Raw genomic sequence first — 144179 nt, forward strand, 5'->3', positions numbered from 1 at the left:
CCTAATTAGCCTGAGAAGACCCTGTGTATTTGATCAGTGAACTGCATCTGCAGGGCAATGACATTTCAGGGGCCACAAACCAAAGAGGGTAAGGTCTGTGTTCAGGTTCCCATTAGGCTGAATAAAATGGTCTGGCATTCCTAGCAACATTCCCAGCTGTGATAGTAGTAACTTCTCTCAAGGGTGATAATAGTTATTGGTGGTAGTGGAAACATACAACTTTATAAAAGAGTGGATGGATGGATTTTGAACATTCCAACTGTTTTGTCTAATATCATATAAATACTACTTGAAGTGAGGAAGAATGCACCCAAAAATGCAGTGCACTGTCTAATGTCCCAGTCTGGTCCAGTGATGTTGGTTGAGCCCCCTCCGCAACCCCTTTGAAATGGTCTTTAATGAGTACCACATTTTTCACCCAGAGGACGCGATTGCCATCAAGCCAGTAATCTAATCTCATCTCCTGCTAGCAGCTCCACAAGGGTCTCAGAGTTCGCGCTGAAAGGCATCCTCACCTTTTCCCCTTTAAGGAGTGCGAGGAGTGGGGGGGAATCGGACAGATGTAGAACACACGTGGTTTGCTGCTAGAACGGGGCTCCAGACGCGGGACTTCCTTTGGCTTTGACATTTTTGTGGGTTTGTGATTGTGGCAGGCGCAGCGTACTGGAAAGAAGACATCAACAACCTAACACTATAGCCACGGGTGCATTTTTACAGAGCTACACAAAATATTACGAATACGTGAACTTGTAACTTTCTCTCCCACGCACGCTACACATTTTATTCAACTATGTATGCAAATAACGGAACAATGACATTCTAACGGGAGGTTCGGGATGAACAAATAGCCTAACGGAGCGGTTCGTGCGCAATCATTACATTTTGCAGTTGGGGGAGCTGAACTTTTTGTGTACACGTTTAGTTTTCTGTTCTCCAAGCAACTGATTCAAATCTGCCCGGTTGGACGGAACTTTGAGATGCGCTAAAAGTGACATAGAGACTCTCATCTCTTCTACACTCCTAACATATTTATATAACGCCATGAAAGGTACAGTATGTGTTATGCACAGTTACGTTCATCTTAAAATTGAGTTTTGAGACATTTTGAAGTCGTAGCTAATCTATGATTTCGATGAATTCACGGTTTTCTGTATATGTGAGCGTGCGTGCTTATTCGTGTGTTGGGCTGTGTTGCACATCTGGATGAGATTAAGTGCCCGTGGTGTGGCGTTCAGCTGCGTTGTGAAATGACTTGGCCTTTCTCCGCCAGTCGCATCATTCTCTATAGTTGGAAAACGAGAGAGTGGCTGTCTTTGTTTGATCATTTGGTACTTGGTGATATGCCCTACATGTATGATAGCAGTGATATTTTTGGTCTGGGCTGCAGTAACATTGTTAAAGTGAAATTTGAACCATATTTTACGCATGGAAGTGTATTTGCGTATTTGATTATTTTTTGTGTTTTACATGGATTTGTCATTTTCTTTTTATTTATCGATGTATTCCATTATATAGTTATGTTATAGTTATGTTAACTCCCCTGCGAAACACTGTTTTGTTATCTTACCTGTGCGAAATAAAACTTAACACCATAGATGGTCTACTCAGATAGATGTGTCTCTCAAATTCAAAAGTGATCAGGGAACAATATCACTGTAACAATTGCTGTAAGTTTCCAGCAAAAGATGTACATAGACCTACTGTAATTCTATATTACAGTACAGTACTGTAAAGAGCAATGCATTATGGGGGCTCAATTTGTGCCATATGCAAAAATTGCTCTGCCATTTCCTGGTTGCTAAAATTTGACTAGTTTGGTTAATTTCAATTTATGTGACAAAACAGGTATAGTGTGGAGAATCATTGTACCATCTAAACCGCTGTGGAATATATTTTCAATAACCAAAGATATTGTATTTTCAGCTGTTTGAAGCTGGGGTACTAAACCGAAAGTCATTTAAGAACGGGAAGCAAAGAAATAGTGCACATAGAACAGATCTACCACTTCTTATTGCTTTTAATGCAAATTACATATCTATAACTCACATTTCTATTTGAATTCAGTCAGGTCACCCAGAAAGTTACATATTGCAGCTTTAACCATAAAGTACTGTATTGCTATGTTGTTGTATATTTATTGCGGCATTCTTTAAATTATGGTGAATATAAAAAAAATTGTTGTGGGACTGGAAAGACTCGCAAGCTCAACGTATTTTTTAGGCGTGACTTGTAAGTGGCTATACTGTATTTGGCGCATCCGTTAGTGAGAATGCTTTAGCAATTGAACTGATATGTGGTCGAAGTTCCCTAATCATTCAATGTGTAAAGGGGACAGATCAGAGTGGCAGCAAGTCTTAAACCTTTACTGGTTGAGTTTTTTGCCAAGTCCTTTTGGTCTGATTGGCGCTGTAATCACAGCCAGTTTGGAAGTCTTTGCAAGCGATATAAAACAACAAATATTCATAAATATTCTGTACTGTACAAATGCCTAGCAGCCAACCTGTTTGCACCAGTCCCATGTAATTACAGTAAAATACCAATATTACGATTACAGTAGCATTTACTTTCTTATAGTATAGTAGGCACATTTTAAAGTATTATACTGTATCGTTGCTCGGATATTACAGTAACTTACAGGACATTGGTGGCAAGTTACTGTGAATATTACAGTAACGTGCTTTGCACTAGCCAGAGATGGGCAAAGATACATCAAAAGTTACCTTAATACAAATTCAAAATACCTTGAAGACCAATGTATCCTTAACTACAACAACATTCTCAGTATCTTTTTACTTGCTATTACTGTGATAGGTTTTGTATTTCATCAACGTCATTTAGCACACACTCTTATCCAGAGTGACTTACAGTCAGTGCATTGAACTAAGGAAGATCAACAAGAACATATCACAATCATGGCAAGTTAAAAGATGATGTTACCATGACCGAAAATGTTGTTGTACTTAAGCGAGCACCTTGCAAGTTTATTTTTGTATTAGACAATACAAAATACATGTATTCTTATTAAACTGTTACAAAATACATACATTGTAGATCAGGCCAGTGAAATACAAATGACAAAATAGGTATTGTAAATATGGAAATACCTATATCAAATACATGTAACAGAAATACTGCCTATCGTTGGCACTAGCTGCCTGGGCTGTAAATCTGCAACAGTTTACTAACCACTGTGCTTCCAGTAAATCATTGTAAATTCGAGAAATACAGTATGTTGCTGTAGTCAGGTGGTCCAGTAATATGCTGTAAATTTGCGTTTCAGTAAAGGTCATGTAAATCTACAGTAATTTACTGGCCTCTGTGCTGCCAGTAATTTACTGTACATTTACAGTAACCTACTAGCTACTCTGCTGCCAGTAATTTATTGTAAAAAAGTACAGGAAATGTCTTACAGTGTAGAACATCTCATATGTCCATTTTGGACCACTCTGTCACACAGGTTGCATCCCAAATGGCACCCTATTCTCTATGCAGTGTACTACCACCATCCTCAACCTCCTTCTCCCCTCCCTCCCACACTGCCCCGAGTCAAAACTGCATCTCTCCCTCTCTTACATCTGCTAGCCATTATCAGTGATGTTCTTATCTTTCTGCAGCCTCCCTGCGCTGGCTTCTAGTGTGGTGGAGGGCAGTGTAGTGTGGCAAAGTGTAATTAGGGTTTAAAGTCAACAACCCAGAGAAACCACAGCTTGTGGCTTTTATAGGCCCGAGTCCTGTCTCCTTTCCACATAGAACGAGGCATTTGATGGGGAGTTATAGCCTCTATAACATACCATGACGATAAAGCTATGTGCTGAGTAAGGCCTATATATCCGCCGCAGAGAGAAAGGCATTTGTGTAGTATCCTGGGCTGCAGCAAATGCCTGTTGGTGTCCTGCATCCATTTGGTTACCTGGGTTACGTCTCAAATGGCACCCTATTCCCTTTATAGTGCACTACATTTGACTAGAGCCATGTAAGCCCTGGTTAAAAGTAGTGGACACTTCCCTGGTGCTGCGTAATTCTTCAGACATGTCGGAAGTATCATATTATAGATATTCTGTGTCCGTTTAACTTTTATCACATACACTGGATTCACTGTGAAACACGGAGTGCTAAAGTGTGTACATATAACAGTCCCTCCAGGATCTGGCCATTTCTGTTGTGATAGTTGAGGCTGAAAATGCTTGATTATATTACAAGGTCTCTCAACCAGAGAGAACCATGGTAACAGAACAGTTATGGCGAGAACATTCTGTCCTGACCTTTGCTGAGGTGGGGTGGGGTACTCATTCCTCTGGCGAGTTGATATATTCAGAGTGTCAAATGTCCCCATTTAGTGCACTACTTTTGACCAGGGCCCATATACTATAGTAGTATAGGACCCTATATAGTAAGTAGGGTGCCATTTGGGATGCAGTAATACAGTGCATATGAAGGTTTATAGAGAGATTATATTTAGTTGATCATTTAAAACACAATACAACCACATCACAATGCATTTAAAATCATTGAGGGTGACACAAAAAAAGTAAAACCAACGTATTTCCATTGTGGTAAATGTAGTGACACTGTTATCACCCCACGCAGTTCATTTCAGTGTGTGATGTGACTGTACCATATTCTTGATCTATATGGAGTTTTTGTTCTGGAACCAATGGAGTATAGGCTACACGGTTCATTTGTTGCCGTGTGTGATTTTTCTCTCAGACCTCATGGTAACACATATGTCTCTGTTGTCATGCCCACAGACGATTTTGCAGACGAGGAGGAAGTACAGTCTTTTGGATACAAGAGGTTCGGTGAGTAGAGCACAACTCTCCTTACTGTCTTTACTCCCATCCCCTACTGAGAGAAATAGCAATCTCCCTTATCACCATCGAGTGATACTTTGCATGCGTCTCACATGGCATCTTATTCCCTATGAAGTGCACTACCCATAGGGCTATGGGTGAAAAGTAATGCATCATATAGGGAATAGGGATAGACACAAGGCAGTCTGTCTCCCCGCTGCCTTTGGGTCAGGGTGTCAGTGGTGCGTTCCTGTCTGGACCCTGCAGGGTTAAACACAACAGCTCATTCTGGCTGACAACGTGTGCGATCCAACCCCGCCACTGGTCCAAAAGCAGCAATCACAGCTTGCTTGGGTCAGGATGTCACAACTTCATAAACACACATACACTCATAGATAGACATACACACACCGTGCACACTCACACTCTCAAACATACATACAGAGTAAAAGAGAGAAGAGGGAGACAGAAACACCCATCCTGAGAGGGAGGGAGAGAGGGAGAGGGAGGGGGAGAGGGAGAGGGAGAGGGCGAGAGAGAGAGAGAGAGAGAGAGAGAGAGAGAGATCACAGCAAAATCACAGTCTAACTGAACAGAACAATCCTCAATCATGAGGCATCGAGGCCGAAGGAACTGCACAATATTAAGAAATGCTATAGATGGAAGGAATGTAGTGTAGAAATCTACCAAAAACAAATTCAATCCCTTTTAGATGACTTCCTGGACAAAACATTTCACTCTATTAGTGAATATGTAAACTTGGCGTTAGAAAGTGTAAACAGTATATTTGACCTTTCAGCTTCCCTATCAAGTAAAAAAAATGCAAGTAGACAACCTAAGAAAATGAAATAAATGACAAATGGTTTGATGAAGAATGAAAAATCTAAAAAAGAAACTGAGAAACCATTCTAACCACAAACATAGATACCCAGAAAACCTGAGTCTACACCTTCACTATTGTGAATCACTAAAACAATACAGAAATACAGTACGGCAAAAGAAGGAACAGCACGTCAGAAATCAGCTCAATGTAATTGAAGAGTCCATAGAATTTAACCACTTCTGGGAAAATTGGAACACACTAAACAAACAACAACATGAAGAGTTATCTATCCAAAACAAAGATGTGTGGATTAACCACTTCTCTAATCTTTTTGGCTCTATAACAAAGAACAAAAAACAAAAACATACATATACATGATCAATTGCAAATCTTAGAATCAGCTTTTAAAGACTACTAGAACCCACTGTATTCTCCAATTACATTGAATGAACTACAGGACAAAATACAAACCCTCCAACCCAAAAAGCCTGTGGTATCCTACATGAAATGATCAAATATACAGACCACAAATTCCAATTGGCTATACTTAAGCTCTTTAACATCATCCTCAGCTCTGGCATCATTCCCAATATTCAGAACCAAGGACTGATAACCCCAATGCACAAAAGTGGAGACATATTTGACTCCAGTAACTACCGTTTGATATGCGTCAACAGCAACCATGGGAAAATCCTCTGCATTATCATTAACAGCAGACTTGTACATTTCCTCAGTGAAAACAATGTACTGAGCAAATGTCAAATTGGCTTTTTACCAAATTACCATATTCACCCTGCACACCCTAACTGACAAACAAACAAACCAAAACAAAGGCAAAGTCTTCTCATGCTTTGTTGATTTCAGAAATAAAATTTGGCATGAGAGTCTGCTATACAAGTTGATGGAAAGGGGTGTTGGGGGAAAAACATACGACATTATAAAATTCATGTACAGAAACTACAAGTGTGCGGTTAAAATTGGCAAAAAACACACATTTATTTCCACAGGACCATGGTGTGAGACAAGGTTGCCTCTTAAGCCCCACATTCCTCAACATATACCGTTGAAGTTGGAAGTTTACATACGTCTTAGCCAAATACATTTAAACTCAGTTATTCACAATTCCTGACATTTAATCTGAGTTAAAATTCCCTGTTTTAGGTCAGTTAGGATCACCACGTTATTTTAAGAATGTGAAATGTCAGAATAATAGTAGAGAGAATTATTTATTTCAGCTTTAATTTCTTTCATCACATTCCCAGTGGGTCAGAAGTTTACATACACTCAATTAGTATTTGGTAGCATTGCCATTAAATTGTTTAACTTGGGTCAAACGTTTCGGGTAGCCTTCCACAAGCTTCCCACAATAAGTTGGGTGAATTTTGGCCCATTCCTCCTGACAGAGCTGGTGTAACTGAGTCAGGTTAGTAGGCCTCCTTGCTCGCACACGCTTTTTCAGTTCTAGGCTGAGGTCAGGGCGTTGTGATGGCCACTCCAATACCTTGACTTTGTTGTCCTTAAGCCATTTTGCCACAACTTTGGAAGTATGCTTGGGGTCATTGTCCATTTGGAAGACCCATATGCAACCAAGCTTTAACTTCCTGACTGATGTCTTGAGATGTTGCTTCAATATATATATTGCTTCAATATATCCACATAATTGTCCTGCCTCATGATGCCATCTATTTTGTAAAGTGCACCAGTCCCTCCTGCAGCAAAGCACCCCCACAACATGATGCTGCCACCCCCGTTCTTCACGGTTGAGATGGTGTTCTTCAGCTTGCAAGCTCCCCCTTTTTCCTCCAAACATAACGATGGTCATTATGGCCAAACAGTTATATTTTTGTTTCATCAGACCAGAGGACATTTCTCCAAATAGTACGATCTATGTCCCCATGTGCAGTTGCAAACCGTAGTCTGGCTTTTTTATGGAGGTTATGGAGCAGTGGCTCCTTCCTTGCTGAGCGGCCTTTCAGGTTATGTCTATATAGGGCTAATTTTACTGTGGATATAGATACTTTTGTACTTGTTTCCTCCAGCATCTTCACAAGTTCCTTTGCTGTTGTTCTGGGATTGATTTGCACTTTTCGCACCAAAGTACGTTAATCTCTAGGAGACAGAGCGCGTCTTCTTCCTGAGCGGTATGACACCTGTGTGGTCCCATGGTGTTTATACTTGCGTACAATTGTTTGTACAGATGAACGTGGTACCTTCAGGCATTTGGAAATTGCTCCCAAGGATGAACCAGACTTGTGGAGGTCTGCAATTTCTTTTCTGAGGTCTTGGCTGATTTCTTTTGATTTCCCATGATGTCAAGCAAAGAGGCACTGAGTTTGAAGGTAGGCCTTGAAATACATCCACAGGTACACCTCCAATTGACTCAAATTATGTCAATTAGCCTATCAGAAGCTTCTAAAGTCATGACATAATTTTCTGGAATTTTCCAAGCTGTTTAAGGCCACAGTAAACTTAGTGTATGTAAACTTCTGACCCATTGGAATTGTGATACAGTGAATTATAAGTGAAATAATCTGTCTGTAAACAATTGTTGGAAAAATTACTTGTGTCAAGCACAAAGTAGATGTCCTAACCGACTTGCCAAAACCATAGTTTGTTAACAAGAAATTTGTGGAGTGGTTGAAAAACAAGTTTTAATGACTTCAACCTAAGTGTATGTAAACTTCCGACTTCAACTGTATATCAACACATTGGCAAGGGCACTTGAAAAGTCTGCAGCACCCAGCCTCACCCTAATAGATTCTGAAGTCAAATGTTTGCTGACGATTTGGTGCTTCTGTCCCCAACCAAGGAGGGCCTACAGCAGCACCTATATCTTCTGCTCAGATTCCGTCAGACCTGGACCCTGACATTAAATCTCAGTAAGACAAAAATAATGGTGTCCCAAAAAAAGTCCAGTTGCCAGGACCACAAATACACATTTCATCTAGACACTGTTGCCCTAGAGCACACAAAAACAATACATACCTCGGCCTAAACATCAGCTCCACAGGTAACTTCCACAAAGCTCTGAATGATCTGAGAGACAAGGCAAGAAGGGCCTTCTTTGCCATCAAAAGGAACATAAAACTCTACATACCAATAGGATCTGGCTAAAAATACTTGAATCGATTATAGAAGCCATTACCCTTTATGGTTGTGAGGTCTGGGGTCCTCTCACCAACCAAGTATTCACAAAATGGGACAAACACCAAATTGAGATCGCATGCAGAATTCTGCAAAAATATCCTCAGTGGGCATCATAAAACACCAAATAATGATTGCAGCAGAATTATGCCGATACCCACTAATGATCAAAATATAGAAAAGAGCCGTTAAATTCTACAACCACTTAAAAGGAAGCGATTCCCAAACCTTCCATAACAAAGCCATCACCTACAGAGAGATGAACCTGGAGAAGAGTCCCCTATGCAAGCTGGTCCTGGGCAGTGATGGAAAAATGACCCAGTTGTCATAGAGTAAAAGTAAAGATACTTTAATAGAAAATTACTCAAGTAAAAGTGAAAGTCACCCAGTAAAATGCTACTTGAGTAAATGTCTAAAAGTATTTGCTTTTAAATATACTTAAGTATCAAAAGTAAATGTAATTGCAAAAAGATACTTAATTATTGAAAGCAAAAGTATAAATCATTTAAAATTCTCTATAATAAGCAAATCAGATGGCCACATTTCAAGTTTAAAAATTTTTTAACGATAGCCAGGGGCACTCCAACATTCAGACATAATTTTTAAACGATGCATGTTAGTCAACCAGGGATGCTTTCTTGATAAGTGCATGAATTTGACAATTGTCCTGTCCTGCTAGCCATTCAAAATGTAATGAGTACTTTTGGGTGTCAGAGAAAATGTATGGAGTATAAAGTACATAATTTTCTTTAGGAATGTAGTGAAGTTAAAGTAAAAGTTGTCAAATATATAAATAGTAAAGAAAAGTACAGATACCCCAAAAAACTACTTAAGTAGTACTTTAAATTATTTTTACACTACTGGTCCTAGGGCTCTGTTCACAAACAAACAGACCCCACAGAGCCCCTGGACAGCAACACAATCAGACCCAACCAAATCATGAGAAAACAAAAATATTACTACACATTGGAAAGAATTAAACATAAAAACAGAGCAAACGAGAATGCTATATGGCCCTTAAGAGAGCACACAGTGGCAGAATACCTGACCACTGTGACTGACCCAAACTTTAGGAAAGCTTTGACTACGTACAGACTTAGTGAGCATAGCCTTGCTTTTGAGAATGGCTGCCGTAGGCAGACCTGGCTCTCAAGATAAGACAGGCTATGTGCACACTGGCCACACTTCCTAACCTCCTGCCAAATTTATGACCATATTAGAGAAACATATTTCCCTCAGATTACACAGATCCACAAAGAATTTGAAAATGAATCCAATTTTGATAAATTCCTTTATCTCTTGGTTGAAATGCCACAGTGTATCATGACACAAGGCGAGACCCAGATGCAGACACAGGAGGCTGGACTGGAGTCTTACAATATGTATTAATCCAATAGGTAAGGCAAGAGAATGGTCATGGACAGCCAAAAGGGTCAAAACCAGTTCAGAGTCCAAAAGGTACCGAAGGGCAGGCAGGATGAAAAGTAGTCCAGCGTCAGGCAGGGGTCAAAACCGGGAAGACTAGCAAAAGGAGAACGGAAAAAACACACCAGTTGACTTGACTAACATACAAGACAAACTGGCACCGAGAGACAGGAAACACAGGGATAAAGGAACAGGAACAGGTGAAACAGATCAGGGCGTGACACAGTGTGCCATCACAGCAGCAAGATTTGTGACCTGTTGCCACAAGAAAAGGGCAACCAGTGAAGAACAAACACCATTGTAAATACAACCCATATTTCTGTTTATTTATTTTCCCTTTTTTACTTTAACTAGTTGCACATCGTTACAACACTGTATATAGACATAGTATGACATTTGAAATGTCTTTATTCTTTTGGAACTTTTGTGAGTGTAATGTTTACTGTTAATGTTTTATTGTTTATTTCACTTTTAGTTTATTATCTATTTCACTTGCTTTGGCAATGTAAACATATGTTTACAATGCTAATAAAGCCCCTTGAATTGAATTGAATTGAGAGACGGAGAGAGAGAGAGTGTACTCCGCCATTGTTCTGTTGATCCAAAGAGTCTGGAGAATGTTGCTTCAGTCCAGAATTAGTCATCCACACATAGTGTGACTCAGGTCCATCGGGGAGCATGGAGTGATGAAGGGAGGAATGATCCCCATGTTTACCTCGGCACCAGTGGAGACGAACTCAAAACTGTGCTAAAACACAATCTCTCTCATCAAAGTGTCACCTGAGAGGAAGCATCCTATTTGTGTTTGTGTGAGCGCGCTGCATCACGAGACGCCAGCCCTCCACTCATTGGATGTGTCCAAAATGGCACCCTATTCCCTATGTCGTGCACTACTCTTGACCAGAGCCCTATGGAAGTTTAAAGGGTGCCAATTTGGACGCATCCGGACTAGACGAGAGCTCTTAGGGAACGAGGCCAAATAGCAAAGGCCAGTTTCGCTTTTACATTTATGTAAATGAACTCTGGACATGTGTAAGGCCTCGTAGGAGCAGAGAAGAGCCAGGCTGAGGAGAGGAGCTGCTGAACTCTGTGCAACCCAACCAGGGAGGGGATTCTGCTCTTGGCCCTGGGAGGACTATGCTAAAAGTAGTGCACTATACAGGGAATAGGGTTTCTATTTGGGACGCAGGCAATGGCAGCTGTTGGCCAGGCCTACCATGATCTTATAGGCACGTCTCCTCACTCTGGAGCTGTTATTGTACAAAATAACTATTTGCATGATGATCATTAAGTGCAGTGCTTGTAACTTTTAAACTATAGTGTAAATGAACCATTTCTTTTTCTCTATGCCTAGCTTGAGTATTAAACCCCTGAAGCGTAATGTGTTTTCATAGGGTTGTTCACTGCTACATGTAACCGGTGTGTACCCCTCTCCATCAGGTTCAATGGAGAGGGGTGTCTTCTAAACTGCTTAGGGGAGACTCTCAACCGACCTTGTACGACTTTACCCCGGAGTTTGGCCTAAAGACATAGACTTTGGTGATTCCAACTATGAGGCCAAGAAATACACTACATGACCAAATGTATGTGCTCGTCGAACGTTTCATTCCAAACTCATCGGATTTAATATGGAGTTGGTCCACCCTTTGCTGCAATACCAGCCTCCACTCTTTTGGGAAGGCTTTACACTCATTGCTGTGAGGACTTGCTTCCTTTCAGCCACAAGAGCATTAGTGAGGTCGGGCACTGATGTTGGGCGATTAGGCCTGGCTCGCAGTTGGCGTTCCAATTCACCCTAAAGATGGTCGATGGGGTTGAGGTCAGGGCTCTGTGCAGGCCAGTCAAGTTCTTCCACACCGATCTCGACGAACCATTTCTGTATGGACCTAGCTTTGTGCACGGGGCATTTTCATGCAGAAACAGGAAAGAGCCTTCCCCAAACTGTTGCCACAAAGTTGGAAGCACAGGATCGTCTAGAATGTATTTGTATGCTGTAGTGTTAAGATTTCCCTTCCCTGGAACTAAGGGGCCTAGCCCGAACCATGAAAAACAGCCCCAGACCATTATTCCTCCTCCACCAACATACAGTACAGTACAGTTGGCACTATGCATTCGGGCAGGTAGTGCTCTCCTGGCATCCACCAAACACAGATTTGTCCGTCGGACTGCCAGATGGTGAAGTGTGATTCATCACTCCAGAGAACTAATTTCCACTGCTCCAGAATCCAATGGCGGCAAGCTTTACACCACTCCAACCGATGCTTGGCATTGCGCATGGTGATCTTAGGCTTGTGTGCGGCTACTCAGCCATGGAAACCCATTTAATTAATCTTCTGACGAACAGTTCTTGTGCTGACGTTGCTTCCAGAGGCAGTTTGGAACTTGGTAGTGACTGTTGCATTTTTACCCGCTATGTAGTTCCGCACTTGGCGGTCCCGTTCTGTAAGCTTGTGTGGCCTACCACTTCACGGCTGAGCCATTGTTGCTCCTAGATGTTTCCACTTTACAAAGGTGACATCCTATGACGGTGCCACGTTGAAAGTCACTGAACTCTTCAGAAAGGCCATTCTACTGCCAATGTTTGTCTATGGAGATGCAATGGCTGTGTGCTCGATTTTATACACCTGTCAGCCACGGGCGTAGCTGAAATAGCCAAATCCACTAATTTGAAGGGGTGTCCACTTACTTTTGTATATATAGTGTAATATACCCTGGCCCCAAAAAATACCTATTCCACTGTGGTACTGGTGTTGTCCTGGTGTTATACTAGGGACATTGTCCTCAAAATGGTATAGTCTGGGAGGGGGTGATTTTACAATACGATGTCTCACTGAAAGTGAAAGGGATGATTGTGAAAGTTTTTCTGTCCCTTTTGTTTACCTTGTCTGTCTCAAGTTGTTTATCAGACTTCCTCCTCGAGTATGTCCTTCCGTTTAACCTCTTTTGGGGAATTCCAGTCATTTTGGGACTACGGCTAGCAATAGTAGTCCCAGTGTTCTCATGAAATGCAGGCTGATCCGTAAGGCAGGTATTCGCAGAGCATTGAGCCAACCACCTTTTTCGACCTTTTTTCCAGCGTATCCAAACTCTCTCAGGACAAGATGGCTGAATTTCAGAGTGAGAGCGAGGAGAGTGAACTCAAGCTTACCTCAGGCATTCTTTCCAGCACAAAGACCTTGGGATCGTCATATTAAAAGCTAGAAGGTGTAATATCAACACACATGTCCCGCTAACATTTTGTGACCACATGTTGAAATGTGTATATGTGCTTTTGGTGGAGTCTTGACACAAGTACTGGCATATGTGCGGAGTCACCCAGATAACCATTGAACTCTCTTTCTCTTTTTTCTGTGTTCGAAGAAGCTGAGCGGATATGACCTTGGGTTTATGCAAAGATACATATTCAACAGATCTTCTTTTTACTGTTTCTTCTTTTGCCGTCTGTATTTTCCACTTCTCCCTCTCACACACACACATGGGCCGAGTGAATTCATATGGTATTCCCATCCGTCTCTCCTCTGCCAAATTGAAGCCAGCTCAAAATTACCTCCCTAGTCCTCAAGGTTTCGGACATATTTTTTTTTCTGTGGGTGGTTGACATAGGAAGGCCATTAGCTTTTTGGCCGAACCCCCACATCTCCTTTTAAATCTGTGGATAAAGGAGGATTTGTCATGGGCCTTCTTGGCCTTCAATCACCAACCTGGGCATCAATACCTTCAGATCTTCTGCTGCCAGCTACTGATGTGGATGAGTGAGCTCAGTATGACTTTTTATTGGTGGGCTTTCATGTGTGAGTTTCCAGGTACAGGAGAGTAAAGGCTGGGAACAGCCAGAGAAGAACACGTAGATAAGTAATTGCTGTAAGCAGCTGTCCCGGTGGGTGGACTCCTGGGGCTTGAGGTCTGAGGTCTAGGTTTGAGGGTTTCTCTTTAAACGAGTCCCAAATGACACCCTATTCCCTAGTGCACCGTGAAGGAAATAGGGTGCCATTTGGGATGAAGACTTCTTCTTCTCACACACATCTGGGTTTCTGGAGTCCGCGCCAGGTGTCCTGCGGACGGCGTGAAGTCCAGAGTGTGCTGATCAGTTTCCTGCACTTGTTATGGTTTCACTCCCAGCCGGCACGGCCTGGTACATTCCAGGAGAGCGGTGTGGCGGCGGTGCTGGAGTCAGTGCCCGGGCCCAGCTGTGTCAGCAGCAGCAGTACACCAGCCGTACTGGTGGTTTCACTCCAATGGGACGCACCGCACACAACCCTCCCCTACCCAGCCTCACCCCTTCTTTGACTTCCTATCCTCACCATCTCGTCTCCCGAGTGTCCCTGCCCCACGCTTGGTGAAGTGTGAAAAGGAGTTAGTCAATGTCAGATGACGTTGACGTTGAATGAGGCGTAGCGTGTCACTGAATCCTTCCCATTGATCACAAGGAATTAAGCTGCGTCTTCAATCTGCCGGTGCTACGCAGTGTTAGGCAGCACTATGAAGGAGTGGGATGCACTTTTATGTGGTTTTCTTCCCTTACTGAAGTTCAACCGATCGATCAAACGTATTTCTAAAGCCCTTTTCACATCAGAAGTTGTGGCGTTGCAGTATAACTCCCCTGTCCCCATATTGCTCTCTCTGTTAAAAGCCTATGGTTGGTTTTGATGACCTTTTATTGTTGAAGGAATACCATAAATGTGCTTACCACGCCCTCTGTCTTCAAGGGGGCGGCAGCGTAGCCTAGTGGTTAGAGCGTTGGACTCTGAACAAGGCAGGTAACCCACTGTTCCTAAGCCGTCATTGAAAATAAGAATTTGTTCTTAACTGACTTGCCTAGTTAAGTAAATAAATAAAAAGGGGTTCATTTGTGCCATAGGGGGCAGAGGGAGTCCCCCAGACTCTTGGGTTGTTACTCTTTCAACGTGTTTATTCTCTCTTCGTCTCTGTTTTTCCCTCTCTTTTAATGTGCATGCTTTTCGCCCGTGATACATTTTAATTGTCCTTTGGTTGTGTTCAAACAGTTTGGAGATGGCTTAATTACATTTACGCTCATTGCATAAGTAAAATATTCCATGGCCATGCCCTCGTTGACACTTTTCCTACGAGAAGATATTTTAAATTCTCAGTGAATGTCAAATCAAATCAAATCATGCGCCGAATACAACAGCAGTGAAATGCTTACTTACAAGCCCTTATTAATTAAAGAGCAGCAGTAAATAACAGTAGCAGGACTATGTACAGGGGGTACCGGTGTCAATGTGCGGGGCGACCGGTGTTGAGGAAATGTAGGTAGAGTTATTAAAGTGGCTATGCATAGATAATAACAGAGAGTAGCAGCAGCGTGGGGGGGGGGGGGGGGGGGGGCAATACTCTTCCACAATGAAGTTTAAAAAATGATGAGGATAACTCTTTGACATAGCGAGAACCAACAGAGCGAAAGAGATGAAAGAGAGCCAGGCCAATGTTTCGATTGGCTCGCTCGTGGTCAAACCCTACTAGTAATTACACACATCTTAAAAGACGTTTTAAACCAACCGCTTCACAATACATACATTTTGCATAGTCAGACTCTGAGTCTCTGAAACCAGAAAACTAACATTTAACATTTAAGTCATTTAGCAGACGCTCTTATCCAGAGCGACTTACAAATTGGTGCATTCACCTAATGACATCCAGTGGAACAGCCACTTTACAATAGTGCATCTAAATCTTTTAAGGGGGGGGGGGGCAGAAGGATTGCTTTATCCTATCCTAGGTATTCCTTGAAGAGGTGGGGTTTCAGGTGTCTCCGGAAGGTGGTGATTGACTCCGCTGTCCTGGCGTCGTGAGGGAGTTTGTTCCACCATTGGGGTGCCAGAGCAGCGAACAGTTTTGACTGGGCTGAGCGGGAACTGTACTTCCTCAGTGGTAGGGAGGCGAGCAGGCCAGAGGTGGATGAACGCAGTGCCCTTGTTTGGGTGTAGGGCCTGATCAGAGCCTGAAGGTACTGAGGTGCCGTTCCCCTCACAGCTCCGTAGGCAAGCACCATGGTCTTGTAGCGGATGCGAGCTTCAACTGGAAGCCAGTGGAGAGAGCGGAGGAGCGGGGTGACGTGAGAGAACTTGGGAAGGTTGAACACCAGACGGGCTGCGGCGTTCTGGATGAGTTGTAGGGGTTTGATGGCACAGGCAGGGAGCCCAGCCAACAGCGAGTTGCAGTAATCCAGACGGGAGATGACAAGTGCCTGGATTAGGACCTGCGCCGCTTCCTGTGTGAGGCAGGGTCGTACTCTGCGGATGTTGTAGAGCATGAACCTACAGGAACGGGCCACCGCCTTGATGTTAGTTGAGAACGACAGGGTGTTGTCCAGGATCACGCCAAGGTTCTTAGCGCTCTGGGAGGAGGACACAATGGAGTTGTCAACCGTGATGGCGAGATCATGGAACGGGCAGTCCTTCCCCGGGAGGAAGAGCAGCTCCGTCTTGCCGAGGTTCAGCTTGAGGTGGTGATCCGTCATCCACACTGATATGTCTGCCAGACATGCAGAGATGCGATTCGCCACCTGGTCATCAGAAGGGGGAAAGGAGAAGATCAATTGTGTGTCGTCTGCATAGCAATGATAGGAGAGACCATGTGAGGTTATGACAGAGCCAAGTGACTTGGTGTATAGCGAGAATAGGAGAGGGCCTAGAACAGAGCCCTGGGGGACACCAGTGGTGAGAGCGCGTGGTGAGGAGACAGATTCTCGCCACGCCACCTGGTAGGAGCGACCTGTGAGGTAGGACGCAATCCAAGCGTGGGCCGCGCCGGAGATGCCCAACTCGGAGAGGGTGGAGAGGAGGATCTGATGGTTCACAGTATCGAAGGCAGCCGATAGGTCTAGAAGGATGAGAGCAGAGGAGAGAGAGTTAGCTTTAGCAGTGCGGAGCGCCTCCGTGATACAGAGAAGAGCAGTCTCAGTTGAGTGACTAGTCTTGAAACCTGACTGATTTGGATCAAGAAGGTCATTCTGAGAGAGATAGCAGGAGAGCTGGCCAAGGACGGCACGTTCAAGAGTTTTGGAGAGAAAAGAAAGAAGGGATACTGGTCTGTAGTTGTTGACATCGGAGGGATCGAGTGTAGGTCTTTTCAGAAGGGGTGCAACTCTCGCTCTCTTGAAGACGGAAGGGACGTAGCCAGCGGTCAGGGATGAGTTGATGAGCGAGGTGAGGTAAGGGAGAAGGTCTCCGGAAATGGTCTGGAGAAGAGAGGAGGGGATAGGGTCAAGCGGGCAGGTTGTTGGGCGGCCGGCCGTCACAAGACGCGAGATTTCATCTGGAGAGAGAGGGGAGAAAGAGGTCAAAGCACAGGGTAGGGCAGTGTGAGCAGAACCAGCGGTGTCGTTTGACTTAGCAAACGAGGATCGGATGTCGTCGACCTTCTTTTCAAAATGGTTGACGAAGTCGTCATCAGAGAGGGAGGAGGGGGGGGGGGAGGGGGAGGAGGATTCAGGAGGGAGGAGAAGGTGGCAAAGAGCTTCCTAGGGTTAGAGGCAGATGCTTGGAATTTAGAGTGGTAGAAAGTGGCTTTAGCAGCAGAGACAGAAGAGGAAAATGTAGAGAGGAGGGAGTGAAAGGATGCCAGGTCCGCAGGGAGGCGAGTTTTCCTCCATTTCCGCTCGGCTGCCCGGAGCCCTGTTCTGTGAGCTCGCAATGAGTCGTCGAGCCACGGAGCGGGAGGGGAGGACCGAGCCGGCCTGCAGGATAGGGGACATAGAGAGTCAAAGGATGCAGAAAGGGAGGAGAGGAGGGTTGAGGAGGCAGAATCAGGAGATAGGTTGGAGAAGGTTTGGGCAGAGGGAAGAGATGATAGGATGGAAGAGGAGAGAGTAGCGGGGGAGAGAGAGCGAAGGTTGGGACGGCGCGATACCATCCGAGTAGGGGCAGTGTGGGAAGTGTTGGATGAGAGCGAGAGGGAAAAGGATACAAGGTAGTGGTCGGTGACTTGGAGGGGAGTTGCAATGAGGTTAGTGGAAGAACAGCATCTAGTAAAGATGAGGTCAAGCGTATTGCCTGCCTTGTGAGTAGGGGGGGAAGGTGAGAGGGTGAGGTCAAAAGAGGAGAGGAGTGGAGAGAAGGAGGCAGAGAGGAATGAGTCAAAGGTAGACATGGGGAGGTTAAAGTCACCCAGAACTGTGAGAGGTGAGCCGTCCTCAGGAAAGGAGCTTATCAAGGCATCAAGCTCATTGATGAACTCTCCAAGGGAACCTGGAGGGCGATAAATGATAAGGATGTTAAGCTTGAAAGGGCTGGTAACTGTGACAGCATGGAATTCAAAGGAGGCGATAGACAGATGGGTAAGGGGAGAAAGAGAGAATGACCACTTGGGAGAGATGAGGATCCCGGTGCCACCACCCCGCTGACCAGAAGCTCTCGGGGTGTGCGAGAACACGTGGGCAGACGAAGAGAGAGCAGTAGGAGTAGCAGTGTTATCTGTGGTGAGCCATGTTTCCGTCAGTGCCAAGAAGTCGAGGGACTGGAGGGACGCATAGGCTGAGATGAGCTCTGCCTTGTTGGCCGCGGATCGGCAGTTCCAGAGGCTACCGGAGACCTGGAACTCCACGTGGGTCGTGCGGGCTGGGACCACCAGGTTAGGGTGGGCTGGGACCACCAGGTTAGGGTGGGCGCGGCCACGCGGTGTGAAGCGTTTGTATGGTCTGTGCAGAGAGGAGAGAACAGGGATAGACAGACACATAGTTGACAGGCTACAGAAGAGGCTACGCTAAAGCAAAGGAGATTAGAATGACAAGTGGGCTAGACGTCTCGAATGTTCAGAAAGTTAAGCTTACGTTGCAAAAAATAAATAAAATAAAAGATCTTATTGACTAAAATGATATAGTACTGCTGGCTGGTGAAGTAGCCTGGCTAGCAGTAGCTGCGTTGTTGAAAGTGAAGCTGGCTAGGTGACCTCGACAATTTCTCTAAATTTCTCTAAACTACACAATTATCATGGATACCAGGACAGCAAAGACAACTAGCTAACACTACGCTAATCAAGTCGTTCCGTTGTAATGTAAGTTTCTACAGTGCTGCTATTCGGTAGAAGTTGGCTAGCTAGCAGTGTTAGCTAGCAGTGTTGGCTAGGTAGGAGGACGGCAGCGCGGCAGGCGAAAATAGCTGGCTAGCTAACCGATAATTACTCAAAGCTACACAATTATCTTAGATACAAAGCTAGCAAAGAAAACTATGTAGCTAGCTAACACTACACAAATCAAGTCGTTCCGTTGTAATGTAATCGTTTCTACAGTGCTGCTAATCGGTGGCTAGATGGCTAGCTAGCAGGGTTGACTACCTTACGTTACGTTAGGACGAGAATACCTGGCTAGCGAACCTCAGCGAACCTCGATAACTACACAATTATCTTTGATACAAAGACGGCTATGTAGCCAGCTAAGTAGCTAGCTAAGATCAAACAAATCAAAGATAGCAAAGACAACTGTGTAGCCAGCTAACACTACACTAATCAAGTCGTTCCGTTGTAATGCACTCGTTTCTACAATGCTGCTATTCGGTGGCAAGCTGGCTAGCTAGCAGTGTTGGCTACGTTGCGTTACGTTAGGGCGAAAATAGCTGGCTAGCGAACCTCAATAACTACGCAATTATGTTTGATACAAAGACGGCTATGTAGCTAGCTAAGATCAAACAAATCAAACCGTTGTACTGTAATGAAAATCAGACCGTTGTACTATAATGAAATGTAATGAAAAGTTATACTACTATTCGGTAGACGGTGGACGTTTGCTAGCTGCTGGGCAGATACGATAGACGACGAAATACGATAATTACGCAATTATCTTTGATACACAGACGGCTATGTAGCTAGTTAAGAAGAAATTGCTAAGGTTGGACAAATTAAACCGTTGTACTATAATGAAATGTAATGAAAAGTTATACTACCTGCAGAGCGAATGCAAATGCAAATGCGACCGCTCGCTCCAAACCGGAACTAAGACACAGGATTGACCTGAGGGGCCAAAACTACACACTTAACCTGACCGGACCGGGTGACCACGTGACTGCGTACGTACGGTCATCCACCTGTGCACCTCCTGGTGAACAGCAGTGAAAGCAGGGAGAGATGGGAAGGGAAAGTACTTATGGAAGTCACCCAGGGACACGGCTACAAACCTGAGGCTCAACCTTGCAAAACCTTCCTGCAGGCCAGAGAGAAAAGAGAGGGAGAAGAGTATGAGAGAACAGAAGAAAGAAGGAGAGAGAGAAAAAAGAGAAAGAGGAGAGAGAGCCAGTGGATGAAGAATGAGTAAGAAAGAGAGAAGGAAGGAGAGAGAAAGAGAAACAGAGTGGATGTTTAGTTAGCGGAGGGGGGTGGAAAACCATAAATCTCTAGCTGAAAGACCGAAGCATAAAATGTACAACCAGTCGTTAAAGAGAACAGGACAAGTTCTTAATTCTACATCTCCGGCTCAGTGCAAAATATTTGAGGTTGTCTTACGTATTCCTTTCTCTGTCCGGAGAATAAACCAATACGAGTAAGAAGCTGAGGCTGAGGCCCTCATGGAGCCACAGTCAGGATGTATACAAGGACGTACCTGCTCTGGTAAAGGAGAATCCTACACCCGTAGAGAGACAGAGGGATGGGAGAGAGAAAGAAGCATGGGGGGAATGACAGAGGGATGGGGAGAGAGATAACATTGATGGGGAGTATGAGCAAGAAGAACAAGAGGTGTTGAGAGGGAGTGGGGGGCTCAACTCGAGAGAGAGGAAGGGAGTGAAAATGAAGAGTGAAGACAAGTTGAAGGAAAACAGGGCTGATGAAAGACAGGAGCAGGAAGGGAAAAGGGAGCTCTTTGTGGGGAGATAAGAATGTCCAATATCTAGTTACACTGTGTGTGTGTGTGTGTGTGTGTGTGTGTGTGTGTGTGTGTGTGTGTGTGTGTGTGTGTGTGTGTGTGTGTGTGTGTGTGTGTGTGCGCGCGCGCGTGTGCTGTGCGTGTGCTGTGCGTGCGTGCGTGCGTGCGTGCGTGCGTGCGTGTGTGTGTGTGTGTGTGTGAAGGAGTGAGTGTTCTTCCCTACTCGGGGAGATTCAGCTGATATGTTGATATGAAGCATGACCTGCAGATCATTTGTCCATTCACATGTTGCAACTCCTATACACAGTTCTTACATGTCTAATTCTAAGCTATGATGTGTAGCTACATTGATATGGACAGTGATGTGCTGGCTATTTTCCTTCAATGGCTAAATAGCGTTAAAGCGACCCTTGTTTTTAATATTTTTATCATCTTTTTTATTATCTTTCATGACATACTTTGGCTTTCTTTTCTCATGCATTCACGTTCTCCCTCAGACAGACACGCTCTCCAGACAGTCATAACTTACTCCTATCGATTTGGAATCTCCCATGACGATCGGAAACCAGGCAAGAGTGCCAAGTGAAAAATGGCCTAATATCATAAAGGACATTAATCTTTTCTTTCCAGAGAGACCTCCACCCATGGGCTCATCACCAAATCAGAGGCTGCATCTGAACGGGTTCCCTATTCCCTATAGAGTGCACTACTTTTGACCACAGCCCTATGTGCCCTGTTCAAAGTCGTGCACTACACACGGAGTAGTGTGCCACTTGGGACAGAGCCTTCATACCAAAACAGCGATCAAAATATTGTAGGTAGAAGACAACAGTGAGTAGAAAAACAGATTTCTTGTGTCCAGAGACGATGAATTTTGGCAAAAACAAGGTTGAAAGGTTTTCATAGATTTGGCACCCTTTGTCTCCTGTACAACCAAAATGGCCACCAAAAGCATTAGAATAAGCTTATCTTTTGCTCCTTCAGCAGAATTAAGGAGTAGGTGGTGTTAATTGAGGCGTCAAAGTGAAGATTTGGAATTTAGGGTGAACAGTGAATTTTTTTGCCAGAGTAACACATTAAGCTGATGCTTAAACCTGATTTAAATTGAATTTGGTAATCCAGAGTGTCAGTGACTCTGGCTCACCTGTCTGTGAGGAAATGCAGCTTCCCCCTACACACGCACACACGCACACACACACACACACACACACACACACACACACACACACACACACACACACACACACACACACACACACACACACACACACACACACACACACACACACACACACACACACACACACACAGCGAGACACAGGCACATGCACACATGCATGAATGCACGCACACAAACACACACACACAAATGCAAGAACACACACACACACCATAATATCCCCATCGTGTCCTTGGACTGACCCATGTACATCGATTTTCTTCTTTTTGAATTAGGTTCAATATTGCCTCCTTATGAGAACCATTTTAGAGGTTTTCCACGCAGGGGATCTGTATCTCCCAAAATGTATTTTAAAATAGCAAGTACACTCAACAAAAATATAAAGGCAACATGTAAAGTGTTTCATGAGCTGAAATGAAAGATCCCAGGGACAATAAAAGGCCACTCTAAAATGTGCAGTTGTGTCACACAACACAATGCCACAGATGTCTCAAGTTTTGAGGCAGCGTGCAATTGGCATGCTGACTGCAGGAATGTCCACCAGAGCTGTTGCCAGAGAATGTAATGGTAATTTCTCTACCATAAGCCGCCTCCAACGTCATTTTAGAGAATTTGGCAGTACGTCCAACCGGCCTCACAACCGCAGACCACATGGATGGCATTGTGTGGGCGAGCGGTTTGCTGATCTCAATGTTGTGAACAGAGTACCCCATGGTGGTGGTGGGATTATGGTATGGGCAGGCATAAGCTATGGACAATGAACACAATTGCATTTTATCGATGGCAATTTGAATGCACAGAGATACTGTGATGAGATCCTGAGGCCCATTGTAGGGCCATTTATCCGCCACCATCACCTCATGTTTCAGCATGATAATGCACGGCCCCATGTCGCAAGGATCTGTACACAATTCCTGGAAGCTGAAAATGTCCAAGTTCTTCCATGGCCTGCATACTCACCAGACATGTCACCCATTGAGCATGTTTGGGATGCTCTGGATTGATGTGTACGACAGCGTGTTCTCGCCAATATCCAGCAACTTCGCACAGCCGTTGAAGAGGAGTGGGACAACATTCCACAGGCCACAATCAACAACCCGATCAACTCTATGCGAAGGAGATGTGTCGCGTTGCGTGAGGCAAATGGGGGTCACACCAGATACTGACTGGTTTTCTGATCCACACCCCTAACTTTTTAAGGTATCTCTGACCAACAGATGCATATCTGTATTCCCAGTCAGGTGAAATCCATAGATTAGGTCCTAATGAATTAATTTCAGTTGGCTGATTTCCTTATATGAACTGTGACTCAGTAAAATCTGTGTAATTGTTGCATGTTTTTGTTCAGTATAGAAGCCTATTACACTTGGCAAGCGGGCAGTCCTTTGTACGTGAGACCTGCCTACTATACTGGAAGCCTACATACTCTGTCTTTAAAATTATGTAATGCTGTGTGTGTGTGTGCGTGTGCGTGTGTGTGTGTGTGTGTGTGTGTGTGTGTGTGCGTGTGCGTGCGTGCGTGCGCGATGATGAATTTGGGGATTCTAATTTCTACTGGTTTAGTAGAAACTACCAATACAAATCCTAAATCTGTTTTGGGAAGTTTGAACCATTAATGAAAGAAAGAAATTGACTCAGCCAGATGCCAAGATCAACCTACCGCTTCCTGGTTTAGAAAAACAGCTGAAGTGGAGAAGATGATGTATATTCTGGTCCAAATCCCAGTCAAACCCATAATGACTATCACATTCTCAGACGTGGCCAAGACTGAGACGGAGAGAATTTGCAGTTATATTTTCTTTTTCTAAACCCAGTATACCTGTTTTTGCTTGCTCTGCATATCCCACCACTGCAAATGCAAAGGGGTGGGTTTACGACAATGACACGAGGAAACACAATTTTCAGAATGACAGTTGGCACGAGTCAACTTTTTTTTAACGTGAGTTTTTTTTAACTTGTTTTTAACGTTTTTCCAAAATCACTTATTTTATAGTATTGTGTCCTCATCTTAGTCAGATCTCTCAACATCCGGTCAGGCCTCGTCAGCTCTGTCATTGGCTGAAAAATACCACTTATGCACGTAGAACAGAGGTGCATTCAACAAGGGAAATTGTTTGTTAACGTTAGCTGTTAGGCCGTCATTGTAAATAAGAATGTGTTCTTAACTGACTTGCCTAGTTAAATAAAGGTAAAATAATAATGTTGACAAAAGAAAAGCTAACATATTCCATTTGTTTTGTGTTAGCTGCGACCGTTCGCTAACGTTAGCTAACAGTCTGAGAAGATAGTGTGTGGCGAATGTGAGTGTCTAAACTGCCGCTAAATACAATCAAGTGGCCATGTAAACGTTCTATATTTAGTAGGAATAGCCAAGTCGTTTTCAGTTTGAATACTCTCTAAAAAGCCACAGTAATCGTTACAAAAAGTAGCTGTTTGATGTTTCACCGTAACATTTTGGAATGTTCATTAAAGTCGTTCAACTGAAATTGTTACTCTGGCAACATGTTCGCTGCAAACAGAGGCCTTGTTGAACTCTCCTTGTTGAGCTCTCAACTTCACAGACTTGTGAGGTCACTTCTGTTACTTATTTTTCCAAAAATGTTATCCTAAAAGGTCAGTGCCCTGACCTGTATACATAAGGCTTGGACATTGTTTTTATCACTGAAAATATTTGTTCAGAGAGTTTAGAGTGAGGAGTGTTCTCTTCAGCTCATCCTTCAACTTGTCCTCATGAATACTAAACTACCAGACTACTCCATAGTAAGTTATCTAATTTGAACACAATTTTGTCTGTTGTTGATTAGCGTGTGTTCCAGTAAGTGGTATTTACTTGGCATGAATCGCAAGCCCAGATGTCTGACAGTCAGATGTCTGCACTGGATCCCTCGTCTCTAATAGGCTAAACCAAGGTTTTCCGGCGGAGAGCGTGCCACTCTCTAGTCTGGCGTGTGTCCCTTCCAGTCCAACTAGCTGCAGCCGATGGCTCACTGTCATGGCGACTGACAGGCCACTCCCCCGCATCCAGCCACAGCTGTGGTAGGCCACCCAGAGAGAACTCCATCAAACTCCATCACCCACGATGCACCAACGCAGACAGGAGATGGCTTCTATTGTTACAGCCCTCAGAATGCAGCTCATGGCTTTCGTGGCTGCGCCTGTTTTCTTTTGCATGTTGATCTGTTGATGTTGGACGTTTCTAAGATTTTGGAAGGAAAACATATATTTTGGTTAAATATCATCGTCCATGTGATTTTCTCTCATTCAAATGTGTCCGTGTGGAATTGTGCTCCTGCTTTCAACTCACAGAAGTTATCCTAATCTCACTTCTTTTTTAAAAAATCTTTCACTTGTAGTTTTTGTCCAACTGAAAGCTGGCCTTCAAATGGACAGTTTTTTTGCCTCTTTAGTAACAGTTTAATACCACTAACATTCCATTGAGGGAATCTCCCTTCCTTACTTTAACTTTGGGACTGACACACAACTTCTCTCTGCTTTGTGTACTGCCTGTAATGAAGAGACATTTTACTAAGAACGACGTGAACCACTTGAGAATACAGTCCACACTGGTTTTTAGTTTCACTATGCAAACCATCTTAACATAATGTTCTGTAAAAGTTATTATTTCTCTGAATGGCAGAGTTACTTATTACAACCTAACCTAAAACCCCCAAATCAGAGAGTGGCTTCTTCCAGATTGACCAGAAACAATGAAACCAAACCACGACCAACACCATAGTGAGGGAGTACAGTAACGTAACAGAACATGGGGTCCCATTGGAATGCATGCCTCTGCCTGTGTCTCAAATAGCACCTTATTCACTATATAATACACTACTTTTGACCAGGCTCAGCCCCTGGTCGAAAGTAGAGCACTATAAAGGGAATAGGGTGCCATTTGGGAGACTTCCAGAAGCAGGAAATCTTCTCTAATTGGCTCAGCTGTGAGGACATCTCTACAGTGACTGAATACTCTATATCTGAGTACTATAGTATTTACTGTAGTGTTTTTGCGGACTGTAGTATACTGTAGTATTTTCTATAGTGTTTTATTATCTATTTCCCATAACCTGTAGGTAGGACTGAGGACTGAACAGACAGTTCAGCACTTCTGCTCTTTTCTATAACATGAAAGGAATACAATGTATGGTCTGTACTTGGCATGTAGGTTTCTCACTTACGAGTGGCACAAATTGGAACATGGGGGATGGGAATGGGCAGGGTATATGTAAATGAAATACTGTAGTATATACTGTACTATAGTAATTACTGTAGTGTTTTCGCTGACTGTAGTGTTTTTGCGGACATTACTGTAGTATTGTCGGGGTCGGTTCCTTGTTCCTTGTCAATCATTGGCTTTTTGGTGAAATCAGCAGTCAGACAATATCTTCTTTAAGCAAATCAATCAAACCTTTATTAATGCAATTGCAGACAGAAGTTGACAATGGAAACACAGCATGTATGTCTCAGAGTAAATTCTGCATCCCACCTAAGGGCGCAGCTGATTTTATACATGTGGTCACTCCCTAGTGGTATGATCACCTACATCAATGTATGTATACAGCACTATGCTGAGGTTATCTTATAAGGTAACCTAGTACAGTAGCTTCTCTGAATTCATTAGCATTGTCCACTGTTACACAAGATCAAAATGTCAAAACCAGACAGTGGTTACTTCTCTTTATCTAGTTTCGGTCTGACTCAGACCTAGCCTGCAAGCACACTCTTGTAACAGCTAGGGCTTAACCACAAAGACTAATAGAGATGGCTTGTGCAACGTATAGTGGCAGAGTTTTTAGACACATAATAACAGTATCTATTATAAGGCCTGCAGCAAAACATATACATCTTAAAGTCCCCTTAATCAATAATTGGGAGGGTCTTTGGGACCCTAACCCCTTCAGTATTTACTGTAGTGTTTTTGCAGACATTACTCTAGTATTTACTGTAGTTCTTTTGCGATCTATAGTATACTGTAGTATTTACTGTAATATTCTACAGTATACAAAATAAAATGATATACTACACACAATCAAGGGATATTACAATGTGTAGTATAGTATTCTAAAGTATACTACAGTTGACTACAGAATTGTATAGTACTGTAGTATACTATAGTAGTGTTTATTTCATGTGGGAAAGAGGTATGTTAGGTCAGCTCTCCATATGGTCCTGTTTCTGAGCGTTACTGAGCGATGTGACCAAGACAGTGATGAGTTTGGCTGATGTGTGTTAGCCTAGGCAGTAAAAGAGTTGGCCCATTGTGACTCTCTCAACCTGCTTCCTGTGAACTAGCCCAAGAATCTGTTCAACACTTTTATGGCCTCATGGTTCCTCATGGTTTTATCTGGACTCCACATCTGCAACACTGAAGCAGACCTGCTGTGTTTTTGGTCTTACAGAACAAATACATCAACTGTACAGTACACAGTGCCTGTAAATGATGACATTACATTGTCGGAGGTGTTTTGGTCAGAGTGTAACAAGCTTTTAGCCCCAACAGTGTACTCACTCACTGTGTGCGTGCGCGCACGTGCGTGTGTGTGACTGGGGTGATTTGAGTAGAACCTCATGGCTCCTTCTGAAGTTAAATCACTTCTGGCAGAGGAGCTGTGTTAGGAGTTTATTCTCCACCCATCTCTCTGTACCACTGCGTTTAACACTCACGCACACAAACTCAGTTATACACACCATGCAATCAATGGGTCACGCACATACCTGTCTTAAAATCAAACACTCACACACTTTATCACCTTATAACATAACCAAACACGTAATGGGTCTTGGGTTTGACTGGGGCACTGTAAGATACTGTTAGCAGTTGTCATGGGTATGTGTCCTAAATGGTCCTGGTCAAAAGTACAGTAGTACACTAAATAGGGAATAGGGTGCAGCCATGGTGGAATACAGTAGAGCTTGCTCCATGATAGATACCCAGCTAGCACATTTGGTTCCTTGGAGGTTGTGGGAACGTATTTTTTTGGTTTCACATTGGTTGTGGGAACTAAGCCATACGTTTCCTGACTGGTTAAACAGAATGTTTTTTTAAACGTTTAAATGTGAAAATATTTTTAGGTTACAGGTAGAGCTGTGGCGGTCACGGAATTTCGTCAGCCGGGGATTGTCAACAAATAACTATTGGTCTCACGGTAATTGACCGTTAATTAACATAAACACATTTAGTATCTCCTGGGTTCCACACATATTCTACAAGCCATTGATGCAGACCTTTGGAACATCTACATTTTAAAAAGTCTAATAAATCCATGTAATATAGCCTACACCTTCACCATAAATCCATTATTTATTATGATATGAAGAAAATGTAGTCTATTTCAGAAGAACAGAATAGCATACTCTGAGTTGTCCTTATGTTAGGTCCTAATCTGGCTATGCCATATGGCTGTGGGCTACACTAGTTAATTTAGCAGACAAGATTTGCTTAGAATTCCGTGGCATTATTTTATAGTATGAAGAATACAATTGAAAAAGATTAATAAAATAGAAAGGATATTTTCTTCAAACTATTTGAGGGAGTGCGCACATGCTATTCTGTGTTGAGCAGTTAACAAAGAAATAGTTATTCCTATATGCTTAATTTAGAGTTTTATTTTACTAAGCAAGTCAGTTAAGAACAAATTCTTATTTACAATGACAGCCTAGGAACAGGGGGTTAACTGCCTTGTTCAGGGGCAGAACTACAGATTTTTACCTTGTCAGCTTGGGGATTCGATCTAGCAACCTTTCGGCTACTGGCCCAACACTCTAACCACTAGGCTACCTGCCGAGTTATTAATGTAACTTTAGTTGTTCTACAAACGTTGGGCTATATGTTTTGATTTTTAATACATCGTAAGCCTGCATGATGCGACTCTAATGATGATTTGAAATTATGACTTGAAAAAAGTAGCTTAAAAGCATTAGCTCTGCTTAGTTTTTTTGCGCAGGCTGTACTCACTTCATAAGTCACACATTCACAATTTGACAAGCCTAGAATGTCAAGGCGGCATCCTCTCTGTGTGGCTGTAATGTACCCTAAAACAATACATGCCTTTTGCGGTCAGTGGCCGTTTTGCCCTTCTCGCTGAGTGCTACTCGCGCCATCACGTGATTGGGTCTTTCTCACAGGCTACAAGTGAAGACAGACACATCAGGGACGCAACTGCGCGCATCCTTATCCAATTCCGAGGTGCATATTGAAGATATTGGAAGAACTGTCCACATTTACATTTCGTCAGCTAACAATATGAGTAGGGGTAACAAACGTGGCCTCCCGGGTGGCGCAGTGGTCTAAGGCACTGCATCGCAGCCGGCCACGACCGGGAGGCCCATGGGGCGGTGCACAATTGGCCTTGCGTCGTCCGGGCTAGGGAGGGTTTGGCCGGCAGGGATATCCTTGTCTCATCACGCACTAGCGACTCCTGTGGTGGACTGGGTGCAGTGCACGCTGACCAGGTTGCTAGGTGTATGGTGCTTCCTCTGACACATTGGTGTGGCTGGCTTCCGGGTTGGATGTGCGCTGTGTTAAGAAGCAGTGTGGCTTGGTTGGGTTGTGTTTCGGAGGACGCATGGCTCTCAACCTTCACCTCTCCTGAGTCCGTGTGGGAGTTGTTGTGATGAGACAAGACAGTAACTACTAACAATTGGGGAGAAAAAGGGGGTAAAACAAACAGCAAAAGCACTAGCCTACAGTGGGGCAAAAAAGTATTTAGTCAGCCACCAATTGTGCAAGTTCTCCCACTTAAAAAGATGAGAGAGGCCTGTAATTCTCATCATAGGTACACTTCAACTATGACAGACAAAATGAGAAACAAAATCCAGAAAATCACATTGTAGGATTTTTAATGAATTTATTTGCAAATTAAACACCCCTTGTAAAGCAGATGAATGTGCTTAACTTTAAGAAGTTATTTAGCCACTTTAGTTCTGATACAAGCCTTATTGAAACATATAGGCTAATGGGCTAGGCTACATGAGGTGTGCGGGGAGAGAGTAGCATGCATCTCCTCTTTATGAGGAATGAACTCAGTCTGGACATGTGAGTGTTGTCATGTTGCACAGGGGGGAGTTCATTTGCACTGCTCAATAAACAGTGGTGTAAAGTACTTAAGTAAAAATACTTTAAAGTACTACTTAAGTCATTTTTTGGGATATCTGTACTTTACTTTACTATTTATATATATATTTTTGTTTTACTTCACTACATTCCTAAGGAAAACAATGTACTTTTTACTCCATACATTTTCCCTGACACGGAACAGTAATTGTTACATTTTGAATGCTTAGCCGGACAGGAAAACGCACTTATCAAGAGAACATCCCTGGTCATCCCTACTCTGGTGGATTCACTAAACATAAATGCTTCATTTGTAAATATGTCTGAGTGTTGGAGTGTGCCCCTGGCTCTCCGTAAATAAAAAACTTTAAAATTGTGCCGTCTGGTTTAATTAATATAAGGAATTTGAAATTATTTAAACTTTTACTTTTGATACTAAGGTACATTTTAGCAATTACATTTACTTTTGAAACTTATGTATATTTAAAACCAAAAGTTTTTAGATTTTTACTCAAGTAGTATTTTACTGGGTGACTTTCACTTTTACTTGAGTCATTTTCTATTAAGGTATCTTTACTTTTACTCAAATATAACAATTGGGTACTTTTTCCACCACTGTCAATAAAGCAGGCTTCACATCTACCGGCATTTTGTTTATGGTGTATTAGAAATTAAACGCAAACTTTTGGACACGGATCGCACAGCTCAGGCTAACAAGACCTCTGGATACTACTCCGGTTACTGTCGGAGTGGCAGGAAGTTAGGAGAGACGGAGAGAGAGAGCGAAAGAAAGAAAGAAATCACTGGAAGATGCTATTCCCAGTGTAGCCATTACAGATGGTCTAGCAATGGCAACAAAAGGAACAAGTCAGAAAATGTCATGCCTCAAATACCAGCTCATGGTTTATTTTTCCAGCTGTTTGCATCAGAGGATAAATAACCTCTTGTTTGTTTTCTTTCCTTTCCCCCAAATAGTTAAGTTGAACTTGTTTGTTTCTGTTTGACATTCTCCCTTGGCTCTATCGTCACTGGGGGTCTTTGTGGCATCTGGGTACATTTTGATTGGCACCTGAATGATCCAGTAGGAGATGAGACCCAGGGGGATGGAGACCAATGAGATGAGTCGATTTTTAAAGGGGCGGCTACATAGGCCCAGTTCCAAACATTACAAAAACACTAAGCAGAGCGTAGAGAAATTGCATGGAAGGTTCTGGAACTCAGCAGGATGGTTATGAAAGAAAGGGGAAAGAGAGACACATCTCTGCCAAAATACTGCATTACTATTGAAAATGCTGACCTTTAGTAAATAACTGATTCTAACTTTCTCTGATGGAGCTTTTTCTCTAGACCTTTTGAGTTGAGTGTGCACATATTATATTTCAAAATATACTGTACCAGTCAAACGTTTGGACACACCTACTCATTCAAGTGTTTTTTTCTTTTTCTTTTTTTTCTTTTTTCTACATTGTAGAATAATAGTGAAGACATCAACACTATGAAATAACACATATGGGCATGTAGTAACCAAAGAAAGTGTTAAACAAATCAAAATATATTTTATATTTGAGATTATTCAAAGTAGCCACCCTTTACCTTGATGACAGTTTTTCACACTCTTGGCATTCTCTCAACCAGCTTCATGAGGTAGTCACCTGGAATGCATTTCAATTAACAGGAGTGCTTTGTTAAAAGTTAATTTGTGGAATTTCTTTCCTTCTTAATGCATTTGAGCCAATCAGTTGTGTTGTGACAACGTACGGGAGGTATACAGAAGATAACCCTATTTGGTAAAAGACCAAGTCCATATTATGGCAAGAACACCTTAAATAAGAAAAGAGAAACGACAGTCCATCATTACTTTAAGACATGAAGATCAGTCAATCTGGAAAATGTCAAGAACTTTGAAAGTTTCTTCAAGTGCAGTCGCAAAAACCATCAAGCGCTATGATGAAACTGGCTCTCATGAGGACCGCCACAGGAAAGGAAGACCCAGAGTTACCTCTGCTGCAGAGGATAAGTTCATTAGAGTTAACTGCACCTCAGATTGCAGCCCAAATAAATGCTTCACAGAGTTCAAGTAACAGACACATCTCAACATCAACTGTTTAGAGGAGACTGCGTGAATCAGGCCTTCATGGCGTAATTGCTGCAAGGAAACCACTATTAAAGGACATCAATAAGAAGAAAAGACTTGCTTGGGCCAAGAAACACAAGCAATGAACATGTATCCTTTGGTCTGATGAGTCCAAATTTGAGATTTTTAGTTCCAACCGCCATGTCTTTGTGAGATGCAGAGTAGGTGAACGGGTGATCTCTGCATGTGTGGTTCCCACTGTGAAGCATGGAGGAGGACGTGTAATGGTGTGGGGGTGCTTTGCCGTTGACACTGTCAGGGATTTATTTAGAATTCAAGGCACACTTATTATTATTATTAATTAGAATTCAAGGTACACAGCATTCTGCAGTGATACGCCATCCCATCTGGTTTGTGCTTAGTGGGACTATCATTTGTTTTTCAACAGGACAATGACCCAACACACATCCAGGCTGTGTAAGGGCTATTTGACCAGAAAGGAGAGTGATGGAGTACTGCATCAGATGACCTGGCCTCCACAATCACCCAATCTCAACTCAATTGAGATGGTTTGTGATGAGTTGGACCACAGTGAAGGAAAAGCAACCAACAGTGCTCAGCGTATGTGGGAACTCCTTCAAGACTGTTGGAAAAGCATTCCAGGTGAAGCTGGTTGAGAGAATGTCAAGAGTGTGCAAAGCTGTCATCAAGGCAAAGGTGTCAAATATCAAATATATTTTCATTTGTTTAACACTTTTTTGGTTACTACATGATTTCAAATGTGTTATTTCATAGTTTTGATGTCTTCACTATTATTCTACAATGTACAAAATAGTTCAAATAAAGAAAAACCCTTGAATGAGTAGGTGTGTCCAAACTTTTGACTGGTACTGTCTATTTTTTAGACCTCCACAGTTTTTTGTAGGCTAAGCCAAGGACTTCTTGACTTCTTTTCTGTTGAAATGCATGTCAGGTTTCTGTGCTTCGGTCGATGTTGTATCTGGCTATGTATTGTTATAGTCATCAACACTCCTTCCAGTTCTTTCTGCTAATGTTATTTATTTTCCTTTTTTGGAAAGTATTATATTAAACTCCTGTCACTGATGGTGGTCAGCAACCTTTGGACCACACGCAAATAGGCTACACACCCTCACACCCTCACACACACCCTCACACACACCCTCACACACACACACACACCCTCACACACACACACACACCCTCACACACACACACACACACACACACACACACACACACACACACACACACACACACACACACACACACACACACACACACACACACACACACACACACACACACACACACACACACACACACACACACACACACACAGGCTGCGTTGATGGGGGTGGGGGGGGTTGGCTGGAGCTTAAAACCCTTGTTTTGCTTTGTAACCAAAACCCAAGTCATTCCTTGGGCCTCAAATCACCACGCTAAAAGGGGCCTTTCCACCCCCTCACTCCACACCATTGTTGATGTAATTTTCTGGAAAGATGGCCTGTTTGTGTAACTGCTGCAAAAAGCTGAGTCTGTACAGACACAGGGAGGGCCTCTGATCGGGGTTGGGGTGGGGAGCTCGTTGGCTAAGCAGGAACACAGCAGATACTGCTGCCTGCCTCCCTGCCTCCCACCCTATCTACCTCCCTGCCTGCCTCCCTGCCTGCCTCCATGCCTGCCTGTCCGCCTCTTTGCCTGCATGCCTTAAAGTTGAACCGCAACTCATCTGAGAACCATTCTGGAGGTGTTTGTTTATTTACCTCTACTGGATCCTTATCCATGGTGAAGAGTGAGGAATTTGGCCACCTTCAAATCCACTGTAGAGGCACCATTTATCTTTATCTCAAGCGCAATTTATTTTTTTGCAGCCAAGGTACACTCCTTTTATCTGTCTGACATTACTCAATAGATCAGAGGGGGTGTCTGGGAGATTTAGAGAGGTTGTTACACCATGTAAAATGCATGTGCCCGGCTCCCTTTATGAGTACAGAACCAGGGAAATACCATGGGGAAATATAAGCATGCATTATGGGAATTTGAACGAATTTGAATGATTGTGAGCAGTGTGTTTTATATGGTAGTGTTCTACTATTGAGGATTCTCTTAGGTGACCAGTAAAGGCCAGTTATAGATCAGTAGAGACCAGTAGGTAGTAGACACCAGTAGAGACCAGTAGGCAGTAAAGACCGGTAGAGACCGGTAAACCAGTATGTGACCAGTAGAGACCAGTAGGCAGTAGAGACCGGTAAACCAGTATGTGACCAGTAGAGACCAGTATATACCAGTAGGCAGTAGAAACCAGTAGAGACCAGTAGGCAGTAGAGATGAGTAGAGAACAGTATCTTTGGAGGGTTATTCCTAGAACCCTCTATGAATGATTCCACCAGCCTTATTAAACTTTAAAATTGTATTATTTATGACAATACATTACATATATCAAAATATCTTTCTTTGAGGGCCTAGTTATTTAAGTGATAATGCCAGAGAAGACGGTGTTTGGAGGATATGTTGGCACGGGTGTTGTTAGGCCCCAGACAAAGTCGCAATCGAGGAAATTATAATTTTTATACAACGGGTTACCAACACATTCAAATAATGATTTACATATTTTCATTTAAAACTTTATTTTGATGAATTTTTTCATACTATTTCATCCTTCCACTAGATATAGTCCCGACACAAATCTAGGGTTGCTACCCAAGCCGGCTGGTCGTTCGTTCTGTCGGTTCGGTTGCCAGAGACGCGAACCAGTCGTTCAGTCTTTTTATTCTGTATCCATGGACTCTACCCGGTCGTTCGTTCTAAATGTTCCATTGCCATACTGGCTTATCCCTTGCTTGCTAGCTAGCCAACTATGGCTAACTTGTGTCACGTCAAACAGTGCAGCCAGAATAACAACAGTAGCAGAATTTACATTTGTTTAAGCTGTTTTCTAGTGAAATTTATTTGAACACATCCATAACAATGAACTAATGAGATGCAATTTTGCCTTATTAAAATTTGCTCTCTTGTCAGAATGCTGTTGTTCAGAGGAGAAACGCTGCCTGCCTGTCTGTCTCGTCCTGACTCCCGACCCGTTGATAACAGCTGGAGATCGAATTTGAATATTGAAACAATGTTGCAAGTGTCGGAGAGAAAGACAGCATGGTTTATACAAATCTCTGCTCTTGAAAATGAAATGCTAGTCTAAAAGAAATGTGAGGTAATGTCTAGATGCTTTATATAGTGGAGATAAAGTTCATAAATTGCCTGGCTGGGCTGATGAGACAGTGGATTGCACTGTCAGATGGAACAGATGGAACATCAAAGATTTAGCCGGTGATAACTTGTGGAATAGACACTGGCTGGAATACGGTTTTAACCAATCAGCATTCAGGATTAGATCCACCCGTTGTATAAACCCAAACACAATGGTGTTAGGAAACTCTTGGTTTACAGGCCACATCAGACCTGCAAGTCACATTATGTTGGCTTGCAAAGTGGTGTTTAGTTCCTATTGGAATCAAACCAGAGTTAAGAGATCCAACAAGTCGATATTTTTTTTATCACCCACAACCTACGTACAGAATTACTGTCAAGGCAGAGAAGACTGAATATTGAGACAACCTCAATTATCTAAACTGGAACAATATCTCAGTAACGGGTGCAATAAGTCCAACTACTAACAGATTGGATTAGTTTAGAAAAATGTATGCTATTTATCTCTGTGTAGCATAAAATGTATCAATCAATCAAAAACACAGATATTAAAACAAACAATTCTGAAAATCACCCTGCAATAGAGCATGCTGGGAAATATGATATATGGTTATATGTTGAGCCCTTCTTGCTTTCCAAATAATCTTTCTTGCCTAGAAAAGAAAAGCGGTTCTTAGGATGTTAAAGGTTCTAGGTAGAACCCTTTGCCTTACAAAAAACCTTTATCCTCCTGAGTGGTGCAGTGGTCTAAGGCACTGCATCTCTAGTGCTAGAGGTGTCATTACAGACCCTGGTTTGATTCCAGACTGTATCACAACTGGCTGTGATTGGGAGTCCCATAGGGTGGCGCACAATTGGCCCAGCGTTGTCTGGGTAGGCTGTCATTGTAATTAAGAATTTGTTCTTAACGGACTTGCCTGGTTAAATAAAAAATCCTCTAAAAGTGGTTCCTCTGATCAAAACCTTTTTTTCTAAGAGTATAGAGACCAGTAGGTGACCAGCAGAGACCAGTTGAGACCAGTAGATATGTGATAGAATGACTTTGTGGGTTGGTAGGAGGATCACTGGTTCCATCTATGGGGACGTGGCAGATCCCTGTCTCAGACTCTCCTAAGCTCTCTGTCACAGTGTCAAACACTTCCTGCCTGGCTCGTCACACTCTACTGTAGTGTGACAGGAGTTACTCTCTGTGTTCTCTACTGTCACTACTACATTTGCTCTGCTTTCTCTGTCTGTCCATGTTTCTCTCGTCCTCTTCTTCTCTCTCTGTTTCTCTGTATCCTCCCCCTCTCTCTCTCTCTGTTCCTCTTTATCCCCCCTCTCCACATTTCTCTCCCTGTCCAACGCTTTCTCTCCCCTCATCCTCTGTATCTCAATCTCAGCATCCCCTTTTCCTCTCGCCACCCTCCCTCCATCCCTCTTCACTCATAACCGCTCGCATCACCCCCGCCTGTCTCGTGTGGTGGAGGCGTATGGTTTCCATCACATGTAATACAAGAGATGGAGTCTAAATCAGGCCACACATGCAGCAGAGATGGTGTCAGTTTCCTGGGGCCCCCAAGAACGATTGCATGAACTTAGAGCCCTCTGGCCCGCTTGGTTTCTCCACTCGCTATGTATTACGTCATTCACAGGTAGAAACTAAGTGAACACATGGGACATGTTTTTGGATTCTATTCAATCCAAGCCGTTAAACAGTCAGTTATTAGGCAGGCTGTACTGCCAGGACCAGAGCTGGACTGAATTGTTGTTTGAGCACATTTAGCTTATTTAGCTTGGAGGCCCAGTTTGGAGCCTGTGCGTAAAGTTGAACCAAGCCCGAAGCCATGGTGGCTGACCTCCCCCTCCCCACAGAGCAGAATCCTGGTAATGGGAAGCAGAGCTGGGTCTCTGCTGTACCAACCACAGTGATACCTCCTAGTCAGTCACACACAAATACATTGGCTTTATGCATTGTCATTTAATGACAGGATTTAACATTGGTGTAAGTAGGGCTGTTACAGTGACAGTATTACCGCCACACCGGCGGTCACGAGTCACGCCAGCAGTCAAATTCCACGTAACCGTTTAGTCACGGTAATTAGGCTTCTCCAAGCTCTGATGCTGCTGATCGTCATTAGTAGCCTACCAAACTTACTGCCTGGTACTCAGCACTCGATTGTCCCTCTAATCAATCTGACATCAATGCAAATGTAATCAAAAATCTAATCAAACACTTCATGAGAGCCCGTGAGCAAATGCGAAGAGTTTTGATGGGAATTATCTAGTGTAAATGGCCTCTATTAAAAAGAGGAGGATCCCATCAGTTTCTATAGGCTATGTCTACTATATGTATTTCTCAACTTTCCTAATATTGAACACATTGCTTATCTTTACAACAGGAGTATAGCCTACCTGGCTGGCATGAAAACGAACCATGGGAAAAGCGTCCTCCATTATCTATTTAAGTGCATAAATTACATGTATTTTTTTCCCCCTCCCAAGTTTTGAGACAGGTGCATGATAGTGGTCCATTCTAAATCAAAACAAATGTCACACATATATTATTTAGTATGTGTAAAGCCGAGATTAAATCAAGAATAGTCTGATGGGTGACAATAATAGCCTATCACTTGACTATGTTTGGAATATTCATTTTTCGCACAGAATAGAATAGGTCACCTTTTGTACTATGGGGGATAGTAGATTGACATAGGCTAGTGCTTTTGCTGTTCAGTAGACCTACTCATCTTGTTGGCTGACTATCTTGTTGGATGACGAAATGTAAATGTGGACAGTTCTTCCAACATCTTCAATATGCGCCTTGGAATTCGAAAGGACGCTTGCAGTTGTGTCCCCGATGTGTATGTCTTCATTAGTAGCCTTTGAGAAGGACCCGATCACGTGACAAGCTTTGGCTAATAATAATTTAGATATCTGAGAGATCCATGTGAGTGAGAGGTGCTTCAGAGCACACAGCCAGGAGAAGGGAATTATGATTACTATATTCAGCCCAAGGGCACAACAGACACTGGACACAAAAGGCATGGATTTTTTTAGGGGTATTACGGCCACACAAAGGAGATGAAGCTGGGAAATTTGAGGCTGTCACTGGTGTAGAGAGGAGTAGGCAGGAGGCAGTCACAGGTTTATAACTACTGTATTTATTTAAGCACCATAGATCAAAGCGGGACAAAACCCAAAAGATATTGTGCTCAACATACAGTATATCTTCATAAACAAAAAGATACAGGATAAACCCAAAGTGCAAAATATAAAGTACTCAGGAAATAGTAGGTAAGATTCCTGTCCTGAAAACAAGTAACATTTTCAATGACCGACAAAGACAAATGTCAGAGGGAGTATATATACAGTGATAGAGTGGGGATTGGAACCAGGTGTGTCTAATGATGACGAGACAAGTCCGGGGTTGATGAGTGAAGGGCATTTGCCAGCAGTAGGTTCAGCAGCAGTTAGAAGGCCGGCGACGCTGAACACCTGAACAGGAGGGGGAGCCAAAGCGAAGGCTGGTGTGACAGAGTCATTATCAGTGCTTGTCAAATTGTGAATGAGAGACTGATGAAGTGTGTGCAGCCATGAGACTTTTTTCAAATCATCATTAGATTCGCATCATACAGCCTTAGAATGTATTAACAATCAAACATATATCCCAACATTTGTATCACAAATAAGTTGCATAAATAACTCTAAATTAAGTATACAGGAGGACCTGTTTCTTTATTAACTGCTCAACACCGAATAGTCGCATTCCCTCAAATCGTTTGGAGAAAATATGTTCAATTGTATTCTTCATACTATAAAATAATATAAAATAATGCCACGGAATTCTATCCAAATCGTGTCTGCTAAATGAAATAGTGTAGCCCAAAGCCATATGGCATAGCTAGATCAGGGCCTAGCATAAGGACAATTTAGAGTATGCTATTCTGTTAATCTGAAATAGACCACATTTTCTTCATATCGTGTTTCTTTAGACCTGTCTAAAATAAATTATGGATTTATTGTGAAGGTCTAGGCTATATTACGGCGCACAATATGGCGCCCAGCGTCGTCTGGGTTTGGCCGGGTAAGGCCATCATTGTAAATAAGAATTTGTTCTTAACTGATTTGCCTAGTTAAATAAAAGTTACATGTTTAAAAAAAAAAATATTAAATGGATTTATTAGACTTTTTAAAATTACGATTTTCCAAAGGTCTGCATCAGTGGCTTGTGTGGAAGCCAGGAGATGCTGAATGTGTTTATGTTAATTAAGTGACAATTACCGTGAGACAGGCAGTTATTTGCTTGACAATTACCGGCTGACAAAATGTTATGACCGCCACAGCCTTAGGTGTATTTCTCAATTTTCCTAATGTGTTTAGGCATAAGCACGTACACACACTCGAACACACGCGCACACGCACAAACACACACACACACACACACACACACACACACACACACACACACACACACACACACACACACACACACACACACACACACACACACACACACACACACACACGAACACACACACACACACACACACACACACACACACACACACACACACACACACACACACACACTTTGTCTCGTACTTTGTACTACTTTATGCCATTGAAGAAGTCAGAGCAGCGTATGAGTCTTCCTCCCCCTCCAAATTGTAAAAAGAGCTCTTGGCTTGGTTTAGAGTATATCAAACGATCTTATTAAACTTCTCATTTCTATTTGGCGTAAAGAGCCACAGATGGGCTGCAGGAAAAGTCCAGACTTTAGCATGATTTACAAAACAAATGTACCATTCCAACCGTATTGACCTGCTTTTTAACGACACCGTTTTGGTCTTTTCGCACAACAAGGTTATCCATGACTGTCCATTGTCTTTATGTGCTCTCACCAGGAGTCTATCTAACTAGTCTATTTCTCAACCATCCGTGATGCCAGAGGTTCACTTTCACATAGCAATGCAATGATTGCCCTCTTGAAGCTGATTTTGTGCTGATTCCTGGAAAGGGTTGAGTGTGTGTTAGGCAGGGCACAGTTCCAGATCACTCTTAGCCTGACCTCCGCTCACTGACCTCCTCTCTTCATCGGTTAATATAGTTTTCTCCTCATATTTACTGTAAATAAACTCTGTCTTCTAATGAGCAAGGCTGTATGTTTATTTTTTCTAAATCATTTTTATTAGCCATTATTTTACCAGGTAAGTTGACTGAGAACAAGTTCTCATTTACAGCAACAACCTGGGGAATATTTACAGGGGAGAGGAGGGGGATGAATGAGCCAGTTGTAAACTGGGGATTATTAGGTGACCAGGATGGTTTGAGGGCCAGATTGGGAATTTAGCCAGGACACCGGGGTTAACACCCCAACTCTTACGACAATTGCCATAATGACCTCAGAGAGTCAGGACACCCGTTTAACATCTCATCCGAAAGACGGCACCCTACACAGGGCAGTGTCTCCAATCACTGCCCTGGGGCAATGAGATATTTTTTAGACCAGAGGAAAGAGTGCCTCCTACTGGCCCTCCAACACCACTTCCAGCAGCACCTGGTCTCCCATCCAGGGATTGACTAGTACCAACCCTGCTTAGCTTCAGAAGCAAGCCAGCAGTTTCTGCTCGACCATTTGCCCCAGGGACGTCCCGTTTGACATTCTGGCCAAGAATTAAAAAGGCAATCCGGGATTGGTACATCCGTTTTCGGACTGTGAAATTAATGACACAAGCCATTGGCCACTTGAGCAGTTTTATGTTTTTATAATCCCAGAGTGACCCTTTAACGGTCGATTTGTCGAAGAGAACAAGTTGATGAGGCTTGGTGAGGACACAGTTCCAGTAAACGGACCAAACGTTAGTCAAAGGCAAAGCTCTGGGACATAACAGCATACTCCGACGTGAACAAGGTAGACATGGTCAGGATGTTAGACCTCAATAACATTAGAAGAACAATAGCATACACTGTTCATCCCAAGCAGCACTTAGTTTGGAAAAGAGATTGGTGTTCTTTACTTGTTATGGAAAAAAGTTCTTAGTGTTTGGAGCAGCATTGTGTTTTGCTGTGAGCGATAAAAGTGTTTTTGTCAGTCTGTGGTCTCGGTAGGATCTCAGTATCCCGGATGTTGGTTGTTTCGTGGTCGTGGTCGGCATGGCTAACCTAGGTTTGACCGTGCAGCTGTGGGAAGTGATGACGGCCCACTGTCCAATTGAATGAGTAGCAGCCAGTCTGAAGGAACTATGAAACTCCAGCTAGACAACACGTTGTTGTTAAACTGTGAATAAGGAAGCGCCGCATTCATTCTTGTCTCTATTTCTCTGGAGTCTGCTCTAATTTCTCTCAGATCCTTCCTCAAAAAATGTGTATAGTCATAGACCAGCGTGTGAATGATTTTCACTGTAGCCTACAGTCACTTCGTGGGCTTAATTTTCGTTGACAGATTTTGGCCGGAGTAAAACCTCTCGCTTTGCCTCATCTTCTCTGGTAAATTCAAAACTCAATGTTTCAATGGCATCAGCTATCAGTGGTTCTCTCCTCTATGTTGCGGTCTGTTTTGGGGATTTGGTTTGGGGATCTGATATGAGAACAGAAAGTTTATGTTTCACATTTTGTTTGAATTGTCCAATGTACATCTGTCAGATGAGTACGAGGCATCTAACATTCAACAAGGGAATCTGTGGGCCTTGTATCCCAGGTGCCTATGGTATGAACATAAAGATGCTTTCCCAGTGAGTGACAATGTTTATTGACCTAACTTTGATGTGACGCAGTCAAGAGTCCAGCATCTATACGGTGTCCCAAATAGCATCCTATTCCCTATATAGTGCACTAATTTTGACCAGGGCAAATGGCACTCTATTCCCTATATAGTGCACTACTTTTGACCAAAGGGAATAAGGTGCCATTTAGGACGTAGCCTGTGTCTGTTGTCAGACTGAAGGGCCCATCCAGGAAGTAACCCACTGGGCGGCAAACAACCAAGCCATGACCGTTGGATCACGACCTTGGACTGAGACTGTCAAAGGGATCTCACTGGGGTGCAGAAAAACACAAGAGTCCAACAGAACACAGCTGCTTCATCTGATACCTCCAGCCCCCTTCTCTCTAAATCTGACCATCGATTGGAAAGAGTAGGGATGGAATGAGCTGGAAAATGGAGGGGGTTGCAGGTTGCTTTGTTGTTGTGGCGGCCATGTTTGTGTTTTGACAGCTGTCCTCCATGTTGAATAGTTGGACAGCTAATCCTGGGAGCTCAGTTGATCCTGTCAACATTGTCTAATGACGAAAAAGTTGGAACGCCTTGTCTGTGTATTGTAAAAATTCATTTTCTAGTGTTTTGATTTACTTTCAGAGCAATAGATTTCTAAGAACTCTGTCAACATATTTAGATAGCACTGCTGTTTCTGGCACAAGCCTTTTTGATTACCTTGAAGTGGTGTTCTCATGTGCTTGTTTAGCAGTGGAAGCCGGCATTGGGTTTGTACTCCAAACACACGTCAGTCGTTATAAATGTTCGGAAGCTTTGATATCCATTTTGTTTAGCCCTGATGGCTACATACTCAATGACCATTGCTATGATCTACAATGATCTATGCATAGAGGCAAACCACAGATTGAAGCGGATCTTTGTCACTGACCAAGACATTTGTCAGCTGCTATTGGACCTGTCTGACGTGATTCTGTATAACTGACTGCACACACAGAACTGGCACAGTGATTGTAAGAGATATTCTTGGCAGGCGCTAGTCCTTGTTAAGAGATTTTAAGAGGGCCACCGAGGGGCCAGTTATAGATGGGGGCATCATAAGCCATGTGAGGGTGCCATTTGTGACTCACTGAGAGCTGGACAAGGTACCTCAGCTCCAAAAGGAAACATGTGATGTCAGGATAGCAAGCTGTACAGGTGCTATCATTCCTCTCTCTCTCTCTCTCTCTCTCTCTCTCTCTCTCTCTCTCTCTCTCTCTCTCTCTCTCTCTCTCTCTCTCTCTCTCTCTCTCTCTCGCTCTCTCGCTCTCTCTCTCTCGCTCTCTCATTTCTGTCTCGTTTCTATCTATTTCCCTCTCTGTCTTTTTCCTCTCTCTTCTTTCTTGCTGCTTCCCAACTGTTATCGCTCTTTGTCCGTCTATTTTTCTCTCTACTCTCCTTCTCTGACTTTCTCTTGATTAATTACCTTCTTTAGCTGTAATTACAGTGCATTCAGAAGGTATTCAGACCGTATACAGCCGTATTCTAAAATAGATCAAATTTATATTTTTTCCTCCTCAATCTACACACAATACCCCATAATGACAAAGTGAAAACAAGTTTTTAGACATGTTAGCATATTTATTAAAAATAAAAAATTATACCTTATTTTCACAAGTATTCAGACCCTTTGCTGTTAGACTTGAAATTGAGCTCAGGTACTTCCTGTTTCCATTGATCATCCTTGGGATGTTTCTACAACTTGATTGGTGTCCAGCAGTGGTAAATTCAATTGATTGGACATGATTTGGAACGACACACACCTGTCTATATAAGGTCCTACAGTTGACAGTGCATGTCAGAGAAAAAACCAAGCCATGAGGTTGAAGGAATTGTCCGTAGAGCTCCGAGACAGGATTGTGTAGAAGCACAGATCTGGGGAAGTACTCCAAAAAAGATCTGCAGGTCCCCAAGAACACAGTGGCCTCCATCATTCTTAAATGGAAGAAGTCTGGAAGCACCAAGACTCTTCCTAGAGCTGGCCGCCCAGCCAAACTGAGCAATTGGGGGAGAAAGGTCAGGGAGGTGACCAAGAACCCAATGGTCACTCTGAAGGAGCTCCGGAGTTCCTCTGTGGAGATGAGAGAATCTTCCAGAAGGACAACTATTTCTTTGCTAAAATTTCAAAAAAAATGTTTTTGCTTTGTCATTGTGTGTGGATTGATGAGGAAAAATGAAATGAATCAATTTTAGAATAAGGCTGTAACGTAACTAAATGTGAAAAAAGACAAGCGGTCTGAATAGTTTCCGAATGTGCCGTGGAGTGACTGTTGTTAAAGAGTAACAGTAATGAAAAGAACAGCTCTCCAGTTGTGTTATCTTAACGTGTTGTGTAATAGAGCAGTGTGCTGACTGCTGAAGTGCTCCATGTGGTTGTTAGGGGCGATGGGGAGTGCATCATTTGCCTCAGTGAGCTAAAGTGAAGTTAGTGAACGGCTGCATGCTTGGACCGCCAGGGAGTTGAGTCAACCTGAATGACTCAAGGTTGGCTAGGAGCTAGTGAAAGCTTGGAGTGTTGAACTGTGTTTGCGTATGCTTTGTCCGTGCCTTAACACTCTTTCAGGTATATTAAATGTTCACTCTGACTTGGCTGTGTGGACACAATGCATCTTCAAGTCCAATTGCGGCCCTATAGCAGCCGAGCAACTTGACAATTTTTTCAAAATCAATTAAAAACCTAGGTCTCCCGGGTGGCGCAGTGGTCTAGGGCACTGCATCGCAGTGCTAACTGCGCCACCAGAGTCTCTGGGTTCGCGCCCAGGCTCTGTCGCAGCCGACCGCGACCGGGAGGTCCGTGGGGCGACGCACAATTGGGCTAGCGTCGTCCGGGTTAGGGAGGGTTTGGCCGGTAGGGATATCCTTGTCTCATCGCGCTCCAGCGACTCCTGTGGCGGGCCGGGCGCAGTGCGCGCTAATCGAGGGGGTCAGGTGCACGGTGTTTCCTCTGACACATTGGTGCGGCTGGCTTCCGGGTTGGAGGCGCGCTGTGTTAAGAAGCAGTGCGGCTTGGTTGGGTTGTTCTTCGGAGGACGCATGGCTTTCGACCTTCGTCTCTCCGGAGCCCGTACGGGAGTTGTAGCGATGAGACAAGATAGTAATTACTAGCGATTGGATACCATGAAAATTGGGGTGAAAAGGGGATAAAAAAAAAAAAAAAAAAAAAAAAAAACTGATCACTCCAGTATTTTCTAATTGGCTAAAGCTATCCCTGGCTAGCTATACCTCTTTTCAACTGTATGGGTGGTGACTCAAGTCCTCTGGCACCAAATGGTTCCAGTGCACTGAAGAAAATGAAGATTTTTAAATGGTTCTTCCTCAGCTCTTAAGGTTCCTTGGGGAACTCTTGCCTGATAAAGAATAACCTTTTAGTTAAGTGTGGGGTTCTTCGCGTGGCATCTTTGGTTCTTCAAAGTTCTAAAAGATTCTTGAAATGTATGGAAGGCTGCAGATGTGTCCCTTTCATAGCACAGAGCACATTGGGCAGTGTTAACTAGTGTAACATTTCTAGTGTTGATTCAGGGCTTAAACTAACACTGTAAGGAGTCAAATTAACACTAAGTGGTGTAAAATAACCTCCGTGTTGGTGTTAATAACCATGGCTGAACCAAAACCACACCCATCATTATCATATTTCACAGCATGCATTGATTTTTAGAATGGTTTGTTTCAATATCTATGTTTTTGATTGATTAACTCATCTTATGCTACTCAAATATAAATAACATACATTTTTGTAAACTAATCAAATCTGTTACTTGGACTTATTGCACCCGTTACTGAAATAGTTGTTCCAGTTTAGATGCTTTAGGTCCCTCAAACTCAACTCTGAGCCTTGAAGCCAGTTCCACTGCATTATTCATATATTTTTTTTTACTGTTCCCCTCTAATCAGGGACTGATTTAGACCTGGGACAGCAGCTGTGTGCAATTCATTATCAGGTAGAACAGAAAACCAGCAGGCTCTGGATCTTGTAGGGTAAGAGTTGAATACCTCTGCTTTAGGTAGTATCATACAGTATCTTAGTCCTCCCAACCCTAGCAGTCATTCTGAATATAGGTTGCGGGTGAAAACAAATACAGAACGTTGGATATCCCCACTCTGTCTGAATTCTAATAGGAATAACACGATACTTTACAGGCCTGCTGTGGACTGTAAACCATGAGTTTCAGGTGACCTTGTTAGGGTTTAACTAGACCCTCAAAATAAGGCCTTACGAAATATAAATTACCTTTGAACATTGAGTCATTCAATTAGGATCTCACTCTGCAAATGTCTCATGGATAAAAATGAATGAAAGAAACTACCATGTCTATGTTACTAGCAAACATAGTCATGGGTGGTACTCTAAAATATGTATTTTATTTGCATAAAATAAGGTGTCGAGTGTGTGCTATTCCTCAAAGACCCATCCTATTTAAGGTTCCTATTTGTTCCAACTGGAACCTTTATTTTTAAGACTAGGCTACACTGGAAATAACCATTTCTACACCAATGCTTTTAATGGAAATTATTAGGATATAATTCATTATCATAATCACATTAAACAAAACAGGAAGCTCAATAGGCATATATTTAGCATAGGCCAAGAAGTGTTAACACAAAGATTGCATTGGCACAGGCTGCCTTTGTGTTGCCATGGAAATTTCCATGTCTTAGAAGTGGCTTTCCTTGCGCTGAACATGCAAAGGAGTTTTATTTCAGGTACATGGAAAGCAGGACCTTTCATTTTCCCCCACTTCCTGAATTCAAATGAAATACAGCTGTGTTCCCGTCAGCACTGCGGATCTCGGCACTCATCTGTCAGGAAAGATATCCTTGGAAAGAAATATTCCAAGAGAATGTAGGAGAATGCTTGCGTGGCTCTGTGACTTTCCCCACTGGTTGGAGGCACTTGAAGGTCCATGGTTTGAATCAGAGGAGGTTGGTATCTTATCTCTTCATCTTATGTGTTTGTTTGGTGTCCCTCGCCCCCTCACCAACCGGGCCCTCAGGGGACCAGTGGGCCCTTTAATGTGGCCTCCAGGCTGTTTGTCCAGATGTGGTGATCTGGAGATTCAGACCCAGAACCTGGATAGACCCCAGATTCCCAGCCCACATAGGGCCAGCCAGGCCCCACTCTGACCTCGCTCTCTGCTGTCTCCACATAGCCTGACTCTGCAGCCATCTGAGCCACAATAGACACCTGACCATGTGTTCCAAATGGCACCCTGTTACCTATATAGTCCACTACTTATGACAATGGCACCCTATCCCCTAGGCCCCTCAAACTCAACTCTGGACCTCGAAACCAGTTTCACTACGTTTTTTTCATTGTTCCCCTCTAATCAGGGACTGATTTAAGTGGGTGCAAATAATTATCAGGTATAACAGAAAAGAAGCAGGGTCTGGACCTCGTAGGGTAAGAGTTGAATACCCCTGCCACAGGCAATGCACAGAGACCCAGGACCTTCATACAATGTATTAAATGTTTTGGTATGATAACCATAACATCCTTTCACTTCGTATGGCTACATTGTGAATATTGATGTTGGAAGGAAAGGGAATATGCTAACTATTTTCCCAAATGTTTATTAATCTGCATTTCTCTCCCTTGTGTAGGGATCCAGGAGGGGACCCAGTGCACTAAGTGTAAGAATGAGTGGGCGTTAAAGACCTCCATAGCACTACTCTACGTGCTGTGCACTCTACTCACCATCGCTGTGGCTGTCCTCGGTTATAAAGGTAAGCAGAGACACACATCTATCTGTCAGGCAAAGTGTATGCACGGCTGCGTCCCAAATGGCACCCTATTCCCTACGTAGTGCACAACTTTTGACCAGGATAATAAGGTGTCAACTTTAAAGAGGTAGGGAGAGACATATTTTCATGCTGGTGTGTCTGTCAAAAAGGCATGCTACTTTTGAGACATAGAACAGAAAGTGTATGTCCTTGTCCAACCGTGGTGGCTAACATCGTTCCACCGGACCTGATTATGCCCTAACATGTTGTTACTTGACATATTTCACTAAAGTCGTGCGCTTTGTTGAGAAAGTGATTGTCCAAACTGTGCGTGGGGTCCTTGTTCATATCCTGCCAGGAAATAAGATTACATTGGAGAGTGTGTGTGGGGGGACCAGGCTGTGTGTGTGTTGTGTGTTTGTGTGCCTAACATCCCCAGTGACCCCATCCGGTCTGCCCAAACATGACATGGATGCTGTTGGACAATGTTTCATTGTTATTAATTAAGGCCAGTGGAAGAGTCATGGAAACTCTGAGAGATCCCACTCTGTAACATCATCACACTCTCGGAAACTAAAACAAGACCCTTTTCTCTCGAAAGTAACATTTACACACAGTCTTCCCCCTTTTTTTGCTTTTCCACAAAACCTCAGCGCCGTTGTCTGTCCTCCCCCTTGCACCCTTCCTGCACCCCTGCACACGTCCCCCCATTCACCCTGTCTCTGTTTATTTAACCAACACCCCCAATCACACCTCCGGGAACCAACCCGCGGCTTTGCGGAGCTCCACTTCCTGCGTTCTGAGTTTTCCGGCTTTGGGAAAACTGTCCCGCAACGGTCCGAAGGCCAAACTTAAGACTGTTCCTGTGATAATTGCGCTAACCATTCCCATATGTGTACATGTGTTTTTTTTTCCTATTTACAACATCTCAAAATGACACTGGTTTTACATCTCTCGTGGTTATTGGGGACTCTCAACTACATTAAATGTAATGTCCTTCACACTCACAATTGGGTTCAGTCAGTCAGCAGTCAATCCTCAACCTTCTTCCCCGCTGCACATCTTAATGCATCCCTAATTTAGACCAGATGAGCGGTGAACTCGGTGCCACTCTAGCAGAACCCACTGAAATTGGGTTTTTACTGGCGGAGCTGTAGTACTGGGCTGTCCAGGGAACCACAGCTCCACAGCCCTAAGCATGCAGTCAGGTCCAGATGGTTATGTGGAGTGAGATCCCAATGCTCTATTCACCTCACATCTGTATTCTGTACTGTAGAATACAGCATATCTCTGACCCTGTGCTCTCTACTCTCACCCATAACAATGTCCTCGCTTTGTCTCTTAATCTCTTTATGGTGTGCATGTGGTCTCCACTGAGATATAGAACCTCCATGATATAGGCTGTCCTTGCAGGCAAGACTAGGCCTGCATCCCAAATGTCAGCCTATTCCCTATATAGTGCACTACTTTTGACCAGGGGGCTCTGGTCAAAAGTAGTGCACTACATAGGGAATAGGGTGGCATTTGAGACGCGACCCAGTTTGGATGAGGTAGGGATCAGAAAAATATGAATATGAGGAAGGAGAGGACACAGAGAGGGGAATTAAAGGGTGTAGGGGGAGTCTCCTCACTCAGCACTCCTGCTGCATTAATTTATTTTTCCCTTTCTTTCTTTCCCTCTGTTTCTCTCTGTGCTCAGGCTGTGTGCATGGGATCTGTCACTACATTCTGGGCTATAATCAGAGCTTTAGCCAAAATAAGCGTTGTCAGGTTGTGTGTATGGGTGTATGTACGCATGTGTGTGTGTGTGTGTGTGTGTGTGTGTGTGTGTGTGTGTGTGTGTGTGTGTGTGTGTGTGTGTGTGTGTGTGTGTGTGTGTGTGTGTGTGCGTGCTTTTGTGCGTGCATGCTCGGTGCCTGCTCAGTGTGTGGGTGTGTGTGTGTTTTGTGTGAGGAAGGGATGACACCCAGAAACCACAGCTGCAGCACAGCTGGCCTACTACACATGCCATAGTAGGGCATAGCTCTTGGCCAGATATTATACAGTGTGTGTGTGTATGTGAGTGTTGGTGTGTGTGTATGTGTGTGTGTTTGTGTGTGTGTGTTATGCAGAGAAACAATGTACAGTAAATGTATGGTTTAAGGTGAGTGTGTCTTTCGAGCTCTGTGTGGTACAGTAGTGTACGGTGTCTGGAAATGTGTCTCATTTAGTTTGCAGTGGAACATTTCATTCAGACTGGCCATACCTATCCAAACGGAGGTAAAACTACTCTTTCAATCGACAGGGAGTTTTTATGGATCATACGGCTTTCTCAAAACTGTCATAGTTGTTTTTGTATTTCAAAAGTATTTTGGGTGGTTAGTCATCTATGAAGGTGAAAATGTGGAACATACAGTACCAGTCTAAAGTTTGGACACACCTACTCATTCAAGGGATTTTCTTTATTTGACTATTTTCTACATTGTAGAATAATATTGAAGACATCAACACTATGAAATAACACATATGGAATCATGTGGTAACCAAAAAAGTGTTGAACAAATCTAAATATATTTTATATTTGAGATTCTTCAAAGTAGCCACCCTTTGCCTTGATGACAGCTTTGCACACTCTTGGCATTCTCTCAACCAGCTTCACCTGAAATGCTTTTGCGATAGTCTTTAAGGAGTTCCCACATATGCTGAGCACTTGTTGGCTGCTTTTCCTTCACTTTGTGGTCCAACTAATCCCAAACCATCTCAATTGGTTTGAGGTTGGGTGATCGTGGAGGCCAGGTCATCTGATGCAGCACTCCGTGACTCTCCTTGGTCAAATAGTCCCTACACAGCCTGGAGGTGTATTGGGTCATTGTCCTGATGAAAAAACAATGATAGTCCCACCCAGCACAAACAAGATAGCATGGTGTATCGCTGCAGAATGCTGTGGTAGCCATTAAATCCGCTTCTTTTTAAAAAGTTTCACCTAAAATTACATACCCAAATCTAACTGCCTGTAGCTCAGGCCCTGAAGCAAGGATATGCATATTCTTGGTACCATTTGAAAGGGAACACTTTGAAGTTTGTGGAAATGCGAAAGGAATGTTGGAAAATATAACACAATAGATCTTGTAAAAGATAATGCAAAGAAAAAAACAACCGTACCTTTGAAATTTTTAGTACCATCATCTTTGAAATGCAAGAGAAAGGCCATAATGTATTATTCCAGCCCAGGTGCAATTTTGGCCACTAGATGGCAGCAGTGTATGTGCAAAGTGTTAGACTGATCCAATGAACCGTTGTATTTCTGTTCAAAACTTTGTATCAAAACTGCCCAAATGTGCCTAATTTGTTTATTAATAACTTTTCATGTTCAAAATTGTGCACTCTCCTCAAGCAATAGCATGGTATTATTTCACTGTAATAGCTACTGTAAATTGGACAGTGCAGTTAGATTAACAATAGTTTAAGCTTTCTGCCAATATCAGCTATGTCTATGTCCTGGGAAATGTTCTTGTTACTTACAACCTCATGCTAATCTAATTAGCCTACGTTAGCTTACGGGACACCGATCCAAAATAGGTTGTTTAAGTGTGCCTTGAATTCTAAATATATCACAGACTGTGTTACCAGCAAAGGACCCCCATATCATCATACCTCCTCCGTACTTCACGTTGGGAACTACACATGCGGAGATCATCCGTTCCCCTACTCAGCGTCTCACAAAGACACAGCGGTTGGAACCAAAAATCTCAAATTTGGACTCATCAGACCAAAAGACAAATGTCCACCGGTCTATTGTCAATTGCTCGTGTTTCTTGGCCCAAGCAAGTCGCTTCATATTATTGGTGTCCATTAGTAGTGGTTTCTTTGCAGCAATTCGACCATGAAGGCCTGATTCACGCAGTCTTCTCTGAGCAGTTGATGTTGAAATGTGTCTGTTACTTGAACTCTGTGAAGCATTTATTTGGGCTGCAATTTCTGAGGCTGGTAACTCTGATGAACTTATCCACGGCAGCAAAGGAAACTCAGGGTCTTTCTTTCCTGTGACGGTCGTCATGTGAGCCAGTTTCATCATAGAGCTTGATGGTTTTTGCGACTGCACTTTCAAAGCTTTTGAAATTTTCCAAATGGACTTAACTTCATGTCTTAAAGGAATTGGACTGTCGTTTCTCTTTGCTTATTTGAGCTGTTCTTGCCATAATATGGACTTGGTCTTTTACCAAATAGGGCTATCGTCTGTATACCACCCTTACCTTGTCACAACACAACTGATTGGCTCAAATGCATTAAGAAGGAAAGAAATTCCACAGAATTCCTCTGACACCGCCTGGTATAGAGGTCCTGGATGGCAAGAAGCTTGGCCCCAGTGATGTACTGGGCCGTACACACTACCTTCTGTAGTGCCTTGCGGTCGGAGGCCGAGCAGTTGCCATGCCAGGCTGATGCAACCAGTCAGGATGCTCTCGCTGGTGCAGCTGTAGAACTTTTTGAGGATCTGAGGACCCATTCCAAATCTTTTCAGTCTCCTGATAGAGAATAGGCATTGTCGTGCCCTCTTCACGACTGTCTTGGTGTGTTTGGAACATGATAGTTTGTTGGTGATGTGGACACCAAGGAACTTGAAGCTTTCAACCTGCTCCACTAAAGCCTCGTTGATGAGAAGGGGGGCGTGCTCAGTCCTCCTTTTCCTGTAGTCCACAATCATCTCTTTTGTCTTGATGGGGGAGGTTCTTATCCTCGCACCACACTGCCAGGACTCTGACCTCCTCCCTATAATCTGTCTCGTTGTCGGTGATCAGGCTGTTGTGTCATCGGCAAACTTAATGATGGTGTTGGAGTCATACTGTTGGAGTCATACTTGGCCATGCAGTCATGGGTGAAGAGGGAGTACAGGAGGGGACTGAACACCCCTCCTGAGGGGCCCCCGTGTTGAGGATCATCGTGGCAGATGTGTTGTTACCTACCCTTACCATCTGGGGGCGGCCCATCAGGAAGTCCAGGATCCAGCTGCAAAGGGAGGTGTTTAGTCCCAGGGTGCTTAGCTCAGGGGTGAACTTTGAGGGCACTATGGTGTTGAACGCTGAACTGTTGTCAATGAATAGCATTCTCACATAGGTGTTCCTTTTGTCCAGATGGGAAAGGGCAGTTTTGAGTGCAATAGAGATTGCATCATTTGTGGATCTGTTGGGGCGGAATGTAAATTGAAGTGGGTCTAGGGTTTCTGGGATAATGGTGTTGATGTGAGCCATGACCAGCCTTTCAAAGCACTTCATGGCTACAGACGTGAGTGGTACGGGTTGGTAGTCATTTAGGCAGGTTAAATTGGTGTTCTTGGGCACAGGGACTATGGTGGTCTGCTTGAAACATGTTGGTATTACAGACTCGGTCAGGGACAGGTTGAAAATGCCAGTGAAGATACTTGCCAGTGTGTCAGCGCATGCTCAGAGTACACATCCTGGTAATTCGTTTGGCCCTGCGGCCTTGTGAATGTTGACATGTTTAAAGGTCTTCCTCACATCGGCTATGGAGAGCGTGATCACACAGTCTTCTGGAAGAGCTGATGCTCTCATGCATGCTTCAGTGTTGCTTGCCTCGAAGCGAGCATAGAAGTTATTTAGCTCGTCTGGTAGGCTAGTGTCACTGGGCAGCTACCGGCTATGCTTCCCTTTGTAGTCCGTAATAGTTTGACAGCCCTGCCACATCCGATGAGTGTGGAGCCGGTGTAGTACTATTCAATCTTAGTCCTGTATTGATGTTTTGCCTGTTTGATGGTTCGTCGGAGGGCATAGCGGGATTTCTTATAAGCGTTCAGGTTAGAGTCCCGCACTATGAAAGCGGCAGCTCTACTCTTTAGCTCAGTGCTGATGTTGCCTGTAATCAATGGCTTCTGGTTGGAGTATGTACGTGTGGTCACTGTGGGGACGCCGTCATCGATGCACTTTTTGATGAAGCCAGTGACTGATGTGGTGTACTCCTCAATGCCATTGTAAGAATCCCGGAACAGATTCAAGTTTATGCTAGCAAAACAGTCCTGTAGCTTAACATCTGCGTCCTCTGACCACTTCCTCATTAAGTGAGTAACTGGTACTTCCTGCTTTCGTTTTTGCTTGTCAGCACGAATCAGGATGATTGAGTTATAGTCAGATTTGCCAAATGGAGGGCGAGAAAGAGCTTTGTACGTGTCTCTGTGTGTGGTGTAATGGTGGTCTAGAGTTCTTTTTCCTCTGGTTGCACATGTAACATGCTGGTAGAAATGAGGTAAAACGGATTTAAGTTTCCCTGCATTAAAGTCCCCGGCCACTAGGAGCCCCGCCTCTGGATGAGCATTATCTTGTTTGCTTATGGCTTTATACAGCTCGTTGAGTGCTGTCTTAGTGCCAGCATTGGTTTGCGGTGGTAAATAGACAGCTACGAAAAATATAGATGAAAACTCTCTTGGTCTATAGCTTATCATGAGATACTCTACCTCAGGCGAGCAAAACCTTAAGAGAAATAGCTGCCTCTTACTGGAGGCAGCTGTTCTATCTTGCCGATGGACTGAAACACCCAGCAAGTTGTATGTTATCCATGTCGTCGTTCAGCCACGACTCGGTGAAACATAAGATATTACAGTTTTTAATGTCCCGTTGGTAGGATAGTCTTGATCAGAGCTCATCCATTTTATTATCCAAGGGGGATTACTCACTCGCCGTCGGATCCTTACAAGGCACCCCAACCTACAGTACTTCCACAATATCTCTGTATCTTCTTCAGGCGAATGATGGGGATTTGGGCCTTGTTGGGTGTCTGAAGTAAATCCTTCGCATTGAAATAAAAATAAAAATGCTTTGTCCAGTACGAGGTGAGTAATCACTGTCCTGTTATCCAGAAGCTTTTTTCGCTCATAAGAGACAGTGGCAGAAACATTATGTACAAAATAAGTTACAAATAACGTGAAAAAACACACGCAATAGCACAATTGGTTAGGAGCCTGTAAAACAGCAGCCATCTCCTCCGGCGCCAGTTTTTACAACTTTTTTGGTTACTACATGATTCCATATGTGTTATTTCATAGTTTTGATGTCTTCACTATTATTATACAATTTAGAAAATAGTGAAAATGAAGAAAAACCCTTGAATGAGTAGGTGTGCCCAAACTTTTGACTGGCCCAAACTTTTGACTGGCCCTCTACATCCGTCCACCAGGCTGAGAAGGTTACATCCCGAGTGGCATTTGATTTCCATATACAGGCGACTTGATTTCCCCAAAATATTAGGACGTCTACTCTGTACGAAGCAATTTTCCATCCTCATTTTATGACTTCTCTATGTTTTAAGTCTGGAGACATTTCTAGGAATGGTTGGGAATGTTGTTTTGATCTCTTGTTTCCTGCAATGGAAAGAGTGGGATCCTGGGAGGGTTATACGTTCAGAGAGTTTATGTAGTAAACACTTTCTCAAACATGCGAAAGCAATTACCTCTGAGTTTCACAAACACTACTACATGTCTATGACACCACCCATACCAGGCCCATATCCAGAAAGCGACTCAGAGTAGGAGTGCTGATCGAGGATGATCTTTGCCTTACATCTTAATGAATAAGAAGGGGGTGGGACCTGATCCTAGATCAGCACTCCTACTCTGAGACGCTTTGTGAATATGGGCCCCAGTCCACACTATCAGGTAGGAGTGCTTCTAACGCCACAGCACTCTTGATAAGACACTCACCTGAAATAAATTCCATCTAAATGGGAAAATGTAATTATAGGCTACTTTTGGGCTGAATTCCATGTTATGCATGCATGTGAATATGGCATGCATCAAGCTATTCGGTCTACTCCCATTTTAGCTTAGCACAATTACAGACGAACACATGCAAGTCATTAAAAGCATGAACTTCTGGGCTTCTATTTTCGCAAGGCATTTTTTTTCCATTGTTTGTTGACAATGAGAAAAGTACACTCATCCTTGGCGGGTTTGAAGAATGACACATTGTTATTTCTCTGTCTCTCATCTCTCATTGCCAAGCTGTTGCCTTCCATCCTCTCTGTCGTTGTTAGTTAGATGTTCTGTCATCACTCTACTTCTTCCTTAATTGGGACGTTCCATGAAATGAGTGCCTTTTTCTTCCCTTTGATATTTTAAGTAGAAATTGTGCACTAATATAGAATTTTAAAAGTTGGTTATATTCAACGAAGTGCCCTTTTATATAATATAGACCACGTGGAAAATTCAATAAATTAGCAATTTGACATGCCCCTCTGTGCACCCTCTGTGATTTCCAGGAAGATTTTAACCCACTTAACCCTAACATTTCTCAAAGTTTTTACCATCAGTGTAAAGCCCTAGTTATTTTTGTTGCTTTTACAAAGTCATTTCTGAAGATGATTATTTACTTCATGTGATTAGTGATTCATTTGAAAGTAAAACAAAAACCTGTCCCTCATTTTAAGGTCGACCCTCCCACTTGGCACACACTGGTTGAATCTATGTTGTCTCCACGTCATTTCAATGAAATTACGTTGAACCAATGTGGAATACACGTTGAACTGACGTCTGTGGCCAGTGGGCTGTTATGTGAACTGAACTGTCATTTTAATATGGTGGAACTATTCCTTTTCAAATATTTTTTTGCAAAAGAGACATTGAACATCTAATAGTCAACTCATAGTGTAAAAGCAGGTGAGCTGGTTCTACTCTTTTTGACCATTTTGTGGTGTTTTGTGTTGGACAACTGAGCATGTTGAGCGTAACACGTCAACCCTGTGACCCATAGATAGACAGGCTAGAAATGTTTGAACAATTTAACAACAAGCTTCCATTTCCCCTGAGTTATGGCTGATTTAAAATGAAATCGACAACCCTGTTATGGTCAAACATGTTTTTTTTATTTGGCACTTACTGTCGTCATTTTTAAAATGTAACCTCTTAAGATTGGAAAATGTGCAATGCAGGAAATGTTACATTTATAGCGCTCTATTTTTGGCTGGTGTTAAGTCAGCACAATTGTCAAACACACGCTTGTTTGCAATTTCGACCTGTTAAAGCCGGTACTCTTCTATTTTCAAACCATAGCGACATGATTGGTCATTTACCTGTCTTATATGAGTTATCTTCCTATTTAGAAACATTTGTTATTTTCCTGTAACAATTGCTTGTTTTCCATTTAGTTTTATTAAAGAACAAGCCCTTGTAGGCTACCCTTACATTATTATAATGAAAGCTGGTTCAACAGTAATGTGTCCGTATTCTTTCTAATCCTGGCACGCATTTGCCAAGTAACCTATCCATCACATGTTTTCTAAATGGTATACTCGTGAGGTTTTTGCTGACATGGTTTTGCATTATTCACAATTCACATATGCCTACCTGCAGTGCAAACTCCATTAGTTTTGTATCCATCCCCATTTCCAAAGAGCGCATTTGAGGTTTAAAAAGTCTTCTGATGTTTGTAATTTACACTTTGAAATTTCAGACTTGATTTTCCCTTACGAAAAATGTATCAACCCCAATGAAATGTCCATTAATTATAATCCACATAATAATTCACATTTCCTGTTTCTGCAGGATTATTTTCCTGCTGTAGCAAACTGGCTCAAATTAAGATGCTACATCTGTACAGCTTGCCCAGATTGCACACACTCAGTCGTAACAGTGGGATCTATCTATCCATGTCCTCCAGTGCTCTCAGTCAGAAGGAGGAATTGAAATGCTCGTGCGTCTTCTCCTCTTGTGTCTTTATGATCTTTATGATGATTCGACCCTTGGTGGTCTAGAATAAAGTGATTGATGATATCCATTTAAGGGTTGAGCTCAGAGGGGTCTTTGAGCTTGATTAGTTGGTTGGTCTTTCTCAAGTGGAGGATAGAAATAACAGCTAGGGTATAGTTTTCACTGGTTGTAACTAGGGATGCACCTATATGACATTTTCGGCCTATACCGATATTCAATATTTTCCTTGCCAAAAAACCTGATACCGATATGATTTTTTTTTTGCGGCCTTTTAAGTATTCTAGTACAGTTAAATCGTTGAAACACACACACACACACACACACACACACGCGCGCACACACACACACACACACACACACACACACACACACACACACACACACACACACACACACACACACACACACACACACACACACACACACACACACACACACACACACACACACACACACACACACACACACACACACACACACACACACACACACACACACACACACACACACTCCCTATATTCACTCCCTATACTTGCTTCTCGTCTCCCAGCGTCTGTTCTCACAAGCTCTGTCTGTCTGTGGTCACTGTTTCTGTTTCCAACTTGTCCAGCTGTGTCTGTAACATTTTACGTAAACCCGATTTCTTGTCTGTATCGAAGTAGAGGTCCTTGTACCTAGCATCGAGCATGGTGGCGAGACAGTAAAGAGACTCAGAGAGAATGCCACTGAATCGCTTGTTCACAGCCTCTGTAAGAGTACTTTTGCAAGTTTTAACCACATGTTCTGTGTCTGCAGTTTTTTTGAGCAGGCGTTTCAATGCCATGACAGAGGGTATCACGTCTGCTGCAGACGCAGTTGATGAGCTTATTTCTCAAGTCAGTTGTTCGAATGGAGCTAGGAGTGTGTTCATGTTTACAAGTTTCAAACATGTTCTCAAATGGCAGCGGTATGAGAAGCGGTATGAGAAACCAGCACATTCTTGAGCATGCAATACGGCTTTCCTCAGTACGAAATGCTCGTCGACCCACTGTGCTGTCAGACTCAGCATGCTCATGGGGCTGACATCGCTGGTCCAAATGTCAGTCGCGAAGATAATAGCATTGACGCCCATAGCAAGTAGCTCATGGATGTGCATTTCAATACTGTGTAACTCCGGTAGGGCAACATCTGAAAAATAGTGTCTACTTGTTAGTGTTTATCGGTTCTTGAGGTGCTCGACCAGTTGGCGAAAGTCAGCATCATCCATGAGAGAGAATGGTTGATTGTCAAGGGCAATGAATTCCATTATCTTGGCGTTAATGGATTTCGCCTTTGAGTTGTCTCGCTGAAATGTTCTTACTCTCATATGACTGCTTGACTTGAACTTGTTTAGTTGTGTGCATTTAGTTTTTTTTTTAGATTTTGTTTTAAGTAGTCGCTGAACGTCTGGAGGTTTTGCACTTTCAAATGAGTAGTTAGGTTTGTGGATTTCACTTTTTCCCCTCTAATAGCAGCACAAACGTTGCATATGGCCTTTTTGTTATCTTCCTTTGAAACTTCAAAATAGATCCACACAGCAGACATTGTGGGCTAGGTTAGGAATGCTGTGTTGCACATGTAGCGATGTATTTTTCGTGGTGTCATTATGTCATATACCTGCGTTATATAGGTATGCAGGTCAGCTTTGACATCGGTTTTGCACATTGGCATTAAACTAGATGCCGATGTTGTCATTTTAACTAATATCGTCTGATTCTGATATGCTTACCGATATATCGTGCACCCTTAGTTGTAACCCCTGTGGTCTCCAGTTAGATGGTTAGAGATGGCTCCCTAGCCTGTGGAAGTGGTGGTGGTGGTGGTGGGGTGATTCCATGGAATCCCAGACACATTCCAGAGGAAATGAAGGGTCCTGTCGCCTGTGGGGGAGTAAAGACCCTCCCTGACACAGCGTCTGTCTCCTTAGGGTACCCTTTGATCCCCCTGTTTACTGAGGACCCCCCTCGGTTGCTTCCTGTCCCCCAGGGTCCCTCCAGTGTCTCTGTCCTACCCCCCTCCTCTCCGGACCCTACTCCCTCTGACCACCCACCCACACTGCGCTCATCTGCCAGTGTCTTTAGTGTCTCATGCTCAGTCTTCATGGACACACCCAGTCATTGAGACATTATTGTGTATTACATGACCATTTCCTAATCCTAAAGCTTGTGATTGCTGAGGCGACCATTATTACATACCCACCAGACATATAGACATCTTATATATTGTGTCTGAGTGAGGTTTCATAATCATTCTTTCTGATCCCTTTTATACATGGTGTCTGTGATTGCAGGCTATTCTGCCCATCCTTCTCAGACTCGTAATATTGTATGGAGCCCACCACTGTGCTGAAGAGCTAACCCTGAACTGTTGTGTTGTTTGTGTTGCAGTGGTGCAAAAGGTTGACAATGTGTCCGAAGGTATCGAGAGCTATGGGGGGAAGATCATTGCTGTGGAAACAGACTTGAAAAAGCTAGGTGAGTATCCCCACTACCTATAGCAAGTTGACCATGCATAATCCTTCGTAATTTAAGCCTGTGCATTGTGTTGAACAATAACAGTTAAGAGTTACTGTTTTTACTGAAGTCTTTGATTGAAGTCTCTTTGATCTTTGATTGAAGAGTAACCACACCAACCATTATGTAATCATTTCTTTCACACCATGTCCCCAGATGACCAGACTGGGGAGAAGTCGGAGAACACTACCACAGAGATCCAGGCCTTTAAGAACAACATCCGGGCTCTGCAGCGGCAGCTGTCTGAGGTGGCAGAGAGGAGCAGCAGTAACCGGGCGGCCCTGGGTCGTCTGCAGGATTCTGGCCTGGACATGCAGGGCAGCCAGGGCTCCATACAGGGTCTGCTGGACGCCAACACGGCCACGCTGAGGTCTGTCAATGGCACCCTGCGGGCCTACGGCGGCACCATGGAGGGTCTTCAGGAGGACACGGCTCGGCTGCAAACGGAGCTCCAGGTGCAGGTTCGGCAGCAGAGCCAGGCCCTGCTGAGCATCGGGAATCTTAACCTCACCCAGGCCCAACAGAGGGGCCTGATCTCGGCTTTGCAGAGATCTGTGGACGACACCAGCCAGGCCATCCAGAAGATCCGAAACGACTTCCAGAGCCTGGAGCAGACGGCCAGGCAGACGAAGTCGGACGCTGATTGGCTGAAGGAGAAGGTGCAGAACCTCCAGGTGCTGGCCTCCAACGCCTCTGCCCTGGCCAAGTCCAACAACGACAGCCTGGAGGACGTGGCATCTCAGCTGGCCTCGCTGTCTGGACAGCTCCAGAACACCTCCAGCCTGGCAGAGAACCACGACCAGACTCTTAGGGAGATCATGGACCAGCAGCGCGACCACGACAACCTCACCTCCTCTAAGTTCGACCAGCTGGAGATACGCCTGGACGAGTCAGAGGGGAGCATCGACCGCGTGACAGGCAACATCAGCTTTACTACCCAACTCCTGGGCGCCATCAACCTGAACCTCAACGAGCTGCGCACCTGCGCTGAGACAGTGGGGCGCCACTCCGACTACCTGTCCGACTTGAATGCCACTGTGTCGGACGTGAGGTCCGACACCACCACACTGAGGTCGCAGCAGGACGACCTGGTGGCCCGTCTGGACAAGGAGGTCACCAGCCTCTCCATCATCATGGAGGAAATGAAGCTGGTAGACAGCAAGCACTCACAGCTCATCACCAACTTCACCATCCTACAGGGTAAATCAAATGAAATCACATTCACATGCGTCGAATACAACTGGTGTAGACTTTACCGTGCAATGCTTGCTTATGAGCCCTTCACAATAATGCAGAGTTTAAAAATAAAATAAACTTAGCAAAAAAAGAAACATCCTCTCACTGTCAACTGCGTTTATTTTCAGCAAACTTAATATGTGTAAATATTTGTATGAGCATAACAAGATTTAACAACTGAGACATAAACTGAACAAGTTCCACAGACATGTGACTAACAGAAATTGAAAAATGTGTTCCTGAACAAAGGGGAGGTCAAAATCAGTAAGTAACAGTAACAGTCAGTATCTGGTGTGGCCACCACCTGCATTAAGTACTGCAGTGCATCACCTCCTCATGGACTGCACCAGATTTGCCAGTTCTTGCTGTGAGATGTTACCCCACTCTTCCACCAAGGCACCTGCAAGTTCCCAGACATTTCTGGGGTGAATGACCCTAGCCCTCACCCTCCGATCCAACAGGTCCCAGACGTGCTAAATGGGATTGAGATCCGGGTTCTTCACTGGCCATGGCAGAACACTGACATTCCTGTCTTGCAGGAAATCACGCACAGAATGAGCAGTATGGCTGGTGGCATTGTCATGCTGGAGGGTCATGTCAGGATGAGCCTGCAGGAAGGGTACCACGAGGGAGGAGGATGTCTTCCCTGTAACCCACAGCGTTGAGATTGCCTGCAATGACAACACGCTCAGTCCGATGATGCTGTGACACACCGCCCCAGACCATGATGGACGCTCCACCTCCAAATCGATCCCGCTCCAGAGTACAGGCCTCGGTGTAACGCTCATTCCTTTTACGATAAACGCGAATCCGACCATCACCCCTGGTGAGACAAAACAGCAACTCATCAGCGAAGAGCACTTTTTGCCAGTCCTGTCTGGTCCAGCGATGGTGGGTTTGTGCCCATAGGCGACGTTGTTGCCGGTGATGTCTGGTGAGGACCTGCCTTACAACAGGTCTACAAGCCCTCAGTCCAGCCTCTCTCAGACTATTGCGGACAGTCTGAGCACTGATGGATTGTGCGTTCCTGGTGTAACTCGGGGAAATGTTGTAGTTGTAGATCCTGTACCTGTCCCGCAGGTGTGATGTTCGGATGTACCCATCCTTTGCAGGTGTTGTTACACGTGGTCTGCCACGGCGAGGACGATCAGCTTTCCGTTCTGTCTCCCTGTAGCACTGTCTTAGGCATCTCACCGTACGGACATTGCAATTTATTGCCATGGTCACATCTGCAGTCCTCATGCCTGCTTGCAGCATGCCTAAGGCACATTCACGCAGATGAGCAGGGACCCTGGGTATCTTTCTTTTGGTGTTTTTCAGAGTCAGTAGAAAGGCCTCTTTCGTGTCCTAAGTTTTCATAACTGTGACCTTAATTGCCTACCGTCTGTAAGCTGTTGGCGTCTTAACGACCGTTCCACAGGTGCATGTTCATTAATTGTTTATGGTTCATTGAACAAGCATGGGGAACAGTGTTTAAACCCTTTACAATGAAGATCTGTGAAGTTATTTGGATTTTGACTAATAATCTTTGAAAGACAGGGTCCTGAAAAAGGGACGTTTCTTTTTTTGCTAAGTTTAGTAACACAGGAGGAGTAAAATAAGTGACACAAGAATGGAGCTATATACAGGGAGTTACAGTACTAGATCAATGTGCAGAGGTACGGGGATTTGAGGTAGATATGTACATGAAGGCAGGGTAAAGTGACACTCACACTCTACAGTTGAACAGACACAGGTTTATAGACTTTTTATTGTTTCTTGTTTCAGGTCCACCTGGTCCAAGAGGCCCGCGGGGAGACAAAGGACCCCAGGGAGGAGCCGGTCAGCCCGGTCAGAAAGGGGAGAAAGGGGATACGGGTGGGCCTGGGGTGCAGGGGCTTCGTGGAGAGAAGGGATCTCCAGGACCACCAGGAATACAAGGGTTCAAAGGTCAGCCAGGCTCACGGGGGAACCCAGGTTCAAAGGGCTCCCGAGGGTCAGGGGGCAGGGCAGGACCCCCGGGGGCGAATGGTGAGCCAGGCACTGCTGGGATCCCTGGGAGAGATGGACAGGCCGGTCCTCAGGGGCCACAAGGTCCGTCGGGAGACCGAGGACAGGTGGGGCCAGCTGGGGCACAGGGACCCAGGGGACCGGTGGGGCCCATGGGGGCCCCAGGGCCACCTGGACTGCCAGGACTCACTGCCCGACCTGCAGCAGCAGCAGCAGTGCCTTTGGTCCCTTTCTCGATGCAGAGTGAGGCCTCCGCTCCTACTGTGTCGGCCCCAGGTGATACTAATTCGTTTTTATACACCATCGATATGTCTGTATCACTCTGTCAACACCATCTATGATAGACAGGACAGTTCATTGTGATAGTATAACAATAACCGTTCACTGCAGGTTGTCCTCAAGAGTGGGTTGGCTTCAGAGACAAATGCTATCACTTCTCCAAAGAGCTGCACAACTTTGACGATGCAAAGAAAAGCTGTGATGCCCAGACCGCGTCAATGGTGATCATTAACGATAACGATGAACAGGTAAGAAGAGTCATCCTCATAGGCCTTTCAAAATGAAAAAGCACAACTGTTCAAACAGTCATAAAATGAGTGACATTACTGACATCATGTTTCCTTGTTTTCTCTCAGAAATGGCTGCAAAAGCAGACCTCTGGAAAGGGCTACTTTTGGATGGGTCTGACAGACAGGGAGGAGGAGAATGCATGGCGCTGGCTGGATGGAACCGAACCTGCCTTCTCGTATGTATAGTACCTCAGTGTCAAGGCTGATGCTAGTCTTTCACAGCCGAGATAATCCCATTAATATCGATGCAAGACTAAAGGGGAAAACGCAGTTACATGCATGTGTCTCAAGTTAGGTTTCAGTGTGTGAGTGCCCTCTGCTGTGTGACTGTAGGCAGTGGAAGCCCGGACAGCCAGACAACTGGAGCCACGGGCACGAGAGAGGAGAGGACTGCGCCGGCCTCATCCACGAGGGACTGTGGAACGATTTCTTCTGTGAAGATCTCATCAGCTACATCTGTGAGAAAGCCACGGAGTTTCCGTGAGTACCCATCTCCAGTATCTGTCTGTCTCTTTGTCTGTCTGTTTGTCTGTCTGTCAAGTTTCCTGTATGTATATTTTTTTTCTGCCTTAAGTCATAGTTATTTTCTTTTGCAAAAAAATATGTTTGATAATCTTCAAGCAATGTCATTTTCTGCAGCAAAAACTCCAGGATTATAGCACCCTCTGTGGAAGAAGAAGAAAAAGAAGAGGCCTGGTTGAGTCAGAGGCGGTATGATGAGCAGCATTAGGCCCCACCCACAAGTGACACTAGCCATCTGACACCCTATGCATGGACATGCTATGTGGAGAAATACGAGGGACAAGCTTCACAAGCCTGAATCGAGACTATGGCTGCATTCACTGAGATTTCCCCCACTGGTAGCCAGATTCAGCTCTCCTCCAACGTGAACCCAGACCACTACTTCCAGAATTTGCATTCCAGCAACATGACAATCAAGTGTTGAGGGGAAGATCAATCTTTTTTTTTTATTTTTTTTTTTATAATCACCAAAGTAATTGACTCATATAGATTTGTCTCATTTAATTGTTTTTAATGCTGTTTTTTTGTGTGTGACGTTAGTCCATTTATAACTGATTATCTGAATGTATATTTTCATGTTGCAGTTTTTCAATGTAGATCATTATTTTACAATGGGACTCACCACAGTGTCTATCACAGTTGATATTCTAGTTCCTTCATGATTATGTGAGGTGCAAAATGATGCACAAATAAACCAAAGAAATGTCGCTGATATGTTCTTTCTCAAACATCAAGAACTGTCCAGCTATATATAAGTATGTTATTATACACATTCATCTAAATAAATTAAGTATTTACACATAATAACAGTCAGAAGGTCTGCTTGGTTATGAAGTCAAGACTGCACAAGTTTACATGTTAGTAGTTCTGTATGTATGGTACTATATATTTGCGTATGGGGCCTGTATGGTGTATGAGTTTGTACTTTCCACAATGTAACAAGTGACTATGGTCATGTTCCAGGCTGGCTTCAATGCAGACATTGCATTGCATGCCACATCATCCTGTCCCTCTGGGATTTCGCAGGGATATCTACGGGCAAAAATGCTTGATTTTGCTGCGGCAATTCTGACATTTTGCATGCCAATATACAATGGGTTTGTCCTCCAATTTGTCCCTAAAATGCGGGGACGAGGGAAAAAGTTTGTTGACATGTGGCTTGATTGAACCATATTATGAAGTAAATGTACGGTGATTGGTTGAAATTGAGTCCAATTTATGTGCTGCAATGATGGGTCAGTTTTCGTTTTATGTGATAATATTGCAATGATTTTACTGTTTTGTGCGGAAATAGTGCAGTGATTTGTCAAATTTGCAAGGCCTTGCATAGTATGCGGGGAATTGTTGACTTTTCAAAAAAATGTGCAATCGCAGAGGGAGGGAGCGAGGGACTAATAATCGACTGTGCAGCCGGGCATCAGATTACTATACCATATGATGTGGGCAGCTGTTTTGATAAACACCTTTCCAGGCGTTGTGTGGCATCGGCAATGTAGTCAGCCTGGAACGCTGCCTCTGGCTCATACCTAACAATATCTAATTGAAAGTACATTTTTCTGCACTAATGGAATTCATGTTTCCTGGTTTTGATAGTCACAGTTACCTTGTGTATACCTTTTAGCCAGTAATTCTGAAAGTAATGCTCACGAGCCAAAAGTCCCAGAAAATTGCGTTACCATGTCACACGTGCAGATATGAGTGCCACATCATTGCTCTCGCTTTCTGTACTATGTGTGCATCTTGCTAGCTGTCACTCAAATGGCGAGGGACTGAAGCTCATTGGCTCATAGAACTCGAATTGCTAGGGGGCTGGCCCATGTGGGGGAAAATATAGGAGAATGGCTTCTAGAAAAACAGTTGCATTCAAACGAGATATTTTGTGGCTAATTGAGGCAACACAGTCATTCTTATCATAGATTATACATGCATGAACTACACATTGACTCATCCAGCCCAAAGCGGGAGGTGAGTGGGCATAGGGGACTGGGGAGCCAGGCCCAGCCAATCAGAATGAGTTTTTCCCCACAAAGGCCTTTGTTACAGACAGAAATATGCCTCAGCAACCCCCCCGTCCTCCCGTCCCAGACGATCCCTCAGGTGAAGAAGCCACATGTGGAGGTCCTAGAATGGTATGTGGTTGTGAGGCCGATTGGACATACTGCCAAATTCTCTAAAACGACATTGGAGGCGGTTTATAGTGGAGAAATTAACATTATATTATCTGGCAGCAGCTCTGGTGGACATTCCTGTAGTCAGCATGTCAATTACGCGCTCACTCAAAACTTAAGACATCTGTGGCATTGTCTTGTGTGACTAAACTGCACATTTTAGAGTGGTCTTTTATTGTTCCCAGCACAAGGTGCACCTGTGTAATGATCATGCTGTTCAATCAGGTTTTTGATATGCCACACCTGCCAGGTGGATGGATTATCTTGGAGAAATGCTCACTATAACAGGGATGTAAACATATTTGTGCACACAATTTGAGAGAAATAAGTTTTTTGTGTGTATGAAAAATGTCTGGGATCTTTTATTTCAGCTCATGAAACATGGGACCAACACTTTACATGTTGCGTTTATATTTTTGTTTAGTATACTTAGGGCTCTATTCAATCCACATCGCGGAAGTTCAGCTTTACAGCATGACTGAAATTTAAAGGCAACTGCGTTAGCGGAGACCGCATTCACTGTAAACACTGCATATGTCGGCTCAATCGGAAATTACCTTGACATTTCTATATGTCGCGGAATCTGTAAAGCTATATCATATGATCTGGCGGTTGAACACCTATCCAGATGTTGGGAGTTCTGGCAGTGTAATATAGTCAGGCGAGAACACGTAGCACGTCTCTCGTACTGGAGATCTTGCCAGAGGTCTCATTTGCCTTTATGGTGCTAGGAAGTTGGTTCCATCCTTGGATCCACGTTTTTGTACTTACAGTACTTATAAGATACCGTACTGCATCTTCACATGTACTGTACATTTGTGGCTGGAAAAATAATAATTGTCCAGTGATTTTTGCCATTGAGTTTTATTGTTTCTTTCTTGTCTAAACCTGATTCATAGCATTATGTCAATTCATTCAGTACACTGTAGCACGGGGCCCGATATCACAGTGCATACAATTCGATGAACACGTCAAGTTGTACATCTTTTCCCCAAAACATTTCACATTCTGTTTTCCGTTCCTATCTCCGTCCCAATTTCCAGTTTCTCCTTCAGCTGCACAGAAGTTTGAAACGATCTGACACAGTAGCACCTTTTAGTAGAGGGAATCTAACACTAACGCCCAGTACAATACCAACCAGGACAATGGGATCCTGAACACAGATTTTTAAACATAAAGAACAAAACAGTGACTAACTGAAGACTGTGAGAGCTCAGAAATAATTTCTCTCTTATCTTTTGTCTTCTAAGTTGGCTTGAACTTTTAAAAAAAACAAGCACTTTTCTGTAGTTGTAACCTTGTTTAAGATGCACACTTGTAAATACATTTGACTGAGCTCTTGGTAAACATTAAAGCAACATGGAGAGAACATTAGGAAAACAAGTTTAACATGTTTGAGCAGTCTCAGGTACACCTAAAGTACTAATAACATTCAATACAAGTGTATTACTGCCTTACAAACCATATAATATTGCCAACCAGGTGATATGTGAATAAATTAAGTCATTCTTCAAATGATCCGATCTGTGCATAAAATAGCCTACTAATACTGCTGTTTCACATTGTTTACAAATAAAGTACAACACACATAAACCAAGGAAGCAGCATATTGCCAAAATGTCTGTTTATTGTCGAGGTATAATACGTCTACGCATAATTGTTTATATTTTTTTTATAGCTTCTGTCTAGTCATTGTTGCCACACGCTATTTACGTATAAAATCACTGTGGTGGAAAACGCTTATAAATTCTGAAAAAAATAAATAGCCGATTGAGAAAAAAAACTGCTCAGGGGACTCAACGATCATCTCTCCTCCTCCATTCTTCCATCTCACCACTTCCTGGTTCCCTTGAACTTCCTCTATCTTGCGCTGAAGGTGGGTGCAGTATGTATCTGCTGTGTGGTTGACTCAATGCACAGCAGGCGCCTTCCAGTATTATGTTTAGCAGGTGTAGAAGGTAATCAGTGCAGTATTATGTTTTTAGCAGGTGTAGAAGGTAATCAGTGCAGTATTATGTTTTTAGCAGGTGTAGAAGGTAATCAGTGCAGTATTATGTTTTTAGCAGGTGTAGAAGGTAATCAGTGCAGTATTATGTTTTTAGCAGGTGTAGAAGGTAATCAGTGCAGTATTATGTTTTTAGCAGGTGTAGAAGGTAATCAGTGCAGTATTATGTTTTTAGCAGGTGTAGAAGGTAATCAGTGCAGTATTATGTTTTTAGCAGGTGTAGAAGGTAATCAGTGCAGTATTATGTTTTTAGCAGGTGTAGAAGGTAATCAGTGCAGTATTATGTTTTTAGCAGGTGTAGAAGGTAATCAGTGCAGTATTATGTTTTTAGCAGGTGTAGAAGGTAATCAGTGCAGTATTATGTTTTTAGCAGGTGTAGAAGGTAATCAGTGCAGTATTATGTTTTTAGCAGGTGTAGAAGGTAATCAGTGCAGTATTATGTTTTTAGCAGGTGTAGAAGGTAATCAGTGCAGTATTATGTTTTTAGCAGGTGTAGAAGGTAATCAGTGCAGTATTATGCTATCAGGTTGCAGGGTTTCAGTGCAGTATGCTGTGGCCATGCTGGCTGGTGGATTCAGTGCTTTCTCTTTCTGGGGATCTAGATCTCTACACCTGGACAGTGAAGACACAGTGGAACCCACAATGATGGGTGCGCAGCATTACGTTCCAGTTTTGCGATGATAATGATTCCGGCTAGAGATGATATTTATTAATTCTTTCCACAATGATGACTATTCCAGTTCTGTAATGATTCCTCTCGTTGATTGATGAGTTTGGTGATGACTGATTCAGTGATGATTCTGATGACTGTTATTCCTGTTGGGTTATGATTTCTCTCGCAGCACTGTATTTAGTCCAGTTGGGTTATTGTGGTGATTGTGATGTTTAATTCTTTTTCCGTGATTATTACATGGCTTTTCCGGCGATGTTAGTATTCGTCTGACTCTCCCGGTCCATTTTGTTGCATGTGGGGTGCGGTGGAGCGCGGTACCAAAGGTGAATGGATGTGGCGGCAGGGGAGCTGTGCACACTCGCTGTCCCAAAACGAACGCCAGGTGCTGGACTGAGGCGGTTCTACTCATCCTTCTCTACTATGATCTCCCCAAGAAGCACCTTTCTCCTCTGACGGAGCATGTGGAAGTAGAGCTGTGGGAACACTAGGAGAGAGAGAGACGAGGGGAGAGGAGAGAAGAGAGCGAGAGCTATTTACCCAACAATCTAAACAATTATCCAGTCCAGATCAATATTTTAACAAAGAGTCTTCAGGGAAGTTCTCAGGGCTGGGATATAGGTGAGTATTGGGTCTAGATCTAGTATCCAACTAGCCATAAAAGACAGAAATGCACTTGAACATCATTTTTGTTAGCTCAAACACTAGGTCCTACTAATTATTCAAAACATCCCGAAACAATTCCAAATGAACAACAGCGGTCACAAACTACTGAACAATTCTGCTGGTCAAAACAAGAGACCGTGAAGACCCATGAGTAACTAACGTCCACCTATAGGCTGAACATACAAACACGTTGTACGTTGCTGCTTACATGGGATATAGGAGAGCATGACGATAATGAGGAAGTAGTAGTAGTCAAAGGAGACGTTATACTTGTTGGGGAGCCTCATGGACAACATTCCGGTTTTGCGAACATATGGCAGAGCAGTGTAAATGGTCAGGAGTTCTCCGGCCACTCCGAGAGGGTACATGATGATAAACATGTTGTATCTGACAGGGAGAGGAGAGTCATTATTAAACACACACAGAGGCATGCACGCACGCATGTACACACATACACACTATTCAGCTCAGGGGCCGTGTAGCAAAGAACAGCTGAAAACACAAATTCACACTGTTGGATTACTGCACTGCAAAATGAAGAATTAGGCCACTAATTGGCTGATAACAAAAACATATCAGCTGTCACTTTGGTAATCGAAACACAGTGGTTCCCAACCGTTTTCGGCTACTGTACCACCAACGGAATTTTGCTCTGCTCGGTGTACCCCTGAAGTACACTCTCATGTACATTTGACCAGTAAGCCTATGCTATCATGAGTTTCATAAGTCTTCTCCCCAGTGGTCCAAGTATCCCTGGTTGGGAACCACTGTCTTAACACACCGACACCAGAACAACATTAGACTTGCAGTAGGTTATTCTTCACCTTACACTATAAAACATTTATTGTAATTTTTACAATAAATGACTGGCAGCAAAGTAGCCAGTAGTAATTTACTGTACATTTACAGTAAATTACTGGTAGCACAGAAGCCAGTAAATTACTGTAGACTTACATGACATTTACTGTAACCACATTTACAGCATATTACTGGAACACCTGACTACATTAACATGCTGTATTTCTAGAATTTACAGTGCATTAATGGAAGCACAGTGGTTAGTAAACTGTTGCAAATTTACAGTGCAGGTAGCTAGTGCCAATGACGAGCAGTATATCTGTTACATGTATTTGATATAGGTATTTCAATACTTTCAATACCCATTTTGTAATTTGTATTTCACTGGCCTGAACTACAATTCATGCAGCCTATTTTGTAAAAGTTTCATTAGAATACATGTATTTTGTATTTTCCAATACAAATGTATATACTTGCAAGTAGCCGGCTTAACTACAACATTCTCAGTAATGATAACATACTTTTTTTACTTGCTATGACTGTGGTATATTCTTGTTTACCTTACACTGACTGTAAGTCGCTCTGGATAAGAGTGGGGGTGGCAGGTAGCCTAGTAGATAGAAAGTTGGGCCAGTAACCGAAAGGTTGCTCAGATTGAATCCCCGAGCTGACAAGGTAAAAATCGTGCGTTCTGCCCCTGAACAAGGCCAGCATGCCGGAGTCACCTCTTCACTGTTGACGTTGAGACTGGTGTTTTGCTGGTACTATTTAATGAAGCTGCCAGTTGAGGACTTGTGAGGCGTCTGTTTCTCAAACTAGACACTCTAATGTACTTGTCCTCTTGCTCAGTTGTGCACCGGGGCCTCCTACTCCTCTTTCTATTCTGGTTAGAGACAGTTTGCGCTGTTTTGTGAAGGGAGTAGTATACAGTGTTGTACCAGATCTTCAGTTTCTTGGCAATTTCTCGAATGGAATAGCCTTCATTTCTCAGAACAAGAATAGACTGACAAGTTTCAGAAGAAAGTTCTTTGTTTCTGGTCATTTTTAGCCTGTAATCAAACGCACAAATGCTGATGCTCAAGTAGTCTAAAGAAGGACAGTTTTATTGCTTCTTTAAAATCAGGACAACACTTTTCAGCTGTGCTAACATAATTGCAAAAGGGTTTTCTAATGATCAATTCGCCTTTTAAAATTATAAACTTGGATTAGCTAACACAAAGTGCCATTGGAACACAGGAGTGATGGTTGCTGTTAATGGGCCTCTATGTAGATATTTAAAAAAAATATCTGCCGTTTTCAGCTACAATAGTCATTTAGAACATTAACAATGTCTACACTGTATTTCTGATAAATTTTATGTTATTTTAAATGGACAAAAAAATTTGATTTTCTTTCAAAAACAAGGACCTTTCTAAGTGACCCCAAACATTTGAACGGTAGTGTGTGTGTGTGTGTGTGTGTGTGTGTGTGTGTGTGTGTGTGTATATATATATATGAGTGTGCGACTATTTATTTTACATTTTTATAGCTTATTGTTTATTCACCGTTAGTCAGCCTCTATACTAAATTATTTTCTCTGGGTGTGCGCCAGTTCATGCTTTTTATTAGACAATTGTATTTTAAGAAAATTACAGCAATTGCTATAAGTGAATATGTAATTACATATTACAGCATACCAATAAATATTTGGTGTCTCATATCACTTGCAGAGGCCTTACTTAACAAAGGCTTCTAAACTGGTAGGGACTACAGGTGAAAAGGACATGGCTAAACACTCACCCATTAAAGGTTTGAGACTTGCTGTCACTCTGACCTGTCCCCTATATACATTAATTGTTAGGGAAGTACTACCACATACCACTTAAATTGGTACAGCATTCTCACTAACGGGTGAAACAAGTATGGCTTCTTACAAGGCACACTTCAATATGTTAATGAGCCACAACAAAACCATAGACTCACTAAAGGTTTTTAGCACTCCAAAATTACAGTATTGTACTGTATTCCATGGGGGGTGGTTCTGAATTACAGTAAGTTACTGGTAGCACAGTAGCCAGTAATTACTGTAGATTTACAGGAAAAGGTTTTTAGATTTAAAAAATACAGTATGGTAGTGTATTCTCATACTGAATTACAGTAACTTACTGGCAGCACAGTAGCCAGTAAGTTACTGTAGATTTACAAGACAAATACAAAAAAATATGGTATGGTACTGTATTTGGTGGGGCACCGCATTCTTAATAATTGGTGCAACAAGGCACGCCTCAAAATATGTTAATGAGCCAGAGATTATTTTCGCCGCCCACAACATTTTTCCACAATTCACAGTTTGGTGCTGTAAATATACAGAAAGACATGTAACACAGTACTGTAAAATGCTATTGTAATTTTACAGGAGTGTAGCAGAATGCCATTTAGCCCCCATAATGTATTTCTCATTACAGTACTGTACTATAGAATTATAGTAGCTAATTGTTAAAGTTTTGCTGTAAATTTACAGCAATTTGTTACAGTGTAGCTTTATGCAATGTCAACTATGGCGGTGTCCCAAATGGCTCCCTATTCCCTATATAGTGCACTACTTTTGATCAGGGCCCATATACGGCTCTAGGAATAGTGTGTCATTTGGAATGTCCCAAAAGGATCAGCTCCATTAATGATTTTCAAAGTGTTTTAACATTATTGTATTTCTGCACATCATGAACAATTCTTAAAAAATTCTGCACATCATGAGAAATTACCGGTATTCAAACACTGTGGCGCTGTTTCCCGGACACAGATTAAACCTAATCCCGGACTTAAAAAACACTTTCAATGGGGATGTTTAAAGTCCCAGTGCAGTTTATAACGCGATTTCCACACCATGAGGTTGGAATAATACTGTGAAATTGTGAATACATTTTGGTGTAAGAGCTGTTTGAAAAGACTGCCTGAAATTTCAGTTTGTTTTGGAGGGATGGAATTTTCACCAGGCGGCAAATTAGTTAGGCCAATAAGAAAGAGAGTTCCAAACCTCTCTGCCAATAACAGCTAGTGTTCTGTTTTCCCCTCCTCACCAGGCCACTCCCAGACAGTCCTAACAAAATTGTTGCTTGTGAAATTGCTCTTTGCCAAGAAGCTATTTTTGACCATTTTAATTTAAAACAAATCACAGTAAGGTACTTAATTGTTACCCAGAAATGATTTCATATTGAGATAAAAATGGCTGCATTGGTTAATAATCAACCCAGAAATATGTATTTTATAACACCACTGTATTCAATTCCAAAAGGGGACAAAAATGTAGGGGAAAACAAACCAGTCGGTTATCAAAGGAGAGGGATCTATATATGTGGAGACGGCGGTGCGTAAGAATCCTGAATTTACTCAATAACGTGGCGGCGGTACTGGGGAGTGTCTCGGAGGATGTGAGAGAAATGTTGGGCGAGCATTCCATGCCCAAAACAGATGGTCTTAAAAACAGGAGCAGCTGAATATGAGCCCCTCTCCCCCCCCCCTGTGTGGGCCTGGCTGCTCCCCTCCCTGTGTAAATTAACCCCTTAGAACACTTGGAGGGGAATGGGGAAAGGGGGAGGACAAGAGAGGGGGAGAACGGGGGCTAAACTAACTGATCAAGACAAGGGAAGCAAACCTGCAAGCCAAAGAGACCTGTCGTACATGTAAAAAATAAATATTGAATGAACCGTACTGCGGTCACAGGAACAAGACCTGACTTGCTGAAGTCACTGAAAAAGCAGGAGTCTCATTGTCACCCCACTTCATAGCCACTGCACAGCCAATAAACGGTGTATGTCTCTAATCAAATTTTTAGACATTCATATTTTGAACGGAAAGAAGCATGCTTTTAGCAATAGGATCCCAGGACTATGGGTCGGTCGGATTGCTTCCCACGTGTGTAGTCTGCATTCTTCCCCAGTGCTCACATTTCATATGAGTGCCCTCAGATATGCGAGGCTGACAGTTACACATCACTTCTGCCCCTGATAGGCCCACGTTATGTCACCAGTCTGCTGACAGCGGCAGTAAATAGAGGTTTTTATGAGTGTCGTGTATAATGACAGACATGAGAAATTGGCATTTTTACTACAGCACTGCTTAGCTGTTGGACTGGGGTATAACAGACACCTGACCCCCTGTCACCATCAGCTGATGCCATGTGTTAAAGAACACACATTTAAATAGTACTAGATTGGGTTTTTTTGGCTTCCATTGCGGAATTGTCTTGGGTGCTATATATATATATATATGTTTTATTTTTTTGAAGATTCAAAAAATACTCATAAGGTTTTATATGGAACCTGTAAGGTGCTATAAATAACCCTAAGGTTCTATAAAGAAACATAAAAAAAGCTTCTATATAGCAAAATAAAAAAAGGGTTCCACTATGGTAAAAACCATTTTTGGGGCTATATACAGTAGAATCCTTTTTTTAATGGCTCTTTATAGGAGAATGTTCATACAAAAGAACCTCTCAATCTTAAAATTCCATGTGTTATTATTATGTTAACTGACAAGTTGAATCAAGAAAGCTACCTTTGGAACAGCTGGGGGTCCCCGAGAAGAGAATTGACAGCCACTGACTGATTTAGTCAACCATTCTTAATTGACACAAGGCCATACATGAGTCTTTCACAAAACACTGTCACTAGCCATAGTGATATATAATATTTAATTGCGTAACACAACACATTACATTAGATCAACTGGAATGAAACTCTCACTGCACAAAAAAGAGCTGTGAGACGCCTCCACTACCTTTCAATTATCACTAAAAGAGCAAAGAATCCTTTTGTGCACTGTAAAGAACCATTGAAGGGCTCAAAAGGGTTGCGTGAGTCATTATGGTTCCACATAAAACCATCACCCTTACCAATTAACCCCACGTTTTTTTGTGTGTAGTTGTTTGCGTATGTCTGAGACTGAAGCACAGATCTGGGTTGAAATACTACACTGAACTAAAATATAAATGCAACATGTAAAGTGTTGGTCCCATGTTTCATGAGCTGAAATAAAAGATCTCACAAAAATATTATTTCTCTCAAATTCTGTGCTGAAATTCATTTACATCCCTGTAAGTGAGCATTTCTCCTTTGCCAAGATAATCCATCCACCTGACAGGTGTGGCATATCAAAAAGCTGATCAAACAGCATGATCGTTACACAGGTGCACCTTGTGCTGGGGACAATAAAAGGCCACTCTAAAATGTGCAGTTTTGACACATAACACAATGCCACAGTCTCATGTTTTGAGGGCACGTGCAATTGGCATGCTGACTGCAGGAATGTCCACCAGAGCGACTTCATCTCGGGACTAACAACACCCGTGCCAATATATCCTCCAAACACCAGCATCTTGGGCATTTTCACTTAAATACATTACACCCAGCCAATAAAAAAAGTTATCCTTTATGACATTGAGGATAATGTCACTCTTCTCTTGACCAGGACCCCAAAGTATCAAGCGTCTCAGAGTAAGAGTGCTGATATAGGATCAGCTCCCCGCTGTCCAAGTGCAGTGCCTTGCAAAAGTATTCATCCCCCTTGGCATTTTTGCTATTTTGTTGCATTACAAACTGTAATTTAAATAGATTTTTATGTGGATTTCATGTAATGCACATACAAAAAATAGTCCAAATTGGTGAAGTGAAATGAAAAAAATGACTTGTTTAAATTAAAAACGAAGAAGGGGTGCGTGCATCCACTAAGCAAGGGGTACCACCAAGCAAGTGGCACCATGAAGACCAAGGAGTGCTCCAAACAGGTCAGGGACAAAGTTGTGAAGAAGTACAGATTAGGGTTGGGTTATAAAAAAATATTCAAAACTTTGAACATCCCACGGAGCACCATCAAATCCATTATTAAAGAAATGGAAAGAATATGGCACCACAACAAACCTGCCAAGAGAGGGCCGCCCACCAAAACTCACAGACCAGGCAAGGAGGGCATTAATCAGAGAAGTAACAAAGAGACCAAAGATAACCCTGAAGGAGCTGCAAAGCTCCACAGCGGAGATTGGAGTATCTGTCCATAGGACCACTTTAAGCCATTCACTCCACAGTGTTGGGCTTTACGGAAGAGTGTCCAGAAAAAAGCCATTGCTTAAAGAAAAAAATCTTACCCATTGTGAAAACTGATCCTTAATGAGCATAGAGATGCTTGATACATATGGCCCCGGAATAAATCAGAATCCCTGCACTGATAGTGTCACCACATTTTCTCCAATCTCTGATCTGAATGCTTATCAATGCCTGATCACCTCCCATGTAATCCATCAATTACCCATAATCGTCTCCTAGCGCATAAATCAAAGTGATAATGCCAGAGTACTAAGCGTTAGCGATTAGGTCAACCAACGTCCATAGAAAATGGCTAACAAGGTGCTAATCAATAAACAACACACTCATGCTGATCACATGCTGTATGGTTATGAGCAAGGAGATACCTTCCCCACGCTACTACTGTATTCCCTGTGACATCACAATACTGATGTGAAACCAGTCTGTCTGTAGTGGGAAGCATGCCACGGCAAACACCAATCAAACCAGACCAACATTCCAAGAACTGCGACAGCCCCGGACACCCCTGGGAGTTTGCATGCAGCTTGCTGATGCTGAGAACGCTTGGCATCAGCAAGGTGCACGTAAACGCCCTGGACCAGAGCTACCCAAAACCCAGCCCTCCCATCCCCATCCCCATCTCCACCTGGCCCATTTGATGAAGTATGGCAGGTGGTTGAGCAGATTGAATGTATAGAAGGAATATCTGGTAATCTCTGTAAACGTCCAAACGGCCAAGAAGAGGATTACACTTTCTTCGTTCTGGATCTTCCAACAAAGAACGGAACAAAACAAGGAGGGAGAAGATAGTTAACACTTAAGGGGGTCCATGTTGAACAGTAGGACACTACTACAGTTGGCCGCCAGGGGGGTCAGCTTTCCGTTCCCCAATCCTAAACTTAACCATTATTGGGGAAAATGCTAAACTGATCCAAGACCAGTGTCTCTGGGGAACTTCACCTCACACCAACTCCAACTCCATAAATGAGATAGTCACCTGTTTGATGCTGTTGGTGATGAACCACACCATGAAGATTCGTGAACATACTTGAACCCCGGTCACAATTACAGAGGTCCTCACGATTCCTATACGACGAGAACCATGGGAATCAACATTAACGTCAGAAGTAGGAGATCTGGTTATATTCACATTGCATGGTTGTCATTCAAGACCATACATACCGATTGCACAATGCACCACCTGAAAGACAACAAATCAGAATCAGTGACTCGTGGCCTTGGGTGGTCTAGCGGTCTAAGCCGCTGCCTCTGGAGTACATGTATGATATACCGCTGCCAGCATGTATTAGAATCCGGCCCATTGCACTTTTAGAACTCCATGTTTCTCTAACGCATAACCAAACAAAATACTTAAAAAACAGAATCAGGTGAATTGTCTCTTCTCACTTCTTAGTATTAACCAAGTATCTCAGTATCAAAGCTCAGCTTCAGAGTATTTAAAGCTCACATTAGAAGGATCTTACCAATCATTTCAGCGTTTAACTGTTTTATAATCTGTTTTCATGGAACACTTTGAGACGAGTGTGTTCGTGTGAATGTGGCTACTAGTGAACTATGAGGATATTTCAGAAACTCACCTCAACTAACGCAATGGTCTGGAAAAACTTGAGTGTCCTTGCTATACTTTTGTACAGACCCTTGTGTGTGCCTTTCTGGACGTAGAAGCGCATCATTGCCATAGCCAAAACCAGCCACCTGGAAAAGAGACAATATTTACAACATCTGAAACGACTATAATGCTAAATACAGTTTAAGTGTGAATGAGAAGGACTAAGATTACTTAATAGATACATTATATATACAAAAGTATGTGTATAAAATCGAGCACACAGCCCTGCAATCTCCATAGACAAACATTGGTAGTAGAATGTCCTTACTAAAGAGCTCCGTGACTTTCAATGTGACACCATCATAGGATGCCACCTTTTCAACAAGTCAGTTTGTCACGTTTCTTCCCTGCTAAAGCTGCCCCAGTCAACTGTAAGTGCTGTTATTGTGAAGTGGAAACGTTTAGGAGAAACAACGGTTCAGCCGTGAAGTGGTAGGCCACACAAGCTCACAGAGCGGGACCAGTGAGAGCTGAAGTGCCTAAAAATGTTCTGTCCTCGGTTGCAACACTCACTAACGCGTTCCAAACTGCCCTCGGAAGAAACATCAGCACAAGAACTGTTTAACGGGAGCTTCATAAAATGGGTTTCTATGGCCGAGCAGCCGCACACGAGCCTAAGATCACCATGTGCAATGCCAAGCGCCGGCTGGAGTGATGTAAAGCTCGCCACCATTGGATTCTGAAGCTGTGGAAATGCGCTCTCTGGAGTGATGAATCACGCTTTACCATCTGGCTGTCCGACAGATGAATCTCGGTTTGGCGGATGCCAGGAGAACGCTACCTGCCCTAATGCATAGTGCCAACTGTAAAGTTTGGTGGAGGAGGAATAATGGTCTGGGGCTGTTTTTCATGGTAGATCCAGTGAAAGGTAATCTTAACACTACAGCATACAATGACATTCTAGACAATTCTGTGCTTCCAACTTTGCGGCAACAGTTTGGGGAAAGCCCTTTCCTGTTTTAGTATGACAATGACCCCATGCACAAAGCGAGGTCCATACAGAAATTGTTTGTCAAGATCGGTGTGGAAGAACTTGACTGACCTGGAACGCCGACTGCGAGCCAGACCTACTCGCCCAACATCTGTGCTCGACCTCACTAATGCTCTTGTGGCAGAATGGAAACAAGTCCCGGCAGCAATGTTCCAACATCTAGTGGAAAGCCTTCCCAGAAGAGTGGAGGCTGTTATAGCAGCAATGTTCCAACATCTAGTGGATAGCCTTCCCAGAAGAGTGGAGGCTGTTATAGCAGCAATGTTCCAACATCTAGTGGAAAGCCTTCCCAGAAGAGTGGAGGCTGTTATAGCAGCAATGTTCCAACATCTAGTGGAAAGCCTTCCCAGAAGAGTGGAGGCTGTTATAGCATATTAATGCCCATGACTTTGGAATGAGATGTTCACTGATGTATTGTACCACTTCAGAGTTAGAGCTCAAAAGTTATTGGTTTAATCACTTTGTTTCCATAGTTAAGGTTAGGGTTTTTAGCTTTTTCGGTCTCAACTTTTACGACCTAACCTACTTGTGTGTGATTGTTGACTTATGTAGTTTTCCAGTACTATTGTCAGCAAGTAGCATTGAAACCAGCTAAACTTGTATGCCTCATCACCAACGATGCGTCCCAAATGGCACCATATTCCTCACATAGACCACTACTTCTGACCAGGGCTCTAGTCAAAAGTAGTGCACTATGTAGTGAATAAGGTGCCATTTGGGACGCAACCACAGCGTCAGTTGGGGAAACAGCAAGGGCCAACTCCCTTCTACACGACATCTAAGGCCTTGTACACACTGCAGGCCTTAATACTCAAATCAGTATTGTTTTTCAAATCCGTTTTGGAGTACTGACTGTCCAAACATCAAGTTACAAGTGATCAAATCAGATGTGTGTGTGTTCAGACAACAGTCATTTGCTATCCTGGCTATGCTAGTTGTCATAGTAACAATGGGTGTGTGCGCAGTGGTGTAGGCTGATTGGTGGTGGTGCTCATACTTTTTATCCCTCAGAAGTTATGTAGCAAGCTAAGGTGACAACAATGCCTGCCATGGACGTATACCAGTTGCTTTGAATGTTCAAAAATCATAGTGTAAGAACACTTGAAAGTTGGATCATATCCTTTGAGGCTTTAAAAAATGAGTCCTTTTTGGCTAGCCACAGCAGTCACTTAACTAGCTAAGGAGCTGTTTCTCGTTCGAGCACATGTGTTTGTAAAAAATTAACAAGCTAGTTACCTACCACATGTTCTTGTCAAACTGTCAACAGAGTAGCTACTATAGCAAGCACTGAGATATGGCAAATAAAATCTAAAAACCACTTGAGGGCAAATATATCAGATTTGTCTATTCAGACGAGTCGCATGGTCAGGAATCACAAAGGTGGTTTGAAATGTGGCTTGAAATATCTGATTGCATGTGTTTTTTGGCTGTTCAGACTGCAGGAAAAATAACAGATTTGAATTGGATATGATTCTTTTTTTTTTGTCACTTCAAATTGCCAATGTGAACAAGACTTTGTCTCTAGCCTGGTACTTCACAATAATCTATTTATACTGTACATCAGTCATTACAGCACAGCTATAAGCCAGACAGAATGTAAACACAGAATGCTTGGAAAAACACTTTTTTGGTTACTACATGATTCCATATGTGTTATTTCATAGTTTTGATGTATTCACTATTATTCTACAATGTAGAAATTAGTACAAATAAAGAAAAACCCTGGAATGAGTCGGTGTGTCCAAACTTTTGGCTGGTACTGTATATGTGAATAATGAATCATTTTTCAAGGAAATCACTGAACAATCTGGTGCAGACACCATTTGTATCTACAATGAAGTACGGAATGTTTAATATGTAGAGCTCTATACTAAATACAATGGGATCTTTATTGGTCTATTAAAATCAGGATACAACACAAATATCTCACAGTAATAAGACCAATAGGACCTTGTGACCTTTCTGTATAATTATGTTAGAATCAAAATACATGTTTTAGTATTTAAACTGAGCAAAAATATAAACACAACATGTAAAGTGTTGGTCCCATGTTTCATGAGCTGAAATGAAAGATTGCAAAAATGTTCCACATGAACAAAAAGCTTGTTTCTCTCAAATTTTGTGCACGAATATGTTTACATTCCTGTTTGTGAAATTGTTTGTTTTGCCAAGATAATCCATCCACCTAACAGGTGTGGCATGTAAAATTAGCTGATTAAACAGCATGATCATTACACAAGTGCACCTTGTGCTGCGGACAATAAAAAGTCTGTCTAAAATGTGCATTTTTGTCACACAACACAATGTCACAGATGTCTTAAGTTGAGGGAGCATGCAATTGGCACGCTAACTGCAGGAATATCCACCAGAGCTGTTGCCAGAGAATGCAATGTTAATTTCTCTACCATAAGCAGCCTGCAATGTCGTTTTAGAGAATTTGGCAGAACGTCCAACTGGCCTCACAAACGCAGACCACATGTAACCAGGCCAGCCCAGGACCTCCACATCCGGCTTCTTCACCTGCGGGATCGTCTGAGATGAAACTGTGGGTTTGCACAACCAATTAATTTCTGCACAAACTGTCAGAAACGGTCTCAGGGAAGCTCATCTGCGTGCTCGTTGTCCTCACCAGGGTTCTGACCTGTCTGCAGTTTGGTGTCGTAACTGACTTGAGTGGGCAAATGCTCACCTTTGAAATAGCCACAGGCATGCTGGAAAAGTGTGCTCTTCGCGGATTAATCCCTGTTTCAACTGTACTGGGCAGTATGGCGTTGTGTGGTCAATTGTGGCAGTGGGGTTATGGTATGGGCAGGCATAAGCTAAGGACAACGAACACAATTGCATTTTATCGATGGCAATTTGAATGCTGTGAGATACCGTGACGAGATCCTGAGGCCCATTGTAGTGCCATTAATCCGCCGCCATCCCCTAATGTTTCAGCATGATAATGCACGGCCCCGTGTTGTAAGGATCTGTACTGAAAATGTCCCAGTTCTTCCATGGCCTGCATACTCGCCAGTTATGTCACCCATTGAGCATGTATGGGATGCTTTGGATCGACATGTATGACAGCGTGTTCCAGTTCCCGCCAATATCCAGCCTCTTCGCACAGCCATTGAAGAGGAGTGGGACAACATTCCACAGGCCACAATCAACAGCCTGATCAACTCTATGCGAAGGAGATGTGAAGCGCTGCATGAGACAAATGCTGGTCCCACCAGATGCTGACTGGTTTACTGATCCACACCCCTACCTTTCTTTTAAGGTATCTGTGACCAACAGATGCATATCTGTATTTCCATTCATGTGAAATTCATAGATTGGGTCCCAATGAATGTATTTCAATTGACTGATTTCCTTATACAGTATGAACTGAAGTTCAGTGAAATCTTTGAAATTGTTGCATGTTGCATTTCATATTTTTGTTCAATGTAATTGTGGGTCCGTTTTGAGGACCATTTAAAGCTAATTATCCATGGCTTTAGTCATGGGTAAAGATCAGGGTGAACAGAGGTGTGAGAGTTCTTGTACAGAACTTACACAGAAGACCAGGGGCTGTATGTATCATTCGTCTCAGAGTAGGAGTGCTGATCTAGGATCAGGTCCTCCCTGTCCATGTAATCTTTATTATTGGGATCTAAAGGGCAAAACTAATCCTAAATCAACACTCCTACCCTGAGACGCTTGATAAATACAGCCCCTTGTTGAGCTTTACAGAGGAAACAGACTGTGCTCCCTTTACATTCACTCGTCTACTAGGTCGTTAGATCTCTGTGAAGGTATGTTTCTGAAGGTGTCTAAGGGTCTCGGCATACGGTTGTTCTTTTCCTCTAAAATAGGTAACTTTACAACAACAAAAAATGTTATAGGATCACAAACACACAGTATTAGCAATGATGGAGGCCAAATTACATCATTTCCTCAACCGTGTCCATTATTTCACTAAAGGTCTTTGCGGACTGCACGTCGGATCCAGTCTTTTACGATTATCCGTCACACTGTGCGAGGTTACCAAATTAAAATCTTGATATCAACCTGGCCAGATTGTACAATTGGCTTAATTTCTGTCGTCACATTCTGCGACATTCTACGATTCCAGGTTAGGGTTTGGCCGGGGTAGGCTGTCATTGTAAATAATCATTTGTTCTTAACAGACTTGCCTAGTTAAATAAAAGTTTCCAAAAATATATCTAATAAAGAATTGGCTTGCGCATGTGCCAGCACCAGCAGCACAAGCCTCACTCTCTGCACGAGAAGAGTTCAGAAAAATATATGCATTTTAGAAATAGTTTTCACATACAAACTTTATATGTCCGAACTCGGAAGCGAATAAGCTTCCCCAAAATAACATGGTCGCTGTGGTAGAACGTTTATTTTGATTGCATTTATCAAAATCCCATCAGTAGCCTGATTTCAGATGTGTCATGTAGGCTAAACAAGTTTATTTGGGAAATCGTTCTTCTTTCACAGCATCTGGAACTTTTAAATCAAACTATTATATTAATATGACTATTCACAATAATCGTATTGTGTGCATACTCAATGCCGGCCGGGTTCCTATTGGTCAGTCACCGAGATCGGCTTGTAACACCAGTCACACTTACGTCACACGATAAAGACAAACAAATTCTAACACTGACTGAACTTTGTCGCAGCCTGAGCAGGTAGTGGTTCTTAAATCGGCAGACCTAGACCATCACAATGAACGAGCGTAGACGTTCAACAATCGTTTACGACATAAGAATTTGCCCATGACGTGGACATTTCGTCTGGGACGGCAAAATCGTGGCATAAAAAGGCTAAAATCGCAGTCTGCAAAGGCCTCAAATTGAAATCACAATTTTTTTGTCACATTTTGACGTCCCTCATTTAGATAATTGAAAAATAGCTTGTGTAAGAACACAAGGTGAGAGGAGGGTATCTGCAGGAACCTGTAAATGTGTGTGACTGGTAATTGGTGGAGAGTGAGTGGGAATGTTCTACAATCACACCTTGATTCGGTATTCATGAGTAAACGGGCTCATAGTAGGATTAGTCCTAGGACATTACACGACATCGTCTAAATCCCACAAGGTGTCAAGTGCCCATGTAAATCTCCACCGTTTATGTGATGTTTCAGAGTGTACCTTGAAGTTAAATCAAACTTTGTCAGGGATTAGTGAGACATACACTACTGCCACCACCTGTTATAAAGGGATGTGCTTCTGCTAAACCAGATTGATCTGATACTTTTGCAGCGACTGCTGTAGCCTAGTGGCTACTGTTCAGTGTTTGAGCTCAGGTGCTAGGTCGATGGGTCAAGTGCTCAAGCTGTGCAACAAGTGTATTATCTGTTTGAAGACACAATCTGTTTGAAAAATCAACATCATTTAGGACCTACTGAATACAACTACTTCAGTTTATTACCTGAGAGTACATTACTATTGTATTGCAAATATATGATCTCTGTCTCAGCACAATAATTCATGAGGGTTTATTTGATGCTAATTAAATGAACGGGGTTTAGGACTTACAAAACGGTTCTGTTACTAACAGTTACTATCATATAAAGATGATTGGATAATATAGATGTAGGTCATTTGGAGAGAAGGGACAAATGTACACACATGATTTAAAATGTCAATGAATAGTTTGATTCCAATAGTCACCATTTTAACAGCTCCTTGACGGTTTGAATCAACATTGGTATATGTTTACTCTGATCATGTACAGGGGCTTAGAACTACCTCAGTGCGCATGTCTCTTGAACTAGGTAACTGAACCTAGTTTTCACACCTTCATGTAATACTAAAATACCCATTATGTGAGTAGCAGACGACAAATGGGAGCTACAGTACAATGAGTGTAAGTGGAGAAAACATGGCTCCAACAGCTCCATAAATGCGCATTTTACGCATATCTCCAAAAAGTGCCATCCTCAGTTCAAGTGACCCAGACCAATGAAAATGAACGTAAGACACTATCAACAGCTTAATAAATCATTGAAAACTTGACAGCTATTAAAGCTATTAAGTTCGTTTTGTGTGTTCATTACAAGGACTATACGAACACCAAGTTAAATAATTGCGTCATCGCGCCCGCGCACTTTGTAGCGCATAAACTTGCAGTTATTAAAATCTGCTTATTGGGCATTTCACTCGCCCAAACCGAAGCTCCAGTGTCAGCGCGCTGTCTATACTTATCACTGCAACTGTCGAGGTAGTGCTGGGCATGACGCTGACAAAGTGTAATCGACCGTATTTGGAAAGGCTGAACCCGCGCCGGGGGCCGCACTTGTAACGCCGTTATTTTCACTAAAAAGATCCACATATTGATTATTTGAGAATTGTCTACTTGGACACCCTACCTATCAAGTCTTTTACATTTATTTTGCTCACTGTTCAAACTTCATGGGCGCTGTCTGTCACTAAATTCGGCAACAGATTGGACACTTGCACTGTCAGAGACACCGCGAACCTATAAACAGCCACACGCGCTTGCTCACAGCGCTCTGGTGCATAACGAAGATTTAAGGGAGTGGCTACTTTATAACCAGCGATAGGGCAGAATAATTGACATACCCGGCCGTCATGGCGATGTTGTAAAATGTAAGCCATGCGACAGCGATGGCACTTTTCGTCCTCTTCTTGTTGTTGTTTTCTTTCTCTTCAACCGAGCCGTCCTCCTCCGTGGACGCCATGGTACGTACGGGGGACAGAGTGGGAAAGTCAGAAACGCTGCGCAAGCGCGATTTGGGGCAGCAGGGTCATGCATCCATGTATCCACGACACCCCTCTCGCGGGACTATTGCTTCACAAGTACGTGTGGTGGCAAGTCCCTAAGGAAAGTCCCACTGTCGATGAGTCATTCAATCAAACATTTGACCCATAGTGACACTACCAGTAGGCCTTCATTAGAATAATTTAATGTAACTGTCACTGTTCATTAATTCTTGACTACATTCGTTTGAAATGGTAATTACATACATTTGTTATTAAAAATAAAAGTCGTTTTGTAGCCTGATGAACAGTTTAGGCCTACATTGATAACAAGACGTTTGATGTCATCCTAATCCTCTGTGCCATACATATTAGTCTTCTCAAATCTATAAATACCAATCCATTTAAAATAGCTTCAGCTTGTTTTAAGTGTGGATAAATAGATAGGCAATTGGGGCGTTCAACTTTTAAAAAAAATTGTCCTTCAACATCACTAATCCAAATGATCTCCACTTTATGTTGAATTTTCTTTCAGATCTCTTCCCAATCTCTGATCTCTTTCAGATTTACAGTAGGGTACTGCCCTCTGCCTCCAGGGGCTAGAAGTAGATTTGGGGAGAATCTCAATTGCATTCTTCTCACGTCCTCTCTCCTTGTCCTCGCCTCCTTCTCAAAACCCATTGGAGGAGAAGGTTGAAGTTTCGAGGGGCCTGACCTCTGGCTTTTTCATCCAATGGGTTTTGAGGAGGCGAGGAGAGAGGATGCAAGGTTTGTGGAATTGAGATTCTCCCTTGGTATGATCAGGGTTGCATTCAAAACCCTAAATCTTTGACTGTAGAGTTTTTAAATGTATTTGGGCCGGGTTAATTCCCTGCAGTCAAATGACAAAATCGCCATCTAGTGGCTTCATCGGTCGAATGTTATAAATATTTTTCATAATTTCACAATGAATAAACATGTTTTTTTCAATTACAACTGAAAATCTGGTGTTTTAGTTTTCTTATATTTCAGTAATATGTGATGTATATAAAGTTTAATATTGGGATGCAAACTCAAAATGGAATAAATTTCAACTCTATATCTACAGGTGTCTTCTTTTTCATAAGTCCATAACCATGTGTTTGAGGTAGATTTGTGTAAAACTACCATGTGTGACCCTGATTTAGCCCACTGCAGTAAAAGGTGCAGTGTTGTCACGGGTTATAGGAGCAGTGTTAGCCAGGGTAAAAGAGTCAGTGTTGGACTGGGTTAAAGGGACAGTGTCGGCCTGGGTTAAAGGGACAGTGTTGGACTGGGTTAAAGGTTAAAGGAGTAGTGTTGGACTGGGTTAAAGGAGTAGTGTTGGACTGGGTTAAAGGAGTAGTGTTGGACTGGGTTAGAGGGACAGTGTTGGACTGGGTTAAAGGAGCAGTGTTGGACTGGGTTAAAGGAGTAGTGTTGAACTGGGTTAGAGGGACAGTGTTGGACTGGGTTAGAGGGACAGTGTTGGACTGGGTTAAAGGAGTACTGTTGGGAATGGGTTAAAGGAGTAGTGGAGACACAGCCTGAGAAAGTGCATCACTGCAGGATGTAAAATTAGCTCCTCTCGTAGTGCCCAGTAGAAATTTGTGTAAACTAAAGACGCCAGCAAATATAGTGCAGGCCACATAATCCTGATCCAGTAACAAGTGCTCAAATTTCTGTCTCAGCGTTGGTTTCAACAGTGTGTGTGTGTGTGTGTGTGCGCATGAGTTTGTGTGTGTGTGTTCATATCACTATCTCCTTTCTTTACTACTCTCTGTGTGTGAATGACATGGAGATCGTGGGCATCATTCACATCTCAGTGATTGAATCACAGACATCCTCCCCTTGTTGGTGTAATCTCTTGCCAAGTGTGTCCTTATGCTCAAAGAAGGCATCTGGCCAGATGAGGAGGGTAGGCTATCATCAACTCTCTGAAACTGATAGTCATCAGGGTCGTTCCACAAAAAGAGTGCCTTTTGTGTCCGTATGAATCTTTAAAGATTTATTTTTCACCAACATTGGATTTTCCTCTCTGGGATAGGCGTCTCGCTAGCGGGACAACTTCCGGTGAAACTGGAGGGTGCGCAATTCAAATAAATAATCATACAAATTATGGAAATTAAACATGTAGGTACATACAAGTGTCTTATATCGGTTGAAAGCTTAAATTATTGTTAATCTAACTGCACTGTCCGATTTACAGTAGCCATTATAGCGAAAGCATGCCATGCGATTGTTTGAGGACGGCGCCCCACATCAAAATATTTTTCCACCGGCACAGGCTTCATAAATTCACAAATAGCGATTAAATATTCACTTACTTTAAAAAAATCTTCCTCTGATTTGTCATCCAAAGGGTCCCAGCTATAACATGTAGTGTCGTTTTGTTAGATAAAATCCTTCTTATATCCCAAAAAGTCAGGTTAGTTTGCGCCATCGATTTGAGTAATCCACTCGTTCAACATGCGGAGAAAGGAATCCAAAAATCTACCGCTAAACTTTGTTAAAACAAGTCAAAATACATTCTATTGAACTAGGCAAGTCAGTTAAGAACAAATTCTTATTTTCAATGACGGCCTAGGAACAGTGGGTTAACTGCCTTGTTCAGGGGCAGAACGACAGATTTGTACCTTGTCAGCTGAGCGATTTGAACTTGCAGCCTTTTGGTTACTAGCCCAACGCTCTAAACACTAGGCTACCCTGCCACCCCTATTGACTCCTCAGATAACCTAAAATGTAATCAAACTGCAATATTTCATATGGAAAGAAGTATGTTCGCTCGCTCAAACACGAATTTCCAATAGTGTGTCCCAGTACTAAAATTCATATTTATTACTTGTTTTGGAAGAAACAAGCCTGAAACCTTGAACATAGAGTGCAGAAGCCATAGGAATTGCATACTGGGAACTAGATTTAAATATTTCCCTATACTTTCCATTGTAAGAGCATGGGCTCTCTCAAAAAAAAAATCTGGTTGGTTTATCTTTGGATTTTCTCCTACCATATCTATTCCGAGGCAGTTTACTTTGAGCACGTCAGTCAGGTGGAAATTGAGAAAAAAGGACCCTAGCCTGAAGAAGTTTTTAAAATTAAAAGTCTGTTATATTATAAATGCACTACCAACCCGTAGCACTCACATCTGTAGCCATGAAGTGCTTTGAAAGACTGGTCATGGCTCACATCAACACCGTTATCCCAGAAACCCTAGACCCACTCCAATTTGCATACCGCCCTAACAGATCCACAGATGATGCAATCTCTATTGGATCCTGGACATCCTGACGGGCTGCCCCCAGGTGGTAAGGGTAGGTAACAACACATCCGCCATGCTGATCCTCAACACAGGGGCCCCTCAGAGGTGCGTGCTTAGTCCCCTCCTGTACTCCCTGTTCACTCATGACTGCATAGCCAGGCACGACTCCAACACTATCATTAAGTTTCCCGATGACACAACAGTGGTAGGCTTGATCACCGACAGCGACGAGACAGCCTATAGGGAGGAGGTCAGAGACCTGGTCATGTGGTGCCAGGACAACAACCTCTCCCTCAACATGAGCAAGACAAAGGACATGATTGTAGACTACAGGAAAAGAGGACCGAGCATGCCCCCATTCTCATCGACGGGGCTGTAGTGGAGCAGGTTGAGAGCTTCAAGTTCATTGGTGTCCACATCACCAACAAACTAACATGGTCCAAGCACACAGAGACAGTCGTGAAGAGGGCACGACAAAACCTATTCCCCCTCAGGAGACTGAAACGATTTGGCATGGGTCCTCAGATCCTCAAAAGGTTCTACAGCTGCACCATCGAGAGCATCCTGACTGGTTGCATCACTGCCTGGTATGGCAACTGCGCGGGCCTCCGACCGCAAGGCACTACAGAGGGTAGTGCGTACGGCCCAGGACATCACTGGGGCCAAGCTTCCTGCCATCCAGGACCTCTATACCAGGCGGTGTCAGAGTGAGGCCCTAAAAATTGTCAATGACTCCATCCACCCTAGTCATAGACTGTTCTGTCTGCTACCGCACGGCAAGCGGCCCAGGAGCGCCAAGTCTAGGTCCAAAAAGCTTCTAAACAGCTTATACCCCCAAGACATAAGACTCCTGAACATCTAATCAAATGGCTACCCAGACTATTTGCATTGCCCCCTTCCTCTGCTACTCTCTGTTGTAATCATCTATGCATATTCACTTTAATAACTCTACCTATATGTCCATATTACCTCAATTACCTCGACTAACCGGTACACCCGCATATTGACTCTGTACCGATATCCCCCTGTATATAGTCTCACTGTTGTTATTTTCCAGCTGCTCTTAAGTTACTTTTATTTCTTATTCATATTTTTTTTAACTGCATTGTTGGTTAGAGGCTCGTAAGTAAGCATTTCACTGTATGGTCTACACCTGTTGTATTCGGCGCATGTGACTAATAACATTTGAATTGATTTGATTTATTAAAGTGTCATTATTAAAGTGACTAGTGATCCATTTATTAAAGTGGCCAATGATTTCAAGTCTGCATGTAGGCAGCATCCTCTCTGTGTTAGTGATGGCTGTTTAATAGTCTGATTGCCTTGAGATAGAAGCTATTTTTCAGTCTCTTGGTCCCAGCTTTGATGCACCTATACTGACCTCGCCTTTTGGATGGTAGCAGGGTGAACAGGCAGTGGCTATGGTGGTTGTTGTCCTTAATGATCTTTTTGGCCTTCCTGTGACATTGGGTGCTGTAGGTGTCCTGGAGGGCAGGTAGTTTGCCCACTTGTGACGCGTTGTGCAGACCGCACCACCCTTTGGAGAGCCCTGCGGTTGTGGGCGGTCCAGTTGCCGTACCAGGCGGTGATACAGCCCGACAGGATGCTTTCAATTGTGCATCTGTAAACGTTTGTGAGGGTTTTAGGTGACAAGCCACATTTCTTCAGCCTCCTGAGGAGGCACTGTTGCGCCTTCTTCACCACACTGTCTGTGTGGGTGGACCATTTCAGTTTGTCTGTGATGTGTACGCTGAGGAACTTAAAGCTTTCCACCTTCTCCACTGCTGTCCCGTCGATTTGGAAAGGGGGTGCTGTTTGCTGCTGTTTCCTGAAGTCCACGATCATCTCCTTTGTTTTGTTGACGTTGAGTCAGAGGTTGTTTTCTTGACACAACACTCTGAGTGCCCTCACCTCCTCCCTATAGGCTGTCTCGTTGTTGGTGGTGATCAAGCCTACTACTGTAAACTTGATGATTGAGTTGGAGGCGTGCATGGCCACGCATTCATGGGTGAACAGGGAGTACAGGAGGGGGCTGAGCACGCAATGTTGAGGTTCAGCAAAGTGGAGATGTTGTTTCCTACCTTCACCACCTGGGGGCGAACATCAGGAATTCCAGGATCCACAGGGTGGGGTTGAGACTCAGGACCTCAAGCTTAATGATGAGCTTGGAGGGTACTATGGTGTTGAATGCTGAATTGCATTGTTTGTGGACTTATTGGGGCGGTATGCCAATTGAAGTGGGTCTAGAATAACATGTAAGGTGGAGGTGATATGATCCTTGACTAATCTCTCAAAGCACTTCATGATGACAGAAGTGAGTGCTACAGGGAGATAGTCATTTAGCTCAGTTACCTTTGCCTACTTGGGTACAGGAACAATGGTGGCCATCTTGAAGCATGTGGGGACAACAGACTGAGATAGGGAGAGAGATATATATGTCTGTAAACACACCGTAAACACAACAGCAAGCTGGTCTGCGCATGCTCTGAGGACGCAGCTAGGCATGCTGTATGGGCCAGCAGCCTTGCGAGGGTTAACACGTTTAAATGTCTTACTCACATCGGCCACGGAGAAGGAGAACCCACAGTCCTTGGTAGCTGGTCACATCGATGGCACTGTATTATCCTCAAAGCTAGCAAAGAAGGTGTTTAGTTTGTCCGGAAGCAAGACGTCAGTGTCCGTGACGTGGCTGGTTTTCTTTTTGTAGTCCGTGATTGTCTGTAGACCCTGACACATACGTCTCGTGTCTGAGCCGTTGAATAGCGACTCCACTTTGTCCCTATACTGACATTTTGCTTGTTTGATTGCCTTGCGGAGGGAATAACTACACTGTTTGCCATATTCCCAGTCACCTTTCCATGGTTAAATGTGGAGGTTCGCTCTTTCAGTTCCGCGTGAATGCCGCCATCTATCCACAGTTTCTGGTTAGGGTAGGTTTTAAGTGGGTACAACATCTCCTATGCACTTCCTTATAAACGGACTCACCGAATCAGTGTATAAATCACTATTAATCTCTGAGGCTACCCGTAACATGTCCCGGTCCGCATGATCTAAACAATCTTGAAGCATGGATTCTGATTGGTCAGACCAGTGTTGAATAGTCCTTGTCACGGGTACATCCTGTTTGAGTTTCTGCCATTAGGAAGGGAGGAGCAAAATGTAATCGTGGTTTGATTTGCCGAAAGGAGGGCGGGGGAGGGCCTTGTATCCATCGCAGAAGTTAGAGTAGCTGACATTTCTATGTGTTTTTGGTTCAGTGTCCCAAAAAGTTACCTATTGCAGCTTTAAAAACCTCTACAGGATCGGTGGGTCCTGTAGTCCTGTACATTTTTTTCCAAAATAAACATTGAACATCTAATATTCAAATCATAGTGTAAAAGCAGGTGAGCTGGGTCTACTCGTTTCAGAAATGTTCCAGTGTTTTGTGGTGGGAAACTGAGCATATCAACCCTGTTATCAAAAGATAGACAGGCTAGAAATGTTTTAACAATTGAAATTTAACAATTGCATTCAATTGTCACTCTCAGTTGCACACAACGAGCTTCATTTCCCCCTGTCACAAGGGGATTTATAGCTGATTGCAGATGAAATCATCAACCCTGTTACAGTCAACCTTGTTACTTTATGTAAAATAATAAATAACGGTTACTTCTCTGAAAATATTGAGCTGTCAAGAGGTGAAAAACAAGGTCGCCCTTTGTCACCATACCTATTTATTATGGCCATTGTATTGTTAGCAGTAAAAATCAGATCCAATGATAACATTAAGGGGATAAAAATGAATAGTTAAGAGACAAAACTATCAATATACATCGATGATTCAAGAGTTCTCTTGAATCCTAAATATTCAACCTTGAAGGGCCTTATTGAGGACCTGGATCATTTTTCCAGTTTTTCTGGACCAAAACCACACTATGATAAGTGTACTATATATTAAATTGCCATGTGGTCTCCTGATTAAATGGGTGGATGGGGAAGTTCATGTGCTTGGTGTACATATCCCGTAAAAAGACATATCCCGTAAAAACTATTAACTTTCATAGTGAACTTAACAAAATAAATAGGATCTTGAAACCGTGGACAGGGACGTAAAATCAACGAAAATCTACCTGTCCATCTTCGGAAAAATTACTCTGATTTATTCCCTGATATCGCAGTTTATGTATCTGTTAATGTCTCTACCGGCTCCATGATAATCTTTTTTAAAGTAATGTGAGAAAATAATATTTTGTTTGATTTGAAATATTAAACCAGACAATGTTAAACAGGCTTATTTAAATAGCGAACATGAGTTTGGAGGGTAAAAACGAATGAATATTAAGGCATTACACCTCTCACTTACAGCCTCCATTATATCTAAATTATATCTTAATCCAAATGGTATGTTTTTATTCAACATTTTACTGCAGGCCAAATCAAGGTCACTGATTGAGAACCATATTTAGGTAGTCTGTTTTCTAGTGTGTTTTGTGGGTTGTTATTTTCAGTCTTTGTGTGTCTGCACCAGATAGAACTGTTTCGGTTTTCACTTTGTTGTTTTGTATTTTGAAGTGTTCACTTTCATTAAATAAGATGAACACTTACCACGCTGCACCTTGGTCCTCTCTTTCTCCCGACGACAACCGTTACAAGACTGAAATATAACAAAACTGTTTGACGTAGAAACACAAGATTTTCATTGTTTTTTAAATAAATAATGTTTATTAATTATGAAATTATCAAAAATATAATATATATAATAATATTCTACCAATGAGGCCACTAGGTAATTTGATTGCAGGAAAGGGCTACCCTCTAAAGGTGGTAAAATATGTTTTCTATGGAGTTGAACATGTGCTCTTTATGACAGAATGTAAAAATGAGGTGAAATCACATTTTTTAGGGACCAAGTACACTTTCCAAAAGGCACCAAATTGGTGGAACGACTCATTAACATCGGAAATTGATCGCCAGCATGTACGCTCAGCAGAATACAACCAGAGATGTTATTAACTATTGATTTATACAGTGTATTTGTATTTTAGCTATACTGAATTGGCAGGAGGAATGTTGTGGCATGCTCATTATTCTGAGGAGTGTGTCGTCACACAACTAGCGAATACCTCACCACCAGTAAAGGGTCACTGGAGAGTAACCTGCTGCTTGTAAATGAAATTGGGAGCCTAGTCATATTTGCCATTTGATCCAAGCACGATGTTTGTGTTAGACGGTAATCTCAACGTCTGCCCAGCGCAGATTGTATGAGGGGGAGGACCCTGGAGGCAGGGAGTCAGTGCGCATAAATACATCTCATTATTGTAGGTAAACTTGCATGGTTAGGTTCAGGACTACAGAGTGCCCGTCGGATTATCTTTCTCATAGCCTCTTGTATATCAGTCAGATAGAGTTACTCTTTATTATGTTTTATTTGTAATTTACTAATCTGCATTCACAATCCCCAGGTCCAGAACAAATTCAAGGAAACATACAGTATTATACAGAGCCATGAGTGCATGGAACTCCCTTCCATCTTATATAGCGTAAGTGAACAGAAAACCTGGTTTCAAAAAACAAATTAAGCAACACCTCACGGCCCAATGCCTCTCCTCCACGTGACCTGCTTTTTGTGTGTATGTACTGTGTGACTGATCACATACACGTCAGTACAAATAAGATCAAATAATTCAATACTAACGTAATTCCATATCTCTTCAGTAACACTTGATTTAGCTTGTCTTCAAAGTTGACTCTCTCCCTCTCTTTTCCTCACTTTAACTTCTCTCTTCTTCCCCACTCTCTATTCCTCCCTCCTTCCCTTGTGCTTGTTCTCTTTCTGTCTTCCCTACACTCACTTCGGTCTGGCCTGGAAGTGGATACATCATCTCTACATCTCTTTTACAGTGTCAGAGAACACGCTTCTTGAGATTGATGTTTTATGGCTTTTGGTTGCAGTCCAACACTGTGTTGTGTCACACTGCTGGCAGAGTGTTGCAGAGTACCACAAGATGGGAATGTGTACTCATGGCAGAATGAACATGCAATGCACAGCACAGCCAAAGCATGAAAGAGCTCTCTTTCTCTCTGCTAATTTAACACGGGACTGGACATGTATGGTGTTGTCCTTATATTATTCCATATGATTCTGCTCCATAGATCTTTTCCTTTTGGTTTCACATCTCTTCCAAGGCTTCAGCCTCTTTCTGAAAAATAATATCCTTGAAGGGCCAGAGAGAGAGAGATCATTTGTTTATAACCTCCATAAATAGGTTAGAGGGGCAGCCGCATCACACCGTCCCGCTGGCGCCGATACAGGTACACAATGCCTAGTGCAGTGTAAGCAAACGGCAGAGCAGTGAGCCGGGGTTGTAGCGTGTGGAAAATGCTAGTGGACACAGACAATGCAGCGGGCCGAGGCCTAACCAGCCCGCAGAGGGACAGGGGTCGCTTCACTGCGACAACAGCCCCCTCTCTCCCTCCCTCCCTCTTTTTTTTCAGTGCCCCCAGCACAGGGGCTGCCACAGCATGGCCTCGGGGAGGACGCTGAAGTTCGCCCTGTGCGAGGTGCTGCAGTTCGCAGGCCTGTGCGTGCCGCTCTTCATCGTCATGCAGAGGTTCGCCCTCATTGTAGCGCGGGTCAAGAGCGTGTCGCAGCCGCCCGGCGACGCAAGCACCGCCTACTGGCTCACCGTGGCCTCCTCCATCGCCTATGTCACCTCTGCTGCCCTGCTGGTCTGGGTACCCATGAAGTACATGGTGTTCACGAATAAGAAGTTTCTTGTCGGGAGGAAGAAGTGGTGAGTGTCTGTCTGGCCTGTCTGGTCTGTGGCCTAGTTGGGAATCCACTGTCTAAGCTAGGTGCTAGGAGCTGTAGCTGTGATATAACAGCACAGTGTTTTCTGGAACAGAGCCTTGGGGTGTAGTAATGGCTGTCTGGTCTTTGTGGCGTGAACCTGACCGGTAGCTGTGCTGTGTCCGATTCTCGACGGGCCTGCAATTGGTTTGGCAGTATCCATTTCCAAATGCATTGATATTTTCCTTTTTAAAAACCTCCAGCCTATAACTCAAACTATCCCTCCTTTATCTCCTTTCTCCTTTTCTCTCTGTCTCTCTCTCAGGAGGCCGGTGGCCCTGGTCTATTTGACACTTTCCACATTACCCTGCTTTGCCTTTCTCATCGCCAGCTCAGAGGTAAACCATGTGACCCCAGTAGTATCCATCATTTGTTTATTCTCATCTCAGTGTGTCTATGTTTGACCATTGACACTCGACCTGTTGGTTACCTCTCTGAAATGAGAGGGACACTTTCAGAGAGACATTCTAAGTCAGAGGTATTCACTTCCAGGCCTTGAGGTCTGCAGTACTGCTACTTTTCAGTTCCTCCTCCCCCCAGTAGTTGATTAATAGATTAATGCCATTGAGCAGCCCGAGAGTCCACTCACCTGATGTACCAGGTCTAAATCAATCCCTGATTGGAGTCGAGGAATGATGAAAACAAGTAGACGTCAATGTCTGGATTGTACTACTCCAGTTCTATGTCATTTTACTGTATGTCTAGATCAGGGATGGGCAACTGGCACCCCCCCCACCCCCATTTTGTCGGCCCACGGAACAGTTAGAATAATAGAATATACAACGTGCAATTTCAAAATTTGGTTGTGCATCAGCAGTCACTCAATTAGCCCATGTCAGCTATTTTTATTTATTTATTGGTAAATTAGTCTAGTGGCTAGCTATCTAAACTTTTAGAAAGCATGGTTGAATTAGCGACCCGGATGGGGCCCATTGATCATCAGTTATCATATTAAAATTGGCAAACATTTGCCTCCACCTTATGGCAAATATGTAGAATTGCATGAAATGAGTTATAAAATGGCTAAATATTCTGTCCGCCCCATTGAAAAATGTATAGAATTGCAGCAAACTTGCTATAAAACAGCAACATTTTCTCTCTGCAACATTACAAAATGTGCATAATTGCAGGAAATTTGCAGGAAACTTTTGCCGCTAAAATGTTTTGCATGCAGGGGGGCCCACGAGCCACTGGGCAGATCGACGAGCCACTGCGGCCCCTCATGATGAGTTCTGTTTTTTTGTGGCCCCCACCCCCATCAAGTTGCCCATCCCCTGTGTAGATGGTTCCATGCACATCAAACCCTCCTACGCAGAATGCCGTCTGTAGTCTACCTATTCTACCATTATGGCACCATCACAGCATTATGAAAGTTCCTTGAAGTGCAGTGTCATAGTGGGGCTCTTACGAGAGAGGAGGGGATAAAGGTAATGAGAGCAGAGGAACAGTTGGTTTCTCAGGGGAGCAATCTACAGACCTATGACCAAGGAGCAACTGATAAGCAGCTGAGTTCCTCTTCCTGTCCCAGCCACCCTGGTCACATTGGCTGTCTGTCTGGCACTTTCCCGCTTCCTGTCTGTGATGTGCCCACCTCCTATTAGCTGTCTATGAAGCACTTTTTAGAGGTTCCTAAAGGTCCACGGGTGAATCAGGTCCTTGGTTTATCTACTCTCTTTTACATAAGAGAAGCCATAAATTCAGCCCAGTCTCTTTTGTTCTGTGTCCTGTGGAGTACATGCCAGAGCTAAATGATTAGCCCACTAACCAAGTGTCACAGAGAGTATACACTGAGTGTACAAAACATTAGGAACACCTTCCTAATATTAAGTTGTACACCCTTTCCCCCCCTCAGAACAGCCTCAATTCGTCAGGGCACGTTCCACAGGGATGCTGGCCCATGTTGACTCCAATGCTTCCCACAATTGAGTCAAGTTGGCTGGATGTCCTTTGGGTGGTGGACTGTTGATACACACGGGAAACTGTTGAACGTGAAAAACCCAGCAGCATTGCAGTTCTTGACATACTCAAACCAGTGCGCCTGGCACCTACTACTATACCCCCTTCAAAGGCACTTAAATATTTTGTCTTGCCCATTCACCCTCCGAATGGCACACATACACAATCCATGACTCAATCGTCTCAAGGCTCAAAAATCGTTCTTTAACCTGTATCCGCCCCTTCATCTACACTGACTGAAGTAGATTTAACAGGTGACATCAATAAGGGATCATAGCTTTCACCTGGTCACTCTATGTCCTGGAAAGAGCAGGTGTTCCTAATGTTTTGTACACTCAATGTATAGCACTCATAGGGTTGTATGTAGTGTTTGGAGAAGGTTTGGAGGGGAAGTCAAGCTGGTACCTGACTGGCACATGACGGTTTCATTAGATCTCATTCGGGGCTAGCATTGTAGTCTGATTTGAATCACTGATTGGTTTTGATCATTGTTTTCTCTCAGGTGCAGATCAATAACAGTATAAGACAGGATACGTTTGCAGAGCTCCCCGTGTCGTTGGTGCTCTTCTCTCTCATCTGCATCGATATTGTGGAGAGGATCCGCCACAGTCGACTCACTGGACACGGTGAGAATACAAAGCTCTGCGTTAAACACACACGTTTAATTGAACATTGGCTAGCTACTCAACCTGGCAATTCGTTGGATTTGGTATGTAAATGAGTTCCCTCCATTTTGAAAGATACACTACATGACCAAAATTATCTGGACACCTGTTCGTTGAACATCTCACTCCAAAATCATCTGCATTAATATGGAGTTAGTCCTCTTTTTGCTGCTATAACAGCCTCCACTCTTCTGGGAAGGCTTTCTACTAGATGTTGGACAACTGCTGCGGTGACTTGCTTCCATTCACCCACAAGAGCATTAGTGAGGTCCGGCACTGATGTTGGGCGATTAGGCCTGTCTCTGCGTTCCAATTCATTCCAAATCTGTTTGATGGGTTTGAGATCAGGGCTCTATGCAGGCCAGTCAAGTTCTTCCACACCAATCTCGAGAAACCTTTTCTGAATGGACCTCGCTTTGTGCATAGGGGCATTGTCATGCTGAAACCGGAAAGGGCTTTCCCCAAACTGTTGCCACAAAGTTTGAAGCACATAATTGTCTAGAATGTAATTGTATGCTATAGTGTTGAGATTTCCTTCACTGGAACTAAAAGGCCTAGCCCGAACCATGAAAAACAGCCCCAGAACATTATTCCTCCTCCACCAAACTTTACAGTTGGCACTATTGGGGCAGGTAGGGTTCAGCTGGCATCTGCCAAACCCAGATTTGTCCGTTGGACTACCAGATGGTGAAGGGTGATTCATCACTCCAGAGAACGCATTTCCAGTACTTGTGCTAACATTTTAGTTTTTTTTTTACCCCTTTTTCTCCCCAATTTTGTGGTATCAAATCGGTAGTTACAGTCTTGTCACATCGCTGCAACTCCCGTACGGACTCGGGAGAGGCGAAGGTCGAGAGCTGTGCGTCCTCCAAAACACAACCCAACCTAGCCGCACTGCTTCTTGACACAATGCCCGCTTAACCCGGAAGCCAGCCGCACCAATGTGTCAGAGGAAACACCGTACACCTGGCGACCGTGTCAGTGTGCACTGTGCCCAGCCTGTCACAGGAGTCGCTAGTGCGCGATGGGACAAGGACATCCCGGCCGGCTAAACAATTCCCTAACCCAGATGACACTGGGCCAATTGTGGGCCGCCTCATGGGTTTCCCAGTCGCGGCCAGCTAGGACAGAGCCTGGACTCGAACACAGAATCTCTAGTGGCACCTTAGACTGCTGAGCCACTCGGGAGGCCCAGATGGAGTTTTGAACTTGGCAGTGAGTGTTGCAACTGAGGAAAGATTTTTTACAAGTTAAGTGCTTCAGCACTCGTCGGTACCGTTTTGTGAGCTTGTGTGGCCTACCACTTCACGGCTGAGTTGTTGTTGCTCCTAGACGTTTCCACTTCACAATAACAGCATTTAAAGTTGACCGCGGCATCTCTAGCAAGGCAGAAATTTGACGAACGGACTTGTCGTTTGACGGTGCAACGTTGAAAGTCACTGAGCTCTTCAGTAAGGCCATTCTACTGTCAATATTTGTCTATGGAGATTGCATGGCTGTTTGCTCGATTTTATACACCTATCAGAACCGTGTGTGGCTGAAATAGCCCAGTCCACTAATTTGAAGGGGTGTCCACATACTTTTGTATATATAGTGTATATTACTTTACGTTGTGAATAGAATAGCGGTCTTACCATATCATACAAATTATAGGATGTATAGTAGAATACTTCTTGCTCGGTTGTACAATAGCATATGAATTGGATGACGTAGTATTATGCGTCTTTCGCTGAGACCATGTTGCTTGTTGCGTCGTAACAACAAATGAGAAATACAGGGAGAATTTACATTGGTGGTTAGGAGAACTAATGACAAAGGTTAGGATAATCTATGTAAAAGGTTAGGAGAAATAGGTTAAGTTTAGGGGAAAGATTAGCTAAAAGCTACAGTTTTCCCTGCCGTGAGTGGAACGCGCAACCTTCGGATTGCTAGACGCTCATCCATCCTCCCGACCAACCTCCCTACTTTCGTTTCTGTCTAAAGTTACTAGACTATTAGTACATATGATACGTCTTGTAGGTGAACAAAAATACGTGTAGTATACTGTGTATGGATCTGAGGCCAGGCTGAGCTACTGTTGCGTGTACTCAACCAAACGTTACATGATCCACTGAGCACAACCTCTTGTCACATGCAGCGGGACCTACAGTAGTGTAATTTCGCGACAACAACAATACTCACACTATCAGGGGATATGTTCTCTATCTCAGGAAATGAACAGGAAAATCTATGTATGACCCACCAACTGATTATTCGTAACGGTGCTGAATTGGCAAAAACCATGACTTTGTTCTAAGGGCGGCTGTCAGTTTCTTGGAATCCTTTTATTTGAAGAAATTATCCAGATCCAAAACGTTTGTCCTTTTCCACTGATCAGAAAAGCTGTTGGTCAAATATAGTACCTATATAGCACAGAGAGAAAATCCTTGTCTTGTGCTGTGTTCTACTTTGTTGGACTCTGGTTAAATCAACGTTGTTTTAATGTCATTTGTCAATGTATTGTGATGTGGAATCTATGTTTTAAAGTACATTGGATTTGCAAAAAGTCAAACTTCTTTGAAGTTGAAATTACAACCCCAGGATTATGTAATGCTAACCAATTTTCAACATAGACAAATCTTGTATCATAAAATAACGTTGAATTTGTACCTTTTGAAACAACATCAGATCTTCAATGTTATATCCACTATCAGAAAAAAAGCAATAGGTTTGGCAGCATCTCCAACTGGAGAATTGATCTATAGCTACCCTTTGGTCTCCTATCCGGGGTTTCAACAAAGCCCAGCGTAGCTATTTGACACTGGCTACTACCAATGTATTATCGTGAGAATGATTATTGAGAATCCTCCACTTAAAATGTTTATAGATTCACTGTTGCTATTGAAGTAATTTCAAAGAGACATGACATGAAATTAAATGAAACCATACTTTAATCATACTGTATATCATTAATTATACTGTTTAGGCCTATATAGAACACGTATAGTTTCAATTCAACCCAGGATTCAACTAAATAGAGTTTCCTGCTTTGGTTTATTTCAAATGTTATCTACAAGTGAGTTATTAACATGTTGGGTTCAAATCTCCATCTCAAACAAATTTAAGTGAAAGAATAGGACTAAATCAAATAAAAAAATGATTTAAAGTGCATTTAAAGTTTGATTTGATTTAGTGCTGTTTAGTCATATTCTTTCATTATAAGGGCTCAGGGCCAGACCCAGACAGACCCAAACCCAGACAGACCCAGACACGGGAGGCAGATGGTTTGAGTGTTTGATATTTCTTAGTTCCAAAAGGAGTAGGCAAGAGAATGGTCATGGACAGGCAAAAGGTCAAAACCAGATCTGAGTCCAGGAGGTACAGAGTGGCAGACAGGCTCGAGGTCAGGGCAGGCAGACTGGTCAGGCAGGCGGGAACAGAGTCCAGAAAACAGGCCAGGGTCAAAACCGGGAGGACTAGCAAAAGAGGGAATAGCAAAAGCACGGGCAGAAACACGCTGGTTGACTCGAAACAGACAAGACGAACTGGCACAGAGGGACAGGAAACACACGGATAAATACGCTGGGGAAAATAAGAGACACATGGAGGGGGTTGAGACAATCACAAGGACAGGTGAAACAGATCAGGGCGTGACATTCTTTAAGATTTTTGGTTGAGATCCAACATATAAATGATTCATTTATAGACAAATTGGAATTAAAGCCAGTCTAAGTCAGTGGCACAGATGGATCTATCCAAACAGAACATACACTATACAGTATATACAAAAGTAGGTGGACACCCCTTCAAATGAGTGGATTTGGCTATTTCAGCCACACCCATTGCTAAAAGGTGTAAAGTGGAAATGTTTAGGAGCAACAACGGCTCAGCTGCGAAGTGGTAGGCCACACAAGCTCACGGATAGGGAGCTTGTGTAGCACGTAAAAATCGTCTGTCCTCGGTTGCAACACAAACTGCCTTTGGAAGCAATGTCAGCACAATAACTGTTCGTTGGGAGTTTCATGAAATGGGTTTCCATGGATGAGCAGCCACACACAAGGCTAAGATCACCATGCGCAATGACAAGCGTTGGCTGGAGTGGTGTAAAGCTCACCACCATTGGACTCTGGAGCAGTGGAAATGCGTTCTCTGGAGTGATGAATCTCCCAGGCGGATGGGTTTGGCGGATGCCAGGAGAACGCTACCTGCCCCAATGCATAGTGCCAACTCTATGTTTTATGGTTTGGTTTAGGTCCCTTAGTTCTAGTAAAGGGAAATCTTAACACTACAACATACAATGACAAATTTGTGCAAAAAGCGAGGTCCATACAGAAATGGTTTGTTGAGATCAGTGTGGAAGAACTTGACTGACCTGCACAGAGCCCTGACCTCAACCCCATCAAACACCTTTGGGATGAATTGGAACACCGACTGCAAGCCAGACTTAATCGCCCAACATCAGTGCCCGACCTCACTAATGCTTTCGTGGCTGAATGGAAGCAAGTCCCCGCAGCAGTGTTCCAACATCTGGTGGAAAGCCTTCCCAGAAGAGTGGAGGCTGTTAGGCAGCAAAAGGGGGAACAACTCCATATTAATGCCCATGATTTCGGAATGAGATGTTCGACGAGCAGGTGTCCACATACTTTTGGCAATGTAGTGTACAGAACCTTCTAATGTTGATATTTGGTTGTGTTGACAACAAAACACAATTCAATATCACTTTTGCAATAGAGTAGATAGCCTGTTTACGTGTTAACAAATGATATGTTGGATTCACGTCTGCAACTCCAAAAATGGAAGTTAAAGAAGAGGATTAAGCCAGTGGCTCAGATTAAACTATCCAAGAAGTAGATACATCTCCTTTAAATGTTGATATTTGGTTGCATTGTCAACCAAACACAATTCAATATTACTTTTGTAATACAGTAAATGGCCTAAAGAGTAACACATCCATGCCCACATTTTGAAGTTACTGTAACTATAATGTCCTCCTATGTAATCTTAGAAAAGGTGCATATTCAAGGTAGCATGCAAAGGTTCGCAGTTTTGTGGAGATCTTCACAATTGCTATAATAAAGAATTTCAAAGAGCATTGATCACTTGCACTATGCATAGTGTACGTACTTTTAAAGTATACTCAACTGCAATCCAGGTCATTTGGTTGTGCGATAAGATAAAGCGCAGTGATAACGCATGAATGTTTTTTTATAAATAAACTAAATATCTGACGTATTCCCATTTGAACATTGTTGTGCTTTTAAATGGTTGAAAGTGCAGTGATAAAACATTTCAGTGACAACTAAACCAAAAATCAGACACGTTTCTTCCATAAAAATGTGGCTGTGCTTTTAGACGGTTGAAGGCATAGTGATAACACATTTGGAATTCAACAAACTTTTGGCGTTTTTTTTTGAGGGAGTGAATGTAGGTTATAATCGTATCGATTAACGTCTCAACCAAATATTACCCAGTTGTCCACGGTGAAGTGACGTGGTGTGCTCCATGGGTCTGTGCCATAATGAGATGTTCTGATCTGGGTGGTTCTATCATGGCTAACATACCCATGTGCTGTTGTCTTTCCGTACAGCTAACGAATTGGCCCGAGATGCTGAGATCCCTTCCACTGTCGTCACGAACGTAACCCCAGTGACACCGGGAAACCCAGAAAACCCTGCGGCACCCGTAACGCCAGCTGTGCCCGGGCAACCTACACAACCAGGGCAACCTGGTAGTCCAAATGGGCAGGACCAGAACGGGGCGGGGTCTCAACCAGAGGCCAATTGGACACTCCAGGGGATGCCAGGTAACCAGATACAAGGCAGACAGTTCAGCATGTCAGGCCTGAGCTCGCGCTCGGCATGCTCTGCACGCTCGGCCAGCATGTCCGCGGACCACGGCGTCTCACCATATGCCTACACAGGCCCGTTGCGCTTCTTGTGTGCCAGCGATGCCCGAGCCGAAGTGTTTGTGGACAGCTTTCTGTTCTGGATGGACACGGTGGAGATGGTGAGGGTGGCAGGGCACCCGGCGGTCTACTACTCGGGCTGGGTGTTCCCTATCTACATCTTCAGCTACCTGTCGTGCCTGCGGCTGGTAGTCATGCCCCACAGTCCCCTGCTGTCGTTGCTAGGCGTGGCCCTGCAGGATCTGCCTTTCCTGTTTGTGCGTATCGGCCTCATTGCCTTCTTCGGCTTTGTAACGCCACTCCTCTACCTGATGAAGAACTTGCTCGTTTGTCTGGCATTCATCTACTTCAACTTCATGACCAAGCTGAGGGTCTTCAACACCGAGAGGATGTTCTGATCTGAGCTGCCGGCCACGGATGAGAAAAAACTATGGACTATGATGAACTTTATGACAGAGACAAAGGAGTCACCAAACCAAAGGAAGACAAAAGCAAGAACGGGCTCACACAGCGATGACAATAGGATGTTATGGAGAACATGAGAAGAATTGGAGAGGATTACTGTGTGCACCACAGCAAAGACAGATTGATCCATTTCATAATGATGATTCTGATGAAAGGAGGGACAGGACGACATTGTGGTGTTTTTGCAAGTTAAAAGGGAACTCTTCGGCAATGTGTTCCCGTAAAGGGGAGGGAGGACATATTAGAGGACTGTGTGTTGTCTCAGTGTTATCTTATTTCCTCCTTGTTCCAAGTGGGGTTTTTTACCCTCCAATTCCACTTGCCCCCAACCTGAACTATGGCACTTTGAGAATGTAAAAAACCTGTCATGTCACTTCTTACAGATTTTATAACAGAGAATATATCATTTTTCTGTTCTATTACTAAGTGCAGTGGATGTGTAAGAATATACATCAATGTTGTTCTACATCCCAGATTTATTTCCCTTGCTAGGTTATGATATTATCCACAAAAACAAAGCGTGAGTTTGTACAAATGAAACATGGGGGTAAAAAATAATAAAGAGAAAGAGAGAAAGAAATCTGTTTGATGATATGATTCCACATGAGCATGGACTGTGTATGAGTGCATTTACATGTGTGTTTACATTTTGTTCATGTATTTCTCTGTATGTTAGTACATGACGGTGTATGATTGTGTTTTTTTCAGGCCCTCCCCAGCCTCGTTCAGCTTATGATGGTGCAGGGTGACAGGGCTCCATGTTGGGCTTTCCACAATGGGTCTGCACGCTCTGGCCTCCCCTCACTTCCCCTGGCAGGAAGCAGGATATCCTCCCTTCTTCTGTCCCCTCTTTTCTGGAGAACCATCCATCCAATTCCTCCAATTCCTCCTGAGTGGTTATTGTCCCACCAATCCACAGCATCAGCAGTCTGTGTGGTGGAGGAGAAGAGCCTGCCCATTTCTCCCCCCATCCCTCCCCCATCCTTCTCCCTTCACTGCCACTAAGTCAGCAAAAGTTATTTCATTTGGGGCTACGGTGGCTTTATTCATTTGGCTGATCTGACATCTTTACAGTGTAATTTCCCAAAACAGTTGGCTACTAAATCACTTAAATTCCCAAAATACAAGCTTCTGGGCATTGTTTACGCATTTGTCTTGTCTGCTCTCGTCACTTATCATCTACCTCAAGGCCCTTTTTTCGGCATACAGTGAGTATGATGTAGGCAGTGTGATAAAACGCACACCAAACACTTTTGGAGCAAACTTCCTCCTAAATTTCCCTTATATGACACACAGCACATTATTGTCCTCTGAAAACACACACATCTTCATGACCAACTGTCACCTCCTGTGTCATAAACAATATATAATTTATTGCGGCAAACTTCCCGCAAGTTTATGGCAAATTTGCTGCAAACTAAATAGTGTGCCACAAAATGTTGCCAGAAGTTTGCAAATGTTTGCATCTAGTGGTGAATCCATGACAATAATATTTATTGCCACTAGTGAACGTTTTCTGGCAAACAATTCTCTCAAGATTCTATTTGAATCTGTGGCGACAACATGTATTGCCACTAGTGGCGAACAGTTTACCAGAAGCCGTTTCTGGTGAACACATGAGTTCCAAGACCAGTAACCATTGACGACTAGTCAGGGGGTGAAGAAACATCTGTTAGAAAATGTAAATCAACCAATGTAGCTACCTACCAAAGTTTTTCGCTAAGTGTCTAACATCCTAATAAACATTTTGTTAAATAATTGATGCCTGCTTAGCAATATAATCTGTTATGGAATAGAGTGACAAATATTTTGTTGCTAGAACAGTTTCAATCTGTCAGCAGCACTGTCTGGCTAGCGAGCTAGTTAGTTAGTGGCTAGCACTTAGCTAGCTAACATTGGCTATCATATTTTGCACAATTGAGAATGATTTGCCTAAGCACATATTTTTTTGGTGAATACATTTCTGTATTTTAGCTAATATCAATAATATGCATGTCAATATGCTAGTGTCACTGTTCAGTAGCATGTTAGCTAGCACAACAGCTAAGGTAGCAACAATATGAGCTGACTTGACATCAAAGTAAAACATCACTTTTACCCTTCCCTTACCCATGGTCAGGGATGAGAAAAAAATGACTAAACACAATTACAAAACTGAATTACAAAATACAATAAATATCATTCTATCAATATAAACTACACAATGCTTGTATTTTAAAATACTAAAATACATTTGAAAGTAGCCGGCCTGAACAGCAACGACATTCTAAGTAACGGTTACAGAAACTTTTTACTTGCTATGACTGTGATATGCAATGGTAGAGCTAAAGTGTAGAGCTGCCGCTTTCAAGGAGCGGGACTAACCCGGAAGCTTATAAGAAATCCCGCTATGCCCTCCGACGAACCATCAAACAGGCAAAGCGTCAATACAGGACTAAGATTGAATTGTACTACACCGGCTCCGACGCTCGTTGGATGTGGCAGGTCTTGCAAACTATTACAGACTACAAAGGGAAGCACAGCTGCGAGCTGCCCAGTGACACAAGCCTACAAGACAAACTAAATGACTTCTATGCTCGCTTCAAGGCAAGCAACACTGAAGCATGTATGAGAGCATCAGCTGTTCTGGACGACTGTGTGATCACACTCTCCGTAGCTGATGTGAGTAAGACCTTTAAACAGGTCAATATTCACAAGGCCGCAGGGCCAGACATATTACCAGGACATATACTCTGAGCATGCGCTGACCAACTAGCAAGTGTCTTCACTGACATTTTCAACCTGTCCCTGACTGAGTCTGGAATACCAACATGTTTAAAGGAGACCACCATAGTCCCTGTGCCCAAGAACACTAAGGTTATTAGGCACAGTCCCCTCCTGTACTCCCTGTTCACTCATGACTGCATGGCCAGGCACGACTCCAACACCATCATTAAGTTTGCCGATGACACCACAGTGGTAGGCCTGATCATCGACAACGATGAGACAGCCTATAGGGAGGAGGTCAGAGACCTGACCGTGTGGTGCAAGGACAACAACCTCTCCCTCAACATGATCAAGACAAAGGACATGATTGTGGACTACAGGAAAAGGAGGACCGAGCACGCCCCCATTCTCATCGACAGGGCTGTAGTGGGGCAGGTTGAGAGTTTCAAGTTCCTTGGTGTCCACATACCAGCAAACTAACATGGTCCAAGCACACCAAGACAGTCGTGAAGAGGGCACGACAAAACCTATTCCCTCTCAGAAGACAAAAAATCGTTGGCATGGGTTCTCAGTTTTACAGTTGCACCATCAAGAGCATCCTGATGGGTTGCATCACTGCCTGGTATGGCAACTGCTTGGCCTTCGACCGCAAGGCACTACAGAGGGTAGTGAGTACGGCCCAGTACATCACCGGAGCCAAGCTTCCTGCTATCTATGACCTCTATACCAGGCGGTGTCAAAGACTCCAGCCACCCTAGTCATAGACTGTTCTCTCTGCTACCGCACGGCAAGTGTTACCGGAGCGCCAAGTCTAGGTCCAAAAGGCTTCTTAACAGCTTCTACCCCCAAGCCATAAGACTCCTGAACAGCTAATCAAATGGCTACCCAGACTATTTGCTTTGTCCCCCCCCCTCTCTTTTACGCTGCTGCAACTCTGCTTATTATCTATGCATAGTCACTTTAACTCTACCTACATCTACATATTATCTCATTTACCTCGACTAGCCTGTGCTCCCACACATTGACTCTGTACCGGTACCCTCTGCATATAGACTCGCTACTGTTATTTTAGTGTTTCTTACATTTTTTATTTATCAATTTTTTACTTAAAACTGCATTGTAGGTTAAGGGCTTGTAAGGAAGCATTTCACTGTAAGGTCTACACCTGTTGTGTTCGGCGCATGTGACAAATACAATTTGATTTGATTTGAATTGACCTAACCTGATATCCTAACCTGCTATGAAAACAAATCTTCTGTCTCGAAAAACCATCAGTCTCATCACACCGGAACTGACCGATGGCAGGTATCAATGGGCGTGTCCTAATATCAGGGAACACCCAGATCAAGAAATGCCCCGAATTGCAGTCTACAACTACGCCTGCTAATTTTGAAAAAATCTGTTACCCTTCTAGACAAAACCTTGTTTTGCGGCGGAGCTCATTAGAATAATACTCAGCATGCTCTGCAATTTTTACATACACATCTATATTTAGTTCATTAAGCAGACTCTCTTAACACACCATAGTGCCATCAGACTTCTGATACCAATGCAGGTTGAAAGGGGGCCACAAAATTGTGAAAATGCAAATTACAGCTCTCAAAAGTACCTTGTTACGAAAAACATTGAGTGTAGTTCAGCCCAGTGTGATACAATATATATATTTCAAATACATGTAACAGAAATACTGCCCATCTCTGACCGTGGTGTTGGAAGAGGCTACGTTGGGAAGAGGGTGCATCAACACCCTGGAAAGATACTTGTGGTTCACTCACTCATAACACTTTATTGAGTGATAAATGAGTGTATCGTCTTCAAGCTTGATACGCTGCATGTATTATTCTCATAAATGTAGCCTATACATTCAACCTTTGTAACAATTAGATCTTTCATTGCTTTAAACTAGAAGCTAGCTGTGTTGTTGTTTCTTTCTTTCTTTCTTTCTTTCTTTCTTTCTTTCTTTCTTTCTTTCTTTCTTTCTTTCTTTCTTTCTTTCTAGAAGGAATCAGTCACAAGGCAAAAAGACAGATTGAGGCCTTCAATCAAACTGAGGAAAGAGAAATATGAGTGCACCAGGTCAAGGTTTCTTGCATACATGGTTTTGAGATGTACACTTAAATGGAAAACTAATTTATAAAGACTTTTTTTTTTTAAGTAATTTTTGGGGTATTATCAACAATAAAATACTTGTTTTACGGCAGCATGCTGTCAATTATAGTGCATTGTGGGGAATTGTTGTGGTCGGGGATAGAATTGCAGTATTTAGAATGGTGCTGTAATTCCACCCCACAGAGTACAGTACCGTACCGTATCTTTGGAGCGCCAAAATCCTTTTGACCACTAGTCTCATGCTATTGTTGTTTCTGGCTCATGAACATATTTTGAGGCGTGATTTGTAAGCGTCTACAATTGTTGCACCTGTGAGTGCAAATGCTGTACAAATTGACTCTTACAGACAGGCTACATAGTTTCACATGTAGAAAATCACATGATACTTCACATATAATATTGCAACTTTTGAGAATGTGGTTTTTGAGCAAATATCATACTATATGTTTTTGGAACACTTCATGTGTGAAACAAAAAGTAAGCTTTATGATACACAGTGTTTATGATACAGAGGGTACATCAATTCAGCTTTATGATACACAGGGGGTAGATCAGCTTTAATATTGCAGACAGATTGTGGCTTCCATCAATGTAATTGTCTGCATAATTTCCAATCCCCCATATATTTTTTTTGTAAATATATATATATATTTATAAATATATTTTCCTTTATTATTTTCCGCTAACCCTACCACCCCTCCCCTAATCGGAGTAAACCAATGGGCAACAACACTTAGGTTTCTACTTCCTGCTTATACATACTATATACATTTTACTGACACAGTATATTTTACATTAGTTATCTTGTTATTTTTTGTCCCTCCCTTGAGCTCCACTCAACCCCTGCCATCTATCTCTGAACACCCTCCAGTTTTGATTTCTAGATGCCATATATTTTTGTGCTGTGATGTTTGACAAATGTTCTGAACCTTTCTATTCTCATAGCTTCTACAGATTGTAAATGAAACATTTTTTTTTTTGCTAAGAGTATTATTATATTTTTGATATACTGGTGACTTTTCAAATCATCCAGCAGTGCTATTTGCAGAGTTAGCTCCAGGTAAATGTAACAATTCTTCAGCCATTCTGAACATGGGTCCAAAAACAAGCTGCCTATGGATGGAACCAAAACAAATGATCTAATGATTCTGTCTCTTCGCTGTCACGCCCTGGCCTTAGTATTCTTTGTTTTCTTTATTATTTTAGTTAGGTCAGGGTGTGACATGGGGAATGTTTGTGTTTTGTCGTTTTGGGTGGTTATATGGTAAAGGGGGTGTTGGGTGTAGTATATGAGTTTGTGTTGAGTGAATGTTTCTAGGTATGTCTATGGTTGAGTTAATGTTTCTAGGTATGTCTATGGTTGAGTGAATGTGTCTAGGTATGTCTATGGTTGCCTGAGTGGTTCTCAATCAGAGACAGATGTCTTTCATTTGTCTCTGATTGGGAGCCATATTTAAGGCAGCCATGGGCATCATGCATTTGTGGGTAATTTTCTATGTGTAGTGTTTGTCAGCACTATCTGTCTGTATAGCTTCACGGTCGTCAGTTTTGTTAGTTCGTGTATAGTTGTTCGTTTCTTGCTTGTTTTTTCTCTCTTCTTTAATAAAAGAAGATGTATTTTGCACACGCTGCGCCTTGGTCCAATCTCTCACAGCAAGACGATCGTGACATTCGCACTAAACTCTGCAGAGCTGGGATGGTTGTATCCCCCATATATATAACATTCTATTGATTGCAAGGATTTCTTATAATAATTGAAATTGAAAAATGAAGTTTTGAATCCAGCGTAGTTTTGTGTATCAGTTCATTAACCATGTGCCATGGAATCGGAACATCGAAAATCTCTTCCCAACTATTTTGTAATCTATATGGCACAGCTGACAATTTTGGTCCTTAAATTAAACTGGTATACTTTTTTATTTATCACAACTTTCTTTAACAATTTTGGTCTTTAATGTAGGGCCGACAGACAAGTTCCTTACTTTCTCCCTTTCCACTTGCCTCTTCCATTTTGGCGGTAATGCTGCAAATAGTTTGGGTCGAGCAGACATTTACATATATTTTTGTTAGCTGCAAGTGTGACATAACTCCACCAGTCCTGTTTGTGATGTAATTTACAAAGATTAGACCGATTTTCTTTGATTTTTTAAATTTTAATTATATTTTTTTAATATATTTTTATTTTTATTTTTATCAATTAGTATATTTGAGTTTAACCATAATAGTTTTTGACCATAGGGTGAGACATTCTTACTAATCTGATAGATAACAGGTTTGGATTTAAGTATAACTTTTGTTTGACTGAAGCCTTTAGTGAGAGGTCTACTGCATTATTATTTAATAATTTCTGCCCTATGAATTCATATTAATTATATAAACAGACCTGTGTAATTCTGTCTGGCATGTAGTTCCAAATAAAATGGAATACGTTTCGCTCATATAATTTAAAAAAACAAGTCACTAGGTGTAGGGAAGACTATAAGCAAATAGGTAAACTGGGATATGACTAAAGAGTTAATCAGGGTGATTTTTCCACAAATAGACAGGTATTTTCCTTTCCATGGTAACAAGATCGTATCTATTTTTGCTAACTTTCTATTCAAATGTTTTGTAGTGGGATCATTTATTTATTTTGGGATATGAATACAGAGTATGTCCACTTCACTGTCAGATCATGTTATTGGTATGTAAAGAGTAAAAGTAAAAAAAAAAATTGTGATCCAATATGTCATATAATACTCTTATCATAATTTGGTTGTAATCCAGAGAGTTTAGATCCTCTGTGAGGCTGTGGAGGGATCCAAATTGTGGATTTAAAAGAAAACATGAATCATCAGCGTACAAGAACACCTTTGTTTTTTAGCCCTGGTTTTCTAGCCCCTTGATAATATAGTTGGATCTCATTTTAATTGCTAACATTTTGATGGCCATAATAAATAGATATGCCTACAGTGGACAACCTTGTTTTACTCCTCTTGACAGTTTAATACAATCTGAGAAGTAGCCATTATTTACTATTTTACTATACATAACTTTAACCCATTGTATAAGAGATTCTCCAAAATTGAAATATTCCAGGCATTTATATATACAGTTGATGTCGGAAATGTACATACACTTAGGTTGGAGTCATTAAAACTCGTTTTTCAACCACTCCACAAATTTCTTGTTAACAAACTGTAGTTTTGACAAGTTGGTTAGGACATCTACTTTGTGCATGACACATATCGCCTTTACCTGAAAGACCGCTCAGCAAGGAATAAGCCTCTGCTTCAAAACCGCTATAAAAAAGCCCGACTACGGTTTGCATCTGCACATGGGTACAAAGATTGTACTTTTTGGAGAAATGTCCCCTGGTCTGATGAAACAAAAATATAAATGTTTCCCACTGGGAATGTGATGAAAGAAATAAAAGCTGAAATAAATCAATCTCTCAACTATTATTCTGACATTTCACATTCTTAAAATAAAGTGGTAGTCCTAACTGACCTAAAACAGGGAATTGTTACTCGGATTATATGTCAGTAATTGTGACAAACTCAGTTTAAATGTATTTGGCTTAGGTGTATGTAAACTTCCGACTTCAACTGTAAAGTCAAGTCGTACTTTATCAAAAGCCTTTTCAAAAAGTGTTCTGTTGTCTTATATTATCTCCAATGGCTCGTCCATGTAAAAAAAAACTGTCTGATTACGATGACACCTGACAATACTTTTTAATTCTATGCACTATGCATTTTGCTAGAATCTTTGCATCACAACACTGAAGTGTAAGGGGCCTCCAATGTTTTAAATGGACTGGAAATGTATATTTACCACTTGAGTCTTGTTTCAGTAATAATGAAATCAGACCTTCTTGTTGAGTATCTGATAAACTACCATTTTTATTGGAGTGGTTAAAACATGCTAATAAAGGTCTTCTGAGTACATCAAAAAAGGTTTGGTATACCTCAACCGGGATATCATCCTGCCCTGGAGTTTTCCCAGACTTAAAGGCTTTAATTGAATCAATACGTTTCTCTGTAATTTGGCCTTCACATGAGTCTTTCTGTACAGCTGTTCATTTTCTATTGTTAGTAGAAAAAAAATCTTTGTTACTAATACTTTGTTTCAGGCCTCCAGTGGTGCAGTGGTCCAAAGGCACTGCATTGCAGCCGTGTCACTAGAGATCTTGATTCGAGTCCAGGCTCTGTTGCAGCCGGCCGTGACTGGGAGACCCATGGGTCGGTGCACAATTGGCCCAGCGTCGTCCGGGTTAGGGGAGGGTTTGGCCGACAGGGATGTTTTTGTCCAATTGTGCACAAGCGACTCCTGTGGCGGGCCGGGCGCAATGCACGCTGACACGGTCTCCAGGTGTATGGTGTTTCCTCCAACACATTGGTGCGGCTGGCTTCCGGGTTGTGTCAAGAAGCAGTGCGGCTTGGCTGGGTTGTGTTTCAGAGGACGCACAGCTCTCGACCTTCGCCCTCCCCCGAGTCCGTAGGGGAGTTGCAGCGATGGGACAAGACTGTAACTACCAATTAGATACCACGGAATTGGGGAGAAAAAGGGAGAAAAAAATAATAAATAAAATAAAGTACTTTTTCTTCCTCTTTCAAAATATTGTTTGGTGAATCATGGATGACTCCGTTATTTGTAACAAGTTTCAGTAAATTAATTTTGGTAGCATTTCTATGTTGACGCTAAAAAAAATATTTGGTGCATTTTTCCCCATATTCCATCCAGTTCATGTTATTTTTGAATCTTTCTTGAATACGTTTCTCCATTTCTTTTAGTTTTTCCACTAACTTATTCTGTGCCTCTACGGTACAGTTTTTATTGCTATTTATATGTACTGTTAGTCCCTCTATTTCCTTTAATATGATATGTTAATATGAACTCTTTTGACCTAAATTGCTTAGTATTGAGTATTTCATGGCCTCTAAAGGCACATTTAAAAGTGTCCCATTCAATAAGGGGATTTGCTGTTCCTATGTTATGTCGGTAAAAAGTCAGTTATAAATTCTTCTGTCCTGGTTTAAAACAATTTGTCATCCAATAGGCTTTGATTACATTTCCAATATCCTCACCCACATGGACATTCTGTAAGAGTAATGTGTATGCCAATTATTTGATGGTTCGACCACTTTTTTAAACTTTTGGTGCCGGCGAGAATGACATAAGAAAGAAGTCAAGATGACTAGGTTCAATGAGCTTCCGCCATGTATATCTCACTAGGTCAGGATATTAAAGCCTCCATATATCCACTAGTTCCAATATAACCATGATATTTGTGATTTCCTTTAGTGCGTAAGGGTGATAGTTTGTAATTTGATTTCCTTTACGGTCCAATAAGGTATTTAAAACCGTATAGTAATCTCCAACCTTAATAATAGAGTTGTGTATTGCTTGTAGGGTTGATAAATTAATGACATAAGGAAGTAGTGCTTTTAACATAGAGTGCATTCAGAAAGTATTCACTAGTGATGTTACATTTGATACCAGCGCTCTGAGGCATGCATCAAAATCACTAAGCAGTTTACTTCGAAGCAGTGTGCTGATGCTTGTATCACTTTATGAGAAGCATGTGATCAATGATGTCCAAAGTTCATTTTGTGGAACAACCACCTGATTGGTTTGGTATTGGTATGGTAGAAGACAAAATGGCTAACCTGTGCAAGCGCTACGGCGTGTGCGACGTCATCTATAATAATTTGGCTGTTCTAAATTATTTTGACCAGCAGGTCTCACTAGTGTACAACGTGTTGCTCAAAGCCTCCAGTAATGAACCCATTTTCAACACAAACTGATGGAAGGCTCAATGCTTCAGGAAGATTTGTTTCCCCATCACTAGTATTCACACCCCTTGACCTTTCCCTTTCCTGTCCCTTTCCACATTTTGTTGTGTTACAGCGTGAATTTAAATTGATTAAATTGAGATTTATTTTGTAACTGGCTTACCCCATATGTCAAAGTGGAAATATGTTTTTAGAAAAATAAATGAAAATCTAAAATGTCTTGAGTCAATAAGTATTCAACCCCTTTGTTATGGCAAGCCTAATTAAGTTCAGGAGTAAAATGTTGCTTAACTTCTCTAGTATAGGGGGCAGCATTTTCACGTTTGGATGAAAAGCATACCCAAATTCAACTGGCAGCTACTCATCCCCAGAAGATAAGATATGCATATTATTAGTAGATTTGGATAGAAAACACACTGAAGTTTCTAAAAAGGTTTGAATCATGTCTGTGAGTATAACATAACTTATTTAGCAGGCGAAACCCCGAGGACAAACCATTCTGATTTTTTTTTTGAGGTCACTCTCTTTTCAATGGATTTTCATTGGGAATCCAGATTTCTAATTGACCTTCTTGCAGTTCCTACCGCTTCCACTGGATGTCAACAGTCTTTAGAAATTGGTTGAGGTTTGTTCCTTTGTGTAATGAAGAAGTACGGCCATCTTGAACTAGGGTCACTTGAAGTGTACTGTTTGTTAGAGGCGCGTGACCAGAAAGCTAGCTACAGTTTGTTTTAATCCTGTATTGAACACAGATCATCCTGTCTTCAATTTTAGCGATTATTTACATAAAAAAATACCTAAAGTTGTATTACAAAAGTAGTTTGAAATGTTTTGGCAAAGTTTACAGGTAACTTTTGAGACCGTGTCTGTGCCTCGATTTAGGTTGGGCAAAACTAATCATGGCGGTGTTTGCCTTAGCAATCTGACTGGAATAAAGACCTCTATCATTCCTGACATTATTGAAGGAGATTGTGATATCTCACATCTAAACATAGGGCTACTTAATGTTAGATCCCTCACTTCCAAGACAGTCATAGTCAATTAACTAATCACTGATCATAATCTTGATGTGATTGGCCTGACTGAAACATGGCTGAAGCCTGAGGAATGTACTGTGTTAAATGAGGCCTCTCCTCCTGGTAACACTAGTGACCATATCCCCCGCGCATCCCGCAATGGCAGAGGTGTTGCTAACAATATACAACAGCAAATTTCAATTTTCGTCTTTTGATCTTCTAGTAATGACATCTATGCAGCCTACTCAATAACTTTTTATAGCTAGTGTTTACAGGCTGTATACAGTGTTCCTCGCTGAGTTCCCTGAATTCCTATTGGACCTTGTAGTCATGGCAGATAATATTCACATTTTTGGTGAATTTAATATTCACATGGATAAGTCCACAGACCCACTCCAAAAGGCTTTCGGAGACATCATCAACTTTTGTCCCATGGAATAAATATTGTGGATCTAAATGTTTTTCCTCATAATACTGGACTATCAAACCACCTTCTTATTATGTTTGCAATCGCAACAAATAATCTGCTCAGACCCCAACCAAGGATCATCAAAGGACGTGCTATAAATTCTCGGACTACCCAAAGATTCCTAGATGCACTTCCAGAGTCCCTCCACCTACCCAAGGATGTCGGAGTACAAAAATCGCTTAACCACCTAACTGAGGATCTAAATGTAACCTTAACAGAAAATTCACAAGCCCTGAAGCAAGAAAGGAAATGGCGCTCCACCAAACTGGAAGTCTTCCGACTAGCTTGGAAAGACAGTACCGTGCAATATCGAAGAGCCCTCACTGCTGCTCGATCATCCTATTTTTTCAACCTATTTGAGGAGAATAAGAACAATCCCAAATAAATTTTTGATGCTGTCGCAAAACTAAAAAGCAGCATTCGCCAAGAGAAGATGGCTTTCACTTCAGCATTGGTTAACTTTTTTGATGAAAAGATCATGATCATTAGAAAGCAAATTAAGGACTTGTTGTGTTTAGTAATATGGTGTCGTAACTCAGTTGAGCATTGAATACTATTGCTTTAATAATGTATCAGGCACGTTGTGTGTAAACAAAGGTGTGAGGATTGTACGAGTTGTTAACATGTTGATCTGAAGTAAAGACGTTCAGTTTAATTACACAACAAGCCTCCTTGCATTTGTAACATTTGGCGACGAGGATGGCCGAGTTCAGCTTACCTCCGCCATCTCCATTTCTCCCTCTCCCTGGAGATCCACCTGTTCCGTGGAATTGCTGGTTTCAATCCTTTCAGTTGTATATGGTAGCTATCAATCTGCATGGAGCTGCTGACCCCACGAAAACGGGCGGTTTTACTCCACTGTTTTGGCGCTGAGGGATAATGTGTCTTCTCCACTCTATAGCCAGTGGATAACAAGTTTACATCGGCGGTCCAAGCTCTGGAGGAACACTACAGTGGCTCACATAGTGTGATCATGCATCATTTTCTCTTCAGACAACGAGCTCAACTGCCAAGTGAGTCCGTAGCTAAGTTTGTCTCCTCCTTGACAGAGCTAGTGGGACCATGCAGATTCGAAAACAAATTTTTATGTGATCAGTTCATTGAAAAAACTTAACGTGCTGCACTGAGGGAGAAATTGTTGTTAGAGACCGATGATCTGACACCGGAGAAAGCACTTAATATTGGAAAACAAATGGAAGTTGCTCTCGATGACCTACATAAACTACAGAGCGCATATCAGGGGGCAGGGCTTCACACACTGGCGGAGGCACCAGTGCAGAAGGCGCAGGAAACCACTGGGGGCCGACGTTGTTCAAATTGTGGTTCCAGTAGGCATGCTACAAGAGCATTAACATGTCCAGCAAAGGGGCAACGATGCAAGAACTGCAACAAATACAATCATTTTGCCCATAGTTGTCGTTCAGCAGCAGCAGGACAGCATCGAGCAGATGCAGGTCGAAGTTCACCAGTCCCCATTAACTCTGTACATGATGACTCAGTTGTGTTCAAGAAATGACTGCTACATTGAGGGTGTTAGAACCTCACTGGTAATTGACAATAGAGCAAAACTGTCACTTTTGAAGAAAGACATTTTTGAATCATTATTCTCACATGTTCCACTGCAGAGACCAGCAGTATCTCTTTACAGCTACAACCACACACTGATCTCAATCACTGGGACTGTCTCACTGCCAGTCTGTTAGAACAACAAAACCACACCGGCCACACAGTTCTACATTGCAACAGATGGCACTAACATCCTGGGACTGGACAAATTTCATGCCCTAGGAATCTGTCAGATTCAACTGGTGCACATGTGCAGCACTCACAACTGTTTGAGGGGCTAGGTCACCTCAGAGGTTTTGTCCATCGGCCTACAGTCAACAAAGATGTCAAGCCAGTAATCCAGCCATTGTGGAGAGCGCTGACCCTTTTGACAAGGGACTTGACAACCTCCTGGAGGATGACATCATCGAGCCCATTGATGCCTAGCCATGGGTCTCTAACCTGGTCATTGCACCCAAGAAAAATGTCGATCTTCGGGTCTGCATGGACCTCAGGGCTGTGAACAAGCGATTATTTCCAACATGTACCCGGTACCAGATACAAACCGCTGAGGGGCTCACAACCCATTTGTATGGGTCCACGGTATTCAGCAAACTTGAGCTGAGGCAGGGATACCTACAGGTTCCCGTGGTTCATGAGAGTAGAGATCTCACTGTTCATAACACACAGGGGGCTGTTCAGGTACAAACGCATGCCATTCGGACTCAGATTCATGCCCAGCTGTTTCCAGAAGATTATGACTCTTCTCCTGACAGGCATCCCTGGAGTGTCAATCTATATAGGGCTCCCAAGTGGCGCAGCAGTCTAATACACTGCATCTCAGTGCAAGAGTCGCCACTACAGTCCCTGGCTCGAATCAAGTCTGAATCACATCTGGCCTTGATTCCAAGTGCCATAGGGCGGCTCACAATTGGCCCAGCATCGTCTGTGTTTGGCAGGGGTAGGCCATCATTGTAAATAAGAATTTGTTCTTAACTGACTTGCCTAGTAAAATAAAGGTAAAAAAATAGTGCATCACAAACAGAGCACGATTCTTGCTTGCCGCAGGTGTTTCGTCAGCTGTTTGAGAACGGGGCCAGACTCAACACTGAAAAGCGGGTTTGGGGTGTCAGACATTGAGTTCCTTGGATACAGGCTGTCCAGCCAGGGCATCACCTCCAACCTGTCCCATGTGGATGCCATTATCACCTTGCCTGAGCCTCAGTCCGCAGCACAGCTGGCGTCATACCTCAGCATAGAAATATACTACTTACGGTTACTTCCAAACTATGCTGAGACAACCACTCTTCTTCAATGGCTTTTGAAAAAAGATGCACCATGACTGTCAGGATGCTGGCAGGTGTTCAAGGTGCAGCTCACATCAACCCCAACACTGGCTCACTTTGACACATAAGCACAAACGATTGTCACCTGTGGCGTCATACCTCAGCTGGCTTGGCACTCACCCTGGGAGCTGTTTTGTCTCAGCTGCATGGAGGCGTGGAACGACCAGTGGCTTTTGCCTCATGGGCCTTGTCTCCGACTGAACAAAAGTACTCTGTGCGAGAGCGGTAGGCCCTGGCTTGCAATTGGGCTGTGTGAGCGCTGGTACTTGTACTTGTACTGCAGACCATTCAAACTCCGCACAGACCATCAAGCCCTCACAACACTTCTGGCCATACAGGGTTCCGGACCCAAGCCTCTACGGCTTTTCAGATGGGCAGACTGTCTGAACCAGTACAATTTTGATCTTGAGTTCACCCCGGGTTGCCACAATGTTTTGGCTGACCTGTTGTCCAGGGCGATCTTATCTGCATCAATGGTATGCATGGCAACAGAGGCGAATGCAACAGAGGGGGACGGCGACAACTGGGTTCACATGCTACATGGCCCGCTGGAAGCTACATTCACAATACAGGAACTCAGACAGGCATCACAGGATGACAAGCTCTTCACAAGGTTTCGCACCTACATCAGGGAAGGATGGCCTGCTATGGTGGGCGGAGACCTACTACCATTCTACAGGGTGAGAGATGAGCTCTCATGCTGGGAGGAAGTGTGCATCGCCAGAGGACATCGCACACTGATTCCAGAGGTCCTGAAAGCGCAAGTGCTTCGCATGGCACATGAAGTGAAGCAACAATGCAGGGACGCGGTCTGGTGGCAAAATATTGACAGAGACATTGAGTCCCTTGTGAAGGACTGCACAGCATGCTTGATGAGTGGGAAATCAGGCAGACCCACTCCTGCACCCCTGAGACCAGTGGAATGGCCAAAGGCTCCCTGGGACCACCTACAGGTGGATGTCTGTGGAGAGTTACACGGGGCTCCAGCACATGCAAGATACCTACTGCTCATTCATGACTTTGTCCTCTACCACCTCACAGATGATCATCCAAACACTGGATAAGCTGTTCTGTCAGTGGGGGTTGCCCAGCACCATTATGACAGACAATGGCCCCCAGTTTGTCTCGAATGATCTGTCTGTGTACCTTGGAAAGCAATCCATCAAGCACTTCCAGACGGCTGTGTACCACCCTGGAATGCTTGAACAGGACCCTGAAGGAAGGAATACGGGCCTACTTGGCTGAGGGACAACCTTTTGATGTGGCTCTGAAGGCCCAGGACTGGGTGCGGATCAGGACTGACAACCGTCGAAACAAGCTCTCCTCATTTTGGTCCAAGCCCCTGATAGTTGAATGACAGCTAGGGCCTGCAACATTTCAACTTCAGGATGGATCCCATTGGTCTAGCAAATCGCCTCAGAAAGGTCCATTGCCATTGGAGGATCCTTTCCTAACCCATCTGTCCACAACTCACCACAACTGTCCACAACTAACCGTTTGTCCACAACTCACAACTCACCTGCCAACCTGCTTGCACCAATCCTTTGTAAATCAAGTAAAATACTGTGAAATACAAACCCTCAATAAATTTAATTCATCCATTCATTAATTCTGATTACGGTAGCATTTCATTTTCGTGGCGGTATTATACGGTGTGTCATTACACAGTACTTGCTTTTATAACGTATTTATATTACAGTAGGTGTACTATAATATGAATACAGAAGTCGACTTGCCACCTGTAAGTTACTGTCAAAATTACACCAACCCCTTTACAGTGTACGTTAACAATAATTCAATTAATAAAACAATATGAATTGCCATATTAGGCTTAACTCAATTTGATGTTGCTTTTCTTCCACCCAACCTTTATACACCTGAGTCCTAATTTGTTGATTACTTTGAATCAATTGTGTTGAGGCTTAGCTGGAGAAAAATATTGTATACTGTGGCTCTCTAGGAACAGCTGGCCACAGATTTAAAGGTAGATTTAGTAGGCCTAAGACCAACTTTATGCTAGGAGCGTTGTTTGTTTATGTGCTAAAAATTCTATAGAATTCTGAAAAAATATATAGAATGCCTGTTTAAGTGAGAAGCATAGCAACATCAAGGCAACTTTGTAACAGCAGACCTTGTTTTCTCAAAGCCAAACCAGCCCTGAGTCTACCTTTTAAGACGTGAAAATAGAAAATGTTTTCAGTAATTGTTTTCAATATCCTAATGTTGTTTTTGTTTTGTGTTTTCTGATTGTTTCAATACATGCATTCAACAAGCTTTGGATGAAGGACTTCCACAGGGCCGCAAACTTCGCATGTGCAAAGGCAGCTGCCTCTACTGCGGAGGTCTCGGCCATCTCCTTGCTACTTGTCCAGAGCTGACGGGAAACGCCAGGGCGCCAGGACAGGGGGATACCCTGACGAGCTGTGCAGTTAATCCCCGGCTACCCAGTCACCATCTGTCTGTCAACCCTCCACTGGGACAACCGTCAGCACCAGATTCAAGCCTTTGTAGACTCCGTGGCCGCAGAGAATTTCATTGATCAAGACTTCTCCAGAGAGTTACAAATGCACTGCGTGAAAAGTCTCATCCTTCTGCAGATTCAAGCCCTCAATGGCCCGCCCCATTGGCTCCGGTCAGGTGGAATATAGGAACAAGCCCATTCTACTGCAGATTGGGGTTAACCACTCTGAGACTCTTTTCTGTTGATCGCTGCATCCGAGAACCCCCTTATCCTAGGGTACCCCTGGATAGCGGTACACAACACACTAGTTTCCTGGTCCAAGGTACACCTACTAGACTGCGGTAAAGACTGCCAGACGAAATGTCTAAGACCCCCACCAAGAGTCTCGCCGTGTCCTCCTGCATCCCTTGAAGACCAAGACTTCCTCCCGAATACTTCAACCTCCGGGAGGCCTTCAGTAAGAGGCAAGCCACCACCCTTCCCCCTCATCGTTCTTACGACTGTGCCATAAAACTTCTAACCGGCGCTACACCTACCCGGGGTCATCTGTACTCCCTCTGGACCCCTGAAGCAGCAGTCATGGACAATTACATCCAGGAGTTGCTGGAGGCAGGTTTCATTCGCCCCTCTACATCCCCTGCTGGTGCAGGCTTCTTCTTTGTGGGTAAGAAGGATGGAGGCCTGCATCCTTGCATCGATTACAGAGGGCTGAACCAGATTACAAACAAGAATCGTTACCCCCTACCCCTGATGTCCTCCGCATTGGACTTGGTCCAAGGGGCCCAATAATACACCAAACAAGACCTTCGCGACGCTAACAATCTGGTGAGAATCAGGGAGGGAGATGAGTGGAAGACTGCCTTTAACACCGCTGGTTGCCATTATGAGTATTTAGTCATCCTTTGGATTATCAAACTCACCGGCAATGTTTCAACCATTGGTCAATAACACCCTGAAGGATATGTTGAATCCGTTCGTCTTGTTTACCTTGATGATTTCCTGATCTTCTCCAAGATCCTTTTGGAACACATACTGCACGTCTGTCAAGTCCTGAAATGCCTCCTGCAGAGTCAACTATATGTCAAGATAGAGACGTGTGAGTTCCACGTATCCCAAGTTTCCTTCTTGGGTCACATTATCTCTACCGCAGGCATCCAAATGGACCCCGTTACAATTGAGGTGGTCACCGACTGGCGCTGTCCCACCTCACTCAAGCAGGTCCAGCGGTTCCTTGGGTTTGCCAATTTTTACAGGCATTTTATACGTAACTTTGGTATGGTGGCAGCACCTCTCACGGTCCTAACCCGCAAGTCCCAGACCCGTTTTGGCTGGACCCGCGAGGCTGACAGGGCATTCATGGGAAGGGACGTTTCACCCCTGGACCCATCCTCGTTCATCCTGATCCGACTCGTCCCTTTGTGGTGGAGGTGGACTCCTCGGACACCGGAGCAGGGGCGGTCCTTTCACAGTGGAACGAGGAGGACAAGAAACTGCACCCATGCGTCTTTCTCTCCAAGCGGTTCTCTCAAGCGGAACGCAACCACGATGTATGCAACGAGGAGCACTTGGCAGTTGAGTGGGCCCATGATGGGTGGAGACACTGGTTGGAGGTGGAACCTCATCCTTCGTGATCTGGACGGACCATAAGAACATAAGAAAGCAGACACCCTGTCCCACCAACACCGAACCCATCATCCCCAGCTCACGCATTGTGGCCCCTGTGATATGGAGTATTGAGACCATGGTCCAACAAGCCCAGACCCGAGAACCCCGGCGGGGGACCCACTAACAGACCTTACGTTCCGCGATCACCCCGGTCTCGAGTACTACAATGAGGACACTCCTCTAAATTAACTGGGCATCCAGGGGTTAATCGGACACTGGAGATCCCAAGGCATAAATTATGGTGGTCCAGCATGATTGAGGATGTGATTTCCTTGGTTACAGCCTGTTCCATCTGTGCCTAATGCAGGTCTTCCATCAGTGACCGGCCGGGTTGCTCCAACCTCTGCCTATCCCAAGTCGGCCCTGGTCTCATCTGTTAGTAGACTTTATCACCGGGTTACCTCCATCTCAAGGGCCTGGTGGTCGTTGATCGGTTCTCCAAGGCAGCCCATTTCATCGCCTTACTCAAGTTGCCTTCAGCGAAGGAGACCACTGATCTCATGATTACCCATGTCTTTCGACTACACAGACTTCCCCAGGACATTGTCTCAGATCGGGGGCTCCAGTTCGTCGCACGGTATTGGAAGGCCTTCTGCTTCCTGTTGGGGGCATCGGTGAGTCTCTCCTCGGGGTTCCACCCACAGTAGAATGGGCAAACTGAGCAGGCCAACCAGGAGCTAGAGAAGTTCCTCCGCTGCATCGTCTTCACTCAGGCCAGCAACTGGAGCAGTTTCCACGTCTGGGTTGAGTATCCTCTTAAAGGTGACTTTGCGGGAGCTCGCTCCTCGCTACCTAGGACCCTTTAAGATTCTGAGTCGCATCAACCCTGTTACCTATCGTCTCCAGCTTCCCAGGTTCATGAGGGTCTGTCCATCCTTCCCTGTCTCCCATCTCATGCTGGTAAGGACCAGTCCCATCACTCCCCCCACACCTGCTCCTCCACCCCCTCGACTTGTGGATGGCCACCCGGCCTAATTTGCATATTCATAATTTATTTGGAGAAGTTTGCCTCAAAACTAATTTGCACGTGAAAATATGAGCTTGCCAAATATTTGCCACAACTGTTGGCAAGAAGCCTGTTTTTTTGTGAGAGGTTTCCTCTTGAGCTAGTCTTCTGTACTTACTGTATCGTTTCACCAATCCAGTGCCTTTTGAGAAGTGTAAGTTGTAAAAGAAAAATGTCTTTCACCTAAAAACACGTTTTTCCATATCGAAAGGTTAATTAAACACATTACTATAGTAAATGCTTATTAAGTGCCAAAAATAGTAACAGCATTAAATCACCTCGTGACAGTGGGAATGGAAGCTTGTTGTGTGCAGCAGGGTGTGGCAATTGAATGTAATGTAAGCCTGCCTGTCTATGGATTGTCGTGTTATCCCTTACCGCAAAAATACATGAATTTCACGTGATAACATGTGAAGTGTTGTAAAATCACATGTTTTCATGTGATCACATGTGATGTTATGTGGAGTTAATGTGATAATGTGACAACATGTAAAGCAACATGTGATAACATGAAGTGTTCCAAAAACAAGTTTCTGTCAGATTTCACGTCAAATTTGATCTGAAATCATGTGATTTTCCACATGTGAAATCGTGTTTTTTCTGTAAGGGATGCTCAACCTGCTCGTTTTCCCACCACAAAACACCATAAAATGGTCAAAAAGAGTAGAGCCAGCTCACATGAATTTATGCTCTGATAGGACGATTAGATGTTCAATGTTAAAAAAAATATATATATTTAAAAATGAATAGTTTCACCATATTAAAACGAGAGTTCAGTTCCTGTTACAGAGGTGACCTTAAAATGAGGGACAGACATAAATTAATCACTAATCACATCAAATAAATAATAATCTTCAGAAATGATTTTGTCAAAGCAACAAAATAACTATGGCTTTACAACGATGGTAAAACTTGGAGACATTTTGGGATTAAGTGGGTTGAAATCTTCCTAGGAAGTAACATGTCAAAATGCAGATTTTTTTGCACTTTAACAAGCCTTTATTAATATGAAAAAAATCTGATTTATTGTATTATCCATTTGGTCTATATTAAAGGGCATGTCATTTAATATAACAGGCTTTTAAAATGCAATATTGTTGCACAACTTCTACTTAAAATAGGGGTCAAAAGGTCTCTTGCATGGAATATTGTACAATTAAGGATGTTCCTCAGTCGTCAAAAGGACTTCTACCATATACTTGGAAAGAGGAACCTCTCTGATTTATTTCGATTTTACAGATCGTCCATAGATAGTTGCCCTGAGAGTTGGTCCTTGTTAGACTTTATCCAATCAAAGTGAGTGAGTCTTGGCTCATTGATGCTCTGGCTGATCTCAGACCTGTGGCTCTTCTTGTCCCCTTGTGTGCTCCTGATAAGTGAATGACTAGTGGCTGCACATTTCCTCCTTCCCCTCTCCTCTCCTCATGTCAGTGGTTTTGGCCAACCCCCTGCCAACCCATGTGACAGGATACACATCGGCTGGATTAAGGGGGCAGCATTCATGTGTCTATGTCACTGTTCTTCCATGAGAGACACCTGAATACACCACAGCCAGATCCCTCTCTCCTCTCTGGACTGGACAACCACCTTTTCGCCCTGGGATAGCAAACTATGCACTAGCTATGATGGAATCCAGTCCATCCCTCGCTGTGCTCCTGTGCCTTATGCATGCTCTCTGCTGTGCTGCTGAGATGGGTATGTAGGGTTTTATTCCACTTTAACTGGTTTCATGCAATGGTTAAGCATTCTGTATAATGAAAGTGATACAAATCATATTTGTTGATATGCTTTACCAATAAACGGAAGGCAAGGTTGAGGCTGCTAGAGTGTAACAATATTTATGTAGACTGGTAATAAATATCCAGAATTTCGAGGTCCTTCAGTAAATTTTGCTTCATTGGCAGATATTGCAAAGGCTCCCGAGTGGCACATTGGTCTAAGGCACTACATCTCAGTGCAAGAGGTGCCACTACAGTCCCTGGTTTGAATCCAGGCTGTGTCACATCTGGCCGTGATTGAAAGTCCCATAGGGTGGCGCACAATTGGCCCAGCGTGGTCCGGGTTTGGCCGGTGTAGGCCGTCATTGTAAATAAGAATTTGTTCTTAACTGACTTGCCTAGTTAAATAAAGGTTAAATACAATACAAATGTATATTGATGAACCATTTTACAAGCTTGATAGCGTTCAAAATATTTTAAGGCGTTTTAGATACATTCAGATATAAAAATTAAAGTGGCCTATTTTTTGGAGTGGCCTAAAAACATATGTATTTCAATTGTAGTTACATACACTGTGAGTTCTTAAAAATGATTGAGAATAATTTGAATGCTGTAATCAGGTATAACAGCGGTAAGTACAGAAAATAAGTAACTATTATATACACAGGCTTTCTTACGCAACTTACTGTACAGTTGGACCTAAAATGTTGTGATTTTGATACAATTAGACACAGTGTCTCAGTCCCAGTTCAATAGCGTTGCAGTGCTGTTTGTGAGAGCAGCTGTAGAGCCCTGAAAGAAGGATGAAACCTTGGATAGATCCCATCATTGTCCTTAGTTTCAAGCATCAATGTCACATGTGCAAGTACAGTGAAATGCCGTGCTTGAAAGCTCTAACCCCAACAGTGCAGTAATCAATAACAATGTCATACTAAAAATAACAAAGGTACTGTAGAACAAAAACAGATAAAAAGAGGAACCTTATCCCCCGTGCTGCAGACAGCAGCTCCTTCCTGATCTACAACCAGGATCACAACAAGTGTGTGGTGGCGGTGAGCGCCAGTCAAGTCACAGTGGCTCCCTGTGACCACACGTCCCAGAACCAGCAGTTCCGCTGGGCCTCACAGTCTCGTCTCCTCAGCATCTCTCTGAAGCTCTGCCTGGGGGCTCAGGACCTGAAGGACTGGGTCAAGGTGCTGCTCTTCCCCTGTGATGAGAAGAGTGAGCTCCAGCACTGGCAGTGTAAGAACGAGACCCTGTTCGGCCTCAAAGACAAGGCGCTGCACTTGAACTATGGCAACCGCAACGAGAAGAATATGATGATCTACCAGGGATCTGGGTCTTGGAGCTGTTGGAAGATGTATGGTACTCAGAAGGACCTCTGCTCCAAGGGCTACCAAGGTAAGTAAGCCACAAGACACACTCACTGTTACTGGAGGTTGGAGATTGGAGGTAGGAATCAGAAGTGTAAGATGCTGTTGTCATAAACTTTCTTAAAGCCAGGGATTAATGTCTGACCTGGGAAGAATCATACTGTTAACAATGATTTTTTCCCCTACTAGCAATGAGTGATAGCTAATAGCTACTTTTTTAAGGAAGAATGTACTTACTATGATTGAGATACAGTATGTGGTTGTCCCACCTAGCTATCCTACGATGAATGCACTAACTGTAAGTCGCTCTGGATAAGAACATCTGCTAAATTATATAAATGTTAAATGTAAATGTAACAAACTGTTTTGTCCCCTTCTTCAGAGGTGTTCACACTAGGGGGGAATGCCTTTGGAAGTCCCTGCCAGTTCCCCTTTCAGTTTGGGGAGAAGTGGTATGCTGAGTGCACTCTGCAGGGGCGCTCAGATGGACAGCTCTGGTGCGGCACAGAGACAGATTACAATAAAGCCAAGAAGTGGGGCTTCTGTCCCTCGAAATGTGAGTCAAGCACTCACATTTCATGCTATGTTTTTGTCATTTACTGCCATTTTCCAGTGATCAGGAAAAGGGTCAGTAGGTGACACCTGTAGAAAATCATGAGCCGTATGTATCAAGCATCTCAGAGTAGAAATGCTGATTTAGGATCAGTTTTGTCTTTTTGATCAAAATGAATAAGGACAAGAAGGGACCTGATCCTGGATCAGCATTCCTACTCTGGGATGCTTTATGAATACAACCCAGTTGCTAAAATAAAAAGGTAAAATCAATTTGACTCATGGGAGTACACAACCCTCTAATATCAGTGGCCTACTATATACTAGACGCTGATGAGTCTGTAAAAACAAGGCAAACGACCAGGGTTTAAGATGTGGGGACTCTAGCCAATTCAAACAATGTCGTAAAAACCCCCTGCCAAGCCTGTGATAGGGAGGCTAATGTACAAATGAAAATCTCTGATTTTCCTGTTTTTCCGTGACCTCACTGGAGGTCAGGAATGGCCAGGTCAGCGCTGACGAGGTCTGGTCTCTGACCTCCTGACAGAAAAACACAAACGCTTTCTCTAGTTCCTCTAGCTGTGGACGCAGCTCTGTGTCTCTTTACCCTTCCATCCTGACTGGAGCTCATTCCTGTGTTTCCCCTGACACAGCTCCAAAAGTGGGACAGGAAAAGGAAGGAAGCCCCCTTTCACAAAGGTTCCTGGTGAACTGCCACCATAGTCACAGATATGAGGGGCAGTTCTGTCATGACAGAAAGTGATAGAGATGAACAGAACACTATTTGATTCAGTTCTTGGGCTGTTATTGATGCTTTCTTTTTCCCACCTTAAGTGTGTCCTAATGTTTCCGTGTCCCCCTCAGCATCCTCAGGATGGGACAGTGACCCAGTAACAGGTGTCCTGTACCAGAGGAACACCCAGTCTGTGTTGACCTGGCACCAGGCGAGGACGAGCTGCCAGCAGCAAGGAGCCGACCTGCTCAGTATAGTAGAGCTCCACGAGCAGACCTACATCTCAGGTATGTACAGTCAGACCTGGTCAGACCGTACATCTCAGGGATGTACAGTCAGACCTGGTCAGACCTACATCTCAGGTATGTACAGTCAGACCTGGTCAGACCTACATCTCAGGTATGTACAGTCAGACCTGGTCAGACCTACATCTCAGGTATGTACAGTCAGACCTGGTCAGACTTACATCTCAGGTATGTACAGTCAGACCTGGTCAGACCTACATCTCAGGTATGTACAGTCAGACCTGGTCAGACCTACATCTCAGGTATGTACAGTCAGACCTGGTCAGACCTACATCTCAGGGATGTACAGTCAGACCTGGTCAGACCTACATCTCAGGTATGTACAGTCAGACCTGGTCAGACCTACATCTCAGGGATGTACAGTCAGACCTGGTCAGACCTACATCTCAGGTATGTACAGTCAGACCTGGTCAGACCTACATCTCAGGGATGTACAGTCAGACCTGGTCAGACCTACATCTCAGGTATGTACAGTCAGACCTGGTCAGACCTACATCTCAGGTATGTACAGTCAGACCTGGTCAGACCTACATCTCAGGTATGTACAGTCAGACCTGGTCAGACCTACATCTCAGGTATGTACAGTCAGACCTGGTCAGACCTACATCTCAGGTATGTACAGTCAGACCTGGTCAGACCTACATCTCAGGTATGTACAGTCAGACCTGGTCAGACCTACATCTCAGGGATGTACAGTCAGACCTGGTCAGACCTACATCTCAGGTATAGTCTAGCCTGTTGGCCAAGGGAGGACTGGGACCAGGAACCAGCCCAGGCATTTCTGACACACCCGCCCGAAGATGGACCAGGGCATTTGCCCAAAGTGCGCTATGGCCAGTCTAACCTACAACCTCACCTTGATTTAGAGAGAAATCAATCTGATACAATCAATTCCTTATTAATATTACACTACTCTCATGGACGTATTGTAATGCTTTTTATTGATGCAGGGTTGACCAATATCCTGGGCACATCTCTGTGGATTGGACTGAATAGCCTAGACTTTGAAGCTGGATGGCAGTGGAGCAATGGAAACCCATTCAGATATTTAAACTGGGCTCCAGGTGAGATCAACCACATGCAACACCTCATACTATACTTTACAGCCTAGGGAACAACTGAGGTTGTCCAAGTATGTTATGCATTCCAATGTTGCAGGAAGACAATTAATAAATATATGGGTCAATATTTCCAAAAGGACATCCATCAACTGAACCCGGGCTCAGCTGTGCAACCCTGAATGCTGGCAAGGCCTCGAAATGGGAGACCAATGAATGTTCCAAGAAGCTGGGATATATCTGTCGCAGAGGAAACTCCACTACTCTGAACTCTGCCCCTATAGGTAAGAGTTGAATCACACGGTACATAACAGTCATGAACTACTCAAGATGTTTTACTTAGTTCAAATGCCATGCAACACAAGGCTAACAACACCAGATCCGGTTGTGTAGGGTAGGGTAAACTGAACCTTTATAAATTAGTGCCCATTTTTCACTAAGTGTCTCAGAGTAGGAGTGCTGAACTAGTGTCGGTTTCGGCTTTATAGATTATAATGAATAAGGTTACATGGACGGGGCGGGCTGATACTAGATAAGCACTCTTACTCCGAGATGCTTCATGAACACAGACCCAGAGGTTGTTTGGGTCAAACAGATTAAACATTGCAGTCTACCACTTTCTGAACATTCTACCTTCTCTCTGACTATTGAACTTTGACCCCCCCCCCCCCCTCCCCCCCCCCGTAGGAAAAGATCAGCCCACCTTCTGCACCAGTCACTGGATTCCCTATGCAGGCCACTGCTACTACCTACAACGTACCAAGAAGATGTGGAGGGATGCCCTAGCCGCCTGCCACAAAGATGGAGGGGACCTGGCCAGCATCCACAACATAGAAGAACAAAGCTTCATCATCTCTCAGTCAGGATATAGTGAGTACACCATCCATGTTGTGGCTACAATTACCTCTATATCTGATAGATCTGTTATGCACTACACGGATCTTTCTCATGGGTTGTCATTTCAGTTTCAGTTCATCAGTTTTGAAAACCACTCTGAGATGTGTCCCAATAAATATCTGGGTACTTGGATTGACTGAGAGTTCATGTTTAAAAAGCGTGCGGATGAGCTAGTTAAAAAGCATTTAAAAAAAAATAGATCTGGCTTCTCCCTAAATAGCAGGCAGCAGATCGTACCGTCAATATTCTTGCCCGTTCTTGACTATGTGGTGACACCATTTACCAGATTGCAGAGGCCACTATTCTTAAACGTTTGGATGCCGTCTACCATAATTTCCTTCACTTTATCACAGGTGACAATTTTAAGACTCACCATTGCATCCTGTATCAAAACGTTGGCTGGTCCTCATTGAAGTCCTATGGATCACTTCATTATTACCTTTTCATTTACAACGTTCTACTACACAAGCTTCTAACTTACCTAACTGTGTTGCTAGGCGACCAAACCCGCCACAGTGTTGTTTAAATCTTGAGGCCCCTAAGATCTCTACCGATTCTGGTAAATCCTCCTTTAGCTTTAGTGCCGCCCATTGTTGGAATAACCTGCACAATTCCTTGCATCTTGATTTCCTGGTGCTGCTAAAGCAGTTTAGGACGCCGGTGTTAAATTCATTCATTGAGAATTGCAGTTGTTTTTATTGATGTAATGGCTCATTTGTTGAAATTGTAGTATTGTAACTGTACCTTGTCGTTTTTTTTTATTCTTCTTGTTTTTTTGGCGATGTAAACTGTATTTATTGTTTGTAAAATGTTTGTACTTGATGTTTGGCATGATTGTGAATGAGACCCTGGTCTCAATTGGATTTCCCTGAAGAAAAAATAATAATAATAATGTCCCCTCAGTCAATTATATAAGTAGTATATATATCAGGTGTTTTTCACTGTCTTCCTGGCTTTGAGTCTTAATGTCCTTCTGCTTGACTTTAGCGGCCACAGATGAGCTGTGGATCGGCCTGAACGACCAAAGGAACGCGCTGCTGTTTGAGTGGACAGACCGATCCCATGTGACATTCAGCCACTGGCAGACAGGGGAGCCCTCCCACGGTGCCAACCTTCAGGAGGACTGTGTCCTGATCAGAGGAAAGGTAACATTCACATTGGTCCCTCAATGGACAGACTAGGTTCATGCTAATGCTAGCACTAAAGCTAGCTAAATGCTTACACCACAGATTTTTTATAACTAACCCTAAAACTAGCTATATGCTAATACTTGGTAAATGCTGACGCTAGATAAATGTGAACACTAGCTAAATACTAGGGCTAACAGTGTCAATGATGACAACGTTTAACAGTGGTGTCAACACAGTACTAAATGTGGTATTGTGACAATGTGGACTCTCCATGTTGTCTCACAGGATGGGAAGTGGGCTGATAATTTGTGTGAGAAGAACTACGGGTACATCTGTAAGAAAAAAGCCTCCACCAAACCGGTGGCAGGTGCCCCAGAGGAAGATAGTCCAGGATGTAAGCTGGTGAGTGAGGTCATTTCCTGTTTGTTGAAATGGAGTGTACAGTAACTAATGAATACACAATGATATCACATAAAATGGAAGCTTGAAAATGATTCTAGATAAGGACTAGAGTGGTGTCATCTTGACTGACAAAGATTCACCAGTAGGAGGATAATTGTTTCTGTATTTTTGTCATCAAGGGCTGGATCCGGTATGGTTCTTACTGCTTCAACATTGGATCAGAAACCAAAACATTTGATGAGGCCAAGCAGACATGCCAGCAGAGTGACTCAATCCTGGTGGAAGTGGCTGACAGGTACAGGATAAGATATATTTGACTCACATATTTGAGTCATATCCTGGACAAGATAATAGCAATAAGTTGTCAGATAATAGACTGAATGTGTGTGTGTTTGTTGGTTTGTAGGTATGAAAATGCCTTCCTGGTCAGTTTGGTGGGTTTGAGGCCGGAGAAGTACTTCTGGACTGGACTTTCCAACATGGAGGATATAGACACGTTCAAGTGGACTACCAGTTCGGAGGTCAAGTTCACCCACTTCAACGTGGGCATGCCAGGTACAGTGTTCTTTTCCCACAATGGTGATTGATAGTAGCAACTGATGATCGAATGTAGCATGAACTGTCATTGGTGTGACGACTGCGGTATTAGAGGAGTACTTTCTCCCACACCTTAACTGCCTGGCAAATGTCAGAACTAAATTAAACTATTACATTTTCTCTCGTCTTTCTGTGTGTTTCAAAAAAGACAGAAAACAAGGCTGCGTAGCTATGACAACTGGAATGTTTGCGGGACTGTGGGATGTGGTCAGCTGCAGCAACAAGGAGAAGTACATCTGTAAGAAAATGGCGGAGGGCGTCACATCAACAATGGCCCCTCCCACCACTCAGGCACTGAGCTGTCCTTCTGGGTGGTCACCTGCTGCTAAAAGGAATGTCTGTTACAAGGTACAGTTGGGGAACAAGCTGTAACAAACACTTTGATTAGTCAATTGAAGTGAATAGTTGTTTTTATATATTCATAATTTAATCAATGTGCATGAATTCATTGATAATCCTTAATTATAATAATTCATTAAAAATTCATCAATAATAATTTTCTATCCCCTCAATAAGCTTCACAAAAAAGTGACAGAAAACAAGAAGTCATGGTCAGAGGCACGGGAATTCTGCAAGGCCATTGGTGGTGATCTGATGAGCATTCACAGTGCCACAGACCTGAACAGCTCTCCGTAAGTGATCCTCATAGCTGTCTCTGTTGCCATGAGTATCATTGAAAACCAGTGTGGTCCCATTAACCACTGTCTGTGGTTGAAATCCACACAGTCATAATAACCACTGTCTGTGGTTGAAATCCACACAGTCATAATAACCACTGTCTGTGGTTGAAATCCACACAGTCATAATAACCACTGTCTGTGGTTGAAATCCACACAGTCATAATAACCACTGTCTGTGGTTTCCATTCTGTCTGTTCAGATATCATTCTTCTGATGCAGCCTGGATCGGCCTCAGCAATCTGGATCCCAACGCAGGTTTTGTGTGGGCTGACGGATCAGCAGTGAGTAGCCTACCACCTCATCTTTCCTGTGATATCTCTTCTCCTTAGAAGTCGTTTATTACACTATATACTTGTTTTACTCATTAAAAAAAAAAAAAAAAAATATTTAACTAGGCAAGTCAGTTAAGAACAACTTCTTATATTCTCATTGATTTGCAGTCCTTGTCTTTAATGGGATTGAAAGTTCATACAGTACTATGGTGTCCATATAAGGACAGCCTCATGCTGAGAATGTCCTAATATGGACACCATACAGTGCTACTGTGTAACATTATTCCAATGTTGTTCTCCAGTTCAGCTATGAGAATTGGGGATTTGGAGAACCAAACGACTACAACGATAACGAAAAATGCGCAGAGGTCCAGTTTTACTACGGACGCCACTGGAATGATCGACACTGTGATGCCTACAATGACTGGATTTGCGAGATCCGCAAAGGTACAGTAGACCATATCTGCTGGCGCACTGACTTCATCAGCCACTGGGCACAGACGTCAATTCAACATCTATTCCACGTTGGTTCAACGTCAGTTCATTGAAATCACGTTTAAAAAACGATGATTCAACCAGTGTGTGTGCCCAATGGGCATGCAGTACATGTCAGTCATGAAGCTATTGATGAACATAGAATTTGGACCCTCAACCTTACAGATGTGCTCACCCAAACTTTTTTTGGTATCCACAGGGGTTACCCCAAAGCCCCCTCCCACTCAAGTTGAGCCAGGTAACGCATAGGGTCTTGGGAATATGTCCAGTTTCCTGTTTCTCATTCCTCCACTTCCTGGCTCCACTTCCTCCTTCTCACTATCCCTGCTCTCCTTCCAAGCTCTTGGCCTTTCCTTTAAGTGAAATTAAATCACTGCACATACTGTATAGCATACCTTCTTCTATCATTTCGTTTGCGAAGCATAGTTCAACACAAAAACTAAGAGAAAATGTACTCTGTGAAAATGTACTATTAAAAATGCCTAACAGGAAATGTACTCCTTATATACTTGCCTTTTCAGTGTACAACACTACAAAGGACGGCTGGGTTGAGTACAACGACACTCAGTATTTCTTCAACACTGAGAATCTCCCCATGGACGAGGCGAGAGCATTCTGTAAAAAGAACTTTGGTGACCTGGTGGTCATTACTGCAGAGAGCGAGAGGAAGTTCATATGGAAACAGGTAGACACTTCTATACTGAACAAAAATATAAATGCAACATGAAAAAATGTCAGATCATATACAGTACCAGTCAAATGTTTGGACACACTTTTTATTTATTTTTGCTCTTTTCCATATGATTAAATAATAGTATACTCATCACAACCATGAAATAACACATATGGAATCATGTAGTAAAAAAAAAAAGTGTTAAACAAATCAAAATATATTTTTTATATTTGTGATTAAAGTAGTTGTCATTCTCTCAACCAGTTACTTGGACTACTTTCAAGAATCTCAGATATGAAATATATTGTGATTTGTTTAACACTTTTTTGGTTACTACATGATTCCATATGTGTTATTTCATAGTGTTGATGTCTTCACTATTATTCTACAAAGTAGAAAATAGTAAAAATAAAGAAAAATCCTTGGATGAGTAGGTGTGTCCAAACTTGACTTGTACTGTAAGTAAATCAGTCAATTTAAATAAATAAATTAGGCCCTAATCTATAGATTTAACATCACTGGGAATACTGATTTGCATCTGTTGGTCACAGATACCTTGAAAAAAATGTAGGGGCGTGGATCAAAATACCAGTCAGTATCTGGTGTGCCCACCATTTGCATCATGCAGCACGACACATTTCCTTCGCATAGAGTTTATCAGGCTGGTGATTGTGGCCTGTGGAATGTTGTCCCACTCCTCTTCAATGGTTGTGCGAAGTTGCTGGATATTGGCAAGAACGGGAACTGGCTGTCAAACCCGTTGATCCAGAGCATCTCAAACATGCTCAATGGGTGACATAACTGGTGAGTATGCAGGCCATGGAAGAACTGGGACATTTTCAGCTTCCAGGAATTGTGTACAGATCCTTGCAACATTGGGCCGAATGAATGGCACGACAATGGGCCTCAGGATATCGTCACGGTCTATAAAATGCAATTGTGTTCGTTGTCCGTAGCTTATGCCTGCCCATACCATAATAACCCCGCCGCCACCATGGTGCACTCTCGTCATAACATTGACATAAGCAAACCCCTCAACCACAAGACGACATACACGTGGTCCGCAGTTGTGAGGTCGGTTGGACGTCATTCTCTAAAATGACATTTGAGGCGGCATATGGTAGAGAAATGAACATTCAATGATCTGGCAACAGCTCTGGTGAACATCCCTGCAGTCAGCATGCCAATTGCACGTTCCCTCAAAACTTGAGACATCTGTGGCATTGGGTTGTATGACAAAACTGCACATTTTAGAGTGGCCTTTCATTGTCCCCACCACAAGGTGCACCTGTATAATGATCACACTGTTTAATCAGCTTCTTGATATGCCACACCTACCAGGTGGACAGATTATCTTGACAAAGGAGAAATGCTCACTAACAGGGATGTAAACAAATGTGTGCACTAAAATTGAGAGAAATAAGCTTTTTTGTGCGTTACTGAACATTTCTGGGATATTTTATTTCAGCTCATGAAACATGAGACCAACACTTTACATGTTGCGTATATATTTGTGTATATGCAGTCCTGTGACGTCCGAAAAGCTTTGGTTCTTTGGACCTGATAAAGAGATGATTTTACACTATGACAGGTAGACAACAAGTGTCACTTAAATGTTCAATGTACAATCTAGAAATGGTTGTTTCCTCAAAGAGCTGTAACTTTTTTCCAGATATCCAGAGGATCCGAGGGACAATATTACATTGGAATGACCGTTGGTTTGGATAAGTCTTTTAGGTACGTAAAATGACTGTTGACTGTTCCCGGGACATTTAAAACAACCGGAAATCCTACCACCTCTTTTCAGAGATATTTGTGCATGACCATGCTTTGTTCGTCACAGTCCAGTGAACATGCCTGAGATCTGTGCTCCTCTGCCGAGTGGAGGAACGTGTGCTTTCCAGGTGTGTACTTGATTGAATGGATGCTCACAGTTCAGACTGGGTTTGTGTACTGTCTGTTTCAGCTGGTTGGATGGGTCTCCTGTAGTGTATACCGCGTGGGATCAAAACGAACCCAACTTCGCCAACAACGATGAGAACTGTGTGTCGATATACAAGAGTATGGGTACGTCTGATTCGAAGGAGAGATTTAGCAGTTATGCTCTCGTTACAGTGTTGTTACACTGCAACGTCCATGGGACTTTCACTGACATTCAGGGGACGCTCCCAGGATGTCATTTTGTAAGCTGTGTCTATATCGGGTTGTGTCTCTTTGTTTCTCTGCATCTCTAGGGTACTGGAATGACATCAACTGTGGCGTAGAGCTGGCCTCCATTTGTAAAAGAACCACCAGTTTCACTAACACAACCATGGCCCCCACCACTGTACCCAAGGGAGGTTGTGCCCCAGAATGGATTGCTTTCCAGGGGAAGGTAACTGCTACACTACTACAGTACCACCACCACATACTATAAAATGATACCGTAGGCTACATACTGTATACTTGTACGGTACACCAGCAGAGAAAACCCTCACACAAACTACTTTCCTTATCATGTGTCAAGGGAAAAAAATCAAGGCCCGAGTGATGACCCAATGTCATGCTGACCTGCGTGTGGAGAGTTGAGTCATTGGCTAAATCCCAAATGGCACCCTACTCCCTTCATAGTGCACTACTTTTGACCAGAGCCCATGCACAATAGAATCCATTTTGTTTGCTGTAGTAGCGTGTGATGTTCCAACACACAGTGCTGATGCATCATGTTTCCACAGTGCTACAAATTCATTGGAGACAGTGATAAGAAGCCGTGGCAGGAGGCCAGGACCTACTGCATCAACCAGGGAGGGAACCTGGCCTCTATCCTCAGCGAGAATGAGCAAGGTGGGTGAGAAGTCCATCCCTTTACACCTCACTGCCAAAGCTACCTGAGACATTGGCATTGCCCAAGGTAGAATGAAATAGAATGAACATTGAAATTCTCTAAATGTAATTTAACATAAAATCATGCAGTAAATATTCTGTCAAATTTGGTGTGTAAAATTATAATGAGGATTTGTGCAAAATTTTAAAGCATGCAACAAGAAATCTTATAGACATTGGTGCCAAAGGATGTAAATTCTAGCCAATGGAACAGAGGTTGATAATCATTTGCATGTAAACAGTATATCAGGAATCATCTGATGACTCTTCATTGTTCTGACTGGTCTTTCTCCCAGCATTCCTTACATCCCAGATGCTTGGGAATCCCCAGGACATTTGGATAGGTCTGAACGACATCAACTGGGAGATGCGCTTCCTATGGACGGAGGGGAGAGGGGTTTCCTATACCAACTGGGCAAAAGGGCATCCAACGTCAGTGCCAGACGGACGATATTCATTTCTGGAAGAGGTACAAGACTTACAGTAAATATAACTCTTTGCTGAACACAGATTAAGTGACTTTCTAGAAACAGATAAAAATTGTTCTCAATAGAGAATCTCCCTTGAAAGTAGGCAGACTGAAATCCTACTTTCAAGGAAGATTCTTTATTGAGAATTATTTTTAATCCAGGACTGCGCCTTATATCTGGGTTTGGGAACCTTTAAATGTTAGGCTTTGAGATGTTGATTGACTTACTGTCAACAAGTCCAAATGCAAAACAGCCTTAACCAGTCAAATGAGAATTCTGAAGAGGGATCTAACCTTTTCATCTCCTTCCCAATCTCTCTTCCAGGTGTTTGACTGTGTGGTTCTGGTGGGCAGCTCTCAAAAACAGACAGGAATGTGGAAGGTCGAGGACTGCTTAGTATCCCGTGGTTTCATCTGCAAAAGGATTATTGGTGAGAAGAAGCCATAGTTCAGTGAGGCTACTCTAGGTTTGCAAAATTCCAGTAATTTTCCCAAAATCCCCAGGTTTTCCACAAATCCGTGAATCCTCCAAGCATCATATCTGGAGAACCTGCCAGTTCTGGGAAAGTTATCGGTAACCCTAGTGAGGCTGTTCAATTCCAATTCTTCGGTATGTGGTCCAATAGATTATCCCTCTTTCGGTTCCCCACCAACAACAGGTCTCCTTTGGTTTCAGATTCTCAGATTGTTGTCCCCGCCACCACAGAGTCAACAAAGACGTTCTACAAGCTGGGAAATGACTCCTTCAAACTGGTGGTCCAGAAGATGAACTGGGACGAGGCCCGGAGGCAATGTAAAGCAGACGATGCAGAGATGGCTAGCATCCTGAACCCCATCGCCCAGGCCTTCATCACAATGCAGATCCACAAATACAATGGGCCAGTGTGGATTGGCCTCAACAACAACTTGGTAATAGGGGAGGAAAGGGGGACACTTAGTCAGTTGTCCAACTGAATGTATTCAACTTAAATGTGTCTTCCGCATTTAACCCAACCCCTCTGAATCAGAGAGGTGCCTTAATCCACATCCACAGAACCCAGGGGTTAACTGCCTTGCTCAGGCGCAGAACGACAGATTTTTACCTTGTCAGCTCGGGGCTGTGATCCAGCAACCTTCCGGTTACTGGCCCAACGCTCTAACCGCTAGGCTGCTATGGTACTGACATTGCTGTATGCCAATCATTTGGGTTACAGAGACTAAATAGCTTTGTGATCTTCAATTTCCTCTTTACAAGGCACAGTAGGTACAAAATGACCTAATGTGTAGGATTCTGGCTTTGGTTTAAGAGCTAGTGCAGCTCCAAAGAGGACTTAGCATTGATATGATCTCCCACTGTTTTCCATTAGATCTCCTACTCTGACGTGTTCACTTAAGAAACCAAAGAGGTGTTGTGGTTTTAAACCTGTAAGCTTTGGCTGGATCTTGCCCTCATTGTGTGTTTCATTGTCTATGTCTCTGTCTCTCAGACTGAAGGGCGCTTTAAGTGGGTGGATAACTGGCCTCTATCTTACACCAAATGGGGCGAAGATGAGCCAAAGAACAATATGGCCTGTGTTTACATAGACACGGACGCCAAGTGGAAGACAGGCGACTGTAGTAACACCTACTCCTCACTGTGCAAGAGATCACCAGGTCAGACGAGGCTCCATTTACCCACACTGTCTGTGTTTAATGGTTGATCAATCCCAAAGTGTGTCTTTTAAAAGTGTTGTTTGCAGTAATGTATCAATTTTGCCAACATTGACCATAAACATCTCATGAACATCAACTTCAGTATGTGAACTTCTCTGGCCTCTTTTACAGACATAGCCCCCAGCCAGCCCCCTCAGCTCCCTGGCAACTGCCCCGAGCCCAAGAAACGCAAGACGTGGGTTCCCTTCAGGGGTTACTGCTACGCCTTCCTCAACTCTGTGGTGGACAACTGGGCCCACGCCACTGTGGAATGTCTCCGAATGGGTACACACTTCACCTCCTTTACACCAACTGTCATTCAGACCACAATGGAATAGCGTCCCAAACGGCATGCTATTCCACGGTCAAAAAGTAGTGCACTACATAGGAAATGGGGTGCTATTTGAGACATACCCAATGTCTTAATTGAATGTAGAGCATATGAACATATTAATTAATTGAATGCAAGAAATTCAAAGTGATTGATGATGATGATGATGAACATGGGTAGTAAGTTTCTCTGACAACAGGAGCATCCCTGGTGAGTATCGAGGATCCCTTGGAGGCCAGCTTCATCCAGAAGAACCTTGAGCTATTGCAGGATGGCACCAAGTCATTCTGGATTGGCATGCACAAGAGCCACGAAGGTCAGTACCTATGGTTACAAAATTCAACCAGGATTTCTGGAAAACCAAGGAATTCAGGAAAAATTACCGGAATTTTGAAACCAATTTTACTGACAACCCATAACATTAAGGAGGCCACTGGCTCAAAAAGCCTGTTCCCTCGAATATAAAACATGTTTAACTAGCAACATCACCTTAAATGAACAAATGGCAAGTACAGTACCTACCCGTCTCTTGCAATTCTAAGATTATGTCCCAATTTCACAACCATGTTTATCGATTTATAGTTGTTTAATGACAAAGAATGACCCGTGTCAAAGGATATAGGTTTGACCCATTGTTCTTGTTCCAGGTGACTGGATGTGGATTGACAACAGTGTGGTGGACTATACCAACTGGAAAGAAGGGATGCCAAAGGGTGGAGAACAATGTGTGGAGATCCAGTCTGATAGTGGTCTGTGGAGCACTAACAGCTGCAACCGGTACAAGTCGTACATCTGCAAAACAGCGAAAGGTGAGTCGAACTCAGCTGATAGATTCAAGTATTTTGTGTCAGCTTAGTATTGTCTTGCAATGATGTTTTCTGAACATCTTTATCTCTTTCTTTTGCAGTCATCACACCAACAGAGAAGCAACCAGTTGCTGGTGAGTGTCTCATAGCAGATATATTTGGTTAGCGTAAAGAATTATACATGTTATAGTTTTGACAATCAAATCAATGCTTTTCTGGCTCCAGGGCATAGTCCTAGGATCAGTTTCCCCTCACCCAATCCGTAACCATTAGTGGAGAAAATGCAAAACTGACCCAAGATCAGCGTCTAGGGGCAACTTCACTCTACTCCACTTTTCTGAACATTATACAGAGACTAAAACCAATCCCACCAATAAGTTTGCCAATAACACTGTGACTTCCTTTCTTCTAGCTCCCCTAGTGGAGGAAGCTCCCCATGGTTATGCCGGCATCGCTGTGGCAGTCGTCTTGGTGATAATGACAGTGGTAGGACTCGGTGCCTTCCTACTCCGCAAACGGATACCTACCCCCGTCTTGGGAGAGTGTACGTTCGACAACACCTTGTACTTCAACAACCCCATCCGCCCAACAGCCACTGTGGACACCAAGGGCCTGGTGGCCAACATAGAGCAGAACGAAACAGCTTAGACAGGACACAAAGGACCACCAACAGGTGAAAACACTTTTGATATGAAAAATACCCCAAAAGCATGCTGCTGGTGTTAAGGCCTACCAATTCTGACCAATTTTGAGAGATTGCAACTAAATCTGAAACCATTAACGTATTATCTTTGTTCATTTTCTTGCTCTGTAAATAATGGGTGAAAATGATATGCACTTTGTGCATATCAGCATCAGTCAAGGATACAGTCCAGATGTACAGCTAAGATTGCATATGTAACCCCTGCACAAATTATAGAATCAACAACAGTCATTTTGTTTGGTTTAATGGAGCCTTGTACAGATTTATTTGGTGTGTGAAACTAAAGTTCAAAATACAACCACTGTACTTTGCTTTGTTTTTGCCAAGTTATATTGTAAATATATAATCAAAACGAGAGAGAAATAAAGTTTTGAAACAAATGTCTTTGGCCTTATACTCTTACTCACACATTGCATGCTAAATCAATACATACTGAATCCAGGGGCATTTAGGGGGTTAATACAACATTTCTGGAACTATATACAGTAATTGAGGTACGCTTAAACACAGCTTCGTCACTGAGGCAGATTAAAGAGGTTATTGGGTCGTTCCACCAATTCGGTGACTTTTAAGAAGTGTGACATGGTCCCAAAACATAGTTGATTCCACCTAATTGTATCATTCTGTTATAAAGAGCACATGATCAACTTCATTATTAATACATGTTTTCCCATTTCACGAGGTAAATACATTAAAAAAATTACTGCGGATTGACCGGTACAGGGTGGACGATTTTCATCTTAAATCAGCCATAGAACTCCCTGTGACAGGGGGAATCCAAGCTCACAATTCTAGAGAGAGAATGTTTTTGTAATATTCCCCAGATGTTTGTGTCCAGTGTTTCGTTAGTTAGGGGAACATTTTGCGTACAGTGTCTTAAAGTATTCACACCCCTTTCACATTTTGTTGTTTCAGCCTGAATTTAAAATGGATTAAATGTAGATATTGTGTCACTGGCCTATACAATACCCCAAATAGTCCAAAACATGCATCCTGTTTGCAACAAGGCACTAAATTAATACTGCAAAAAATGGCCAAATAACTTTTTGTCCTGAATACAAAGTGTTATGTTTGAGGCAAATCCAATACAACACAATAGTAGCACTCTCCA

The 144179-nt window shown here is 43.1% G+C and overlaps 3 protein-coding genes and 1 pseudogene across 5 annotated transcripts; 3 read left to right on the forward strand and 1 right to left on the reverse strand.

Moving 5' to 3' along the window:
• The first annotated feature begins 495 nt into the window (after positions 1–495).
• On the forward strand, positions 496–65323 carry LOC129859392 (collectin-12-like). Of its 2 annotated transcripts, XM_055929128.1 has the most exons (10): positions 496–1048; positions 4749–4799; positions 47850–47972; positions 60066–60152; positions 60348–61391; positions 63195–63692; positions 63807–63943; positions 64052–64161; positions 64319–64465; positions 64625–65323. In XM_055929128.1, exons 1-10 carry the CDS (start codon positions 1042–1044, stop codon positions 64713–64715), a joined length of 2295 nt encoding a protein of 764 aa, XP_055785103.1. In that variant the 5' UTR covers positions 496–1041; the 3' UTR covers positions 64716–65323. The 2 variants fall into 2 exon arrangements, with proteins under 2 accessions (XP_055785103.1, XP_055785102.1); XM_055929127.1 differs by lacking the exon at positions 496–1048 and having other exon boundaries at positions 4739–4799.
• A 2197-nt stretch (positions 65324–67520) lies between these two features.
• LOC129859394 (very-long-chain (3R)-3-hydroxyacyl-CoA dehydratase 1-like) lies at positions 67521–86258 on the reverse strand. 2 transcript variants are annotated; one of them, XM_055929130.1, is made up of 7 exons: positions 86052–86258; positions 78469–78586; positions 78053–78071; positions 77868–77956; positions 77517–77638; positions 70287–70403; positions 67521–69837 (listed from the first exon to the last, which is right to left on the reverse strand). In XM_055929130.1, exons 1-7 carry the CDS (start codon positions 86168–86170, stop codon positions 69759–69761), a joined length of 663 nt encoding a protein of 220 aa, XP_055785105.1. In that variant the 5' UTR covers positions 86171–86258; the 3' UTR covers positions 67521–69758. The 2 variants fall into 2 exon arrangements, with proteins under 2 accessions (XP_055785105.1, XP_055785104.1); XM_055929129.1 differs by having other exon boundaries at positions 70225–70403; positions 86052–86257.
• A 9545-nt stretch (positions 86259–95803) lies between these two features.
• On the forward strand, positions 95804–105474 carry LOC129858840 (transmembrane protein 236-like; annotated as a pseudogene).
• A 21398-nt stretch (positions 105475–126872) lies between these two features.
• On the forward strand, positions 126873–143448 carry mrc1a (mannose receptor, C type 1a). Its single transcript, XM_055929131.1, has 30 exons — positions 126873–127036; positions 128059–128460; positions 128815–128988; positions 129849–130004; positions 130973–131086; positions 131221–131364; positions 131768–131950; positions 132965–133122; positions 133393–133509; positions 133689–133804; positions 133916–134064; positions 134255–134454; positions 134623–134738; positions 134986–135067; positions 135361–135505; positions 135753–135791; positions 136075–136238; positions 137899–137963; positions 138193–138293; positions 138461–138600; positions 138941–139049; positions 139385–139557; positions 139883–139988; positions 140234–140466; positions 141024–141189; positions 141361–141513; positions 141759–141875; positions 142207–142368; positions 142467–142499; positions 142778–143448. The coding sequence occupies exons 1-30, from the start codon at positions 126964–126966 to the stop codon at positions 143011–143013; spliced, it is 4326 nt and encodes a 1441-aa protein (XP_055785106.1). The 5' UTR covers positions 126873–126963; the 3' UTR covers positions 143014–143448.
• Positions 143449–144179: the final 731 nt, after the last annotated feature.

The sequence above is a fragment of the Salvelinus fontinalis genome, chromosome 7, assembly GCF_029448725.1.
Source record: "Salvelinus fontinalis isolate EN_2023a chromosome 7, ASM2944872v1, whole genome shotgun sequence".
Lineage (NCBI taxonomy): Eukaryota > Metazoa > Chordata > Actinopteri > Salmoniformes > Salmonidae > Salvelinus > Salvelinus fontinalis.

Coding starts and splice junctions, on each gene's coding strand:
- mrc1a (XM_055929131.1), top strand. CDS start 126,964: ATGATGGAATCCAGTCCATCCCTCGCTGTGCTCCTGTGCCTTATGCAT. Junction 131,087..131,220: donor ATATTTAAACTGGGCTCCAG/GTGAGATCAACC, acceptor TATTTCCAAAAG/GACATCCATCAACTGAACCC. Junction 142,500..142,777: donor AGAGAAGCAACCAGTTGCTG/GTGAGTGTCTCA, acceptor CCTTTCTTCTAG/CTCCCCTAGTGGAGGAAGCT.
- LOC129859394 (XM_055929129.1), bottom strand. CDS start 86,170: ATGGCGTCCACGGAGGAGGACGGCTCGGTTGAAGAGAAAGAAAACAAC. Junction 77,639..77,867: donor TCACCAACAGCATCAAACAG/GTGACTATCTCA, acceptor CTTTGTTGGAAG/ATCCAGAACGAAGAAAGTGT. Junction 69,838..70,224: donor CATGCTCTCCTATATCCCAT/GTAAGCAGCAAC, acceptor TCTCTCTCCTAG/TGTTCCCACAGCTCTACTTC.
- LOC129859392 (XM_055929127.1), top strand. CDS start 4,739: ATGCCCACAGACGATTTTGCAGACGAGGAGGAAGTACAGTCTTTTGGA. Junction 47,973..60,065: donor GGCTGTCCTCGGTTATAAAG/GTAAGCAGAGAC, acceptor TTTGTGTTGCAG/TGGTGCAAAAGGTTGACAAT. Junction 64,466..64,624: donor GAGAAAGCCACGGAGTTTCC/GTGAGTACCCAT, acceptor CATTTTCTGCAG/CAAAAACTCCAGGATTATAG.